This window comes from Astatotilapia calliptera, chromosome 16 (assembly GCF_900246225.1).
Source record: "Astatotilapia calliptera chromosome 16, fAstCal1.2, whole genome shotgun sequence".
NCBI classification, from domain to species: Eukaryota; Metazoa; Chordata; class Actinopteri; order Cichliformes; family Cichlidae; genus Astatotilapia; species Astatotilapia calliptera.
The window spans coordinates 1,182,633-1,325,000 of record NC_039317.1 but is presented as its reverse complement, the minus strand read 5'-3'; the positions used below and the strand labels follow the sequence as shown (position 1 = coordinate 1,325,000).

The 142,368-nt window shown below is 44.4% G+C and overlaps 2 protein-coding genes and 1 long non-coding RNA gene across 5 annotated transcripts; 2 read left to right on the top strand and 1 right to left on the bottom strand.

Moving 5' to 3' along the window:
- Positions 1 to 20,743: 20,743 nt before the first annotated feature.
- Positions 20,744 to 65,052, top strand: LOC113007349 (aryl hydrocarbon receptor-like). Of its 2 annotated transcripts, none has more exons than XM_026143795.1 (11): positions 20,744 to 21,231; positions 38,332 to 38,522; positions 50,137 to 50,237; positions 51,775 to 51,864; positions 53,396 to 53,507; positions 54,539 to 54,666; positions 54,745 to 54,947; positions 55,111 to 55,220; positions 57,582 to 57,723; positions 57,834 to 59,541; positions 62,794 to 65,052. In XM_026143795.1, exons 1-11 carry the CDS (start codon positions 21,173 to 21,175, stop codon positions 62,863 to 62,865), a joined length of 2,916 nt encoding a protein of 971 aa, XP_025999580.1. In that variant the 5' UTR covers positions 20,744 to 21,172; the 3' UTR covers positions 62,866 to 65,052. The 2 variants fall into 2 exon arrangements, with proteins under 2 accessions (XP_025999580.1, XP_025999581.1); XM_026143796.1 differs by having other exon boundaries at positions 20,745 to 21,231; positions 62,797 to 65,052.
- Positions 65,053 to 77,985: 12,933 nt separating this feature from the next.
- LOC113007704 (aryl hydrocarbon receptor-like) lies at positions 77,986 to 124,286 on the top strand. 2 transcript variants are annotated; one of them, XM_026144558.1, is made up of 11 exons: positions 77,986 to 78,432; positions 85,173 to 85,360; positions 93,165 to 93,256; positions 98,284 to 98,373; positions 103,933 to 104,044; positions 109,355 to 109,488; positions 109,958 to 110,160; positions 110,994 to 111,103; positions 116,093 to 116,234; positions 116,409 to 117,990; positions 122,983 to 124,286. In XM_026144558.1, exons 1-11 carry the CDS (start codon positions 78,392 to 78,394, stop codon positions 123,043 to 123,045), a joined length of 2,757 nt encoding a protein of 918 aa, XP_026000343.1. In that variant the 5' UTR covers positions 77,986 to 78,391; the 3' UTR covers positions 123,046 to 124,286. The 2 variants fall into 2 exon arrangements, with proteins under 2 accessions (XP_026000343.1, XP_026000342.1); XM_026144557.1 differs by having other exon boundaries at positions 122,896 to 124,286.
- LOC113007705 (uncharacterized) lies at positions 82,182 to 84,059 on the bottom strand. Its single transcript, XR_003269937.1, has 3 exons — positions 83,435 to 84,059; positions 83,302 to 83,360; positions 82,182 to 83,010 (listed from the first exon to the last, which is right to left on the bottom strand). It is a non-coding gene; the product is annotated as an uncharacterized LOC113007705 (long non-coding RNA).
- Positions 124,287 to 142,368: the final 18,082 nt, after the last annotated feature.

Below are 142,368 nucleotides of genomic sequence, written 5' to 3'. Positions count from 1 at the left end.
CTGAGAAGAGATCTCCACACTGCAGACGCTCCCTCTTTCATCAGTATGGTTATAAGCTTTGTGCCATCTAAAAACAAATGTTAACCAAATGTTGGATCATTTATGATCATTCATTATTATCATCATCATCATCGTAATACATTAGTTAACCCCGCTCTACAATTGTACTATCCTTCATCCTCTTCCACTCATCTAATGATACTTTTACCCACCAGCATAAAGCACACTGAAGTACTACACACATTCTAACAGTGCCTGGTGTTTCTTTTGGGGGTTTTCTTTCAGTTAAACAAATTATAGATGAGCTCAAAATGCAAAAGTCCCCATACTGCCACTTCAGTGTGACGGGCTGCAGCGCTGCTACCAATGTCCAAAGTGGACAAGTGCAGGAAATAAATGTCAGGTCGAAACTGTTGTTGTTTTTTGGTGCTTTACAAATAAAATTGAATTGCATTGCAAAGCTGAGGTGATTATCCTGCTTTAATCATGCTGCTGTGCAAAATACATGGAGTCATTATCAGCAATGCTGTGATCAGCAGCCTTAGTAAATATTAATGCCTCAAATGATTTCTCTCAGAGGATGCAGGCTGTGCAGAGTACTGCACATATCAGTTTTTAAACAATTCATTGGGAAAACTCAAACTGCTTTGTGACACGGATGCTTGAAACATGAGCGCTCAAAGCTGAAAATAGAAAAAGAGCCTGTAAGTACAAAGATTAAACATATTTGGACCTAATGGTTTGCTAAGCGTCATTGTTTGTTTTCACTTTGTTGTTGTTTTTATTTGTTTTTTAGTGTTTTATTGATTAAGTGCTTTATAAACTCAATAACATATAGTCTGTTTACAGACTTATTTATTTCAACATGGGGTTTTGATCAGCTGACGAGTCCCTCTTCCTCCTCACTGCTATGACCTGACGCAGGATAGAAGAGAGCAGCTGTTCCCTACTGTTTACCTCTCTTTCCTTAAGCTGTCTTTCTTGCCATTGGGATTAGCAAATCCAATCAATCCATATTGTTCTCGACAGTCTAACACCAACACTGAGCTGTAGTGGCCACCTTTTTGTCTGTCTTTGCACTGAAGTCTCTGTGAGTACTTCTGTCGGGACATCTCTGGCTGCCTCACTCGTTCTGTTTACAGGACCGACTGCAGGCGTGCTGTGACTCCATGTTTGCACCTGACACTGTCTGGCTGTCCTATGTCCTAAAAGATATGCAGCAGGTACTGAAACTGCTCACCTGAGTAAACAGTTTCAGTACCTGCTCAATATCTTCTTACCTGAAAGCCCAATCGAACAGTCTCTTTAGTCAGGGCAAATTCACTCATCTTTATGAGAGTCATCTGTCCACCGGCAGATTGTTTAATCGCTCCTCCACGTGTTTGATCTTCTTATGCCTGATCTCCAGGATTTGATTACAACAGTCCATCAGGAGGTGTGGTCTGTAGTCTGCTAGATTAATATGCACACTTCTGCTGAAATTATGTTGCAGGGGTGGTGGTGTGGTGTCAGTTTGCTCAGTGGAGGCAGTCTGTGGGGTTCACCTGCTTCAGCTGTTGTTGGTCTTTCAGCCCCCACAGAGGACAGCGAAATTATAACATACTTGAAGTTCAACTAAGTGTTAAGAACAGTGAGGAGGGTCCACTGCAGCCCCTGTACGTATTTTTCACAGGTCACAGTTTTTCCTAATTCAGTTACAAGAAAGCTTCCTAAGAGAGTTTGGGCTGAAGGGTGGAGGGTGGGCGTAGCAAACACCTGCTGTATAGGCTGTTTTTGTCTCTGTTTTCATGTGTGGTTGCACATGTTTCAATAAATCACATTACTGACTGCTTTCCAAAGTTTAATAATGACGCTGTAAAATATGTTTTTAAGACAAGAAAAGATGAACCTTTATTCCATAAATGATGCATGTGCTCATCTGTGCAGCTTAAGAAAAAACAAGCGTTCTAGCTCAGATTATTAGCGACCTTAGGCTAACCTCAGGTGGGACAACTATATATACTATAGGCACACAGATACTGCAGCATAGTACATTTCCTGAAAATTCTTTTTATGATGCTGCAGTGTCCTGACGGGAAATGGGGATTTCTACCAGCTGCCTTAAATAACCTGGAGTTCATTGTAACAGCTCTGTGGTTGAGGATATAATAGAGTTAGTCAGTCACATCTCACTGTGAAAAATTCCCTCCTGTCTTCACACGCAATTCTTCCCTTTCCAAAGGGCAGCAGTCCTGCTTCTTGTCAAGCCTCTGCCTGTTTGAAAAGCCCTGCAGTGCACTGTTGTCCAACAGGCATCTGATGCAGTTTTCTTTCAAACACGCAGCAAAAAACGAATCTTTCTGTGGTATGTAGCAGCCTCACAAACTAACAGCACAGCATCACAACAACCCAAGAGCTGCAGTACAGGAGGTTCCACATTTACCTCGGTTCCTTCACCAACTGACGGAGAACTAATAACAGAGATGCTGCTCCTCCCACGTGATCGTCTTTACATCCGTGTCATATAAAACCTACAGAGGTTCTGTTGCTCGCACACAAAGACCTTACTGACCAAGTTTAATGTCAGGGCCCACCCTTCTGTGCAGCTGATTCCACTCAGCAATTAGGCCCGGAGTACTTCAGGCCAGGCAGCGCAGCGTGCCAGAGAGCGTCTCCTTGCACTGAGCTGTGTTTAAATGCATTCTTGTGCTCAGTGGAGAGGAGGGTATAAGCACTCAGTGCAGCCCTGTCATCAGTTATTCTTCATGTATTGGGAGAGTCAAACCTGTCTCATCTGTTCAGACTGTTGCAGCGTCACCTGCTGTATAACAGCCTTTAAATGCTCCTGTTATTATCTATAGGAACAGGCCTGGGGAGTAACAAAGCACAAATACTTCATTACTGCACTTAAGCACAATTTTAAGGTGTCTGTACTGTACACAGTGTTGGTCAAGTTACTTGAAAAAAGGTAATCAGTAACTAATTACTGATTACTTCCCCAAATAAGTAATCCCGTTAGTTTACATATTACTAATTTTCAAAAGTAATTGATTACTTAGTTACTTAGTTACTTTTAAAAACACGATTTACAACCTGAGTAGGTGATAAAGTGATAGATCTTTCAGCCCAATTCTACTTTTTCTACATAATCCATCATACAAAATGTAATCAAATGGAAAAGTCTCTTTTTAAAACTTGTTTTATCAGTTTTAATCTTTTAACTTTATGCATCAAGCAAAAATTGAATTATATGCAACATTCTCTGACTGGAAGAAATTAGTTTAACATTTAAACCTATTTTCTGCACATTCCAGCACATAAAATAAAATATTTTTTGTGTTTACACTCAGTCTTTCAAATAGATGCAAGTAAAACACAGCAGAAAATAAATAAAGTCAAAGACTCAGCGGTCCTGTTGCTCTATTTTCACCTGTAAAGCAGGAGTGGGGTAGGCGGAGGTTTACCCTGGTGCAGGTGTGCCGCGGTCAGTGGAAGAATCCGTGAGTTTCTCTGTGAGTTTCCCATCACGTCGTAGCTACTCGGTGCTTGTTGGAAGTTTAGGGGTTTTTTCGCTGTAAAAAGAAGTTTTCTTCCCACGCACAGCGGACACTAATGTTTTTGTCACTTTTTATGGAATCAAACTCAAAGTAAGGTCAGTACTTCCACGCTTTAAACGCTGCACGCTCATACTCTCTCTGCACTCGATATGTGATCCATTGTTGATCTGCACACAGCTGCTGTCACTAACGTTGCACTCGCTTACGTCACTGTCGTGAGACATTCTCGCAAAAAATCACGGTTTTAGTAACGCAGTAACGCAGCGTTCCTACGGGAAAGTAACGGTAATCTAATTACCGTTTTTGCAATGGTAATCCCTTACTTTACTCGTTACTTGACAAAAGTAATCAGATTACAGTAACGCGTTACTGCCCATCTCTGACTGTACATGAGTATTTTCTCTGACTACTTTACTTTAACAAATAGCTGTACTTTGACTTTACGTTTAACACATTAGAGGGGCGTTATTGTTTCATCACTGCAGGCCTTTGAACATCAAATTGATTTGAGCCTGAACAGAAACACATGAAAGGCAGACATGTTTGTGTATTAAACACCAGGAGAGACACAAAAAGATATGAAAGAGGCAAAACTGTGTGCCTGCCAGGGTTCGAGTCTGACGGTGCTTTTTTCAGTTTGTTGTTTTTGCCCAACACTGGAACGACTGCAGGGGTCCACACGTTTCAGTTGCGGTATTTCAGCATCATGCTAGCCCCACTGAAGACCAGTGATGGGAATAATGGCGTTACAAACAACGCACCAGTTACTGTGAGTTGTGAGCCATTACTCCACCTGCTGAATCCACCTTAACCTCGTCCCTTCTCATTTTCCTGTTAGAGGCAAAGCCATTGTCTACAATGTAGCTCGTGTTTTTTCCTCCTTAAAGGGAAAGACCATCTCTGAGTCGAGGAGGGGGCCTAAGGGTGCATCTGTCACCATCTTACAGTGCTGTGATTGCAGCCATTCCCCAACACTCTGTGAATGGGACTCATGACCATTGATCAGTGGTCAAGACAATTTGCATATTACTGATCAAGGAAGTGATGTCTCAGCCCATTATTCCTTCAGTGGGCTGGTTTCAGTCATTATGCAAATCTAAGGTTTTCTAAGGTTGAAACCTGCAGTCAGCTGAGACTGAAGACGTCACCTGATGATGACGAAACGTTTCTCCCTCTGAAAACATCCAGATGAACAGAATCAACCTTTTGGGGACTCCTTAAAGGAAAATTAAAATTTAGACTGAAATTGTTTTTATTTCCATCTTCTAACATTTTGTTATTATTACATTAATAAAGCACAAGGTTTAGTTAGCTTTGCAAAAAGATAGCTGGCAGAAGCGTCCTCCAAAGAGCTACTCTTTACTTTTTTACTTTCAGTACATTTAAGAATCTGTACTTTTACTTGAGTATTTTTTACTAGTATCTAGTACTTCTACTTCAGTAGTTTCTGTAGTTTGGCCACCTCTGTGTAAAAAAAGTTTGAATTACTACATTTTGAAAAAATACCTAACAAAAGTGAATATATTCAGTATTGTTAGTTATTTTTCAAACTGTAGTAATATGATACTATGATATACTATTATACTATAAACTATAATACTTGGCATTATTTAAATTTAAATAATGCCAAGTATCATAGTAAATGTAGTGGTAATGTAGTGTAAGTGGTTTTAATGGAGTTATTTTGGTGGCAAAGCAGCAGCTTATTAAAGACCTGTGGATTCACCACAGCCTCCCAGCACTACCAGCACTGCATCACCTGCTTTGAAAGCAGCATAAAGAGCTGCAGTGACAGAAGCCTCAGAAGCCTGTCGCTGCTGCATGCTGTGCTGCTGCCAGTGTCTGCATTTCACTCCAACGTTTGCAGCGATGCATTGTCACCGGCTCGGTTTGATGGATGTAGGTAGCTAATCACAATCAAGCTCATGTTCATTTACAGCTGAATTCATTTCTGTTTCAAAAATCATGCCAATCAAATAGAGCTGGGCGATATATCGAGTTTTTAAAACATATCGATATATTTTTATACGAGATATAAGATGTGACAATATCCTTTATATCAATATAGTCTATGTTACGTTATAATTATAGTTGTGGAGCTGCAAGTTTGCCTCTCTTTCGTCCACTTTTGTCTCTACGCAACGTTACTCCGCCTCGCCTTCACTGAACACAACTCCCCCTCCTCCCCCATCGCTTCACGTGCAGGCAGCGACAAGATGAACACGGCAAATCTCCGTTAACGAGTTACTGCGCATTGCCCCATGCGTGGGGCTGGACGGCGTCAACGTGCTAACGAGCTAACAGCGCTAACCCTAAAATCCTTTCATTTTCTCAAAAGTTGATAGCGCGCCTTATGTATGAATTCTGGTTGTGCTTGATGGCCGCGAACCGATTTTATGTGGTACACGCCGCTCAGCAATCTGTCAAAAATGTTTGAGTACGACTTTGGTCAGCTACGGAGCTGCACCGCTTGATAGATTGTCGGCGCATTACGGCTACCGAAGAGCTTCGCGGAGTGATACGTACTGTGCTTCAACATAATATTACCGTATTGTGTGTGTATAAGGACCATAAATGGCACCAAGAGACGTGGTTATGAAGCGGATTTCAAACTCCAGGCTGTCAGTCACACAGTAAAACTTGGGAACAGAGCAGCTGTGAAATCTGTCTTTGTTACTATGCTCAGCGTCTTTTAGTTTACATTTTGACTGCACAATTGTGAGCTCTTTGTTTAGCACAAAAACAACCTTGTTTTCTTTTATTTATGGAGCATTATTATTTAATGAATGCTCATAATTTAATTTTGAGTAATTTTTCATGTACATCTGTGCTGTATGTTAATAAAAGTGCCTGTGTGACATCTGGGACACAGCTTTGACTAAGAACTCTCTTTTTGTTCTTACTTTATGGCTTAAAAAAAAAATATCGAGATATATATCTTATATCGCCATCCAGCTAAAAAATATCGAGATATGAATTTTGGGTCATATCGCCCAGCCCTACAATCAAAGACCGTGTGGAAATGATCTTGATGAACAAGATGATGTGTAAATTAAACTGAGATAATTTAAAAGCCTATGAAAAAAAACCTTCTTATTGGGGGAATCAGTAAAAGTAAAATTTCCAGTCGACCTACAGTAATCACTTTCCCTGCTGCACTTTACAACAGATCTCATTCACAGTAACTGAAGGCCCGAAGGCGACGTGGTAGAGCTTTCTTTCTAAAGCCTCCATCTCAGGCAGTGCTCTGCAGGAATACAAGATATTTGCACACGTCTTCTTTTAATGTCAAAGTTTATGTTTAAATCTTTCAGAAAGTCATGACCTTACTGACACAAAGACAGAACAACCCAAAACACTTGAAATCTGACTGCACTTTTTCATGAAAACAAAGCATTTACATTAACACGCTGTGTTTGTGCTGCAGGTGGAAACTGTATCTGACACCCTGTTAAAATGATTCTTCGTGTGTATTTGAACCAGTGACAGTTTTTTCAGGAGGGAATGTGAGGATGGCATCTGTTATGAGGAAGTAGCTGTTTACAAAGAAACGATCTGGGTAGTTTAGGGTGTGAGCAGTGTCAGCGAGAACTGTCTGTGAGCAGGGTGAGGTCAGGTGACGCGGTGAAAATCACCCTGTTAAACGTCTGAGAGATGCTTTTCACAGTACTAACATGAAAATACTACACTGCGTCCCAGACAGAGTTTAGGTAAAAAAATTTACTTCTAAAAGTTCAATTTTTCAGATCATTTATTTCACACATTAGGTACTGCTAATAAGAAATCATGCTGCCAATAGATCTACCTGTAACTTTTTCACCAATCAGATGTAGCCGTGCAGTCACATGACCAGATATAAAGTGTGTGGTGTGTCCTGTGTGAGCCGAAACAAACGGACATTTCAGCGAACAACAGCTCAGCTTCTCACCTGAGGAAACATGTGGCAGTCACTTGGCTCTAAATATCTCTTTGCTGTGGTAGGTGGACGTCAGTCTTACGTTACAGCAGCTGTGTCCCTGATCCAACGCATGAATCAAGTGGCTGAAGCACCACCTCAGCATGCAGTCAAGTTCCTGATCATTTTATCCAGGTGTGCAAGTTTAAAGGTTTCAGGACAGCGGCCCTCGAGGACTGGAGCCTGACTTCTCTGGGTTGTAGAATCACAGTCTCAGGCCTTGTTCACATTTACATGTATATTTCTGCTGCGTTTGCAACTTTATTATAAGAAAAGGTTTTTGTTTTCTTTTTTTACCTGAGTATGTGGGGATTGTTAGAAAAAAATATCCCTTTCTCTGCTGGAGACTACATCAGCAGGGGCAGCTACCAGAGGGGAAACCGGGGGCCTCCCTCTCCCAAAATACTAGTCCCTAAAATACTTGTAAAAACGAATTACTTCTTTGTTGAAAAGCCTCTTATAGACCTTGTTTTCTTAGAATATGATACAATAACTCGTTTTAAAGTGTTTTTTGTGGATGTTTTGTTGACTCCATTTACACACAGGGGATTTTCACATACTTTACTGTGCAGCTATGTGCCACCCTGCTTAGACCTCTTGTGCCTCCTTTGCCACCCCATGAAAATTATCCAGAGCCGCCACTGTTCATCAGTAATTAAGCTGTTTTAATATCTTTTCATCATCTTTGTCCTGACTCCTTCTTCAGTAAACTTTATAACTAAGAGAAAAGGCTAAACGCTGTCAGAGAAACTTCCAGTTACATCTTTTAAAAGACTCTTTTAGCTAGCGCTGCTTAGCTTTGTATATATTCATCTTTTTAATCTTGATTTTGAAATCACCACAAACTTCTTCAGCCACAAGCGGAACAAGACCAACGCTGGGCCAAACACTTCCGCAATACTCTGAACCAACCCGAGCCACTCCGCCTGTTCGAGGCCGAAGACCTGGCACCTTCCATGGACCTCCTTCCTGTCGATATCAGACAATTCAGTGCCGCCAAAGTCAAGACAGCGATCCAACTCCTCAAGCGTGGAAAGGCTGCAGGCCTGGATTAAATCCTCCCCGAAAGGCTGAAGCATGGCGGACCCCAGTTGGAAGCCACCCTTACAAGACTCCTAAACGCCTGCTGGTCAACATCACATGTACCTACATAGGACAATAAAGTTACCAATAACCAATAACCTGATGATTGGACAAAAGGCGTCATCATCAAACTTCCAAAGAAAGGTGATTTGGGTGACTGTAACAACTGGCGAGACATCACATTGCTGTCGGTACCCGGGAAAGTGTTTTGCCTCGTTCTTTTGTATTGGTTACGACGTGCAGTGGATGAACGATTGCGAGAAGAGCAGGCTGGCTTTCAGAGTGGCCGGTCATGCGTTGAGCAAATTTTCACCCTCCACATGATCATTGAACAAACATTGGAATACCGAAGAAAGATTTCTATTAATTTCACTGACTTCGAGAAGGCCTCTGACAGCGTCCACCGGCCGACTCTATTCAATTCAATTCAATTCATCCATCCATCCATTCGCTTCCGCTTGTCCTTTTCAGGGTCACGGGGGGCGCTGGAGCCTATCCCAGCTGTCATAGGGCGAGAGGCGGGGTACACCCTGGACAGGTTGCCAGTCTGTCGCAGGGCCAACACACAGGGACAGACAACCATTCACACCTAGTGGCAATTTGGATTATCCAATTAACCTATCCCCTCAAGCTGCATGTCTTTGGACGGTGGGAGGAAGCCGGAGTACCCGGAGGGAACCCACGCAAACACGGGGAGAACATGCAAACTCCACACAGAAAGACCCCGGCCTGATGGTGGAATTGAACTCAGGACCTTCTTGCTGTGCAGCAACAGTGCTCACCACCGTGCCAACATGCTGCCTGGATTCAGGGTCACCTGGTCCAGCCCTAACTATATGCTTTAGCAAAAAGGAAAGTTTTAAGCCTAATCTTGAAAGTAGAGATAGTGTCTGTCTCCTGAATCCAAACTGGAAGCTGGTTCCACAGAAGAGGGGCCTGAAAACTGAAGGCTCTGCCTCCCATTCTACTTTTAAATACTCTAGGAACAACAAGTAGGCCTGCAGAGCGAGAGCGAAGTGCTCTAATAGGGTGATATGGTACTACAAGGTCATTAAGATAAGATGGGGCCTGATTATTTAAGACCTTGTATGTGAGGAGCAGGATTTTGAATTCAATTCTGGATTTAACAGGAAGCCAATGAAGGGAAGCCAAAACAGGAGAAAAAAGCTATGGGCTGTCCTACGCCACTATGGAGTCCCTCAGCAGTATATAGATGCCTTTCGTAGTCTCTACCCCAACTCCTGTTGCTGCGTCCGGATGGATGACGGCTGCACAGATTTCTTCAAGATCAGTACTGGCGTCCGACAAGGATGCGTGCTATCCCCTTTTCTCTTCCTGTCGGTAATTGACTTCATCATGCGACGATCAGTTGACCAAGCTGGCATAGGTGTCCCCTGGCACAAAGCACGTAATCTCACTGACTTGGACTCGACTCGGACTAAACTCAGGAAGACCTCCAAAAATTGACCACGGCCCTGCAGAGGGAGGCGACGAAAGTCGGATTAAGAATCAGCGCTGAGAAGACCAAGTTGGCTATGCATGTGCCCGCGTTCCAGTCATGAGCAACCAACAACGTGCTGAAGAGGTGGAGAATTTCACATATCTTGGCAGCATCATCTCAATTGACGGGATCTCTGACTGAGATGTCGACGTCAGAGTAGGGAAGGCGGTCGGTGTCCTGCGACGTCTCCAACCTATTTGGAACTCAACCTCCCTGAATCAAAGGAGCTTGCAAAGAAAAGCGTCTGGACCTTTTTTAGTTACTTGAAGATTTTTCACCTCTCATCTGAGAAGCTTCTTCAGTTCTAAGGTCAAATGGTGGAGAGTCCCAGATATAAAGCTAGTGGGAGTTTCCCCCCACAGAGGGACAAAAGGACCCCCTGATGATCCTCTAACCGCCTGAGCCAAGGTGTGAAACTGGGTGTGGGTCCCAATCAGCCAGAGTTTCGGGTGAGTTCATTGTGAAACCTGGCCCCACCTTATCATGCGAATTCCTGAGGTCAGATGGCCCAGGATGTGAGTGGGCGTTAAGGCGTCTGGGAAGGGATCTCAAAACTGGATTATAGATGGCAGACAGTTGGTGTCGTAAACCCCGCCTCTGTTCAAAGATGGTCGCTCACAGTGGACATAGATGCTTCTTTCACTCCTCTTTCAAACCATCTGTCCTCTCTGTCCAAAATGTGAACATTGGCATCCTCGAAAGAGTGACCTTTGACCTTAAGATGCAGATGGACTGCTGAGTCTTGTCCTGTGGAGGTGGCTCTTCTGTGTTGTGCCATGCGCTTGTGAAGTGGCTGTTTGGTCTCTCCAATGTAGAGGTCTGAGCATTCCTCGCTGCACTGTACAGCATACACCACATTGTTAAGTTTGTGTTTTGGCGTTTTGTCTTTCGGGTGAACCAGTTTCTGTCTGAGCGTGTTGCTGGGTCTGAAATGCACTGGGATGTCATGCTTGGAGAAAACTCCTGAGTTTCTCTGATACACCGGCTACATAGGGGATGACAATGTTGTTGCGTCTGTCCTTCTTATCCTCCCTCACTGGTGTCTGGTCTTCTTTTCTGTGCCTCTTTGCTGACTTTAAGAACACCCATTTAGGATAGCTGCAGGTTTTGAGTGCTTCCTTTACATGTGTGTGTTCCTTCTTTTTCCCTTCAGGCTTAGAGTCTGAAGGAAAAACTCAGCCACTTATAACATTGCTAAACACCTTGCTACCATCCTTGCTCCTCTCTGATTGGGACCCACACCCAGTTTCACACCTTGGCTCAGGCGATTAGAGGATCATCAGGGGGTCCTTTTGTCCCTCTGTGGGGGGAAACTCCCACTAGGTTTAAATCTGGGACTCTCCACCATTTGACCTTAGAACTGAAGAAGCTTCTCGGATGAGAGGTGAAACGTCTTCAAGTAACTTAAAGAAGTCCAGACGCTTTTCTTTGCAAGCTCCTTTGACTACGATGACCTGGATGACTGAGAACCTTCACAGACAAACCTCCCTGAATGTTAGGGTCAAGATCAGACTATTGAACTCCATTGTCTTTCCTATACACTAGTGAAACCTGGCGCTCAACAAATGCAATTACTCGACACATGAAAGTGCTTCAACAACGTGGCCTGCGGTGAATCCTGAGAATTTCCTACCGAGACCGAACAACGAATGAAGAGGTCTTACAAAGAGCAGGCACCCGCCCTTTAGCCAATGTTGTTGCAGAAAGGCGCTTCCGCTTTGCGGGCCATATTTTACGTCTACCCCCTTATCGCCCGGCCAAGATTGCCATTACATGGCTCCCACGCACTGGCAAGCGAAACCAAGCTCAACCAAAGATCACATGGCATCGAACATTTATTGATGATCTGAGAACCGTTGACATTGCCTGGGACGAAGCTTAAGCAGTCGCCACTGACTGACATCGATGCCCGATGCGCCTCCTGGCGTAGGAGGAACTAAGTAAGTCACCACAAACTGTTTGTGCGGGATATGAATGGCACAATTTTTGTTTTTTAGTGGAAACACACAGACGGTATGACCTTTTTTTTTCTTTCAAAAAGGGGGAAAAATATATTTTTTAAAGTGTATACAAACTGCTTAGTCACATGTAGTTTCATAGTCTGATTTCTTTTTTCTGCCAACAGAGGGCCCAACCCCACAAAATTAAGATCTATACAGAACAAATAGACTAGGAAGACAAAAGTCTTCCTCTTCTACTGAGCCACCTGTGAAGAACTCATTGGCTCTACGCAGGTGAAACTTCTGCTCCTCCTACAACCACCTACGTTGGTGAGGCCAACCAACCATTTCCTATAGCTGAGATAGCCTCCTAAAGAATATCACGGAAACCTAGCAACCTCAGTGTAATGCCAAGGAAAACTTTGTGCTCAAAAATACAAGAAGCTGCCAAGAACAAGAAGAACATAACCATCAAAAAACTGAGCACTGTCAACTATGTTGCTACCACACAGACTGCTGGTCAGCCAGAAAACAGCACCTACAAGTCACTTGTCCCTGGATGACATCTCTTTTTTGCACTGACTTGTAGACCTCTTAAAAGTTTGACTTTCTTACCGCAGCATTAGAAGAAATCCATTCAAGGGACCAGGACATCAGATAGTGGTTCAAACTTCTTGACGGCCTTTGGATTATATATATATAAGCCACCAATGGACAGGAGGGTGGAGGGTTCTTGATGATGCAGTTAGAGGTGGAGTATCAAGATGTGTGTGCGTGTCATCTGCTCAACCTTATATCATCAGCCACTGCTGCAGAAGCTGCTAATGATACATACAAGAGGTTGTCTCAGTTAAGAGTCTGCAAAATGTCATGCTCTGTGAAATGAAACCAGCAGGTCAATCATCGCTAACGACAAAGTGGAACATGAGTAAGCAAGTTTCAGTTTTTCTGACCCCGTCAGTCTCGTTGTAGCTCCGTGGTCCTTGATGTGCAAAGAGTTGTGCGCATTCATAGAGAGAAAGCAATCTGCAATGTTTGCATGCCGTTAACGATCAAGAACTTGTTGACAGAACTTGTACTGTTTGTAAATATTAATGTGTGACTAATGGGTGAATCCACACTTCTTTAGTAACTCTGTGTCACACAGACAATGCACAGTAATCATATTGTTGTGAGAATGGCTATGGTTTATCTTTTTAAACCTTTTTAGGTTAAATGCTGCTGAAATGGGATTTTTGGTTGCGTACACTGCTGTGATGAAGCCTGTTGCCATGGCCCTTAATATCCTCCAAGGGGAATCATCTGTGCACATGGGCTTCTTGCTGCCAACACTTTACCAGTTGCTGGAGAAGCTGAGGAGGCTGAGTCATCTTGCAAAATGTGTAGAAGTGTGTTGATACCCTGCAGGACGGGATCCAGAAACGTTTCGGGGAAGTGATGAAAAACCCTGATTGCAGCTGCAGTACTTCAAGATTCAGGACATCCTGGACCACAGAGGAGAGCATCTTAAAAGCTGGGAAATATGCTTGTTATGCATTAAATTGTGAGCCCACTGGACACTGACTTATATTGACTTTAATGGTTACTGTGATTTAGGATTATAGTGTTAGTTAGAAAAAAACATCAGTGTTATAAAGTTGTCATGGCAAACATGAGACGCTTGGAAGTCTGTACAGCACAAGAATCACGCACAGACAGAAACCTCTCGACTTCTTCAGACATCACCCTGACAGAGATGAAACCAGCACAGAGTAATATTATATGAGCAATATTAATTTAAAGTAATGCTACTCGAGTACAATTTCTGGCTCCTCAACCCACCTGTGGTCCCAGATCATATTGTTACTTCATACTGTGCCAAGACAAAACTGTAAAAAATTATTTACATTTCAATCCTTGCACAATCCTGAACTTTTATTGTACTAAAATGTTTAATATTGTTTTTCTTCCAGTCTGTGTTCCTAGTTTCAACAAAATTAATGGAATTTTTAAAGCCACAACACAAAGATGTGTTTAGACCATAGTGCTTCTAGCGTTGCAGCGATTTTCCTGCTGTAACATCACAATAGCCCAGTCCACAGAATGAAGTCATTAAAGCAACACGTTTGGGTTGTCAGGGACTGCTGGAAACATCCACTTTTTTATCATTTAATTCCAAAAAATAAACTATTTTGTATTCATTTCACATAAAGTCAAATGATTCAAGCTTCTTTTTGTAATCATTGTGATTATTATGGCTCATAGTTCATTCAGAAATCCAGTAGAGAGGCAAAGAATCCAAAGTGTTTTAAGTTCAGTGTGAAGCTTCCAGTCTGTGATGATTTAGGTGCCGTGTCATGCTGGTGTTGGTGGTGGTTCGTCCACTGTGTTTTAGCAAGTCCAAAGTCAACACAGCTGTCGACCACATTTTAGAGCACTTCATGTTTCAGTCATCGAGCCTGACAGAGATGTTCATTTATTTTTCCAACAGGACTCGGCACCCCCCAAATGGTCTGCTGACCATGTTAACAACTGCTCATCTGACCTGAACCCAATCCAGAATTTGTGGGATATTGTCAAGAGGAAGATAAGAAACCCAAAAATACAGATGGGTTGAAGGCTACTTTCAAGGAACCTGGACTTCAGTAACAGCTCAGCAGTCCCACAAGCTAACTGCTACATGCCGCATGACTTTGATAGAGTAATTTGTCATGAAGGAGCCCCAACAAAAAAACTTTCAGAAGCTGGACGTTTCTTCCAAATCCTTTTTTGATTGGTCTTAGAAATATGTTCTAATAACATGCTGGATTTCACGTAATCATGGGATATATAATAATAACAATGACAACAAAAGTTCCAATCCTCTAAGTTGCCTCTAACAGCTTGAGTGTTGATTTCTGTGCCAAAGACTCAATTTTCTGTGAAAACCCAAAGGTCCTGACATTGATGCTCCCTCCTGTGTGCCATGCCTCACTCCTCACTTCTACTTTCTCACAACTGTGTAAGTAAAAGACACACTAGAACAGGGATGGGGAACTCCAGGCTTCAAGGGTCAGTGTCCTGCAGGTTTTGGATGTGTCCTTCATCCAACACAGCTGGTTTAAATGTCCTGAAGTTCTCCAGAGGCCTGGTGATGAACTAATCATTTGATTCAGGTGTGTTGACCCAGGGTGAGATCTGTCCCTCAAGGACACCTTCCCTCGAGGCCTGGAGTTCCACACCCCTGCCAAGAAGATTACAAATGAAGTCCACTACATCAACAATCGATCAGCTCACAGCACAGTCAATCAACACAAACACCAAACAAACAGAAAAGAAAACAGGTCTGTCTTCAGATAGTAGCTATGGTGAAGGGCTCACTGCCAACCTGAAGAAGTGTGTAGATGGACAGCGTTAGGTACCTGGATTGCCACTTGCACAGAGAGGTCTATATTTTCTTACAGGACAAAAATTTACCCTAATCCAGTCTCTAAGAGATGATGTGATGAATCCTGCTTCCGGGTCCAGACTACTCAGCGTTTAATAAGGCTCTTGTGTTTTTAACATGTTTTAATGCTCTGTATCTTGTTCTATTTAATCTGAACAAGCCCCTAAAGCAGTCAGTGATCACTGTCGGCCTCTCTCGGTTTTTATTAACCCTGTTCATTTTAAAGCTCAGTTTTTAAACCCTTCCGATGTAACTGCAGCCCAGCCCATGCAGCAGTATGTTATGACTAACCTCGTATTGTGGATGGATTAGGATGACCATGTTTTGATTTCCAAAAACGAGGACACTTAGCTCAGTCATGAAGAAACATATTTAACATATTTAAACCATGCCTTCTCTGTGAGGTTAATGAATTGTGAAATAAAATATGTCATATTGTGGCGGACCACCAGGTGTCTTCACTCACACCCAAGTTGAAGGGAAGTGCTGGGGTGGAGATTTTGGCGCTTACTGTATGTGAAGTTCTACAGAGTCAGTTAATAAAGCTGGAATGAGACACTGAGACCTCTCCTGTCGTTATTACATACCTCCACAATATAGGCTTTTACAAGTCAACAAGTGCAAAAAAAACCCCAAACTTAAAAATCTCTGGAATTAAATAATGGTACAGAAATAATGCCTCATCTGCATAAGAAAAGAGGGCTGGACTGGAACAAAAATCGGCCCGGGCATTTTGACTAGAGACCGGCCCACCAGGTATTACAGGAAAAGCGATAAAGCCTTTGAATGAAACGCTGTTGTGACAGTGATGTATAGTCTTGTTGGTATATGTATGATTTCTATACATTTTACGTCAGATAAAACTTTGGTCGTAAGATTCAGATAATTATTTATTAAAAGCATTTTAAATGAGAATAAGAAAGAAAAGTATTTCTTTGTGCCTCTCCCTGTTAATGCCCTACCTGGCCCCCTGGCAACACTTTGCTAGACCCGCCCCTGCGCAGTTACCAGCTGTCAGCAACTTAGAAAAGGATCCTGGTGTTATTTGTCTCTCAGAAACAGTTCATAACTTCAACTCATTCATGTCACCTAAAAGGTAAACCTGTTTCTCCATCACCTGCTCAGCTCTGATGATTCAGTAAGGACATCTCCTGGTTTCATCTTCATGTTTCCCTCTCACCACACATCTGTATAGAAGCTGTATAGAAACTCCTTCATGCTAGCTAGTACACAGTACGAGTTATTGTAACTGACTGTAAAAAGTCAGCACAACAAAAATAAACTCCACCTAAACTTGGTTTATATCGGACCCAGATAGACTGCAGGTCATAACTTCTTACCTGAAGTTCAGTTCACCTGACACTCGCCTCGGGTCTCTGCTCCTCCTGCCTCCCTTTTCCCTCATCAACCTGCTGGCCTCTGAGGAAGCTCCACCATAGCCACCACCAAACAACTGAGTTATTTTTACACATCGGCCATCGGGAAATTTCTTTTGCAGTTCAAAAAGATGTACATCTGAAAAGATGCACTTGCGCTTTGGGATCTTTTAAACATCATTAGGCGCATTGCTGCGCGCTGTCAGTCCCGTCTGTGAGCACAGAACAAGCGCTCACAAAGCAGCAGTTTGGGGATGACGTCACATACATGGGTCCTCTGTCGGAATATAGGAAAACCCGGACATTTTTATCAATCTCGAAAATCCCGGAACGTGAAAAGTGGACATGTCCAGGGAAAAGAGGACAGTTGGTCACCCTAGGATGGATTATCTCAGTTGTTCTCCTGACTGAAGTTTGGTCCGTTTACAGCATCCTGCCATGCGATTGCATTTGTCTCTAACCATCAGGAACCCTCACGTTAACTTTTATCGAGGGGAGGAAGTTAGCGTTCATCCTCCAGCTTCACTGTGTTTATGTTATGCTAACAGCATAACATAAACTGTGTAGCTAGCCACCACGTAGCACATCATTATATACCAGCTAGCCCAACTTCAGTAACCCTACAAACGTCACTGCTGTTTAATTTCCTGTTTTCATTTATGTTGGAAGTGACAGCAGAGCTGTACGTTTGAATTTGTTTCAGAAATCTCTCAGTAAGAACATGGCATATCATGTTTAGGTGGAAACTGGTGAGCTAACTTCCTGCTAACTGCTAACTCTGTTAAATTTAATAAATCCTGTTTTCATGGATGCCTGGATGTTAAACTTAGTAGTTACACCTGGTAAAGCAGCAACACTGATCATTTTATTAAAGATGAAAGAATTTAGACATTTTGTAACTCTCAGTGATGCTGCAGTGTTCGTTTGGGACCTTTGGGACCTGAAGTGGACGGAGTTTAGGACCCAGGCATGGCTAATGACATCAGACTTAAAGACCAGATTAGATGTTTTTGCAGACACTGTGTGGCACAGTCATCTCACATTTAACTTCAATATTTAATATGATATAATATGATGGTATAATTTCAATAGTACAGAATTCCAATGAAGTTGGGACGTTGTGTTAAACTAAATAAAAACAGAATACAATGGTTTGCAAATCCTTGTTAACCTATATTCAATTGAACACACCACAAAGACAAGATATGGAAATATGTCAAATGTCAAGATATGTCAAGATATAAGATAAGATAAGATAAGATAACCTTTATTAGTCCCACACGTGGGAAATTTGTTTTGTCACAGTAGGAAGTGGACAGTGCAAAAGTTATGACGCAAAAATTAGAATACAATAAGAATAAATACAGTACACAACTGTACAGAATAGAATAAAATAAAATACTATATACAGTAGAATAAAATAAAATAAAAATATACAATAAGATAAAAATAGAATACGAATACTATATACAACTGAGTAAAAATACAACGATGCCAGAAAGGATTATTGCACTTAGTGTTATTGTACACGTGTGGATGTGTGTGTTTGATCAGTTAAAGTCTTTATTATGGAGTCTGACAGCAGTGGGGAGGAAAGACCTGCGAAATCTCTCCGTCCCACACCGTGGGTGCCGCAGTCTCCCACTGAAGGAGCTGCTCAGTGCTGTCACAGTCTGCTGCATGGGGTGGGAGATGTTGTCCATCAGGGATGACAGCTTAGCCGCCGTTCTCCTGTCACTCACCACCTCCACTGGGTCCAGAGGGCATCCTAGAACAGAGCTGATAAACTTTATGATATGTCAAACTGATAAACTTTATTGTTGTTCTGCAAATCTTCACTCATTTTGAATTGAATGCCTGCAACACGTTCCAAAAAAGCTGGGACCGGAGCCTGCTGACCACTGTGTTTTATCACCTTTCCTGTTAACAACACTCAGTAAGTGTTTGGGAACTGAGGACACTACAATTGTGAAGCATCAATTTTTCCCATTCTTGCTTGATGTACAACTTCAGTTGCTCAACAGTCCTGGGTCTCCTTTGCCATATTTTGCACTTGATATTGTGCCACACATATTCAGTGGGAGACGAGTCTGAACTGCAGGCAGGCCACTCTTTTACTTCGAAGCCACGCTGTTGTAACACATGCAGACTGTGGCTTTGCATTGTCCTGCTGAAATAAGCAGGGACACCCCTGAAAAAGTTGTTGCTTGGATGGCAGCATATGTTGCTCCAACACCTGTATGTGCCTTTCAGCATTAATGGTGCCTTCACAGATGTGCAAGTTACCCACGCCTCTATTGTCATTTTAGCTGCAGTCATGTTAGTTTTTTGGAGCCAGAAGTGACCATATTTGGACGAGAGACTGGATGCTACCACATAACAGCCAGCATAGAAGAAATATGCTCTCTCTTTCTAGTCCTCGTCAGTACGCTTTCTGCCATGTTTTCGATAAATTGGAGTTTTCCTGATAATAACATATAGTCCAGCCTAGAAGTAATAAATGCATGAACTGGTTTTTCAGTGTCTCTCTGACACAGGATATTTCTAACTTGAGAGATATTGTGCAAATGAAAGAAAGCAATCCTACATAATTGTTCAATATCTGAAATTAACATGAACAAACTAATAAAATACTAGACTTCGACTCAACTAAACAGATGCACAAACATCTTGAATGGTACCTAGAAAACCATACATCTGGAAAGTATGGACAGAACTTCACTTGTTCCACATTTGCACAGTTCAGTAATGTTCAGATGTACAGAGACACCCTTGATAATAACCTGCTCCAGAGCACTTTGTACCTCAGACTGAAGCAAAGGTTCTTCCAACAGGACAATGACCCTAAGCACACAGCTAAGATAACAAAGGACAGCTTCAGGGCCGCTCTGTGAATCAGCCGAACACCTCTTGAGATGCGTAAAAAAAAGTCTGTGTGCTGACCAGATGAGAAGTTGTGCAAAAAAAAAAAACAATGGGACAAACTCCCTACAACAGGTGTGAAAAGCTTTTAGCATCACACTGAAAGAAGGTGAGGCTATAATTGCTGGCAAAGATACTCAAACAAAATATGCAAATGCTGTGAATACTTAAGTTCAGGTTATATTTTTAGAATAAATATGCAAGGATTTCAAGCACATTTTTAACTTTGTCATTATAGTGTATTGTGTGTAGAATGTGTAGAATTTTGAGGTGAAAAATGAATTGAATCCCCTTCGGAATAAGACTGTAACTTTAAAAACTGTAATTTAAACAATCGTAGTTTATCTGGACTGTCTCACTTCTGCAGCAAGCCTCATGTTGTGCCTAGAGGAAGTGCAGCTGTTGTTGCGTCATTTTTCAGGCCCTATGGTTGGATTTGAACTGTGCATAAAAAACTCTGTGATAACCTGGAACAAACAGAAATTTGCATTTGAAAAATGACACTGACAGAAGGTCCATTCACCGGTTGCAGTCACAGAAATAATGTAAAAGTAATTAAATAGACAATGTTTTCTCATGAACATAGGTAGAAAGTTCAATTTTAATAAAATCAAAGTGATATGTGCTGCCCGAGTTCTTAGAGTGAAAACCAGGAATGGTTACTCAGACTTGCACAATACAAAGAATCAAGGTCCAAACAGGCTGGCTCACATGAAATATACACACCTCTGTGTTCACAGAATAAAACGTCGGACAGTGTGTGTGTGTGTGTGTGTGTGTGTGTGTGTGTGTGTGTGTGTGTGTGTGTGTGTGAGTGTGTGTGTGTGTGTGAATGAGTGAGGGAGGGAGCGATAGGGGGACACAGTCCCCAGGACAGATTGCTGCCACCATGGCCATGACGTCACGACCTGCTTTGGTCAGACACCTCAAATAAATAACTTTTTTTTCAACTCAAAAGACGCAAATATGGTGGATGTTACAAAAGCAAACGTTCTCGACATCCACAATGAGTCCATTCCACCTTAAAAAGCTGTCTCGACAGACTGTACACACGTTTCCTGAAAACGCCCCGTGTAAGGGCGAGAACGAAAACTCGAGTGACTCTGAATAATAATAATAATGATAAGGCGGCGTTGTTTATCCAAAGGAGAGGGGTTGGACATCGGCACAAGACTTCTGTGCCAAACATTTTTCCATTTGCTCCCCTCTCAGTAAACCTACCAGCACTACCCCGCGTACCCTCACTGCGCTGCCGACCAAGGTCAGCAACAGTGACCGCCAACGGGAGCTGTCAAGGCGGCAGCAGCCCTCCGAGGACCCCGGCAGGTCTATAACCTGGGATTAGGATCAACAGGCTAAATAAAGGACTGTCGGATGGATGAAAGCCCCGGAGTGGAGGAGTGAACGAGCTGAAGTTATTCTAACGTAAAGGCTGTGAGAACTAGGTGACACCATGCTGAGAAACCCGGGGACCTATGCGAACAAGAAAAGGAAGAAGCCCGCCCTCAAACAGTAAGACTTTTTACTGTTTTACTGTTTACCTTATAATAATAGCAGTTACCGCTGTTGATAACAACATTATGAGCACACGTGTTAGCGTTAGGGTGACGGTAGGCTTCACTTTGGGCAAAAAGCCGTAAGCAGGAACTAACTTGTAGTTCACTTTAAATCTCTGTGCAGTATAGAAAGGTGACTGAAGTTCAACACTGCTTTGCTTTTATAAGTGCGACACTCTCGGTTACTTCGCTGTCAAGTTATGAAATCAACCTGTGGTGGAAATGACAGATTAAACCAGTTAAGGTGGACTGTGTTCTCCCGTTATCGCCAAGTCAGCTGTGTGTAATTATAAAGCCGTATACTTGTAAGGTTTGCTGAAATGTGGTGCTGTGTTTCTGAGACGGCGTGTGAGGGTTCCTCCTTTAGGACCACCTTAAGAATGCGCCTCCATGCTGGATCTGGCATGGATATCTTGCCCTCGCGCATTAATCACAATCAAGTTTGAGAGTCGGCTGCTGCTCTCACGCGATGCTCCGGGGAGGGCGGGGTGGAGGAAGGGGAGCGCGAGCCTCTGATGTTATTGTAATGTGATACGGCCTCGCGCCGTGTGCGTCTTTCTCGCTCTTTTCCACACTATTGTTTGGCGTTTCTAGCTTTTAATGCTCAGTTACACGAACACGCGGGTACTTAAATTACTTTGACATACTTCTGTTTTTGTTAACCAGATGTATGAAAAGTAAGCCACCGCCTCTGATCATTTCATTGCGAGTTTTCTTACTTTCAGTTACTTTTGTTTATTGTGACTTTCTGTGCGTTACAAATTACATACGCGAGAGAGTCTTTTAGTGTAAGCTTTTGATGGTTTAGCACTGATGAAAATCTGCGTCTGTGTATTAAAGTTTCTGCCTGCAGGTTATTGTGCTGTGATAGGCCCTGTGTGTGTGTGTTCCTGTCTATCTTTGTGAGCACCGAAATCTGCATTCTACTATACTTGAGAACCAACAGTCACTTGTGAGGACACACCCACGGTCCTCACAAGTTTGAAGCATTTTTGAGGCTCAAAATGTGGTTTTAGTGTCAGGGTTACAGTTAGGTTATGGTCAGGGGAAGGGGCTAGATAAAGCATTGTGTCAATGAAGGTCCTGACTAAGATAGCTGAACGGGCTTCTGTGTGTGTGTCTGTGTGTGTGTAGGGGGGGTTAACTCTGGGTACTATGGCCTTTTCTGTTTAGTTTTTTTCTTGTGAACCTTATTATACAGCAGATTGTTACACTAGCGTGACCTATATAGTCAAATTTCCTAAATACCAACTTCCAAGACTTCCATGCAAATTCAAAACGTGCACAATAGCAGCTGGCTGTGGACCCATCGATACATTAACCACCGACATGTTTTCAGACATTGGCCAACTCAGGTTTAGTCTAATAATGAGGTGGTAATACTAGAGTCATCAACTAGCCTTGTTTATGACTTTTACTCTAACTGTATTTGTGAGGGGACGTTGGTGACACTTGTGCTTTTAGAGTTAGAATCCTGTTAATTTCACTGTAACACGGTTGGGCTGAATTATCTTAATACATCAGAAGGATAAATATGTTGGAATACACAAACAGTAAAACTGGATTTATTTCTTCTTACATTGTATTTGGTCACTAACAAAAGCCGGTTACTTAAATAGTGATAAGTGTGTTGCTCTAAGTTACAGTAATAAAGATGCATGAAACATCATTTTACATAAATAGCAGACATTTGTAGAAAAAGACATTGAATTGAACAAATGCTACTGAAAGTGACATTTTTATGTGTTTGTATGTAACCTCCCCTACCTCCTGGTTATAACTGTGTTTTGGGAGTGTGCCCGTAACCAAGAGGAAAATTAGAGGGCTGCACAAATATTCATAGAACTGCAGTTATGTTCAGCAGCTGTAGTTGTATTCAAATAAGATGCTTTTCAAAAAACTGCAATGCTAACCCTTCCTAATGTAGGGAAAGTGTTTCAGCTCTGCTTTAAGTATTCAGACTATAGTAAAATCTTCTGTCTGCAGCTCTGGGACTCCTGTGCAAACGGAGTCAGCTCCATAAACTGTTAAACACAGATGCTGAGAGTGAACACTGTGGGTTTGATGTGTCTGATTATACCGATCTGGTTTATTGTGTATGGGCTGTTCCCGGTGTAAATCCCAAACTAAAGAGTCGGCCTGTGTGTAGACGTCTGTGTTTCTGAAAGTGTGGGCTGTGCAGTGAGGACTGAGGTTTCCTGGACGGCCAGCTGTGCTCAGCTGCACAAAGGACCCATTGAGCCTGACTGTAAAAAGCTGTGGTCAGTGCACAGGGACATTCCACGGCAGATCTGTCCATCCACAATCTGTTTTATCATCCATATTCTTACCATGTATGTTGCCAGTCTCCTTTGCCATTGTCTATTATGTTAAATATTCTGCATTTTCCAAGTTTATTCTGTGTGAAAGCAACATTGTTCACACGCTTCCTGATTTCTTTTGTTTTGTTTGTCACACTTAGATGTCATTTCATCTAATAAATATTAATATTATACATTTATTATAGAAAAAAAGGAATCATAACCTACCTGGCCACATGTGAAAGTAGTTGCTCCCTAAACCTGACACCTGGTTGTGTGAACTGTAGTCAGGCTTTAATGATAACTGCCAACGAGCCTTTCACAGCGGTGTGGAAGAGGAAGCCACACGGAGGATTTCCAAGCATGGATGGTCATGTTTGAGCATCTCAGTCAGAGGTGGGTCCAGACTTTGATTGGCCACTTTAAAACCTCCAAGCACATTTTCTGTGCATTCTATCAAACACATTCACACACCAACAGATGCATCACAGAGAAACTTGGGATTCAACATCTTGGCCAAGGATACGTTGGCATGCAGACTGGAGTAGCCAGGGACTGAGCCAGTAACCTTCCAGTTAGCAGATGACCTGCTCTACCTGTGGAGCTTCTTTTTGGTGTGTTTTAGGGCTGGGCGATATATCGAGTTTTTTAAAAATATCGATATATTTTCATACGAGATATAAGATGTGACAATATCGTTTATATCGATATAGTCTATGTTACGTTATAATTATACTTGTGGAGCCGCAGGTTTGCCTCTCTTTCGTCCACTTTTGTCTCTACGCAACGTTACTCGGCCTCGCCTCTCCTTCACTGAACACAACTCCGCCTCCCCCATAACTTCACCTGCAGGCAATAACAAGATGAAAGCGGAAAATCTCCATTAGCGAGTTACCGTGCGTGGGGCTGGACGGCGTCAACGTGTTAGCGAGCTAACCACGCTAATGACATGCAGCCAGGAGGAGCTGCACGGCCTAAAATCCTTTCATTTTCTCAAAACTCGACAGTGCGCCTTATGTATGAATTCTGGTTGTGCTTGATGGCCGCGAACCGATTTTATGTGGGACACAGCGCTCAGCAATCTGTCAAAAAATGTTTTAATATGACTTTGCTAAGCTACGGAGCTGCACCGCTTGATGGATTGTCGGAGGATTACGGCTACAGAGGAGGAGCCTCGCGGAGTGATACGTACTGTGTGTGTATAAGGAGCACAAACGGCACCTGTTCAGAGACGTGGTGCAGCTGTGAAATCTGTCTGTCTTTGTTATTGTGCTCAGTGTCGTATTATTCAATTATACGCGGGTCCACTGTACGATTCATAACCACACTTTATTTTCTTGTTCTTGCTCTGCCCCACATAACATAACATTCTATACAGAAACACACCGGTCTCGCCCTCTAGCTGCCATCAGCCTAACTACACTGACCGGCTGCATTAACATCTACTGTACAATGCAATTACACCACATCTCCCCTTTCTAGAATCAATGGGTAGACTACCATTGACTCACCAGACCTTAGAGGGTTATTCTGCCTCTGTGGCTGGAAGGTCTGGTCCTGCGCTTACCTGTAAGGAATACTATATAATGAAAATCTTAACTCTAATTAACCCGTTAAGTAACACAAATTCTTACATGCTAACTTGTCACACCCCCTGCATTTCCCAACTTCTGAACATGCATATTTGAAAATGACAACCTTTTAGCTTTTACACTTTTACCCATATTGTGCAAACAATACTACGAAAGAGGGGTATTCTTGTATAAAACAGTCCTTTCCATCTTATCCGTTATAAGTCCAATCTGGTTGGTCTCACAACCACTCTTCCGGATCTGGTTCTGGGTGTAGATGGAAGCTCTGGAGAAACTGTCTCTGGCATGTCCGTGGAGCACTGCTCCCCGGCTTCTGCAGATTCTGGCTCCCCATTATTGCTCTCAGTTTGGTCTGGAGAGTGTTTCATGGGAACAAGATGCCGACGATTCCGCCTAATTGTCCCACGAGGTCCCTCCACGAGATATGATCGTGGTGTGGAGTGGCTGCCAATAACTGTGCCGCTGGCTCTCTGGTCTGTTATCCACACTTCTTGGCCTGGAGTGAGCCTGTTGAGGCTGCGTGCGCGATGACGAAGGTTATATGACTGTGCCTCTTTAGTCCTCCTCTCCTTTTCCCTCCGGGTGACAGCCACACTATCAGGAAGTGCGGGGTCTAGCAGAGATGGCAGTATTGGCACTGTGGTGCGAAGCCGTCTCCCCATCAAGAGTTGGGCTGGACTATAGTCATTCTGCAGTGGGGTGGCTCTGTAAGCGAGCAGAGCCAAGTGTGGATCAACAGCTTTCCGCAATAGATTCTTGACACTCGTTCGGCTTCGCCATTGCTTTGGGGATATTTCGGGCTGCTTGTAATGTGACAGAAGCCATACACTTTTGCAAATGTCTCAAAAGCTGCCCCTGAAAACTGTGGCCCATTATCTGTTACCAGCTGCTCGGGGATCCCATGTCGTGCAAAAATCCCTTTGAGATGATGGATCGCGTCCTCTGACCTTGAAGGTGTGAGAGGGGCAATCTCAACAAATCTTGAGGCATAATCCACGACAAGAAGGTAGGTTTTCCCTCTCAGCATAAACAGATCGGCTCCTAGCTTTTGCCACGGCCGCCCCGGATACTGTGATGGCATCAGCGGTTCTGTGTGGTTTTCTCTCACTTGGCAACATGTCCGACAGTTAAGGACAAGCTCATTTATCTGCTGGCTTAGCCCTGGCCACCAAACCGACTGTCGTGCTCGCTGTCTGCACTTAACCACTCCCTGGTGACCTTCGTGCAGTCTGGTGAGCACATCAATTCTCATAGTTGCAGGTATAACCAACCTGTCCCCTTTGATTAGCAGACCATCATGTACGGTGAGGAACGCCCGTTCTGCCCAGTACAGTCTTAGCGCTGGTTCGCTGTTGAAATGTGTGGGCCATCCTTCCTCACACAGCTGCATCACGCGACGCTGTCCCTCTTCAGCTCTTCTCTCAGCTGCTCCAAGAAATTGTTGCTAGCTGGCAGATTGTCCATCAACATGTCCACGTAAATATTTGTGCTCTCCAACAACTCCTTGTCTTGAAGTGTTTCTTTTGCTTTCACTGGAGATCGTGAGAGCGTGTCAGCTGTCCACAGGTGTTTGCCTGGTACATGCGAAATCGAGTAGGAATATCGCATGAGGCGCATCCTAAAGCGTTGAATTCTGGGAGGGAGCGCATCCAGAGTTTGTGCCCCCAGCAGACTTAGCAGCGGCTTATGGTCTGTCTCCATTTGAAAGTGTTTGCCAATAAGAAAGTTGCGGAACCGCTCACAAGCCCAGGTCAGACCTAAAGCCTCCTTTTCAACCTGAGCGTATCTCTGTTCTGTTGCAGTGAGGGAGCGTGACGCGTAGGCAACGGGTCTCCACTCCTCATCCCGTCTTTGAAGCAACACACCCCCTAAGCCATACGATGATGCGTCTGCTGACACCTTGCAGTCACGGCTTGGGTCATACATGGCCAACACTGGCGGTGATGTGAGCGCATCCTTCAGGTTCTGAAATGCTCTAGCCTGGTCAATGTCCCATCTCCAGCAGTTTTTCTTAGACAGTAAGTCTCTTAGAGGTTTGTCCTTCTCTGCGAGCTGTGGGATAAACTTTCCAAGCTGGTTAACCATTCCCAGAAAGCTCCTTAACTCACTCACACTTTGTGGCTCCTTCATCTCCCTCACAGCCTGGGTCTTGCTTGGGTCAGGGCTGATACCGCTGGCTGAGAGAACATGCCCTAAAAACGTCACCTGCTGTTTCGCGATGTCGCACTTGTTAATGTTCAGGGTGATGCCAGCTTTTTGGATCCTGCCCAGCACAGCGTGTAGGCGAGAGTCATGCTCTTCCTGCGTTCTGCCCCAGACCAGCACGTCGTCCATGTGGCAAACCACCCCTTCCATACCATCTGTGACCTCTGTGACCATCCTGTTCTGGAAATGCTCCGGTGCTGAAGCAATCCCAAAGGGCAGTCTCTTGAAGTAATAACGCCCAAACGGTGTGATGAAAGTGGTGTATTTGGCTGAGTTTTCCGTCAGAGGTATCTGCCAAAACCCCATGTTAGCGTCCAGCTTGCTGAATATGCTGGCACCAGCCAATCTGCCCAATGTTTCCTCCACCGATGGCAGTATGTACTTCTCTCGACACACAGACTCATTGAGGTGTGTAAGGTCGACACATATGCGTACATCTTCTGTCTTCTTCGGTACCACCACCATGCCTGAGCACCAATCAGTTGGCTCCTCAATCCTGCTGATCACCCCTAGTTCTTCCATACGGGCCAGCTCCTGCTTAACTTTGTCCATCAGAGGCAACGGGATTCTCCGTGGCGTCTTCAAGGAAAAAGGTTGAGCTCCAGGTTTCAGTTTGATGTCGTACGGCTGACGTACTTCACCGAGACCACTGCACAGCTTTGGGTAGCACTTTTTAAGCGTCTCTATAGTTATGCTCTCCAGACGAGCCACAAGCTCCAGCTTGCTAATAGCAGGTCTCCCCAGCAAAGCAGTGTGCAGGTGTCTGATGACAAAGACATCCTCAAGTATTTCTTTGTCTCCCTTCCTCAGTGCAAGCTCACTGACACCAACGACATCCAAACGACTCCTCCCGGGACCCAGCAGAGCCTTGGTTGGTTTGTGGAGACTGGGGGGTGGTTGTGTCTGTAGAGCTCCTTAAACACCTTAAGGGGTAGGACTGTCACATCGGCTCCTGTATCAATTTTAAATGACACGTTTTTGTTGTTTATGCTTAAGTCGACAGTCCACGGCTCACCCTCACACTTAACACTGCCCAGGAACAAACCATGTTCATCCTCTTCAACCTCATGCACTGTTTTTGGTGCCCTGCATACACGCCTGTAATGTCCTTTCTTTCCACATGCATGGCATTTCACTTCATTCGCTGGACAATCCTGCTTTGAATGGGATGGAGCGCCACCACATTTCTGACAGGTTGGCCCTTTTCTGCCATCTTCTCGGAATCCACGTGTTTTAGCTTGACGACTATCAGTCTGGAGCAGTTTGGTTCTAACAGGCTTACGACTGATTTTATGCACTCTATCTACTGACTTAGCATCGCTAGCCTCACCTCTAGAGTCACCTCGCAAGGAGGATTGTTGTCGCTTTACCTCTTCACTTTGCCTCGCCATGTTGATAGCCCTCTGCAAAGTCAAATCTGGGTCAAGCTGCATGCGTTCTGACAGCCGTTTGTCCGTGAGACCGACAACGAGCCTATCCCGTATCAGCTCATCATGTAGCACTCCATAGTTGCAATGTTCTGCTAGCGCATACAGTGCTGTCACAAAAGCATCCACTGTCTCATTGTCTCCCTGTCGGCGCATATTGAATTTGGCGCGCTCATAGATCACATTTTTCTTCACAATGAAAAAAGCCTGGAAACCATCACGTACCCCCTCGTACGTTGTCCTTTGCTCCGCTGTTAAACTCAGACCGCGAAGCACATCGTCCGCCTCAACTCCCATGCAGTAAATCAACGTGTTGACTTGGTTTTCCTCCGAGCTGACGTTCAAATTACTGGCGAGACGGAATCTCTCGAACCTCCGTATCCATTTGGACCACTCCTGCGGTTTTGAAAAGTCGAAGGATTCCGGTGGCTGGATGCTGAATGTCGCGCTCGGCCCCGCCGGTGCTCTCTGTGCAGTCTCATCCGCCATATTCTCCCCTCGTTATCCCGCGAGCTCCGCCAGACACAGGTTCGTTCAGTCGAGGTTATATGGATCAGTACAGGACTTCTGACACCATGTCGTATTATTCAATTATACACGGGTCCACTGTACGATTCATAACCACACTTTATTTTCTTGTTCTTGCTCTGCCCCCACATAACATAACATTCTATACAGAAACACACCGGTCTCGCCCTCTAGCTGCCATCAGCCTAACTACACTGACCGGCTGCATTAACATCTACTGTACAATGCAATTACACCACACTCAGCGTCTATTAGTTTACATTTTGACTGCACAATTGCGAGCTTTTTGTTATGCACAAAAACAACATTGTTTTCTTTTATTTATGGACCATGATTATTTAATAAATGCTGATAATTTATTTTTGAGTAATTTCTTCATGTACATCTATGCTGTATGTAAATAAAAGTGCCCGTGTGACATCTGGGACACAGTGTGACTAAGAACTCTCTTTTTGTTCTTAACTTATAGCTTAAAAAAAAAAAATCGAGATATATATCTTATATCGCCATCCAGCTAAAAAATATCGAGATATGAATTTTGGGTCATATCGCCCAGCCCTAGTGTGTTTCATTGTCCTGCTGCATAAACTGAACGCACTTGAGGTTCAGGACACAAACTGATGATTGGACATTCTTCTGTGTGTGTGTGTGTGTGTGTGTCCTTTACTTTTTTCACCGCTGGTCATTTTTGTTAGTAAAGAAGTGAGGTGTGCTTGGGGAGGGCAGAGTGGTACGGAGATACATGAGGCTGGCTCATGCTGTAAAGTGGCTCAGGGCGCTCAGGGTAATCAAAACCTGTAAAACGTCTGAAAACAGAACTGAATTCATTGTTTATCACATCTATCAAACACAAAATGAGCCTTTACAGACTAAGAATATTAACACGAAGAAATGTACATTTATATCCACAGCTCCATCCTGGACTATCTTACAGGTGTCCCTTATCAGATTGGTCCAAAAAGGTGGAGCTCTTGACTAGATTACAAGTGCTGCTAGTACCAATCAAAGTTGAGCCATATTAGGCAAAGCTCTGTGATTGGCTCTGTGTGTTTGAACAGGAGACGCGCCAGAGGCATCCTGACAGAGCAGGTGAAACACGAGCACTGAGATGAGTCTGGTTCCATGGTAGTGTGTAGGGCTCCTTACCTGCTGCTCTCTCTGTGTGTGAATGTGTACTCAACACAGACTAAGTGGATTAAAGGTTCAGTGTGGTGGTTCCAGTGAGTGACGATGGATTAAAGGTGTGCGCTTTATAGCATCAGCATGCGTTCGCTGCAGTGAGCAGTTGTGTCCTTATTAATGGGGATAATATACTTGCAGTGCAAACATTTCTTTTGACTTGTAATCTAAAGGGATTGTGAAAAACACAGAGACATGCTGATAAGAGGTGTGGCAGGACGTTACCCTTTGTTCTGTGGCCTTTGTTTCGATTTTCACTTGTACACAAACAGTGCACGCTTTTAACCTTTTTTTATTATTTTCCCCGAAAGGAAAGGATGTAGCCACCAAACACACACAGAGAAGTGTTCCCTAATGACTCACGTCTGTTTCATGTTGAGGTGTCACAAGATAAAGTGCAAATAATATGTATGCTGTCAACACTACCATTCAGCAGAAATACCAATGTGTGTACAGAAAATATGCACAATAAATGTGGAGTGCATCAAATATAACCAGCAGGGTGCAGGTCAGAGAGCTGCAGAGTCATTTCTGCGTCCCGTGTGCCTTCAGAGCAGCTGCCTGCCTCCGTGCTTTACTCCCAGAGTGAAAGACGAGGGCTCAAAGTGGGAAAGCAGTCCCACCCTGGAGCCTTTTAAAGCTCCTGCACAGGTCTGGCCTGAGGAAACTTTTCATCCAAATCCCTACCAACATTCAGTGCGTTAATGTCACATTTCTATAAAAAGCTTTTAAAATGTTCTCCTAAAACTTTGCAATCAGGGAGCAAAACTATTTGAACTGACACATAATTAATCTTCAAAAACTCCTCCTGTTCCTCCCACCACCAAAAACACAGTGTTCCCACTGATTATGACTTAAACACAGGATTAATGCTGAAGATGAAATTATTACTGAAGAGGTTTCCTCTGATTCTATCGTTTCTCTTTATAGCGATGTCGGGCATAGTACTAGTTCATTCAGGCTACTTTAGCTCACACAGTCCTCAGATCTCAGCTGATGCCCTCCAACGTACCTAAATGGTTATTTCATGCAGGCCATGCTACTCAAGCTGTTTCTGTGCATCTGCAAGCCATTTTGCAACCCACCTCAGGGCTCTAGACTAACTTTTTGACATGGGCGCACCGGTACACCTAACTTTAAAAATTTAGGCGTACCGGCACAAAAGTTAGGCGCACTCAAATTTTTCAACCGCATCGCTTAACACCGCAGTTTTACATGTGCACTTTCTTTGGGGGGGGAAGTCCATACAGACAATATTAATTTCTAAATTATTAACTAACAAACTTGTGCTTAAAGTGCTTTGTCAATATTGTAGAAAATGTTAAACTTAATCATCATCTTGGCCTCCTCTGACGACCTGTTTGCTGCTGTCTGCTGCTGAAAGGCTGTGGGGAGAGGGGACACTTGGGCAGTGCATTTACTGCAGCATATAATGTGTTTTCAGGATACACTGTACTTTTTCAGCATTCAAATATTGATGTCACCATGTCAGAGCACTGGCTATGAATTTCAGACAGATCAGGCCTTAACTTAACAAAAAAGTTATCAATAGTTCTTTTCATCTTTTCTTATTACCCACAGCTACAGTACATCCACTTCTCTCAGGCCTAGGCTGCTCACTAGGGCTGAGTATCATCACTGATTTCTATAATCCATTCAATTCCGGTTCTCAAAGTCCTGATTTGATTCAATTTAGCCTCAGACAGTCAGAAATATTATAATTCTGATCATTTATCAGCACTGATACACATGAGACTTCATCAGAATTGTGAAAATCACAGCAGATGCCTTTGTGTGAAAGTAACTGAGAATAAAACACAGGAAAACATGAAGGAGATTTTCCTGGTCTGGCTTTTTATAGCAGATAACCTTAAAAATATTCTGCAATTTTGCATAATTTTAAGAAATTTAAATTTCTTCAGTATTGAACAGCAGAAATTAGGCTTTCTTGTCCGAGGTCATTTAAGTGAAAAAAGAAAAAGCGCTGTAAACAACGCTAGACTGGTGGGTAATAAGCGAATGAATAATGCAGAAAACAGATTTGAGACGGGAAACTGTTCCTGAAGTACAGAGAGAGAGAGAGCTGTGCAGGAAGTGTGATTTTTATCGTGGTGGAAGCAAAACAGCAAAAGTCAGAGGGAATTCATGACGACATTGATCAAATGTGAAGCGCAGTTTGCTGCTTCTTTTGCTGCAGGCTCGGTGAATTTTGGTTGGAGAGAGGCAAAACCTGCAGCTCAGAATCAGCGCAAAAAGACGTAAACACAGCGCGGACCCGAAGAATCGCTAAGCTCCGACAGCGTGTCTGTCTACGGGCCGTCGGGTGAGAAAGCCGAGAAAGACGAAGCTGATTCTGATGTGTTGGGTCCGCTCCGTGTTTAGGTCTTTGTGTGGAATCCGTTAATGAATTGATATCGCTTTATTCAAGCTACTCACCTCTCTCTTCCACCTGCACTTTCAACTGGACCACGGCCAATCAGAGAGGTCCCGCCCCTGACTATCTCTGATTGGTTTAGTCCACGATAGGGGCATAATGTGTGTCTGTTGTTGACCACACGGAGAGTTACAGAGATTTTTTTTTGTTACCGGAACAGTTGGTCGCACCTGTGCGACCAAATATTTATTTTTAGTCGCACCACTGAAAAATTTGGTCGCATTTGCGACCAAATTGGTCGCACTCTAGAGCCCTGCACCTCTACCACAGCTCATCCTTTCATGCTGTTTCTGACTTAATGTTACATCTTGTTGTCACTAATGTTTGAGCTTTTCTGTGCTGGGGATCTCCTCGTGTGATTCAGTGGATACAGACAGGTCACAACGCACAGCCGCAGATGGGAATAACCATGTTCTTTCAGCTCTCGTGGTCCTGACTCCAGTATTGTCACTGTCACTCATTTGTCATGTCTCTGTCTTTTTTCACATGTATGTAGAACACGTGGGATTTAGTGTAAGTATTCTTTTTCCTCTGTCGAGGACACTCTTCTGCTTCCAGTTTTGCCACCTGTGTTTGTCAGCATGTGTTTCATACTTTTGCACCACCGAGTCATCCTTCTGCATCTGGCAGACGCGCTGCCTGTTCAGAGCAGACAAATGAGCATCAGCGCTGCCTTACAGCTGAGACGGAGGACTCTGGGTTCATATCCCTGCTTTGCCCTGTTGAGATGAGGAATCCTAACAGATATGCTAAAACATCTTCTTTTTATACGGGCGATCGTGGCTTAAGAGTTGGGAGTTCGCCTTGTAATCGGAAGGTTGCCGGTTCGAGCCCCGGCTTGGACAGTCTCGGTCGTTGTGTCCTTGGGCAAGACACTTCACCCGTTGCCTACTGGTGGTGGTCAGAGGGCCCGGTGGCGCCAGTGTCCGGCAGCCTCGCCTCTGTCAGTGCGCCCCAGGGTGGCTGTGGCTACAATGTAGCTGCCATCACCAGTGTGTGAATGTGTGTGTGAATGGGTGGGTGACTGGATATGTAAAGTGCTTTGGGGTCCTTAGGGACTAGTAAAGCGCTATATAAATACAGGCCATTTACCATTTACCATTTATACAGCGAGTCCCCAGATGTCTTCAACCCTGTGATCCATGGCAAAGCAAAGTGGAAAAAATGCTTCTGAACGCTGCCTTTTGTGTGTGCTAGCATTTCTTGAGAGTGAAGTCAGGCTTGCACCATTTGTGGGAAGGTACAGCTCGGGTAAGTCGAGTTAGTGCTGCAGGAGGAAATTTAATAACCTGCCATTAACCAGAGTTTTGGTAAAGAGAGAAAGACAGCCACAAACTCTAAATATGCTACAGTAGTAGTTGAAGGGGATGTTACTGGTAAACCAAGTGGTTTAATGTGATTAGACTAACACAGTTTACTGATCGGTTCCACTTCATAAGAAAAGATTTGAAGAAAAGCCTCCGGCTGTAGAGACACAGCTGTTCCCTGACGAGTCTGTTCATATGAATTGAACTCTTTCATGTTGAGGTGTCACAGTATCCGGTCGTTAAGTGATGACGTGACGAATCCTGCTTCCGGGCCTAAAGTAGTTTAATATGGCTTTTGTGTTGTGTTGTATGCATTTTCTTCTATTTGATCTCAAAAAGCTCCTAAAACAGTCAGTGATCCCTGTTGACCTCCCTCGGCTTTTATTACCGCTAATCATTTATTTAAGCTCAGTTTTTAAAACCTTAGGATGTAACTACAGCCCAGCCCATGCAGCAGTATATGAATGACTAACCTCGTATTGTGGATGGATTATCTCAGTTGTTCTCCTGGCTGAAGTTTGGTCCTTTTACAGCATCCTGCCATGCGATTACATTTGTTCCTGACCACCGAGAACACTCACGTTAACTTTTATCGAGTGGGGAAAAAGTTAGCTTGTTTATATTATGCTAACATAGCTGTGTCGCTAGCGGTCACGTAGCACATCATTATATACCAGCTAGCCCAACTTCAGTAACCCTACAAACGTCACTGCTGTTTAGTTTTCTGTCTTCATTTATGCTGGAAGTGATAACAGAGCTGTACGTTTGAATTTGTTTCCAAAACCCCGCAGTCAGGACATGCTATATTGTATTTAGATAGAAGCTAGCGAGCTAACTCCCTGCTAACTTCTAACTCCGTTAAATGTCATAAATTCCGTTTTCATGGATGCCTGGGTGTTAAACTCAATTCTTACACCTGGTAGAGCAGAACGCTGATCATTTTATTAAAGATGAAAGACTTTAGACAGTTTTTCAACTCTCAGTAATGCCATAGTGATCGTTTGATATATGGACCTGCAGCGGAGTTTAGACCCAGACACGGCTAGTGACGTCAGACTGAACAACCGGATAATGACCGTAACTGCAAAATTAATTACAAATAATATGTCGATAATATACATATTATAAAAATGTAAAGCAACAGTAATTATCTGGTTGGCGCTCCATCCTGGTCCTTTTTGGTGGCGCCATCCACCATAAAGCACAGAAAAGAATAAGAAAAGGAGGACGCATGACTACCACAGTGCAAAGATACACTGGGAGAGCTGCTAGAGCAGGTCATCTGCTAATCGGAAGGTTGATGGTTAAATCCCTGGCTAATCCAGTCAAATATCCTTGGGTCAGATACTAACCCCAAGCTGCTCTCCAATGCCGAGTGTGACTGTTAGATAGAAATGGTGCTTGTATGAATGTATAAAGTGCTTTGAATGCTCCGGGAGGGTAGAAAGAATCAACACATTTACCATTTCCTGTAGGAGATGTAGAAACTGTTGAATCAGCAGAAGAGATAACCTCGGTTGGTAGACAGCACAACTCCAAGTGAATAACTGCCGGCATCAGGAAGTGGACGGGAAGCTGAAAAAAGTGACGAGTAATGAGAGTAATGAATACCACTGATTGAGACATGACCTGGTAGCAAACCGGGCAACCAGAGCCTGAAATGTGACTCGCCATGAGTCTGTTGCCATGAGTGTGGATGCAGCTTAAGGCAAACCCTAGTTTAACCTGTCGTAATATTATTGTGGAAGTTTTGTAAAATGGTAAATGGCCTGCATTTGTGTAGCACTTTACACTACATTCAGTCATCCACACAATCACACACATGATTTTTTTTACTCATTAATAATGAATCCTGCTCAGTTTAAGGTTTTCAGACAGACTCACATCAAGTCATGGTTCATGGCTAGAGTTGCTGGGGGTCAGTTGACACTACGCTGGTGTCAGTTATAAGAATTAATCCATGTCTGAAATATGTGATTTATCACAAGAAAGACCGTTTAGAACAATCTCTAAAATACATTGGTTAGTTAAATCCCAGGTTATTGTTCAGCACAGAAGTAGGAGGGAGAACATGGAAGAAGTCATCCTGATCATTTGTTTCCATATCAGTCAGTGTGTGCTTCAATGGTCACAACATAAATCAAGTGATTGTTTCTGTCAAGCTGACAGTTTCTGTTTTATTACTGGATATTCAGCTGTCATTTATTTTCTGACATAAACATGTATGTAGAGATTATACAGCTGTTTTTAAATAGTGAACATATATAACGATCTAAAATCTTAATTCTGGATGTTACAAGTTTAACCCTTTAGAGCCGGTCGGAGCGGGCACGCTCTGTTTTGCGTAACTATTTTTAAATCCCGGTAGCTCTGCAACCACGTAAGCTAGCGCAAAATTTTTTTTTGCATATGAAACCGGAGGAGTTGTACTTACATCTTATGCCATCAGCTTGTCCTCGGTCACGGTTTCCTTCCACATAAAGCTTTGCAAAAACTGCATAAAAAGCGCTTGCAGGAACAAAAACATAATATTCCAGAAACACGCTTTACCGATCCGATCAGCTGTCCATAACACTTCCTACGTTGGAATAGACGTCAGCGCGAACTTTTGCATTTCCGCCATTACCTGCCCGAAACCGGAAGTGACGTCATTTTCGCGTAAATGTAGTCTTTTTTGCGATCAGGGCCTCAGGGCCTATACTGCTCTTTTTAAAAGTTATCTTTGACTTTATGACTTTCTGTGTCGTTTCTGGGATGCTTAGGACTCATACTGCACTGCTGGAAATAGTTTATTTTGATGCATATGCTGCTTTTTTGCAAATTTGCACTATAATATTTATTTTTGTTTTTCCTGCAGTATATAAAAATTGGTGTATTTCAAAAATAAAACTATGAAGACACTCAAAATAAATTTCCTGTGGTGGGGAAACTATTTTGTGCAACTTTTTTGTATTTACAGTTTTGAGGGATAAGTCTCTTAAATTTCTCTAACTACAAATATATGTTAAAAAATCAAAAACGATTTTCAATTTTTTGTAGTTTATTGCACTTTTTTGCAATTTATGTAATTACTATGCACTTAATGAATACATATTATTAAAATCTGGGCTATAATGGTTGTATTGATGTATAGCAACTTGAAATGCTCCCAAAAATGGCTCCACAGCATGTAAAAATATAATATAAGCTCTGGCGGACTTGGTTCTATGGTAGGTCTTAAAGGGTTAAAGTGTTGTAGAAGAAGACAAAATATAAGAGTAGGGTCTTTGATCATTTCCACATAAATAAAGCAAAAGCTTTGTAGCATTCATGACTGACTATAACTCGTAGTTTCGTGACGTAGGCCATGTTGGGCTTACGCTGCTGGAACCTGAAACAGCATCTGTCACAAATTTGGTTTCATGTTTACTGTCTGAACTGCAGGATTGTCATTCCTGAGACTTCTCACGCTTTTGCTCCATCTGGTGATCCTGGCACGAGTGAGCTGCCGTGTAGACTTAAGCAGGTGGTTGTTTTCTGAACATTTGGCGGTATTTCTCCTCGTGCGGTGAGTTTGCAGGTGTTCACTGAAGGAATGATAACAGTGCTGATCGCTCACTTTCACTGACACTTGGTCTTCCTCCCAGTTCAGCATGTGTTTGTGATTTGTGAGTAATGACATGTATCTCCAGTGAGCCTCATGAGTTCCCCCTTTGCATTTGAGCATGGGTGGTCAAACAGATGTCCGCGGGTGTCGTGGTTAAAAACTGGTCTTCCTCCTGATCGAATGACTTGTGGAAACGTGTGTTGTGTAAACTGCTGTCTGTACTATTTATCCTGAGCTGAAGATTGTTTCCTTGGGAAAAAACAGCCAGTCTGCTTTGTTCTGGTGTTTAGAACAATAGATATGTTCCTCTGGTGTCATGTTAGCATCAGAGTTGGATTTCTCGCTCTGAGTTTGTCTCGTCACGGTTTAGTAACACATGCAGCTCTGATGCACGGCTGACTCAGTGCATCCATGTGCCGTGCTGCACCCCGGTTAGCCAGGCTCATTCATATTTTGCCATGAAATCACTAACCAGATTTTTTTCTTGTAATTCCTCAGAAAGAAGGTCAGTGAGGGCAATGCAGTGGTTAAATCCAACCCGTCAAAGCGCCACCGGGATCGGCTGAACGGGGAGCTTGACAGGCTGATGGACCTGCTGCCGTTTCCTGAGGAGGTGCGCTCTCGCCTGGACAAGCTGTCAGTCCTCCGTCTCAGCGTGGGATATCTGAGGGTTAAGAGCTTCTTCAAAGGTAAAGACCAGCCACAAGTGCATATCCAAAGATTTGTTGAAATGTCAGTGCTGTGTGGTGAAATGAAATGATGATAAGCCCACTTTGACCTCCACATTCGCTGCCACAAACACATGACAGCCTGCTCTTGGTACCACAGAGTAAACGATAATATGTCTGGTCTTACCGACTCTTGTGTTGAGTAATACTGTGGTTGAGAAATGTGTTTAACCACACAAAGCCAACAGCGCATACCTCGACCTTGCACTGAGCAGACGCTGGCTGGTTGACAAGCCGACCTGAACAGAGAAGAAGCTTAGCATCAGGAGAAATGCAAGAGGCATCAAAGATAAAGAGTGCAGTATGAAATGCAGCTGCAGTGGCTGCAGTGCACACTTTACATTGTCTTTAACACTCAGTTTCCCTTCTGTTCTTTGCATGATATGATTTAGTTGTTCTCTGCGGCTCTCAGAGACCAACAACAGCACGAGGAAGAGCAGCCCACAGACCGGTTCGACCACATACTTTGGACACTGCCTCCGTTTGGCAGCAGATGCTCTCTGCAGATAGGCTGTCTGCAGCTCCCTGCAGATGTAGGTGCACTGTGTCACTAGAACCCTGTCAGTCCAACAGGGGGACGTGTAGGACTCAGTAGGCATGAAACAGTGGACGCAGTGAAAGGTATATATGAGAGATAAATCAGTATAGAGGCTAGAGTTTTTAATTCAACCGTAATAATGACACAAAAGTCCAAAATACTGATAATGAATACAAGCAAACACTTGTATGAATGAGGTAATGTAGACTAAGGTGGGAGTGAAGGTAGACAAAGCTTGATAACTGGGCGCAGTGAAGCCAGCACTGGAAGTGACTGAACTACATCTGACAGCTGAGGCAGGAATGAGAAGCACGCAGGAATCCAGTTTTAGGAAACGGCACATCCTCACTGCCGCTAACCTGACCCCACCTTGCCTCCGAGCAACACCCACAACAGCCTCAAATATTTCTCAAATGCTTTTTAAGAGTTGCTGCACCTTAATTAAACGTGCAGGCTTTGAAAAGTTGATGAGTCAGAAGAAAGTCAATGACATGTGAGTCGTACACAGCTGCAGAGGATCCCTGTCTTTAAGTACGACAGACGTTTTAGCCGAGTTGTTTCCTGACAGACTGCTGAGTAAGTTGCTGTCTCTAACAATAGACATGAAGTGTCTTATCTCCAGGTGTCTGCGTCTCTTGGTTCAGGAGTCGTACAGAAGTAGAGGTAAAAATGCACAAAGTGAATTCCAAAGACGGATTTTATCAGTAACAGACATCTTTGAAACCAAGTGAAATTATGAATGCTGTGCAACTTTAAACAGACAGTGTGTGAAAAGTGTGCGTGCTTGTTGTCAGCCCAGCTGTTTGCAGTGTGAATGGATATTACATGTTATCACATGAGCGGTGGCATTCCTCTTCCACCTTTCTGTCTGTACAGGTGAGACAGGCTCCCGTGTCTGTAGGAGACTTTCCCAGTGCATTCACAGTTAGCTAAGCACTAAGACGATCAAGAGTTTGAGGACTTCAGATTTTACCGTACAACTTTCTTCTTCTTCTCTAAAACTAACATTGAAATAGATCAGTCTGAATCGAAGCCTCCTGTTGATGTTTGTTTAGGACCAGCACACTGGCTCGACCCTCTGAGGGTGGGCTTGTGTTTCGTTCCGGTCTCAGATCTTTTTCATGTAAGGCAAAATGTTTAAGTACTACAGCATGAGGTCACTGCTCCATGCTGCTGCTTTAAAATGCTGCTGTTCACATTGTAGCCAAAAAAGATGTTTGTCGGGGAAACATCAGATTAGACCGTCAGGCGCCGCAGCATTTATTCAAGTCAACAGTTATATCTCCAAACAAGGCGTTGAATCCACGGACTTTAATGTGTTTCAGCCACAAACACAGAATATCCTGCTTTTGCTGCAGCTACTCCTGTAATAGAAAAGTCCATATGAAGCTTACATTGAACTATTTTATTATCATGAGGCCAAAAGCACAGATTGCTGTGTTGTATGGTTTATTATTCAATCATTGAGCGGTAAATCTGAGTCGTTCTGAAAAGCATCCATTTGAGCAGCTAATGCGGTTCTTGCATGGTGCAGCTGGAAGTGACTGTGGCATGTTTATACTGAGACTACAAACAGTGCATTCACTGCATGTTCTAAGAGTGTTTGTGCGTTTCTTTATATTGCTGTGGCAAAATGCATTGAGGTGTCTGCAGACAGCCCTGATCACGTGAAGGAGCTTTGATGTTTGTGTGGCGGAGGCGTGGCCCCGGGCGCAGCTGCCGGGGAGGAGTGGAGCAGAAGGCTCAACAGGGCGGCGCTGCGAGGCCGGTAAGAACAGCTGATGGTGTTTATGTACTAATGATGGTCTCCCTCCGCTGTGTTTATAGTGAGACGGGGAGGAGCGGCGAGAGATCAGCTGGGCTCGTGAGCTGTCAGGCTGTGCGACTGAGTCAGCTGTGTAAACAAACAAATAAATGTGGAATTTGGCAGTACATACCTGCGTGTGTTTGTGCCTGGTGTATTCCACAAGTGGTGCCGAAACCCAGGAAAGTGCCGGTGGGGAAATGTCCGTCCCACAGACCGCGCCACCCGCCCAGCCCCTGCAATTCTTGGCGCAGATGCTGGCGGAGATGGCGGCGATGAGCCGAGATCAGGCGGCCGACCAGCGTGCCCACCTGGCCGCGCTGCGGGAGCAGACGGACCGACAGACACAAGTTCTGGAGCGGCTGGTCGGGGCCGCTGCCACGCCGAAGCCCTCGCCACTGTCGGTGACGGTGCCCCGGATGGGGGACGGGGACGACCCACAGATTTTTCTGGAGACCTTCCGTGCCACGGCGGAGGCGTGCCAATGGCCGCGGGAGGAGTGGGCTCCGCGGCTGCTCCCCCTGCTGTCTGGGGAAGCACAAACAGCGGCCCTGAGTCTGCCTCCGGCGTCCAGGAGCAGCTTCCCGGATGTGAGCCGGGCGGTGGTGGACAGGCTGGGGCTCACCGCCGAAGACCATCGCCGGCGGTTCCGGGCCTGTCGGCTGGCTACATCGGACCGACCATTCGCCTGGGCCCGACAGCTGCGCGACGCGGCGGTGCGCTGGCTGCAGCCGGGAACATCGGAGGGCGAGACAAAGCTGGTGGACAAGGTGGTGCTGGAGCAGTTCACGGAGGGATTGCCAGCGGAGACGGCGAGATGGGTCCGGTGCCACCGGCCCGCAAGCTTGGAGGTAGCGGTGACGCTGGCGGAGGACCACCTTGCCGCTGGAGCAGGGGAGTCCGGGGACGCCGGACGGAGGCCGAACAAACAGGCCCCAGTGCCGGCCCCGAGGCGCCGTGTGCCGGCACCAGGGCAGGCAGAGCGGCTGCCGGCGCTGAGCCCCACTAACCCTTTCGCGGCAATGGTGCCGTCCAGGGGAACCGAGCCGAGTGGAGCCGCCCCCGAGCCACGGAGGGCAGCACAAACGCCGGGGCCGGAGTGTTGGAAGTGTGGGCAGCCGGGACACCTGAGGAGGGATTGTCCGCTTATGGAAGTGGGGCAGGTGTTCCGCGTTGCTGGCGCCCCAGCACCCTCCCCCGGTCCAGGAGGGACATACAGTATTCCGGTAAGGACTCGAGGGGGTATACGCCAAGCGTTGGTGGACACGGGCTGCACACAGACCCTCGTGCACCAAGGCTTGGTTCGCCCCGGGGCATTATTGGAGGCCGAGTGGGTGGAGGTGAGGTGTGTTCATGGTGATGTGCACCGGTACCCCATAGTGCCGCTGCTGCTAAAATACAAGGGCCATACACATAGGGTAACGGCGGCGGTTAGCCCGCGCCTGTCGCACCCCCTGATTCTGGGTACCAATTGGCCGGGGTTTCATCAGCTACTGGGGCAGTACGCGGGGGTGCGATCACGACCGGAAGCGGGGTGTAGCATGTGCACGGCATTCAGCGGTGACGCGGGGTCGTCCGACACCGACTCCGGGGGGGAGGAGCCGGCGGGTCCCTCACGGGACGTCCCGCCGGCCCCGGAAGTGTCCCCCATGGGTGATTTCCCACTGGAGCAGTCTCGTGACGGCACCCTACGCTCAGCCTTTGACCAAGTGATGGCTATTGATGGTCACGTGGTGCGCCCTGAGGCCGCGCAGACCTACCCACGTTTCATCTTATTAAATGACCGATTATATCGAGTGAGTCGTGACACTCAGACTGAGGAAACACGCACCCAGTTGTTGGTGCCGCAGGGCCGCCGGGAAACGCTTTTCCAGGTGGCTCATTATGACCCCATGGCAGGGCATATGGGATACGAGAAAACTCTGGAGCGAATAACGGCCCGATTTTATTGGCCTGGCATCCGAGGGGATGTGCGCCGCTGGTGCGCGTCCTGCCCGGACTGCCAACTTGTTAATCAACCGGCCATACCGAGAGCGCCTCTGCGCCCTCTCCCCCTCATTGAGGTCCCATTTGAGCGCATCGGCATGGACCTCATCGGGCCGTTTCACCGGAGTGCACGCGGTTACCGCTTTGTGTTAGTCCTGGTGGATTATGCAACGCGGTACCCGGAAGCAGTTCCGCTGCGCACCATCTCGGCTAAGAGTGTGGCGCAGGCACTGTTTCAGGTCATCTCCCGAGTCGGAATCCCGAAAGAGATACTGACTGACCAGGGCACGTCGTTCATGTCTCGTACACTGCAGGAACTGTACGAATTACTGGGCATTAAATCTATTCGGACCAGCGTCTACCACCCTCAGACTGACGGGCTGGTGGAGCGGCTGAATAAGACTTTAAAGTCCATGATTCGTAAGTTCATTAACGAGGATGAACGCAATTGGGATCGCTGGCTAGACCCTCTGTTATTCGCAGTGCGGGAGGTGCCCCAGGCCTCCACGGGATTTTCTCCCTTTGAACTGCTGTTTGGCAGGAGGCCACGTGGGGTGTTCGACCTGATTAAAGAAAGCTGGGAGGACGGTCCGAGCCCCGCCAAAAATGAGATACAGTACGTGTTGGACCTGAGAGCAAAACTCCACACTTTGGGGAGGTTGTCACGGGAGAATTTGCTCCAGGCTCAGCAGCGTCAGCAACGCCTGTACGACAGAGGGGCTAGACTCAGGCAATTTTCACCGGGAGATAAAGTGCTTGTGTTACTCCCTTCTTCCAGCTCGAGGTTGCTCGCCAAGTGGCAAGGTCCCTTTGTGGTCACACGGCGTGTCGGGGACGTGGACTATGAGGTCGCTCGGTTGGACAGGGGAGGGGCCACGCAGATTTATCACCTCAATCTCCTTAAAGCGTGGAGAGAGGTTGAAACCGCATCTCTGGTGAGCCTGGTGAAGGAGAGAGATGAGTTGGGGCCTGAGGTGCCAAATTCTATCATTCCCGCCTCCCTCCCTTGTGATGACCATCTCACACAGGCCCAGAGAGTGGACGTTGTCGCGTTGCAACAGCGCTTTGCGGACGTGTTCTCCCCCCTGCCCGGCCGGACGTCCCTCATCGAGCACCATTTCGTGACGCAGCCCGGCGTGACGGTGCGTTCACGGCCCTACAGGCTCCCGGAGCATAAGCGAAAAATCGTGCAGAGGGAATTGGCTGAAATGCTGAAAATGGGAGTGATAGAAGAGTCGCACAGCGCCTGGTGTAGCCCCATCGTTCTGGTGGCGAAGAAGGATGGGTCTATACGGTTCTGTGTCGACTATCGCAGGGTGAACGAAGTGTCACGCTTTGATGCCTACTCCATGCCTCGGGTCGACGAGCTCCTGGACCGGTTAGGCACGGCCCGCTTTTTCACGACGCTGGACTTAACCAAGGGCTACTGGCAGATTCCCTTGTCTGCCGAGGCCAGGGAGAAAACGGCCTTCTCCACTCCGTACGGTTTGTACCAGTTCGTGACACTCCCGTTCGGCCTGTTCGGGGCCCCGGCCACTTTCCAGCGTCTCATGGACCGGGTACTGCGTCCGCACGCGGCGTATGCTGCCGCCTACCTGGATGGCGTGATCATCCACAGCGGCACCTGGGCGGAGCATGTGCTGCGGGTGGCCGCGGTCCTGGAGTCCCTGAGGGGGGCGGGGCTCACGGCCAATCCGAAGAAGTGCGCGGTTGGACGGAGGGAGGTGCAGTATCTGGGGTACCACCTGGGGGGCGGGCAGGTGCGTCCACAAGTGGAGAAGACGGCGGCTATCGCATCCTGCCCGCGCCCCAGGACGAAAAAGGAGGTGAGACGGTTCTTGGGGTTGGCGGGTTACTATCGTCGCTTCGTGCCGGGGTTTGCGCAGCTAACCAGCCCCCTGACCGATCTCACTCGAAAGGGTGCCCCGGAGCTGGTCCAGTGGACGGGGCCGTGCCAGGCGGCGTTTGTGCGAGTGAAAAACGCTCTCTGTGGGGAGCCGCTGCTTCACACTCCTAACTTTTCCCTCCCGTTTGTTCTGCAGACTGACGCCTCGGACAGAGGGCTGGGAGCCGTTTTGTCTCAGCAGGTGAGGGGAGCTGACCGCCCTGTCCTGTACATCAGCCGGAAGCTAGCGGAGCGCGAGCGCCGGTACAGCACCGTGGAGAAGGAGTGCCTGGCCATCCGGTGGGCGGTCGGCTCCCTGCGCTATTACCTCCTGGGACGCTCATTCACCCTCTGTTCGGACCACGCCCCGCTGCAGTGGCTCCACCGCATGAAGGATGCCAACGCCCGGATCACCCGGTGGTATCTGGCGTTGCAGCCCTTTAAGTTCAAGGTGATCCATAGGCCGGGGGCACAGATGGCGGTGGCCGATTTCCTCTCTCGCTCGCAAGGGGGGGAGTTGGCTCGGCCGGACGGCTCCCCGGCCTCGAACGGGCGGTGGGGGTGTGTGGCGGAGGCGTGGCCCCGGGCGCAGCTGCCGGGGAGGAGTGGAGCAGAAGGCTCAACAGGGCGGCGCTGCGAGGCCGGTAAGAACAGCTGATGGTGTTTATGTACTAATGATGGTCTCCCTCCGCTGTGTTTATAGTGAGACGGGGAGGAGCGGCGAGAGATCAGCTGGGCTCGTGAGCTGTCAGGCTGTGCGACTGAGTCAGCTGTGTAAACAAACAAGTAAATGTGGAATTTGGCAGTACATACCTGCGTGTGCGTGTGTTTGTGCCTGGTGTATTCCACAGTTTGATTTTGATTTCAGTTTGATGCAGATGTTGATCGGAGTCGATACCTGACTCAGATCAACATCTGAGAGGAATGCAGAGCTCTTCATCGCTGGCAGATGTTGTGCTGAGTATACAGCTCGTAGTTCAGAGTTAAGGTCTGTGTGAAGAAGTGTTGGGTTGCATCATGAAAGAAAACTCAAACGTGTTACTCTTTGAAACCAAGACTCCTGCATGAGTTTTGACCTTAGAGATTTTTCAGTCAGCAGCAGTTTTTTCTGGTCATCAAGGGGGACTGTCCTGGTCAAAATATGAGCGCGGAGCCCGAGCGTTCAAGTGGTGACATGCCGAGGATTTAAGATACGGATCCTGTAAAACCAAAGTAAAACACTGGCTCAAAGAAAAGGGCCTAGAGGAAAAAGAAACAGGCAGTTTTAGGGGCCGTTTCCATGACATGATCATGAAACATTATCAGGCTGCCTGGTGATTGCAGATCTCCCTGAACAAGCTGGGCCCCCGGCCTCATAGCGTGACTTCGTGAAGCAGGGCTCGATGTTTTGGAAGGCTTGTGGCTCGCTGCTGCTGACAAATATGCAGCAGCAGCGAGCAGCACAAATATGCAGCGAGCATATTTGTGCTGCTCGCTGCATATTTGTGCTGGTAGAAAACCGAGAAAAATGCAGTTTCCAAGTTGATTGAAAACATCCAGGCCTGTTAGCAATCGTAGTTGAGGTGGTGCACTTTAATGTGATGTCATCTGGTATTTGTGATGTCTTAACCATGTAAACACACACCTGTACACGTGACTGCAACAGCAGGAACGACGTGGGAAGACGAGAGAATCAGTTTTGAGGAGACCGGTCTGGTCTCAGTCCTGGTGGGCTCATTAGGAGGAAGTCTGTGGCCGTGCTTCGTTCAGCTCTGGCAGAGCAGTTTCCATCTTTTCCATTCTCTGAAGGTTTGTCCTCTTCTTCAGAGCGCAGCGCTACATCTCTCTTCATACCCACAAGAGTCTCTGCTGGTCAGCCTGAGCTCACCAAGGCTTTCTGTGAGGACATTTGCTTATTTATGTCCTCCCCCAGCATCGGCTGTTGTCCCACTCAGAGTTTGGATGGACACCAGAAACATAGAACATGTGTTATTACATTTATTTAAGCACTGTGATTCAAATCTGCCAAGAATGTAAACGTCAGTTAGCTTTCAGAGGTCATAATGATCATAACATGTGTCCATACTTGAAGCATTTATCTTCTAGCAGCATCCAACTGCTTCAATCTGATTTGCTGTTGCTGTGTTGCCTCAAACTGTTGATTCATTGCACTTAATGAGGTGGAAACACCTGGCACAGTCAACATAATGTCCTGTTGTGTTATGTTTTCTGAACTCTGGAGACAGTTTCTCCCACGAGTGGACGTCCTAGCAAAGTTACCCCAAGAAAGTGAACCCTTCTGCTCTTAAAACCCGTGCAAAGTGGCAGAAGGAGCGTCCAGACTGCAGCTGTGGGACCTTGTGATGGTGGTGAACCCTGTTTTGAGCGCTGTGGCCAAAGTGCATCGTGGAGCTGACGAACACCCCAGATTCTTACACCGGCTATCCTGAGCTGTTGTTGTTTCACTATATCGCTCTTGTTAAGTCTGGTGTTGGGTTTGATTTCATTTGTGTCATTTGAGTGTGGAGTACCTCGTTTATAGATGTTCAGGGTTGTTTTCTCTCTGTGTGGTTTGAGGTATTAAAGAAAGCGTTACGCACCCGTCAGCACAAACACCTGGCTGGGGTGAAGCATTTTTAATAAACCCAAACAGCTGATTGAAGATTCAAAGCTCTCCACTTCTTACATTTTTACTGTTTGTACTTTATCAGGTCTGAAAATGGTGACATTTGCATAACTTCATGGCGGCGTGATGGTATTTAGCACATCCCACAATTTACTCTAAACTGTGAGTGCGCTCAGCAAACCTGTTTCCACCCAAAGCTTCATTTTTGGGATCACACTGAAGTCTGATACTGAGCGATAGAGGCCAGGTGTTCCCCCTAAAATCAGGGAGGTAAATGGGTGCACTGATCGAAGGCGTGATGGGAGGATGAACCTTTGGACCAAGTGATCCAGCTAATTGGCTTCCTCGCAGCGAGCTCTGCCCTTTCCTGCACATCTGCGTGAGAACAGAGATCTCTGTACAGGATCTACTGGAACTAAATGTTTTCAAATCTAGATAATATTCCCATATGCATTGCTGGCATGCTTTATACTACTACTCTGAGTTTGGCAGACCTCCAACTGTGACTGCATTTCCCTTTTCTCCCCTTAGCCTCACTGTGCCTCCACTTCATGCTGTTACTCTCAAGTACACGTTACATGCTCAACAATCCAATTCAGTTGTTTATTTAGTCTTATTGGCTTATTTTAGTGCCCTTTCTTTGCTGTTCTTTCCAGAGCTGTCACTGTTCACTGATGTAGGTGTTCTGTGTCCTGAATATTCAGACTTCATAGTTATTTAATTACCACACGGAGCAAAGGCATGAAAGGCTAGCACATCCCTGAACGGCAGACATGGACCTTCCATCAGAGGTACAGTGGACCTTAGCCAGTCTGTTTAGTTAAACAGGAAGCTGCAGTTTGATGTTGAAACAGGCGCTGTCATGGTGTCACGTTACACTGTAGCCTGCGAAAACAAGAAGAGCCATAAAATGGTTTATCATTCGCTCTGTCTTGGTGCTGTCTTGGTTTTCGCAGTAAGGCGGAGTCACGGACATAACAGTCAGTGTTATTTGGGAAGCTGCAGGACGGATCCTTCTGGTTCGCTCGGGCCAGTTGCTGGTTTGTTGTTTCTAACTGGAGCTGACGCCACAGAGAGCACTCGTTTCATTTGGTTTTACAGCTCAGAATGCAAAGCTATACTGTGATCATTCAGCTTAGTACATTTCAAACGTGCACTCGCGTCACAGGTCACAGGGTTCAGTCTAAGCAAAAGCCCGATGGCCCAGGGCCAGTGCTAAAGTATAATGAGCAAGCTGAGGTTACCTGTCCAAAGAGCTCTCGGGGTTTCAGTGGAAGCACCGGCAGCGTGAAAGAACTCCTGTCACTGCCCTGCAGCTGCCTTTGTGCCTGGGCTCAGAGGAAGGCTGAGAAACCGTAGACTGCTCACGACTGCAGGGCACCTCTGACTGTTAGATATCTGCACAGTCTCAAGGTGGCTGTACACGTGCAGACTGTACATGCATGTTAATGTTAATCTGTGTTTCTCTTCTTTCACTGCCCCCTCAGAAGTGTTTCCTAAGACGTGGTCAAGCATCTATAGACATGCTTGTTGCACAACCTCACAGGGCTGCCAGGACGCTCCACAGTGCCATGAGCTATTGAGCTGTTAGCGATGGAAACACGAGAACCCAACGCAGAGTTCACACAGCTCGAATGAAAACAAACAGACGCCACAAAGAGGCCTACTTACTCACGCAAACACTGAATTAGGAGGAAAAAAGTGTTGGAGGAATGTGGTGGCTGGTCCACATTTGGACAACAGTGTGCTGTTTGTGTATATGTTTGGCTGAAGAAGCACAAATGAATTATGTCTGTTTATTTCTAATACAGTTAGCATGATTGTCTGTCTGATAGCTTCTACAGCCACACGTGAGACTCACATTTTCTGCTAGCAGCGGTTGTGTGTGTGGCTTTCATTACATGTCAGGTCTTGAGCTTTGTGTAAAAGTCAGGCTGTGCAGGTCAGAGTGTTTGTGTATGTGCTACGTGAGTCCACGTGAGGCGACGGGGTGGCGCTCAAGGGCCGCTTCTCTCATCAAAAGATCTGTGCAGCAGGACTGGACGACCAGAGTGAGAGAGGCCGTATCCTGCAGTGGCTGTCCAGATAAAGGGAAGCATTAGTGTAGCTGTTGCCTGCTAAAAGTCCCCCAGGCAGATGCATAAATGTGTCTGTGTGTGTGGATATGCAGCCTGCCAGATCAGCTTTCCAGTGATGGGAAAACTGAGTTTCTGGCAGAGAAACCAGCAACTGGACCTCTGCTAAAGCCAAAAATGTGGCTTTGCCTTTTCTGCTGCAAAAGCATGATGTGACACCCAGGACAGGCTCCACAGGTCACCATTAGCCTGTTAATGTAGTATAAGAGTCTAGTTTCATGATGCAGAGTGGAACCAACTTGAACTTTTAATTGCATACGTTATTAGCATGATATAGCTTAAAGCTTGCATCACAATCAGCTATTGGAAGCTTAGCTGCACATGTTTAAATTTCATTGAACAATAAGAGAACTTCTCTGAATCTGAACATGATACGACATGTTCAGATTCACTTTGGTTTATCTGTTTGCAATGCATGCGCCTCGCACACACTCCTAATGTCACAAAAACACAACGGACACATTGCCAAGTTTCTCTACCTGGAAATGGTCGTCCGAACTAGCTCTGCTGCTGCCGTGGTTTTTACAGCAGCTCAAATGAATGCATTAAGTCACTGGTCGTGCTGTTGATGGTCAGCTGATTCCTGTTTCCCTCGGTTCTTTGCCAATGTTTTGTGATGCAGCCACCATGAAGAACAGCAAAAGCAGCGTGATGTTTCCTGGGCTGAACGGGCACAACAACATGGACGCTACAGCCCTCTCTGAGGGCGACCTGCTGCTCCAGGTAAGACTCAGGAGCTTTCATTATGAACGTCCCTCTGCATGCCAGTTTTACTACGTAATGCCAACTTTAAACCTTGAGCAGTTTTTTGTTTTTTCATTTAATTTTGAAGCTAGAATCATTTTCATTTCAGTGCACACGTAGAATCAACAAAACTGCTTTGATAACTTTATCACAAATGACCCCGTGTGGTGTTACAGAGCAGCATGTGAGTCTGGTTCAGATAAACAGCTCTGTAGCCAGAGTCATGACGCTGACAGACGAGCACAGTAACAGTGTTGGTCCTGAGTGATCGGTGAGCCGCTGGCAGGTGCACAAACACACTCAGCCTCTGTTTGTTTGTGTCATAGTTGTGTTTTGTGTGGAGCTAATCCACATCTGTCCAGTCATGAGGACGTTATGACAGGTGAACGTGCCAAAACGTGTTACGCTTTGTGCTTCCTGATAGAAACCAGTGTTTATTAGCACTTTGTCTTTTACAGAAGACGTGGATAGAGATTTTCTCCAAAAGCATCCAGATGTTAGAGTATGATCCACAAGCATAAACTCCTGTGAACTTCTGAGAACTCACAAACGTAGACTTCAGTCCACACACAAACACAAATCAGTGTGACGACATGTAAAACACATGCATCACTGTGATGCTGCTAATCTTTGTATAGTGTGAATATTGATATAATCCAGGTAATGTGGAATAACAGCAGGCTAACATTCATGTCAGCTTATTGAAAAGGCCCAAACACGACTTCAGCAGATCTGGTAGAGCAAACTGTAGCGGTTGAAACGACACAACGTTGTGCTCTGTGATGCATTCAAAACAAAACCCACAACATGAGACTCTCCCAGTATGGGCTCAAATTGTACTTGTAAATCAGTTTTGTGTGTGTAAAAAGAATTTGTGTGTGGAGCCAAAGAATATGTGTGAAACTCTGCACTCAAGTTTCAAGTTACAACTACGAATTTTGACCCTGTTTTTCTTCCTTTCATCTGATTGGCCAATGTCATGTCAATCACAAATGTAACTATCCAATCAGAGAACAGATGTATGGGCTCAAAATGTGGTCATAAATATTTTGTACTTGTAAAAAAGATTTGTGTGTAAAAAAGATTTGTATGTGGACTTGTAACTTGTAACCCTGCAAGTTACAAGTTACAAGTACGAATTTTGACCCTATTTTTCAGTTCAAAAAAAGCGCCCCTCCGACAGCCAAACCCATCTGTTCTCTGATTGGATAGTTACATTTGTGATTGACATGACATTGGCCAATCAGATGAAAGGAAGAAAAATAGGGTCAAAATTCGTACTTGTAACTTGTAACTTGCAGGGTTACAAGTTACAAGTCCACACACAAATCTTTTTTACAAGTACAAAATATTTATGACCACATTGTGAGCCCATATTCCAGCCTCACACAAAGATACTGCTGCACAGCGTGACAGTGTGTGTACGATGTGCTGAGAGATTTAGCTGAAGAACACAGTGAATGTTCTGAACTTGTGCAGGATGTTTGTGTCATCAGCGACTGTGTTGTCTGTACAGGCTCTGAACGGGTTCGTCATGGTGGTCACGTCAGCTGGGTTAGTGTTCTACGCCTCCCCCACAATCAAGGACTACCTGGGCTTCCACCAGGTGAGTCACTGCACACACACACACACACACACACACACACACACACACACACACACACACACACACACACACACACACACACACACACACACACACACACACACACACAGTGCCATTAAAAAGTAGTTGTTTCACATCATCAGACACATTTGAATATTAAATAACCCGTAAATACAAAATACTGTTTTCAAAGATGATTTCATTCATGAAGAGATTAAAAGTTCTCAGGAAGGAGGTAAATGGATTTTGTATATTTGCAGGAAAGCTTCTTTACAAATTTCTTTGTGATGTTAAAAATAAAACCGTTTGACTGAGTGGTTTGAGAACAGACCGCTGTCAGTGTGTAGCTGTTTTGTGAGTGATCATTTTGTGAGGCCACATCGAAAAGGCTCGGATGGTTCTACAGGTTGTGCCTCCATCGCTTGTGTCCAGATCACACGCTGCACTGCCGTGCTACGCCGTCTTTTTCGCTGACATTTGTGTTTGCGCGTGCGCAGTGTGACAAACTGCGGTGACACCCTCACGACCAAGCGATTGATGATCGGGAGCTGGTCGTGAGGGGTTAATCGCGTCTCGTTACCCCACGTATACTACACAATGCACGACGCACAATGAAGGCCAAAATCGGGCCAATCACCAAAACGGTCGCACGACTCAAAAATCGGCTCAAAATGGGCCAAAAATCGCACAGTGTGAGCCCAGCATTAAGCCACACACTGCCATGGATAACTGAGACAAATCAGTATGTGGAGGCTGTGTTCATGTGCTGCTGCTGACGGGTTTGGATTATTTTATTTTATGACTTTGGTGTTTGGATAAGTTGGTCTGAGTGTGAACTTGCACTTTAAAATGCAGAAGTCACACAAACACCTCCTACTTTAAATGTTGTGTTTGATTAAAGATGCGAGGAGCAGTGGTAGTAACGTTGGATGAGTCTAGTTATCGAGGGTCCACCACCCAAAACAACAGAAGAGATTACAGGCACACTGAAGGATAGCAGCAACAGTTGATGATTTACAAGGTTTACAGGGAGCGGGATGGACAGCATCCTGGACAGCAGGCAAGTCCAGGTCAAGGCTGAGATGGTTCAGGTGTGCAGGGCAGGAATAGTGGCTGCACCAAGCAGGGAATGCTGAATATTGAGGACAGGGAGGCAGACGAGGCTGTGGCGACCCCTAAAGGAAGCAGCCAGAAGTTTCAGACGTCAGTGGATGAAGTTAGTATCCACCTCCATCCTGTGAGGTTTCACTGTTGGAGCAGTGCTGAAGGAGGCCGAGCCAAGAGAACAGCACATCGAGTTCAAAGAAATGCTTCATTCAATATTAGAGTTCATCAGTATACAATAAAATAATCATGTGAAAATAATATTTTTGAATCTCTTTGGAACATTTATAAATCCAAGCATGTGAATTACAGTCCTACTCTGTACAGATGGTGACATCCATTGTGTTTATGCCTTGTTCACATGTTTTATAAGCCAAATTTAAACTGTGCAGCTTGACTGACCGACGCTGTGCTCCTCTGCCAACAGTCAGACGTGGTGCATCAGAGTGTGTTTGATCTCATCCACACTGATGATCGCAGCACGTTCAGAGAGCAGCTGCACTTTGCTCTGAACCCACCCGCTGCAGCCGACAAGGATGGTGAGTGCTTTTCAAGCAAACGTGTACATGCATCAACATCTTTGCTCCAAACATCCTATCAGATAACCTTTTTACCTCTCCGTCGTAAAAGGCCAATCAGGTATCACTGCTGTCGTCTCCCACGGGTGGTGTGGATGGTGTGGAACCCAAGTTAGTGATGCAATAACTCAGGAACGAGGCAGCGTGCAAGTTTCAAACAGATACCACAGGTGTAGCTGCTAAACATCTGGGACGAGTTTGAATTCCTGTGACCTCAAGGTCAGAGGTCAAGATTTCTGAAAATCTTGTGAATGTGATAACTTCAGAATAAAGCGGTGCAGCATTTTCAAACAGATAATCAGAAACATCCAAGCTAATTCATGCATTTATTACTTCTTCTATTGTAATTCATTATTATCAGGAAGTAAAAACTCCCTGAAAAGCCTCCAGTTCATCCAAAATGCTGCAGCAGGAGTCCTGACAGAAAGAGAGCAGGTTTCTCCTGTACTGGCTTCCTGTTAAATCCAAACACGTGTGTGTGTGTATTTAGTGTTATATTCACTAAGTATGTTGTGCCTTGACAGATGTGCATGTTACACATGTGCACTGAGGCCGTATACCATTACAGATACACTTCAGTAGTGTTGATTCTGATTGGAAGGAATCGTCTCACAGTGTGACCCAGTATTATTTTTGTTTGGCTTTATACAACATTTGAGTGCCTGAAGTACAAATTATGGCCAATGACACACGTATGACCACGTATGACCACGTATGAGCACGTGGCCTCCAGCCGTCCCTGTCATTGATCCATCCATGCTGAAGTGGGGCTGGAGCTTGTCCCAGCTGTTATAGGACAGGCGGCAGGATGTACCCTGTCTATCACAAGGTTCCACAAGTACAATTTCAATGCATGCAACAATTCTGCACAAACCCTGATGCGCTGCCTGACCTGGCTCCTGTTTACAGAGTCACTCTGCTGTTATGGCGTAGATCAGAGCTTCACATCAGACTCTTCTGTCGTGCAGTAACAGCTTCACCTGCCTTCTCAGTCTTGCAGAGTTGTGGTAATACAGTCATGCACAATCCGGAGCACCTCCCGCCGGAGAACTCTTCCTTCCTGGAGCGCAGCTTCGTGTGTCGCTTCCGCTGTCTGCTGGACAATTCCTCGGGCTTTCTGGTTAGTTTAAAGGTTGAAGGTTAAAGGTCAGCTCAGAAAAAAAAGAAAAAATACATCTCATTTCCTTGTGTTAACCAGGCTCTCAAGTTCCAGGGGCGACTGAAGTACCTCCACGGCCAGAGTCTGCTGAGGGACAACGGGGCATGTCACAGACCTCAGCTGGCCCTGTTCGCCATCGCCATGCCCGTGCAGCCTCCGTCCATCGTGGAGATCAGAGCTAAAATGCTCCTGTTTCAAACCAAGCACAAGCTGGACTTCACCCCCACAGGGATCGATAGCAGGTACAGCAAATTATCTGGGCTGGTGTGTTTTTTATATTCTTCATATATTTGCTCTTAAAGTACTTAAAGTCTCAGAACACCATCCTCAGTCACGGTGGAGTCAGCTTTACCGCTAACTGAATTTTATTCCTCTGGCCATAACTCCACCATTTGTTGTTTCCAGGGGGAAGATCGTGCTGGGCTATTCCGAGATTGAGCTGTGCATGAAAGGCTCCGGATACCAGTTTATCCACGCAGCTGACATGATGCACTGTGCCGACAACCACATCCGCAGTATGTTAGCAATTCAAAGTCAGCCTTCAAATGACATGCTGCAACGCAGCTACTGCAGACTGAGATCGTGCATTAGACCGTGAAGCTGCTCGTGACTCGTCTTAGTCTGAAACTGTCTTTGACGTGTGTCTGACGTTGTTGGGCGTAAATATTTAGTGAATGAACTCTCATTTGCAAGAATATAGTCAAACTTTGTATCAGAGGGAAAGTGTGATTGTGACTTGAGCCGAACACAAACTTTATAACCTGGTGTGGTCGTTTAGTTGGAGCATCGTCAGCTGTGCTGGGACGGGAGATTACAACGAAGTGATTGTGACATCTGGAATAAATGCGGATGTTTATACGCGTTTGGGTGACAGAGCTCGGACTTCAGTTCAGAGGATGAGAGGAGGGAGGAGAGAGCAGTGGCGGGAGGACGAAAGACGATTAAAAATGACATCTACACATGTTAAACAGTTACATAGGTTAGGTTTGATTGTGGGATTCTCTAGGCACGGACATAAGACATCTACACACATGAATCAATGTTTATGAGTACAAAAACCTAAAAAAGACTCATTTTTAAATGTTACAGTGTTTTAAAAACATATTTACAGTGGGGCAAAAAAGTATTTAGTCAGCCACCGATTGTGCAAGTTCCCCCACCTAAAATGATGACAGAGGTCAGTAATTTGCACCAGAGGTACACTTCAACTGTGAGAGACAGAATGTGAAAAAAAAAATCCATGAATCCACATGGTAGGATTTGTAAAGAATTTATTGGTAAATCAGGGTGGAAAATAAGTATTTGGTCAATAACAAAAATACAACTCAATACTTTGTAACATAACCTTTGTTGGCAATAACAGAGGTCAAACGTTTACTATAGGTCTTTACCAGGTTTGCACACACAGTAGCTGGTATTTTGGCCCATTCCTCCATGCAGATCTTCTCGAGAGCAGTGATGTTTTGGGGCTGTCGCCGAGCAACACGGACTTTCAACTCCCGCCACAGATTTTCTATGGGGTTGAGGTCTGGAGACTGGCTAGGCCACTCCAGGACTTTCAAATGCTTCTTACGGAGCCACTCCTTTGTTGCCCGGGCGGTGTGTTTTGGATCATTGTCATGTTGGAAGACCCAGCCTCGTTTCATCTTCAAAGTTCTCACTGATGGAAGGAGGTTTTGGCTCAAAATCTCACGATACATGGCCCCATTCATTCTGTCCTTAACACGGATCAGTCGTCCTGTCCCCTTGGCAGAAAAACAGCCCCATAGCATGATGTTTCCACCCCCATGCTTCACAGTAGGTATGGTGTTCTTGGGATGCAACTCAGTATTCTTCTTCCTCCAAACACGACGAGTTGAGTTTATACCAAAAAGTTCTACTTTGGTTTCATCTGACCACATGACATTCTCCCAATCCTCTGCTGTATCATCCATGTGCTCTCTGGCAAACTTCAGACGGGCCTGGACATGCACTGGCTTCAGCAGCGGAACACGTCTGGCACTGCGGGATTTGATTCCCTGCCGTTGTAGTGTGTTACTGATGGTGACCTTTGTTACTTTGGTCCCAGCTCTCTGCAGGTCATTCACCAGGTCCCCCCGTGTGGTTCTGGGATCTTTGCTCACCGTTCTCATGATCATTTTGACCCCACGGGATGAGATCTTGCGTGGAGCCCCAGATCGAGGGAGATTATCAGTGGTCTTGTATGTCTTCCATTTTCTGATGATTGCTCCCACAGTTGATTTTTTCACACCAAGCTGCTTGCCTATTGTAGATTCACTCTTCCCAGTCTGGTGCAGGTCTACAATACTTTTCCTGGTGTCCTTCGAAAGCTCTTTGGTCTTGGCCATGGCGGAGTTTGGAGTCTGACTGTTTGAGGCTGTGGACAGGTGTCTTTTATACAGATGATGAGTTCAAACAGGTGCCATTCATACAGGTAACGAGTGGGGGACAGAAAAGCTTCTTACAGAAGACGTTACAGGTCTGTGAGAGCCAGAGATTTTCCTTGTTTGAGGTGACTAAATACTTTTTTTCCACCCTGATTTACCAATAAATTCTTTACAAATCCTACCATGTGGATTCATGGATTTTTTTTCACATTCTGTCTCTCACAGTTGAAGTGTACCTCTGGTGCAAATTACTGACCTCTGTCATCATTTTAAGTGGGGGAACTTGCACAATCGGTGGCTGACTAAATACTTTTTTGCCCCACTGTATATGAACTTTATATTTTTGTGACAGGACAACATTCTTTTAACATGAACGCAGGAGACCAGCTGCTGTTGTTTGGTTTCCCATTCTTGCCTAATATAGGATTTCATATAGCATGAATACGAGCACACCTCCTCTCTCACTGTGAACCCTCTCCTGTGTGTCAGTGCTTAAAACAGGAGAGTCTGGGCTGACTGTGTTCAGGCTCCTCAGCAAACCGGGCAGCTGGGTGTGGGTGAAGTCCAATGCCAAGATCATCTACAAAGGAGGGAGACCTGAATTTATCATTGCATATCAGAAAGCTATAAGGTGAGTGTCCCCTCGACTGGTTGTTTAAAGGATGAAATCAGAGAGTCACGTGACACTGTAAGAATAAGAGGTTGTCTGGTGATGGACTGTGTTGTGTCTGGTTGTTCCAGTAACGCTGAGGGTGAGGAGTATCTGCGCCAAAGGAGCCTGAAGCTTCCCTTCAGCTTCACCAAAGGAGAGGCCACCCTCTATAACACCGGCCCCACCATGGACATCCCGCAACATCAGTCCAATAAAGTGTTCAGCAACAATGACATGAAGAAGGACGTGGTGCCTGGCTCTTTGCTGGACTGCTTCTTGAGTCAGGATGAAAGTCTTTACACCCAGACTGTGGAGACCCCACTGCCTGTGGATCAAGTGTTCATGGACAGCAGGGCCCTGGTCAGCGTTGTCAGTGATGCGTGGCAGGGGAGCGAGGCAACGGTCACAACAAGTGAGCCTGTTGTGGTGAAAGAGGAGGCCAAGCAGTCCGTCATGGCCGTGATCGGCAGCTTTGAAAAAATGGTGCAGAGTGGGGATTTTTATTCAGCTTTGCAAACACTGGAGGTGGATAACGCCGAGCTCTTAGAGTGGGAAAATGCTCTGAAGAGATTAGGACAGGAGGGTTCGCAGAGTAAGGTCAGTTCTGATCTGGACAGCATCGTCGCCAGCGATGTATTTGACTACATCGACAGCATTTTGTTCAAGGAGAAAGCCGAGGATTGTCTGGACACCGTCCCTCCCAGCTGCCTCACCGCCATCAGCAATCATCAGCAGGAGCCCTTCACTCAGGCTGCCCTCGTCTCAGCCTCTGATCTCTGCGAGCCACAGTTATTACAGGCACCCAGCCCCGACTGCACTTACTCTCCGGTGAAAGGCCCCTACGTTCACCAACAGGATGCGGTCAGTGTACCAGTGGCATCAGGGCAAAGCGCCCAGATGCTGTCTCACCGGGGTCCCCGGCCTGACCCCAGCCTGCCTTCTCTTCAGCAGCTCCAGCTCCATGACATCTTCAGCCCATCTATTGAGCTGCCTGATCTCACTGTCCCTGACATCTCAGCTGGTAATTCTTTAGCTCCTTTTCAGTCCCATGACCAAGCGTCTGTCGCACATATGGGCTTCCGTCAGGACAGTTCTGGTCAAGTCCAGCAGTCCAACCATCTTCTGCCACACCAAAGCAGTTTGCAGGCACCTGTAATGGCAGGAAGTTGTCACATACAGAGCTCTGTTCCCCAACCAAACAGTTCACCACCCACTGTTATGGACAGTGTGCCACCACTGATTCCTTGCCAAGACTTTACTTCCTCCAATGCACCTAATATTCCCTTTCAGTTTTCCTCACCTCGCCTGCAGGAAAGTCTTCCATTTGACAAGCACAACCTTCCTCTTCAGCAGTGGCCACAGAGCCAGCAGCAAAAGCTGCTTCATGCTAGCATGATGCAAAATGGACACAAGACCATGCCAGCACTGCAGAGCCAAAATTCACAAAACCAAACCCGTGCTACTTTTTTCCCGAGGAATGGCACCAGACTGAATGGCACACAGCAGGGAGGGCTGGCAGGTTACCAGGCAGCTGCACCCAGCAGCTGCATGTTTTCTTCCAACCCAGACATCCTGTCCATCTCTGAGCCTTCAAGCCTCAAGGTGCCTGGCACATCTTTGGATCAGAGTCCTCCTCAAGGTTCCTGCTACTCCCAGTGGAACCACAGTGAGCCTGCGGTGGACGCATCAGCCATCAACCTGCAGAACCTCAGGGCTCTAATTGTTCCCCCCAATGTGCCTTCCTCAGAGCACTCACACAGCATTCAGCACTACCTAGAAAGCAACAAGCACATACAGGTAAGCACTCAGAACTGAACAGTCACCCCCAGCTTGTACTACAGCATTAGCAGGTGGCCCTGAGTCCCGTCATCGAAATGTCAAATGTATGAATGTAGGAGGCTTTTTTGGAGGAACTGCATAATTGGCAGTGAGAGGTTTGTGTTACCAACGGTAACTGTGGTCCCAACTGCCTTCACATAACATTTTAACAAGTGTGGATTAATGCTGATCCACCACGGTTTCCATGATCATCCTCATCCCATGACTTTGCTCAATGCAAGTCATTGCACAGGAAATGACTTTGCATTGAGCTCCAGACGGAGGGGACCTGATTTAGTAATCACAGTAACAGCTGTCACCTTCTCACCAAGCGTTTCGCTGATGGTCTTGTAGCCCAGTCCGGATGGTCTGTCTTGCCCATGGTAGTGGAGAGGTTGGGATGGAAGAAGCTGATTCTGTGGACAGGTGTCTATGCACATAACAAGTTAAGATTGGGAGTATCTGTAGGGTAAGATTGGTTGACTGATTGATTGTAGTCTGCGAGCCACTTGGGCACACAACCAGTGTGTGGGTGCCAAAGACTTATTTCAGTCAGTGACATGCAAATCAATGCAATCAATCAGTGTTTCTGGATTGTTGGTTTATATTTTGTCTCGCTCCAGTAAAATGAACTACATTCGGCCTTACTTCTGTCCTCTCTTCCCTCACTCGTGAACCCAGAGATACTTAAACTCCTCGCTCCAGGACCTGACCCCTCTCATCGAGGGCAACCCCAGACTGGAGTCCAGCCCCTTTTCAGGAGGCTGATTTCAGAGTGAAACCATGCGTTGAGGTAAACCCTGCTGTAACTAGCTAGGACCTCTCAAACTCACACACCAGCTCAGGCTCCTTCACCACCAAACTGGTTCCAAGTCCCAGTCGCCAGTCTCGATAGTGGGGATTGGTCACCTAGGGCTTCTGCCGCTGGTTGTCGCCCGACACACACTGTGCCTCCTGCAGGCTGTGGGTCTACAGGTGGGCATGTATCCTCTTCAGGCCAAGTCACATAGGCTAAAGACACTCACCTCATCCTCACCATTTTGCCTTGGGAGACCCTCCCAGGGGGAAAAGCAACCCGACAACATAAGGCCTGGGACACACAAACCCCACGTAAACATGCTGAGGTGGCGATCTGAGCCCTCTGATACTCCTGATTTTAAAATCCAGCTGCAAACCTTTCCTATAATTAAATTGTGAGCAGATGATCCGTCTGCATCTCCCTCGATGCGCTCGCTCTGAGAGGAGAAGAGTCATTGTTGGGACGTGACTCTTGTTGTGTTCTTACTTCCTGTTTTTAACTGGACCGACTTCCTGTTCATAATGTCAGACAGAAACAATATGTTTCGTCATTTTAATGATTCTATGTTCTGCATCTGAAGAAATTATCACCTGTATCTGTTTCCTAAGTGAGGCCTTGGGTATCTGCTCTATTTGCAATCTTTATATTTTTATTTTATCCAAAAAGTTTGTGTTTTTCTGCTAATACAGTGGGGCAAAAAAGTATTTAGTCAGCCACCGATTGTGCAAGTTCCCCCACTTAAAATGATGACAGAGGTCAGTAATTTGCACCAGAGGTACACATCAACTGTGAGAGACAGAATGTGAAAGAAAAATCCATGAATTCACATGGTAGGATTTGTAAAGAATTTATTGGTAAATCAGGGTGGAAAAAAAGTATTTAGTCACCTCAAACAAGGAAAATCTCTGGCTCTCACAGACCTGTAACGTCTTCTGTAAGAAGCTTTTCTGTCCCCCACTCGTTACCTGTATGAATGGCACCTGTTTGAACTCATCATCTGTATAAAAGACACCTGTCCACAGCCTCAAACAGTCAGACTCCAAACTCCGCCATGGCCAAGACCAAAGAGCTTTCGAAGGACACCAGGAAAAGTATTGTAGACCTGCACCAGACTGGGAAGAGTGAATCTACAATAGGCAAGCAGCTTGGTGTGAAAAAATCAACTGTGGGAGCAATCATCAGAAAATGGAAGACATACAAGACCACTGATAATCTCCCTCGATCTGGGGCTCCACGCAAGATCTCATCCCGTGGGGTCAAAATGATCATGAGAACGGTGAGCAAAGATCCCAGAACCACACGGGGGGACCTGGTGAATGACCTGCAGAGAGCTGGGACCAAAGTAACAAAGGTCACCATCAGTAACACACTACAACGGCAGGGAATCAAATCCCGCAGTGCCAGACGTGTTCCGCTGCTGAAGCCAGTGCATGTCCAGGCCCGTCTGAAGTTTGCCAGAGAGCACATGGATGATACAGCAGAGGATTGGGAGAATGTCATGTGGTCAGATGAAACCAAAGTAGAACTTTTTGGTATAAACTCAACTCGTCGTGTTTGGAGGAAGAAGAATACTGAGTTGCATCCCAAGAACACCATACCTACTGTGAAGCATGGGGGTGGAAACATCATGCTATGGGGCTGTTTTTCTGCCAAGGGGACAGGACGACTGATCCGTGTTAAGGACAGAATGAATGGGGCCATGTATCGTGAGATTTTGAGCCAAAACCTCCTTCCATCAGTGAGAACTTTGAAGATGAAACGAGGCTGGGTCTTCCAACATGACAATGATCCAAAACACACCGCCCGGGCAACAAAGGAGTGGCTCCGTAAGAAGCATTTGAAAGTCCTGGAGTGGCCTAGCCAGTCTCCAGACCTCAACCCCATAGAAAATCTGTGGCGGGAGTTGAAAGTCCGTGTTGCTCGGCGACAGCCCCAAAACATCACTGCTCTCGAGAAGATCTGCATGGAGGAATGGGCCAAAATACCAGCTACTGTGTGTGCAAACCTGGTAAAGACCTATAGTAAACGTTTGACCTCTGTTATTGCCAACAAAGGTTATGTTACAAAGTATTGAGTTGTATTTTTGTTATTGACCAAATACTTATTTTCCACCCTGATTTACCAATAAATTCTTTACAAATCCTACCATGTGGATTCATGGATTTTTTTTTCACATTCTGTCTCTCACAGTTGAAGTGTACCTCTGGTGCAAATTACTGACCTCTGTCATCATTTTAGGTGGGGGAACTTGCACAATCGGTGGCTGACTAAATACTTTTTTGCCCCACTGTATGTGCAGCGATAAAGAAATATAACAAGAGAATGTAGTTTTTGGTGTTAAAGGTCAGAGAGTCCCACCCAAAACGACCTGACTGACTCTGCTGTGAGTGTCTTTGTCGGTGTAATGGTTGAGCATCCTGTTGTCTGTCCAGCAGAACGACTCGAGCCCCGCTGAGCACAACAGAGCTTCCTTCACACTTTCTCTGATGCAGCCACACACCTGATGGGATGGAGACACGCCTCCGTGCCGCTGCTGCTGGTGCTACAGTTGCTGGAGAAGGACAAACCCCAGCATATCTTTGCCTGTATCAGTGCTTATCCACACATCCACACACGTACACTTGTTACTGTGTTTTATATCCCTCTGTATCAGATACGCTTTGTCCGGCCTCTGTCGTCTTTAAAAGCTGTTGCTTTAGTGAAGATACACTATGATAATAATGAAGTATGAAGCCACAAGTGCATTTACTATGGTGGAGCTCGGACCAGGTAGGACACAAACAGCCAAAGATGTTATTTAGAGCCATGATGTTTAAGTATGTTCATTCTGATAAAGTTGGGATGAATTTCAAATTTATTATACAACAGCATAAACGTCAGCGAGCAGTACCTTCCAATATGTAATCTGGATACTTTAGATAAAACCCTTAAAGGGCTTGAGTGCATAAACGTGATACTAGTTGTGTTTGTTTAACAAACGGTCTGCACATGTTATTATGTCATACATGTGTGTTGCTGTGTGCAGCGTAAATGATGGAGAGTTTGTTCCAGGACGCAGAGCTTTGTGAGTTTGGAGGCTGCTGCAGAAATTCAAACATTACTTCATGAAGTCATCGCCAAAACGTAAAAAACAAGCATTGCTGGACCAGAGTCGATGTGGGTGTGGTTGAATGGGAAATGACTAGGGGAACCGGGGGACATTAGAGTCGCTGTAACTGTACGGACGTTCAAGTCGAAGCATGTATCACTGCAAAGTGTTACAAACCTGTGGGAGCTGCACACCTGGACAACAGGTAGCGAACAACTTAAGTTTTAGAGACAGTTTTAGGTATTTCTTAGACTCACAGCTCATTAATAGAATGGACTTCTGACCTGGTTCAAAGGACGTGCTACCTGCAGTTCATTCATACATGCTTTATGAGACGCGTCCAGCTGGATATGCAGCAGCTTTGCTCCCCTTTCCATTATTGTGATGTAGCATGGACAATAAACACATTAAAACTGAGCCATATCCAGTATAACCCTTTAGATTCTCTGTGCCTTCTCACTGAACAGGCAGCTGAAATCATCTCTTATCTATTTTTATTTTTTGCCTTGTTGTAGAACGCAGATCAAATCAAATAAATCGTCCTGGTTGTTGTCCAAGTTCCTCGGTGGTAGGGAAGCCGTGCCTACAGGAGATACCGTATCGAACACGGTTGATCTTTAAGTGCATCCAACGTTCATTCAATGCAAACCAGCGAAACTAAAATGAAAATGTGCCAGTGTTTTCAGTGAAACGTGGAGATGTTTACTGTTTCGTCCACTTTGTTCCTTCTTTGATTTGATTGTGTTCCTCTGATGCATCTGTAATATATTCACACTACATGAAACATCTCCAGTCACCTGAGCAGCAACAGCATGAACAAGGCAGCTTCTTATTCCTGCTGCACAGCGGGAATCTGTCATGTTTATATTTGGAAGTGAGTTTTGTTGCAGTGTTTAAATATGAAAAGCATACAATGTTAATTGAAAGCGCACTAAAAGTCTGTAGTTTCTCTTTCCTGCGTCCTGTGTTGTGTCGAATGAGCCGTGATGAAAACATTCACTCCCAGCGTGAAGCACTGACTGTGGAGACCGAGGCCCTCGAGCCCACGAGAGGCCTGTGACGCTGGACTTTGATGCGGACTGAAGCCACTATGAAAAACCCGGAGCCACATGTTTGGCTCAGTCGTGCTGCAGTTTTGACCTTTTCTGCTCGTGCCTTCTTTGTAAAAACAATCAATGTAATCTACTTTCATTTTGTCATACTATATGCAAGTTTAACAAATAATTACCTTTTGTCTAATGTCCATAAATATGTGTGCAAGTACGAACATTGTGTTCAGCTTATTTACAACTGTTTGATCTCATTGGCCTTTAAGCCACGTGCCAGAGGTTGGAGGCTTGAACAGCAAGTGGGTTGAGTTTTTGTGTTTTCACACCCACAGCTGTGTGCCTGGGATCAGCTAGTTAGCATAGTGGGGTTCTGTGCAACCACATAGTCGTCTTAAGCCTGACGTCTTGGCTCATGGACAAATTTGGCCACGTTTAATGTAACACTATATGTAAAATAAACGAAGACGAAACTGGTTAGTTAATTGGGTGTTGAAGCACCAGTGTCTACCAGATACATTTGTTTCCAACCCATAAAATGATACTTAGTAGTAAAATGTTTACTGCTGTTATTTTCTTGCTTATTTAATTAATCGGAATAGAGTTTGAGACCACAGGCCCTGAGAGAGACGGGAAAGGAGAGCAGACTTTCTTTCTGTCCTCGAGCGTGTGGCCCAGAAATCAGGAGAGGAAACTGCATGAAAACAAAGCCAACATTTAAACTTGCAGATAAACGCCACAGGGAAAATCTTTTAATCATTTATTAAACAAACTTGTTAATGGATGTGATGGCTCTTGGCAGTAAAAGTACACTTGGTGTTAGAAATGAGGAGAATTTATGTTTGGGTAATGTCCCATTAATCTCCATCCACTCGATGGAGACGTTTGAGGGGTTTCTTGTCTGATCTTTCAAACAACTATGAACATATTGATAAGTCACCACATCCATAGTTGGATTAACGCTGTGATTCATGTCCATGACTCCAAAAAGCTGCTCTTTGCCTGTATGTTCACTGCTCTGATGTACTTGTGAATGGATGGATCCTTTCAAACAAAAACATTTTAAAGGAATCCCAGTGAAACGTTTCCAAAGACAGGACAGGACTGAGAAAAGTACTGTGACCTGTTCCCTGTTCACCAGCTAAGACTGTTCAGTTTTCAGAAACCCAAGCGTGGAGTGGCATGTTAAAGTTCATTAACAGTGCAGTTACATGAGGACTGAACGTGCATAGCTCCAGCCCAGTCTCCTGTTCGTCAGTGCCATCATCTTCAGAGTCTCTACTGTATTGTAAAGCTTCCCTTTCACTACTGCTTTTCCTCCGTCGCCCCTGTTGCTCATCTTCACCTGCTCCACCATGCATCGTCACCTCTTTTGCACACTGCCTGTTGCTTTGGATGGTTGACCTCAGGTCTTTGAACTCATCTACTTCCACCGTCTCTGCTCCTTGTGTGTACACCTTCCTACCAGTCTTTGATTTCTTCTTTCTCCAGTGCATACCTCCACCTCTCCAGAGTTTCTTCTACCTGCTCCCTACTCTTACTTCAGATCACAATGTCGTCTGCAAACATCAGAGTCCATGGACACTCCTGCCTGACCTCATCTAACAGACCATGTGTGTATCCATAGCAAACAAGAAGGCGCTGGGAGCAGATCCTTGATACGATCCCACCTCTGCCTTGAGCTCATCTGTCACTCCTGCTGCACACCTCACCACTGGCTCACTGTCCTATATATAGTTCCTGCACCAGCCTCATGTACCTTGCAGTCGTGCAGGACCACAGTTCCCCTCCTGTCACCATCACATCCTTTCTCCACAAAGAGACAGTGTAACTCCTTCAGACCTTCTCCACAGCTCTCTGTTGGTACGCTTGCTTTTCTCTCAGCATGAAGCCATACTGCTGCTCACTGTCACGTTGCTTCTTAAGCAAGTCTTTCCCGTTGTCGTCAACTTCATCCCCCTGTATTTACAACTGCTCTGTGCATCACCCTCGTTCTTGATACCTGTACCACTGCACTTCACCACAGCCATTTCAATCCTTTTTGCAAAATCCACCATAACCTGTCATTAAGCATTCCTCTCCTTAACACTGGTGTACAGGGATGTAGGATCCCCACACACCAGTATTGTCTCCCACCTTTCTCTCACTTTTGAGCTGTAGCAGAGCTGGTTGTAAATTTGCTGGTCTTCATTACTGAAAGTGGGGGAGAGTTCAGTAACATCAGAATACATATTAAATGCCAGCCCGTGTGATAGCTGCTTGATCCACTGTACAAAAAGAGTCTCCTGCTCTCTTGTGCTGGTCTCAGAGCATGAAGAACCCATTTACAGCTATGATGGGGTCTGTTCCGGGATCACCGAGTGTCCAAACAAATGCACTGTGTTTCTTGTCTCTGAACACCCCAAGTACCTAAAGCATGAAGGACAAGTGCTTACCAACGTCTACAGTGCTGCTACAGACGAGCCCCTGCTCAAAAGGAACGGTTACTTATGAACAGACCTGTTGAAATGATTGAACTGCAGGCTTTAATCACTTTCATTTCAAGGGTTTAAACAAAAATATATCTTCATCTGTTTAGGAACTTTATTTTGACACATTTCTTTTCAGAACATAATTTTAAATAAGAGTATTGTTTTTGACATTTGGATCTATCCTTTGCCTAAAGTCCATAACCGATGAACATCCCTTGAATTAAAGCTGAAAGTTTCCACTTCAGTCACATCCACAGAGGCTACACAACAAAATGTGTCATTGTCCAATAACTTACCAGATAATTGTTCGATATATCTGCTGTGAACATGCTGCACGGTGAATGATGGGAACTCAGCGTGACACCACGACCACGCTGTTTCACAAAAACTCAAATGCTTGACAATAGAAGGTCCTACCAAGGATTCCCCTCACCGAACAGCTTGTTGATCTGATGAAATCCCTGGGAGGAGTTCATTCAGGTACGAGGCCTGAAAATGGTGAAAAATGTTGCCAAAATTACAGTCTAAACTCCAAATGGCTGACTTCCTGTTAGGTTTAGGTTATGACTCCAAGAGACCTTAAGATAATACATTAGGCTACCAAATTTCAGTCACAGATGAAACAGTGCAGGAGCTGCTTGTTTGAAATGTTGTATTCTGTAAATGTTGTACTTTGTGCTGTGGAGCCAGTTTGCAATATTCCATGACCAACTGCACCACCTGCTCCCACTGGGTGGTGCTCTATTGCTGATAATGGGTACATCAATCTGTTCAGGGCGGGACTTTCATCGTGCCTGTGAAGTTTGGTAGATACTGGACTAGATTTGAGTTATAGCAGTTTTACTTCATTGCAAAACATCAACACTCACCATGCTGCTGGGGTCGCGCCGTTTGTGAAACGCTCACAGTTTTCAATCGAACCTAAGACCAAATCCTCAAAGCTTTCCTGGATAAATCTGAGGTTGCTGGGGTGAAGTGGCTTGAAACTGTACTCCAAAGTGTAAAACATGACATTTCCTGTTCCCACTAGGTGGCGCTGTAACCACTGTTAATTTTAACAACTGAAACGTGTTCGGGGCAGAGCCTTGTCACCTGTAAGAAGGTTGGTCCAGAATGAAGATTCTGGACCTTCAATGAATTTAATGCTTTTGTTTTTCTCTTGCAGCTCAGAACACAGAGGCTGAAAGGATGTATAAACCCACAACATTGTCAACAAGCTTGCTCAAAACATGTAACAGTTTTCCAATACAGATTTCACAAAAAAGGTCTTTCCAGAGCCACTGGGCCCGACAACCATACAAGAAAATGGCACATGAAGTCTGGGATCAAACTGGATTAAAGCAGGCTGAAACATTTTAAAAACAAACAAAAATAATCAATAACCAAAGGGTAAAGTCAGACCTCCTGGCAGCAATCTACGCTTGTCATAAACAACTCGGAATTTTTTGGGGAATGATGACTTTTGTAGTGAAAAGGCTGCTTTATTACGGACGATACTGTGCTGAGGGGCCTCAAGTGTAGACCCTCCTCCACAGTTATCAGTGTAATTGTCAACAAGAATCTTTACAGATTCAAAGTTGACCCTTTCACAGACATCATGTGTGTGTGATGCCTTTTGCTTTCAAAACAACTTTACCTTTTCTGGTCATGTAGCCATAACTCTTAGGTCCAGCTGCAACAAACTCTAATGAAATCATCCTGATCCAACTCGTTTGTTAGATCGCCTAAATATCGACCTAATTCTAGTTCAGATTGATTTTGCTTTGTGAGATAAACAACACTGTCAGTATCGTAGTAAATAGCCCTTTCCTGCAGCTGATCCAAGTAACTGTAGAGTTTCATACGCCCATATGAAGCAGTGAAGTCGCAATGAAGATGTTATCTGTGGAGTTTGGGAGTGGAGTGCAGAGGTCACATAACACCATTGAATAAGAGCCACATCATCACTGACAAAAGAGAAATAGCTCACTTTGTATTTTGGAGAGAACATGAGGTTAAAGAATTCCTCGGGGTCACTCACCAGTTTGCTCTGCGTGAGATTATTTCTCTGACCGAATTCTCCCCAAAAGGAGTTTAAACACAGTTTGGCCAGTTGTCTTTTAGCAGGGTTTAGTTTTATGTTTTCAGGGTCTAAAGTGATGCCTTGCTTAGCCTGGTAGGCTTTAATGTGAAGCTGTTTAGCCTCCTCAGTTACAGCATCTGATGGGTAGCCTGAAGCCTCTTGTTTTTTTACGCAGGAAATGATGTACATAGTCTGTGAATATTGTGTTACTCTGTTTCTCAAAGTGCCATACCTCGGTGATTCGACTTATTTGATAGCCCTTTTCTAATGCCAGGTTAAATTTAGGGGTGGTCCACACCCCTCTGAGAGCTCTCTCCTCGTTGCTATGGTTACACGCCCCCTGTTGGTTGTTCATTTCAGCACAAGTGAGACAGAGAGTAAAGAGACTCTTACCTGATTTTGTTTTATATGGTAAAACGGGAAAATAGAGCCCTCTGGGTGGGTAAACAACCGCTTTGATAAACCCAAAGCAGTTTTTAGGGTCCTGAAAATCTCGAAAGATTATTTGAGGATGACCTAAGGGGTAACGACAGGTGCTATTTACAATTGGATACAGCGAGGTGACATCCACATACCTGACTTTCTCACCAGGCCCAGCACTACAACGCAGCTGTGCTGGGCTTGTACGGCCTCCAAAGAGTGCATGGCGAGGGTTCAAAGGCTCTGGTGGATCGTAACGTCTGAGAAAGCTGATTACACTCTCATCACTACGTTTTAACTCTGTCCACTCGTGCTCCCAGATTATAACAAGACACACATTATGCTCAGCTCTCAATCTAGCGAGCCTGTCTTGAGTGGCGCTGTTTATGTGTGCAAGAGACGCACCTAACGGGATTAACATCGGCCTGATTCGAAAAACACTTAACACAGCCGTGGAAGTAGCAGCCCAAAAATCCCCCACACGTATGTTTTACCCTTAATCTGACCATACCCATCCACATAATAACAACAGAGCTGTTTTTCTCCTTGATTGAGTCCATGTCTGATAAAAACACCTTGTGTGTACCAGAGATATTCGAGCCATTGAATTGAGGATGAGGAAAATGATTTGACCTGATTACGGTAACTTACAGGGCATGGTAATGATAAGATTTCGCTGGCATGAAGTTTGTTAAATAAGTTTTCAGGCACGCGCTTGCAAGCGTGCTGCGGCTGAAAGGATCTACTCCTGTCTCTTCAATAAACCCGTTTCTGAACAATGTGCAACCCCGAGCTAGAATTTCAACATCGTTTTCACAGTATAACAGGACCTCTTTCATGAAATTAAAGGTGCCGAAGCTGACTGAATGATACCATTCGTAAAATTCCTGCCTGCCTTGTGTCGTCATGCGTTCCAGACTATAGGCTGAGGGGGGAGGGTAAGGACCTGCATAAGCTGGGGTTTTGTTTCTAGCTGCGTTTGTTGATCACTTCTCTGCATTTGCTCTTCTTGCATTTGTGGGGTTTACCCTTTTACAGCAATATAATAAAGAAGAGAGCACTTGAGACATTTTTTAAAGATCTGACAGTTGCTTGAGAGTCTTTCACGCCTCTCAATTGGCTTTTTATGGTTCTGGAAACAAAGGGGAGATCTGCAGGTGTGTTTACAGTCTGGGCATAACAGCGGAGACAGGATGTCGCTACTACATGTGGATTGCATACAGACAGAGCAGCGATCGGGGCAGAAATGAGATAACACGTGATTATACCCAGTGTAACAGTAATTACAGACAGTCTGTGCCCATAAATCCTTTTAAGTTTTTAATAGCGTAGTAATGATTGTCAAATAAAAGTAAGCACAGGGTTTTTTCTGTATTTGGTGTACTAGTTTGAAATTTACAAAAGCTACGATCATACTCGTTACGGTAAAATACTATAATTTTACAGTTGAGTAGCGTTTAGAATGTAATTATCTGATTAAAGCCCACAGGCGTTTGATCATTTAGACCAGCTTTTTGTTGAATTTCTCCACCAAAGGCTTCTGCCTGCAGGTCGTTAAAATCGGGGTGCAGAAGGTGGGCGAGACTTATGGAAAAACATAACTTATTCACGGGGTTATGGACTACGTATACAAAAAAACCCCCAAAAAAAACACACCTTTTCGTTGTTGAGTATCTGACTAAGATGCCTCAGACCCCCTTCCGGTAGCGGTAAAACGATCTGAGCTATGAGCTCAAGCGAGCCTTCACACATAACCGACCAATTTGATTGCACAGTTCTCAAGAATAAATCTTCAAATTCAGACAAATCATAGTCACGTAAAATGACTGAAACATTATTTTGTAACTGTTGCCCTATAAACTCTAATTGTATAAGATCACCTGGACTTGCATGCGAGAAAATCCTGTTTGTTATTTCACGGGCACTATCCATCCATCCATCCATCTTCTTCTGCATTATCCGATGCCGGGTCGCGGGGGCAGCAGCCTAAGCAAAGAGGCCCAGACCTCCCTCTCCCCAGCCACCTCCTCCAGCTTATCCGGGGGAACACCAAGGCGTTCCCAGGCCAGCCGAGAGATATAATCTCTCCAGCGTGTCCTGGGTCCGCCCCGGGGCCTCCTCCCGGTGGGACATGCCTGGAACACCTCACCCAGGAGGCGCCCAGGAGGCATCCTTGTCAGATGCCCGAACCACCTCAGCTGGCTCCTTTCGATGTGGAGCAGCAGCTGCTCTACTCTGAGCCCCTCCCGGATGGCCGAACTTCTCACCCGATCTCTAAGGGAGAGGCCAGCCACCCTTCGGAGGAAGCTCATTTCTGCCGCTTGTATCCGCGATCTCGTTCTTTCGGTCACTACCCACAGCTCGTGGCCATAGGTGAGGGTAGGGACGTAGATCGACCGGTAAATTGAGAGCTTCGCTTTTACACTCAGCTCCCTCTTCACCACGACGGACCGGTGCAGCGTCCGCATTACTGCAGCTGCAGCCCCAATCAGTCTGTCGATCTCCGGCTCCCTTCTCCCATCACTCGCGAACAAGACCCCGAGATACTTGAACTCCTCCACTTGGGGCAGGAACTCATCCCCGACCCGGAGTGGGCACTCCACCCTTTTCCGGCTGAGAACCATGGCCTCAGATTTGGAGGTGCTGATCCTCATTCCCGCTGCTTCACACTCGGCTGCGAACCGTTCCAGTGCGAGCTGGAGGCCCTCACCCGATGAAGCCAACAGAACCACATCATCTGCAAAAAGCAGAGATGGGATTCTGAGGCCACCAAAGCGAAAGCCCTCCGCCACTTGGCTGCGCCTAGAAATCCTGTCCATAAAAATTATGAACAGAACCGGAGACAAAGGGCAGCCCTGGCGGAGCCCATCACCCACCGGGAACGAGTCCGACTTATTGCCGGCAATGCGAACCAAGCTCTTGCAACGGTTGTATAGGGATCGAATGGCCCGTAGCAATGGGCCAGACACCCCATACTCCCGCAACACCTTCCACAGGACACCCCGAGGGACACGGTCGAATGCCTACAAAAGCACAAGTTTAACTAAGCACTTTTACTCTGGTTTAACACATTTTCACACACACAAGCACGGGCGCACGAGCGCACACAGACACACAGGTGCAGGCACACTGACCCACCACCAGATGGCGTTTTTTAAGCATGAAAAGTACAAACTTTTTTTAATGGCTTAAAAATAAAATAATGCTATTAGATATAAAACCTTTTTAAATTAATCAATTAGTTCTTTTTTGGGGGGGGGGGGGGAGCAATGAGCTATGAACTAGCATATTTTGGATGAATATCATATTTTTGTTACTTACGTCCTAGGGTCACAAATCATTTTATTGGGGCCACAAATCACTCTGTTTGACATAAGGGGCCTAATATCCCTCCTTTGGTCGGTAGTTGGATGGGACCGGTCCCTCCTTGGGGTCCTTGGGGATCAGGACCGTCCGACCTTCGGTTAGCCATTCCGGGTGTCTCTCGTCAACTAGCAGCTGGTTCATTTGTGCTGCCAGACGCTCGTGGAGTGCAGTCAGCTTCTTCAGCTAGTAGGTGCGAACCATGTCGGGGCCTGGTGCTGTCCAACGCTTCATACTAGAGACACAAACAAGATGGTACAGTGGACACATGTGTGACTGCTGTGATTAAAGCATCTTTCTTTCAGCTTAACGAGTGAACCGTCAGCTCGTTCAAACACACGTTAAAGTCCGTTTGGCTCGACACCACCGAACAGAGGCAGCAATATAACACAGCTCACATTAACAGTGCAGTGAATCCTGCTGGTGCCGTGATTTTCAGGACTGCAAACCGAGCAGCATCACTGACTTTCAGCTTGTTGTGTTTGTGGATATATGACTGACTTTAATTATCCATAAATCATTACATTCTCTGTGAGATTAAGCTCAGCTATTGAACAGCGTATATTTTAAAGTAAAGGCTTTAAAACCAAGTTAGTACAAACGTCACTAATGTCACATAACTTTGCTGACATGTGGCCAACAGTAATGTTTTAATGTTCTTCATTATTAAACATTCGCACATAAATAAGTGACATCATATTTAGTACTTACTTTTCACTAGTGATGGCCCGCTTGAAGCTGACGCTCCGGAGCGTGTGTCGAAAAAAACAACACACTGGTTCAGAAGCACTGTGTCGAGGCTTGCTTCGTTTGGCAAAAGTCACGTGACCAGTGACGTCCGAAGCTTCGTTACGCACGTAACTGCTTCGGTACCTGATTCAAACAGATATAAGGAAGTGAATCATCCTCGGGATTCGTGGAGTGTGTTGATGGTGACAGATAGCGACGAGGTGATCATTCCACTGACAGATATGGAGCCAGCGAGGAAGAGAGGACGTTCTGGCGTGTGGGAATATTTTGAGTTGATTTTGCTCAATTCATTTTATCTGCCGAAGTGAAAAACTTGAAATGTCCAAAATCATGTTTTCATAATGGAAATATCATTACAGCATATGACTTTAGGAACACTTCCATGTGAATGAAAGCTAATGAAGACTACAACAATGTATTTGACACTATACGTACATTACATTGCTACAGTTTAGAAAATCATTTTGTTTATTGTTTTTAGGTGATAGTCTGCAGGACCCAGGAATACCTGCATATCTACCAGCTTGCAGTGTAGTTCCTGCACTCCACAGCCTCTTCTGTTCCATGTGTAACCGAGGACAAGGGATGAGTAAACGGGGCAAAGAAATAATTGATCATTTATTTATTACATAAGTTAAACATACAAATTCCCAGTCGTTTCCAGACAGGACTTACAACACATCCTGCTGATATCCCAGCTGCACATGAGACTTACCACACAAACTGTGCGAAATAACACTACAACCCGTCACACCCCGCTTAGTGACACTGCAATCGTGGCACACACTGCAAACAATTCGGGTCTCAGCGTAGCTGGGCATCAGTGCTATGTATGGCCTGTGATCTGAGAGATAAAGGGAAGTGGCACAAACAATTAAAATAAAAAAACAAAAGAGAGGTTAGTCCGCCCTTACAAAACTTACTCTCAATCAATAACCGCCTCTACGGCTGGACGGACTAACCAAAACAAAATTACAAATCAATCAAAAGAACAAAAAAAGGACAGCAGAGACAGCACAGCTGAAAAACAAACAACATTATCAATTAAAATATTACCCAATAAAATAGCAATTTTATAAAACCATTCAAAATCATGAAACTAAAACAAACACTCAATATACCTACAATATTGATCAGTTTCCCTGCGCGCAGTCGATCTAGGGCTTGATCAATTCTTCTATTAAAATTCGTGGTCACACTAAAAAAGTCCAATGACACATTAAAAAATAGGCACATGCAATAGCAAAAGATCCAAACAAAAAATGGCAAAAGTCTCTTACCGACAGTAGACCCACTCGCACCTGAGTGAATTAATTGCCTCTGGTTTTTTCCACAGAAGAGCGCTGACTTCACCCCACACACCCACTACCTTTTCACAGCTCTTCAGCCAATCACCTGGCAGAGAGCAACAAACTGCCAGGTGACACTTGTTACACATGCAAGTGGATTTTCTCCAGGGCAGGAGAAACTATTTCTAAGAAAAGAAACAGACTCAGCCAGCGCACAGTAACACTAATCCTCTTGTTAACTGTAAATAACAAAAGGGCTACCTTACATTGATCATGTTTTTACTTTGCAAGTTCTTGATTAGGGGTGGGTTTTGATTATCGCTTTTCTGATTACAATCCATGCTAAATTGAATAAAGTGATATTGATTCATTAAAATCCCGTGTCGATTTGTAAATTAACGTTATTATGCCTGAAACGCCAGCATCTCAGGTTAAACCTCACAACATGTCGTCAAACACCATACAGCTAAAACAGTAACTGGGAGCAGGTTTACGGATTCTGCATACAAACGTGAACACAGAGCGCGGACCCGACGCGTCAGAATCAGATGTTGATGTGTCGGCGGGTCCGCGCTGTGTTTGCCTCTTTTTTCTTCGCTGGCTTCTGCAGCTGCAGGTTTCATAACTCTCTGTTTACATCTCTAATTAAGTCTCACATGTGTCAGCTTTCTTTTAATAGATACGAAATTATGGATATATACTGTTAAATGATCAGAATTGTAATATTTCTGACTGAGGCAAAACTTTCCAGATTCCAATCAAATTGAATCGGATCCTGTATCGAATCAAAATGATTCTACAAATCAGTGACGATGCAGCCGTACTCAGCCCCCTAAGCATTTTCCCTTTCCAGTTCACAATCAATCCCACCCCTAGGTCAAAAATATGTATAGGACAATTGGCCTAATCTAATATTTTGTATGAACCTGTCCAGCTGTCCAGTGATTAAATGACAAGTAGATGGAGGCAGGACTTCACAGCAGGGGCATACTCCATAATGTGCTGTGCATTCTCATATGTATATTATATATATTGCTCACTTATTGTATTTACCAACATCAAGGAGTTATGAGCAGAGAAAGGCCACACCATAGTGCATGTTTAAATAGGGAAAGTTTATTGATCAAAATGTATTACGCAAATACGCATTACATTTTTTCAGCCCCCTAATCGAGAAAACAAAACCAATTACATGTTCAAAGCAACGGAACGGCGGCCCAATATCAGAGAGAACTCCACTCTTGAGTGAGCAGCGATGATTGAGCAGTCCGTTTTATTTTGCAGATTCAAGCTGCTCTTCAAAATATTCGCCACCAGATGTCACCGGAGAGGACTGTGTTGAAAAGCTTCGAGTAATGAACCGTTTTCCAATACAAGCTTCAGTGCTTCGGAAAGCTTCATTTGGCCATCACTACTTTTCACAGTTTAGTCTTCAGCCGCTCCGCTTCTGCCGTCTGCGGAAAAATTATCCACACCGACTGCCGTGCTATGAATTGTGGGATATGTTGGGTCACGAAGTCTACACCGCCACAGCCTTAAAATTCAGGGAAATGAAGGACGCATTTGAGGGCCGCATTTCGAGCAGCCTTTGAATTGGGACAGCCTTCGGCGCGCAACTGTGACGTAATCGGCCTTAAAATGCAGCCTTTAAGGCTGCAGACCCTGAATTGGGATACAGCCCACGTTTTATATATTTCGGGAAATCGACGGCGCATTTGCAGTACGCATTTTGTTTGAAGTACACTTTGAATTGGCACAGCCGTCGTCGCGTGGCGGTGACGTAATCGCACTCAAAATGCGTACTTGAAGCGTGCGGTCTCCGTCTGAGGGCTCAGTTTGTGAGGAGATACAATTCCTACTGCGGCCCTGAGAGAGAGAAAAAACCTGTTCATCACAGAGTTATTAGTAACTGAGCACAGCTTTAAGGTAAAACAATATATCTTTGTGGTTGACGGTGGATTAGCTCAATGAAATACTTTTAATCAAATTTCAATTGAATTTATTTAAAATTACATTTTGCTTGGAAACAGATCATTTAATTATTATTAACAGTGTCTTAAAAACATTTGCAAAGTCAGAGCGATTTTAATTCTTCACATTGTAATTATGTAACTATATATTCTATAATAAAACACTTGAGAATGAGAGAATTTGATTGGACGTTAGTGGTAAATCTTTTTTTTTTCCCTCCTCGAACTTTATTTGAAATTATAAAGTGAACAGCCAGTCATTCCAGTTCAGTTTGTACAGTAAACATAGAGGGCAAATAAGAGCAACAATATAGAGTACAAAGAAATAAGAAGGATAAATAAATAAAGGAGAGGGAAAACATAACAACTTTGTACTTGAAAGTTGTATCCGTGACAGCTCATTCGTTAAACATTTCTGAATGAAGTTAATTTAAGAGAGTTTAAGTAATATTCAATTTCAATCAAAAACAAATTAAATGAAGGGGTTGAGTTTATTGGCACATATTTTTTTTCCTTTAGTTTCAGAATAAGTGGTAATGTTCTTCCCCTCAATTTTGATTTCGTATGTTGTTTTGCACATAATTTTCAAGCTCTCTCGTTAGTGGTAAATCTGGACAGCTTTGACAAAACGTCACATCCTGAGCTGCACCAGCAGGTTAACAAGCAAAATGATGAAATCATGGAAAACAGAATAATGAAAATGAGCCACAAAATAATTTTTTTCCAAATTACTCAACGTAACTTAAACAATGACACTATTAACGAGCATTAAGGTATATTAATTATTTCTTTCAGAAATGATGTAATTATTTGATTGTCTGCCAACACTCTGTTTTCCACGTTGTCTTTATTTGAATCCTTTTCCCCTCTCTGTAGTCTTTCCATCTCTTTGCGGTAATATTGTGTCTCTGCGCTCACGTTCGTCCCTCTGTCCCATCACAGACGTTATCAACGTCCGCATAAACTCCCTGACATATATGAGTCTGACCCATGTCCCACATTCAGCCTCCGCATAACCCTCCGCGTCTGCTTTGTGCGCTGATTGGACGCCAGGACTCGCTCGGGAACGCGCTTGCGTGAACTCACCGTGCTAGTGTTTCCAGGAGACTCTCCTATGTGCACGCGCACGTTTCCCACACGCATCCCCGCTGCCCAAACTGCATTTAAGGCGAATCCCATGAAGCGCGCATCCGTTAGAAATTTGCATGGGGCGCACCCGCCAGTGGAATGCGCGCACCCGCTGTCCATCTCGTAACTGCTGTCCAGCCTAATTGGAGGACACTGCTGAGTAAATGGGAATACCGGGAGCGCGTCTTTGAGCTGCAGTTGGAAAGTGGAGCAGAGTGCGCACTCCTTTTCCTCAGGAGCAAAACTGCGTTGCTTTCTCACTCATAACAAGTTGATGTTTAGGCGGAGCTGAATGTTCTCGTTTATGGCAGGTCGGATTCTTTATCACATATTTTAATTTGACGATCCTGCTTTTCCAGTTGATGCGGAGGATAAAAGCAGAGTTTCTGCACATGTAGCGCAGAAAGACGGATTCTCCAGAGGCTTCCGTAAGAGTAACAGCCATGTATGCAGGACGCAAGAGGAGAAAACCCGTTCAGCGAGTGTAAGTTTCTCTCGTTTCATCTTTGAAGGTTTCCCTCCGTCTATTCTAACATCCACGTGACATTTATTGTGTTTCGTAATTAAGATTTGTTTCTTTGTCGTCCTAAATTCATGGAAACAAATCGGTGTTTGCTGACGATGCTGAATCAGGTCGGTGGATGTTCAGTGCGGATTATCGCAGGCCTGCAGCTGTGGCCTCATTCTTTAACATGATTTCTGTCTGTTAATGATAACGCCACACTTGTGTGAATTATTGTACATGAATTATTTTATTGTCCCAACGTTTTCCAGGCCTCGAGGCTTACGGGACGACTGCTCGGCTATTTTCTGTCAAACGCCCTTCAAACAACCAGCTGGGCCGTTTTCCCCTTTCGTTTCCTTTTGCAGGGATATTGAAGATATCTTCGGTTTTTATGTTGTTGCTTCAGTAAAACTCGGCTTCATTTCATTTCAAATCTTTTTATAAAAAGGCCTTTGGTAAGAGGCCCTAATCTGTTTTTAATCGCATTAACGCGACTCAAACACTCACGAACCTTTCAGTACAAAAAAATAAAAATAATAAAAATATATTATAATAATAATAATAATAATAATCTTTTAAAATAGATTCCAAGCGGTCAGTGGCGTCACGGTCACACTCCAGCTTTAAACGCTCAGTCTCTAAACTGTGGGAAACGGCACCGAGATGATCTGCATCCTCCGCAGGCCTTTGTTCTGCTCGGATGTGATCCGACTCTGGGAAAGCTGCGGGAGAATTATTTAAAAATTAGTCATCATATCTAAAATCGTTACATCTGCGTTCAGTTCTCCGCTAATGCGCTGCTATAAAACCATTTCCCCCCTTCCGCATTTCTCAGCTTTTAGCGTGTTTATCGAATAAATGTTAATATCAGACAAACCGGACTTGTTGTCAGGGTTAAACAGGCTGAATGTTTATCTGACTGCAGAATCCAGTTAATACAAAATGCAATTGTTAGGTGATGATTTCATGAATTAAGGGAAAGTAGCGAACCAAACCAACCGGCCCTGTGTGGAAAATGTAATCGTTCCCTGAACCGAGTGTTTGTGATAAGTGGCAATGACCGTTTCACTTTGCTGTGGAGGAACTGTGGCCCAGTCCTCTTTGCAGAAGCAAATGATGAGAACACTGAGCACTTCTAGGTTACTGTGGTTTCGCTGGTCAGGCCTAAGAACTGAAATGACTTTGACTCCCATGAATGTGACAGAACTCAAGCTCAGAAACGGATCAGTGGTGCAGCATAATTCTTGAAAACGGCCTCAGTGTCAGTAAAGTTCCTAAACACAGCCTATAATTCTCCTCTTGCTGACACGTACTGTCACTGAGATGAGCATTCGGTTACATTTGTGTTGAAACAGGGACAGACTTCCTGACTCCCCGAGCTTGTTTAACTCGGAGAACATGACGCGTGATGATTCCACGCAAACACATTTCCCGACTGAGCAACGCTGAATGTTTATCTGACTCAAGTGACTCAGAAAATATCAAATCAGAGAATGAATTTGAGTGAAAATAACAACGTGGTGCAGCACTGAACGGAGACGGGGAGAGGAAAAAGACAAGCCTGCATATCAAGCTGCTATCGCTGATGTGCAGGATAAACCGATCTCCATCCATCCATGTGTTGTGATGTTAGGAGAGGTCGTTGTAGTCGTATTATACTCGCATCGTTGCCATGCTAGTGTGGAAAAAACCAAAAACATGTGAAACTTCAGCTTTGATTTGGAATTGAAGTAAAGAAACGTTCAGTGTTTTAAATGTAGGCCGACAGGGAGGCCCACCCAGCACTGAAGTTCAGAGCATGTGATTGGCTGCTCTTTTAAATGCAAACTATAAAAAAAATATGTAGTATATATACTGACAAGACCATCCACATTATCAGTTACTGGATTTAACATTAGAACAATAAAGTCACGTATTACCATGTTCCTTTATGACAGTACAGTATAGAAAGAAGGCATGTAGGATAAAGTACTCTTTACTTTGAGCTCTGTGATGTCTCACATTAGGATCTGTCAGCTTTCTTTCTTTGCATCTGGTTAATCATCCAGTTTGTACTGAAGTCTGAAAGCACCAGTTACAGCCGCAAATAAACACGTCTGTAACGCAAAGTTATTGAAGGGCTCGTTTTATTGCAATGGATGAGTTTACTGACTGACGCGCAGAAGAAAGAGTTCTTTATGGAGCCTAGATGGTGTGAATGATGAGACCAAAGACTGCAATGTCTTGTACCAAAAATATATTAAATAGGGGAAAGGGGAAATGGAAGAAAAATAATACAACACACAACAAATGCCCACAATTAAGTAATAAATCAAAGCTGTGATTTCTGTGCAAGAGTCCTTCTCATTTCATTTATTTCACACTTGGTACAACAGATCAAACAAACCAACACACTTTCTATCAATAAAGCACTACAACCATGTGTGAAAAGGAGCAGGAAGAAGAAAATATTCTTATTAAACCCCGCCCCCTATCTACAATCCAACTTCTATCCGGTTGTTCAGTGATGACGTGACGAATCCTACTTCCGGGTCTAAAGTAGTCTGCGTTTAATATGGCTTTTGTGTTGTGAACATGTTTAATGTTTTGTATTTTCTTCTATTTTATCTCAAAAAGCTCCTAAAACAGTCAGTGATCCCTGTTGACCTCCCTCGGCTTTTATTACCGTTAATCATTTATTTAAGCTCAGTCTTTAAAACCTTAGGATGCAACTACAGCCCAGCCCATGCAGCAGTATATGAATGACTAACCTCGTATTGTGGATGGATTATCTCAGTTGTTCTCCTGGCTGAAGTTTGGTCCTTTTACAGCATCCTGCCATGCGATTACATTTGTTCCTGACCACCGAGAACACTCACGTTAACTTTTATCGAGTGGAAAAAAAGTTAGCTTGTTTATATTATGCTAACATAGCTGTGTCGCTAGCGGTCACGTAGCACATCATTATATAGCAGCTAGCCCAACTTCAGTAACCCTACAAACGTCACTGCTGTTTAGTTTTCTGTCTTCATTTATGTTGGAAGTGATAGCAGAGCTGTACGTTTTAATTTGTTTCCAAAACCCCGCAGTCAGGACATGCTATATTGTATTTAGATAGAAGCTAGCGAGCTAACTCCCTGCTAACTTCTAACTCCGTTAAATGTCATAAATTCCGTTTTCATGGATGCCTGGATGTTAAACTCAATTGTTACACCTGGTAGAGCAGAACGCTGATCATTTTATTAAAGATGAAAGACTTTAGACAGTTTTTCAACTCTCAGTAATGCCATAGTGATCGTTTGATATATGGACCTGCAGCGGAGTTTAGGTCCAGACACGGCTAGTGACGTCAGACTGAACAACCGGATTACAAGTGGACACCAAAAATCAGGGAACAAAGTAATATTAACATTTCTCTCCGGTCCTAACACAAACCAAACTACAAATTTACAATGAGAATATACACCACTCCACATAGTAACAAGGAGAAAAATAAAATAAAAATAATTATAATGGATCCTTTTTCAATGAACTCCAATTTCATTCGCATTCTTCATATTGAGTTATCGTTTTAAGCATGTAACGATTTTTAAAACAATGTAAACTTATACAATTCTTTAAATTATAATGAAGAGAGTTCCACAGTCGTATACCCCTAACCGTTGCACTCATTAATCTTTGTGTTGTCCTAGCTAACTGATGCTTAAAATAAAATTTTCTACTATCTTCTCCCCCTGAACACATTAAAAATACTCTTTGTAACTTAAAGGGCAAAATATTATTTTTAAAGTTCACTTTTAAGGTATTCCTCCTTAGGGTCCATCTTCATACAATGGGGAAATATGTCCGTAATCCAAAGACGGCAAAGTGGGGGAAAAAAAACAAAAAAACAAAAAAACAAAAAAAACAAAAAATGGTCCTACCGGCTCGCCACTTCAATATGAAGAAGATCAATTCAAAGGGGGACAAAAAACCTGACCTGTATGTAACACTGATGAAGCGCTAATGAATTAATACAGGCTAGGGATTGAGTGAAATATTATGTTATCATTAATCAGAAGATTTAGGAATGCTACTGGAGCTGATGGGCAGTAATTAATAAATACACACAACACAAAAATGTTTTTGCAGGTACCATGTATTTAACCAAACCCCAAAGAAAAATAACAAAAGAAAAACTTAAATAATCACTCCTGCTGCAGCTATCCAATTAATCAAAACCCAGTGAGGGTGCACAAAGACAACTAAGCAGATTCTTCTGGCTTATACCAAGCAATACACATTTTCAAAAAACGGTTCCCCCATAAACACCACATGTTAATATCAAATCCACTGATCCACACTGAAGTCCATGAGTTTTATCTGAATGTCCATGAGAGATGTCCAAGCGCTATTGTCCAGAAATGAGGGGAATGGTGTGTATGATTGCAGAAATCAGTGCATTTGGAAAATGGGGACAGAGCGTTGTCTTTGATAGCTTCCTACCCAACCAGTGGAAGCTTCAATTGCAGAATGAGTCCTGCTCCTAGCCCTTCATTGGCTCACCATCCTCTTTCATACCCCAAAGGTTCACCTGGCCTGCATTAAATAAACAAGGCCAATAAGAAATCACAGCCAATTAAGCTAAATACATTAAGTTATTCTTGTTCCTGTGCACACAATTTATAAATAAATATATTGGTTAAATATAATATAACCAATAAGGATTTAACTGAAACATTTCAACTGCTACATACATACTATGTAGCTCCACAACATTCGTTATTCAACAACTATCGGTCAAATCAAAATCAAATTGTTTGGACCGCCAGCAGCCAATTAGCGTCAGCTGGTAGCAATACAAACAGTCAATTAAAAGTTCAAACTCACCAATTCCGTTCTGTTCAGTGCACAACAACATTATGGCTCTGGCTCACAGTAATCAGCATCTAAGTTGCATAAGTTAGTCTGTGTTAAAAAAAATGCATTAAAACGGGAAAAGCAAATGTTTGCCAATACACACCTGCAACAGCTCTGTCACCTGGCTTGCCTCCACGCATCTGACGGGAGGAAGCCGGGACAGGCTTACTATGACCTACATGCCATCCGATTGGCTGAGCAAAGTCATGTGGTTGGAGTTATTTATTTGTGATGCGTTCAATGGCAGGAAATTAGTGCAGGAAATTACTCTGGGTTACACGTAGGTCAGAAAAATGTCCATTAGCACATCAAGTTCGATTCAGTTTACCGGTAAACAAATATATTTTTCTGCAAGTCTATGTAACGATGCAAATCATGAATCATCATCATCCACCAATGTACAACAGTTAAATTATTAATCATCTTGGCTACGTAGCTTAATCTATACATTCCAGTAGCGTTCGCTACAAAAATACAAAAACAATAAAGAAACTGTCTGACAGCATAGCCGAATTCAAGGCAACACAACAATAATCATTCAATCACACTTTGTTTTAAAGTAAGCCAATTAAAATGCTTAAGTAAATAAAAGTGTTCAAAAACAGCGGTTTTTGAACCGGAGTTCTGCTCGCGATGGGAACGCCGCCGAACAAAGTCATTTTTTAATCGCGAAAACGATCGACTGGTTACTGACAACCAAAAGGTTGTTTTTGGTAGATATTAAGGACACTTACCGCTGAGGTGAAATGAGTTTATAGATGAATTGAGAGGAGAAACCGCTTTGTTTTCCAACGCCGTTCTAAACGCCACGAGCTTACAGCCACAGCAGGAGTCGAACCCGGAAGTATCCCTCCACAGCCGGTTTTCAGAGTTGCCGCGACGTGGAAGGAGCCAATCAGGAGAGGGACCTCAAATCAGCTGACGTGGGTCATGTGACAGGGAGTAGATGATATGGGTTACACGTCGCTTGGAAGAAACGATTCAAATCTGATTGAACTGAAAGCTTGTTGGTTTCAGTCACAGCCAGATAGATTAAGATGGGTGTTGTTAAAGGATTACTTCACACAACAAATCCCAGTGTTTGCTTACTGTGCAGGCTGGAAAACCATAGACCGTTCATAAAAGAACAACCTGAGCAGGCTAGGAGTGCATTAGGCCACCATCTTGGCTTTTTGAAATGTGACAGGGGACTGAGAAGCCAAGGTACACAATTCACTTATATAGTAATGATTGAAGGTAGACCTACCTTCAATCACACCCTACTTTATCTTTCCGCTGTACAATATTATTTGCACGCTGTCGTCAGTAAAGCTCCAACACCAAAAACACATCACTTGTCGTGCATCATTTTGAAGGTGACGGCTTCAAGGTCACGTCTGTCACTCGTTTGGAAGTAGAGAAAAGTGGGTCTCAGGCTGCCTGCTTCGCACCACAGGCACTTATTTCACCCATCGTCACTTGAAGTCACAGAATGTGATTCACTTTGCTTAGTTTAGAGTTTAACCAAGTGATTGAGACAATAAACTGTCTTACTGCACTGTAAACATATGCAGGGTTTTTATGTCTTTATTATCTGTATTAAGCACATTTTACATCTGCTGTCAGAAAGAGTTTCCCGAGGTCTTGTTGGAGTGGTCGCTCTCTGCTGATTATTGGAATGAAAGTCGATTTTTAAGGGACTTCTTTACTTGACCACACTTTTGAGACCCAGAGCAATGTCTGTCTTTGATACACAGCGAGTCTACACGTAAAAATAATACAGAAGACAGGCTGCATACACGAAGAACCAGATCTAATCTACCTACAGCAATACCAATGGTTCTTGTTTGCTTTCTAATCAGGGTGAAGCAACCACCAACTGCGGGATCCAAGTCCAATCCATCTAAACGACATAGAGACAGGCTAAACGGGGAGCTGGAGCGGCTGGCCAGTCTGCTGCCGTTTCCTGAAGAGGTCACTGCCAGTCTGGATAAACTGTCCATCCTCCGCCTAAGTGTCAGCTACCTACGAGCCAAGAGTTTCTTCTCTGGTAAAGTTACCTTCTGATCGCAGCAATGGCATTAAGCAGTAGACATTCATTTTGTAAGTCACAAACTCTTCTCCCAGAAAGTGAAAGGTTTTTGGTATTTCTCTATAAAACTTATGATTCCTAAACGGTTAGCGTAGCTCAGCGCAGTGATTGAAAGCAGGACAAATGCCAAAGCCAACACTTGCCTTATATTTGGACCTTTGGATATCGACTTCCAGTGTAAAAAGAGGTTCCCTGATGCTATTACCAGAAACTGTCTGGGCCCTAAAACCACTGAAGCTGGTGGCTGTGGGAGAGACTACTGCAAGAAACTGATGGGTAGAATTTCACATTCTCTCCTCTGTGGATTTCTTCCCATGAAAATGAGTCCAGCTGCTGCTGTGTAAAGCTATGCAACATTCATGGACTAGTTCTCATAAGGCATTAAGGTAAAACTGGCTCCACACCTGGTGGACGACAGGTGCTGTGTAAAAACAGCCGTGAAAAGACACATACACTAAATAACAACAATGTACAGCTCTGCACAGATGGGCCGTGAGATGTTCATCCATTCACAGATGGATATAGTATTAATCCTGTGCTGGAATAAAGACAGAACCATAGTATGCTCGTATTGTGGATGGATTATCTCAGTTGTTCTCCTGACTGGAGTTTGGTCCGTTTACAGCATCCTGCCATGCGATTACATTTGTCTCTAACCACCAGAATCCCTCACGTTAACTTTTATCGAGTGGAAAAAGGTTAGCGTTCATCCTCTAGCTTCACTGTGTTTATGCTATGCTAACGTAGCTGTGTCGCTAGCGCATCGTTATATAGCAGCTAGCCCAACTTCAGTAACCCTACAAACGTCACTGCTGTTTAGTTTTCTGTCTTCATTTATGTTGGAAGTGATAGCAGAGCTGTATGTTTGAGTATTTACAGAAATCTCTCTGTCAGAACATGCTATATCATGTTTAGGTGGAAGCTAGCGAGCTAACTTCCTGCTAACTTCATCTCTGTTAAATGTAATAAATCCTGTTTTCATGGATGTCTGGATGTTAAACTTCATTGTTACACCTGGTAAAGCAGCAATGCTGATGATTTTATTACAGATGAAAGAATTGACAGTTTGTGACTCTCAGTGATGTTGCCGTGCTCGTTTGACTTTGGGACCTGAAGCGGAGTTTGGACCTGAAAACGGCTAATGACTTCAGACTTAAAGACCAGATAGAAACAAACTGGAATTTGTTTTTATGTGTCGTTATTGTGAACAGAAAGCAGCAGCTGTTTTTAAATGTCCTCAGTTATTTTCAGCCATGATGATTGTGTCACAACAGTCAAGCTACTCTTTTGGTGTTGCCCAACAGCTCGCAGATCATCTCAGAGCACCACAAGAACAAGAACCCACTGCCTTCTTCTGATGACTTCATCACAGCGACAGGTTCTCATTATTTCATTAAGACCTGTGTCTGTGTGACTTCACATATATGGGGATTAAGAACTGTGTTTGGTATGTGTTGCATAAAAAACATTGTTATTTTAGGTGGCGATCTTTCGAGGCGAATGCTGCAATGCAGTGGCTCCCAAAACATGAATAATTGAGAGAAACCCTGGAGTTTAAAGAATTTATGAAATGGAGGCAGAGCAGTGTTTGTTTAAGGCAGCATCGTTCTGAAATGGCTGTTTGGTAGAGACACACAGGTTACAGCTGTGGTGATTAGAGCATGTTTAAAGTGTTTGCACAAATGCTTTGCTTAGTTTTGCCACGTGGCTGTACGCTAAGAAAAGAAAGCAAAGTGCTTTTCTTACGTATTTCCTTAATTATGTTCAGGAGCTACATTTAGCAACATACAGAAGCATTTGGTATCTCCTCAAGCTGTCACAGTGAATTATTGATCGTGGATTGCCGTAGCATTAGGTCAAAGTGTAGCCTATAGACAAAACCTCTTGTCTAACTGCATTAGCCTACTTCCTGGACAGTCTCTAAGTAATTAACAAGCTCAGGGCTCTTACATAAAGGAAGCAGCTCCAGTGCTCCAGGCTGCCTCTGCAGTCAGCTGTAATTTGCTGTATGTAAACAGCACAAATTCACTTGTCAGAAGCTTCCGAGGCTGGATGACCTGGACAGCATGGAGCTAGCAGCACTCTGGGAATGCTGCCACTTCTTCAGCACTCTGCCCCGCTTGGATGTTAAGAGGAACTCTTAAACACTAAGAGAGCTATGACTTCATTAAGTATTGTTTTTTTCAACATCAATAAGGTGTCTTTAAAAATCTCCTGAGAGCGGGCATTGAATGCATCACAGGAGCTGAACAAAGCTCTGACAGAGCCCATTTAATCTGGCTGACAGCATTATCCGAGCCAGCTGCCATCTTTGTTATTGTCAGCAGCTACAATGGGCTCATTCAGTCTGAGGAGAGGTGAGTTAACGCTGCAAACACGTGGATCCCCCCGCCCCCCGTATCCTCAGCTATAAAATACACATTCACAGCTGCTGTCTGGCATTTGGATCCAAGCACTGTTAGAGATGCTGAATCAGCAGATGACCTGCTCGACCACCTGAGCTGCAGGTTCAGCCGTTAGTCTGAGCTAACGTTTGAAAAAGTTCAGATCACATGTTTCTAGCAGTCCTGTCACAGATGACGTGCAGTGTAGACGCAGTGATAAGATGAGATAAGACTTTAGTGATCCCAAACGGGGAATTTTTTTGCGTCACCTCAGCTCAGGTACAGAAGGAAATCCAAAAATCCAAAAAGGACAACCAATGAAAAAAGTAAGATAACACACTATATACAACAGTAGCATACACAGTATGTGATTATGGATATGGTTGGAAATATGCAAGACACAAACTATATAGCTTAACATAACTATTGTACCACTACTATTCCTATGTATAGACATGTACACACACACACACATGTACACACTAAATATACATATGTATTCATATACAGACATATATACCTGCACATGTCCGTACACATGGAAGCATTATGCATGAAGTGGTGACCGTGGATGTTCACAGTGTCCAGTGAGTCATGACATCGTGATTGAGGAGTTATGGAGTCTAACTGCTGTTGGGATGAATGATCTGTGAAAGCGCTCCTTCCTGCAGCGAGGGTGTTTCAGTCTCTGACTAAAGGAGCTGCTCAGCCCACTCACAGACTCATGCAGTGGGTGATGTGGGTTGTTCATGATGGATGTCAGCTTTACTAACATCCAACAACAGCTTTACTAAAATGCATGATATGCCTTTTAGTATTACAGTCATAAACGTGACTGGAAGTTTGGGCAGTGGAGCAAATTCACTTTGCCACTTTTTATTTCGATTTTCTAGGTTTCTGTGATATAGAAAAGAACAAGCATAAACGTTTCACAAGTTTCAAAGACTGTCAAATAAATCCCATGTATGCCAGGAGTCACTGTTAGTCGATCCTTCTACTTTAAAACTCCTGCAGTTGACTGGATGTGAGCTTCTGGGACAAATCCTGATTGATGGGGATCCATTTCTGCCTTATCAGAGCTCCAAGCTAATCCCAGAATGTGGAAAATGATGTCAATTCTATAACTATTGTCCTTAAATGGCTAGAGCACACATTTAGCCATGCTCTACATATAGTACAGCACAGTAGGTGTGACCATAGCAGCTGTTTTATTCATTTATCCATTTGTTTTTTTGGATAAATTGTTAGATCAGCTGTGCTACCATAGTGAAGATATCCCCTTGGAGGCAACTGCTACTGTGTTTACAACAAACAAAGGGTTGATAAGATTGTAGATGACAGAACTGAGCCAATAAAGACGCCTCTGGGTTTCTTAGAAACGTCTGTGCCTACAGCCGGACGCTCTGTCCTTTTTCCTCTTCCTGTCCCCTTTAACTGACCCAGTGTCCTGGAAAGCTTCCCGCAGTTTTTTTAAAGACAGGAAGCCAACCTGATTTCACTCCAGTGTTGCTGAGTCGTCCCATCCATGTTTGGACCTGTAGGTAACCACAGACATGGTTATTGTTGTCATCATTAACATTAATAATCCTATTGTTGTATCCATAGCTGGGTATTTGTTGTTCAGATAAGCTGCGGCTCTTGGAACACGCTATTGTCATTTTAATTTTAGTGGATTATATTTGTAAATGAACAAATACGAATAATGTTCATAAAGAGAGCAAAACATTATTAAAGAGCTGTTTCTGGCAGGTGCAGTAAAGGGAAGCAGGAATGAAAATTGTCATGATGATAAGGCCACAGAAGTTCAGGGTCTTCCTGTGGATTCCTCTGATATTGTATTAAAAATGAACCATGAGGAGAAAAACACATAAACCTGGCACACAGCTGCAAATATCTGCAGTTTGTCCCACTTTTGTAGCCCAGAACTGCTGCTCTGGGATTTGTTATGTAAGCTGTGTGACCATTCCCAAAGTCTTGTGACAGGTCATGATGCCTGTTTCACTGTGCACTGCTTCCCCCTCCTTCCTGTAGGTCATCTCTCTGACCACAAATGAAAGGTAGAGCTGTGGGGTCAGCACCCTCTGCCAGCCTCATCCTCTGTCCTTCTCCTACTTGGCTTAACCCCATCCCCCAGCCCTGCTAATGCCAGGAAGGCGGCACAGCGTGCGTGTTTTCTCTAATATGTGTGCTGGTGTGTACAGCATGTGTTAGTAGATGTGGGAGTGGGGCAGCTGCATTGACTGTTCATTTTTGCATTGACTCTTTCTGTGCTGTGTTAATGCTGTCAATGCAAAGCAAAGGATCGTTTGGTTGTTTGCACAGAGAGGAAGGCTGTGAGGTTGTGGTTGTATTGTAATTACTGCATGCCCATTTATACAAGGAGAAGGTTCACTGACATTACACATTAATATCAGAGCAGAAAATTGTGCATTATTTAAAATGTCAAACTCATGTGAACTTTATTGTTATGATAACTTGTAACCTTATTTGTGTAGCACTTTATAAAGTGCATGTTATTGTAAATTATAGCCAAAAATGTGATAAAATATTAATATGTATGCGTACTAATCAAAATGAACGACAGCTTCAGGGATGTCGTTTCAAAGGTTTGGTGCTGCAAACTCAGAAACGTGGATTTGAAGTAAAGCAGTGGAGTAGTCAGTAGTCTCTAATGGGATAACTAGAGAAGCTGGAAGCTCAGAACATGAGCTATGTAAGAAGGATTTGGGCTCTGTAGGGCTTTATGTGTGATTCATGAAAATATTTAAATCAGTTAAAAATTTCACGAGAAGCAAGAATAGAGAAGATGTGAGTTTTTACTGGTTTTCGTTAGCAGCCAAACTCCTGAGCTGTGGCAGGTTAGTGGGGCTGTGTCATGTACTGTAAACAGTGAAGTCCAGTGGAAGCCTGTTTGATGTTTATGGATTAGCCTGTGTAAAAGTTGTGACAGGGCTTTTCAGCAGGCGTCATGTAGTGAAGGCAGGGAATTCATTCAATCAATTTCAACTCTGTAGATTTTTATTTATTATATATAAAAAAAATTCCCCCTCGCCCCTGCGGGCGGTTTATCCTTCAAGCTCGGGTCCTCTACCAGAGGCCTGGGAGCTTGAGGGTCCTGCGCAGTATCTTAGCTGTTCCCAGGACTGCGCTCTTCTGGACAGAGATCTCCGATGTTGTTCCCGGGATCTGCTGGAGCCACTCGCCTAGCTTGGGAGTCACCGCACCTAGTGCTCCGATTACCACGGAGACCACCGTCACCTTCACCCTCCACATCCTCTCGAGCTCTTCTCTGAGCCCTTGGTATTTCTCCAGCTTCTCGTGTTCCATCAGTTTATCAGCTAATGCTAGCATGCACACCAGCTGGGTGAGGGGTCAGCGTTGTTAAAAGGGGTCAGCTATACTGACCTCTTGAAATTCTTCATAAAGGGTCATCTACTGTTCATGTGTTCAGCTGCGAGCTTGTCTGCTGTCACTGAAACTGTTACAAATGTGTCCAACTTAAGAGTCATTTTTATATCCGTTTCTTACAGCAGTAAGTCATCAAGACGTTTCACATTAGTTTTCCTCAGATCTTCCACAACCAAGTTAGGGTGCGCACACAGTAGAATGTACAACCCCAGCACATCCACACTTACCATGACAGCGGCTGTATGTAGAGTTAGTCGTCAGTAGTTGCTCCTCCTGTATGTAATGTGCACTTCAGCTAATTTTAATAATTGGATTAGAAAATGATTGAACTCAAATGTGTTTTCTTTGTCTTGGGTAGACTCTGACATACTCGTTCCTTGTTTCTCAGTTGTGCGTCTAAGTCTCCTATTTCTATTTTTATTTTGGTTTGAGTCTTTTTTTTTATTAATTAAAAAAGAAAATGTTTAAGAAGAGTGAGACCAACCCTTTCAGCAGTCTGTACATAAGCTGAAGGCGCTGTCATATGTGCAGACATTTGAAGGAACGCTCATGAACCTTTAGTTTGCAGCTTCTCGTCTGCGTTTTGTACACCAACACATTACAATAAAAACTGCCTGCAGAGCCGGCAGAGAGAGCGCCAAGTATGAGGGAGTGCCTGATTTTCAGGGTCAGTGCTTGTTTGTCAGGTTTAATCTATCAGTTACTGGGCCAGATACATTTGGCCAGTGCTGACATGGGGCCCACTGATGGGATCAAGCACGCTGCTTCCACCACAGTAGTTTAGCAGCAGCAGTGTTCATACAGAGCTCCTTTCTATCATCCAAAACACTCCCAAATTAACAAATAATTTCTTCGTGAAATAAAGTACATCAAAGTTTAACGCTCCAAAGTCATTTCATGTGAACTTCAAGCAGCAAGTCCTGGTGATGTTCCCACAGCTTCCCACGTTCAAGTAGCCAAATTGAAGCGTCAGGTAAGATAACCAGGTGTGCTTTGAAGAAGGGCTTCTGTGAAAAGAGTCGAGTGTAGCTGCATCTGTAGGGTGAAAACTGTGGTCACAGTGGCAGGTTAATGGGAGTCAATGGGAGTAAAACGTTGTAGATAAATTGCTCATTTGAAAACAGGTGAGGTTAATAAAGTGGTGGACATGATCAAATGTGTGTGTTTCTAATAAATATGTTGTAAGTTCATAAGAAAAGAGAGAAAGGGGGCGTGGTGAAAAGCTGTAGTTGACCTGACAACCTTCAACTTCCCACTAAGCCAGTGGTTCCCAAATTGGGGGGCACGCCATTGCAGGGGGTGTGGTATAAATTTTTTTATAAAAATGCTTAGACGCTGCTGGCATAATGGACAAACGCAAAAAACACAGAGCAGGGGATGAAGCATCGGCAAATATTCTTCCACACCAACTTCTTTCTAAGCCAAAGACTAGAAAAGATGATGAAGTTTAGCATTCTCATTCCCAACGTGTAATACTGATGATTTGTCATGTGTGTCTCATATTAACACGAAAGGTACCCTTCAGTGTCCTGATGATATGCTTTGGTTTCTCAGTTGAATCCAATAGAATTCAGCTAGTGGCGGTAACACGCTCCAGCATGTACTCCAGCCCTCACCTTAACCGTGTTTCATGATCAGAACATAAAACACATTTACATGTATAGATTCATTCCAAATGGCTCTCGTGTCTCCGAGTGCCTGACGGACGATTTGTCACGGCGTCGGGATGTGACGTGTTGCCTTTGGCTTCACCTGCACAACGATGAGGAGGAATTTGTCGTCTTTCTTCTCTGTTTTAAAGTAAAAACAGTATATTTTAGTTCAAAAGCTCTGAACCTGAGGAAACTGCTTATTGCATAGAAACTGCATACAGTGCTTTGTTAGTGTGTTTCCTGCTTTTAATGTGGAGAAAATAACAGCAGTGCTGTGCAAGCATCACAAGACTGAAGCATGTGTGTTTCTCTCTGCAGTTGCCCTCAACAATCGAAATGGAGGGAAGGATGGTCACAATAAAACAGGAGGAACAAATACCAAGATGCCCGAGGGTGAGCTTCTGCTGCAGGTCAGTTATGAACCACCAAAAGCACCATGACTACAACAGAGCAGCCCTTTATCATCACTGACCGTGTGCAACAAAACTGTGACGCCTTTGTCTATATTATTATTTATTAATTAGTCAAACATGTTGTCTTTAGTATTAGTTTGCTGTTAGGATTCAGTTCCAGGGATTCCCAGCTGGGAGCATCATGCAGGCTCTGGGACTCAGCTCTCGATGAGACTGTCTTTGACATTTTACTCTGTTCACGTGACTCATTGTTTCATTTTTGTACATTTGAGAACTGCATTAAAACGGCTGTGTTGCTCGTCTCAGTGTTGTTCAAATATGTTTGACTCCATCTGTGCAGGAATAATACGATTTAGCTTCTTTATACTTAAAAATACCTGAAGTTTTAAAACCACACTTGTATAAATGTTTGTGTGGCAGACATGTGTAAAAAAATGACAGTGACCTCTTTATGACAAAATCACAAAGTGTGTGAGGGATGATTCACTGCCATCCTCACATCGGTTCACACTGGTGCAACTAAGCATCGCCTGAGCTGCTCAGCTGCAGCCAGCGAGCTGATGAGTAAAGGAGCAGTAATTTGCACTTTTGTGTCTTTGGGTCATGAGTGAAAACAGCGCTACTGTCATTCTCATAGCCACGAACAGCAGGAGGCTCAGTGTCTGTTGGAGCTACTTCAACGACGTTACTGCTCAAGTCTTCATCAAGTCAGTGTTTATATTTGGATTTCATCCATAAGCCAGTGCGTAGCATAAGAACTCGTTCCTCAGGAACGCCTTGGGACTTGACAAATCGTCGGGATGTTACGCCTCAGGAGTGAGAACGGGCTGTAAATGCCTGGAGTGTTCCCAGGACTCACATCCACCAGGTTACTGGTACTGGTTTGGTTAATCCACGGCCTCTTTATGGACCAGTTTGTGCAAATGTACTGTAAATATCACAGACTTCAGCTCTAATCAAATACAAATTAGGTGACCTGGAGAGTGTGACAGGATAATCTGATAGAAATGCTGTTATGGGATATTTTCTGGAATTTCAGGTAGAAATTATTGATCAAAAATCCAGTTTGACTTCTAACAGAAAGATAAGAGCTCTGTGCCGTCTGTGCTGCGTGTGTGAAGAAAGCTTGCTGGCTGCCGGAGCTTTTCGGGATCGGCTGCAGTCTTTGATTTTCCAGCCCACTTCCTTCCAATGTGCATCACACTGGCATTCCAGGAGAGCTGAGGAAACGGGCTCCTTTCTCCAACATTCAGACTTCTTTCACATGATAACTGTACGTTTCCCCAAACTGTTCGAAGTGAGAAATGAAAGGTCATTTGTAGATGAGTCAGGAGGCGGTGCTCCACAGAGAACTTGCTCCTCATGCTCCTGATCCTCAGAATAAGCGAGGAGATGAACAATGATGGTTTGTCTCCAAAGAATAGGCTTCTCATCTCCTCCACACATCACTCACTCACTTGGACACTAGAAGGGGGAATTATGTTAAAATGCTCTTCATAGACTACAGCTCTGCATTTAACACCATAATTCCCTCCACACTCACCACCAAGCTGGAGCATCTGGGACTCAGCTCATCTATGTGTCAGTGGATCTCCAACTTCCTAACTGGCAGACCACAGGCAGTAAGGATGGGCGGACATGTCTCAGCCTCCACCACTCTCAGCACTGGAGCCCCCCAGGGGTGTGTTCTGAGCCCCCTGCTGTACTCTTTGTACACATATGACTGCGTGGCCACTACCAGCTCCACCACCATCATCAAGTTTGCTGACGACACCGTCGTGGTGGGCCTGATCTCTGATAACAACGAGACGGCCTACCTGAAGGAGATTAGGAATCTGGAGAACTGGTGCCAGAGGAACAACCTCCTTCTAAACGTCAGTAAGACAAAGGAGCTGATAGTGGACTTCAGCACTAAGCAGGAGAGGAACTACCAGACCCCCGTCATCAACGAGTGCCCAGTGGAGAGAGTGGACAGCTTCAAATACCTCGGAGTTCACATCACGCAGGACCTGTCATGGTCCTGTCACATCAACACCGTGGTGAAAAAGGCCCGTCAGCGTCTCTACCACCTCAGACGCTTGAGAGACTTCCAACTGCCCTCCAAGGTGCTCAGGAACTTTTACTCGTGCACCATAGAGAGCATCCTGGCGGGAAACATCTCAACCTGGTTCGGGAACAGCACCATGCAGGACAGACGAGCTCTACAGAGGGTTGTGCGGTCAGCTGAGCGCACCATCCGCTCCGAGCTCCCTGACCTGCACTCAATCTACAGCAGGCGGTGCTGGACCAAGGCCAGGAAGATGGTGAAGGACCTCAGCCATCCCAACAACAGACTGTTCTCTCTGTTGAGGTCAGGAAAGCGATTCCGCTCCCTGAAGACCAACACAGAGAGACTGAGGAGGAGCTTCTTCCCGCAGGCGATACGGTCTCTCAATCACACCACCACACAGTACTGACCCACACATACAGTTCTTACACACACACTGGACTTTCTGGACATTGGTTTTGCACAACACTGGTCACTATATTCTTCATTTCCAGTTAATACTTGTACAGCTGCTGTTATTGTGTATATATTTATTTATATTTATATTTCTTCATACATTCTTATATAGTTCTATATTGTGTATTTTGTTGTACAGTTATTTTATTTTCAACTTTAATTTATATATTTTTTCTTATTCTTCCCAGTTAAATTTACCCTTCATTCTAATTTGTGTTGTACAGTTATTTCATTTTTAACCTTAATTTATATTTTATTCCTTCCTAGTTAAATTTACCCTTTTTAATTTTTCATATTTATTTCCTATCTTATTCATAGCCTTTTCCTTTTTTGTTCTCTTTAGGTCACGAGCAGTTGTCCAAGCATTTCACTACATATCGTACTGTGTATGACTGTGTACGTGACAAATAAAATTTGAATTTGAATTTGAATTTGATTTCATAAAAGGAGTTCTTGTATGAAGCCTCTTCCTTTGCTGTTCTTCACATCAGATGGTAGTGAATTATAGAGGAGCCAGTCAATTATTCAAACAGAGAATGCAGGAAATATGGCAGAATTTAGTAATTGTGCTACTTTTCCCTTTTAGGTAATGTTAATAATGAACACAGTGAAGGTTCACACAACAGCTACGACAACACAGGACACAGGCTGCCTGCTTTTAGTCTGGAAACCAAGACGTACACAGATGATGCCTGAAGTAAACCCTGACAGCTCGGAGGTTAATGATACCATGAGGTGCTAACTGGTTTGATTCTGGATGATTCAGGAAGAGTTCAGACATGTTTGTGTCGCCCAGTTTCAGTGGCTGTTCATGCTCCCTGAAGGAAGCAGGTCATGGGAGGGCATCAGCGCTGTGCTATCAGAGAGGAGTGTGTGCGTGTGTGTGTGCGTGTGTGTGTGCGTGTGTGCGAAACCAAAAAAATCCTGGTTTCCTGATGTGGTCTAAGAAGTCACCAACATAAAGTAAGAAATGTTGCGGTACGTTGGACCGAACCATCACAGTCCTGATGCGGAGAGGCGAATATGAACTGTAGAAAAAGTTCTTGTGTGAGTGGGAGACTGAGGCATGTTGTATAAAGTACTTTGACTGCTCGAGTAGAAAAGCACTATCTAGCATTTTACAGGCAGTCTTGTGTTGGCTATTCTTGTTGTTTCAAGAAATAACAACTAGAATAACGATACTGATCTTTTCATTTAAACTTTTAGCAGAAATCGAAGTGATATTCAAAAAGGAATTTAAAATGCAATTTTATGCAGGTTTCACAAACTCTTTGGTTCTGAAAGAAAGAAGTGCAATATCAGCAGAAAATAATATTTATATTCAACAACGTTAGAAAAAATGGACCCTTTTATTCTTAAAGCTGAACATAAACCGACTTCTTATAACGACGAACTCCTCCTGAAACGTTGGAGGTTTTAGCTCTTTATACAGCAAAGTCACAGGAGGATAAATATAATCATCAGGCGTTTGTTAAAACAACCCCGTCCCTCACCACGTGTGAACCCTCAAACTGAATGGTAAGATAACGACACTCATTTTCACTTTTTCACAAAACTCAAACATCACTACTTCCACGTCTAATTGTCTGTAATGGAGGCGGAGTGAACTGGATCCCACTCTGTGTCCGGCGGGTGCTCGCAGCGGGGGCGGGGCAGGTTTTCTCGGGAATCCCTACCTTGGTACAACACCTGGTTTGGCAGGACGTAGCGCGGCTCCAAATGCTTTCAGTGTGAACTCCAGACTGCTGACAGGTCTCGCACACAACAGCCGCTCTGTCACGTGACGCATACTGCTCCGACGTGCTGAGGTCACTACCTGGGTTACGCCATGTTGCAAGTTTTCTGAGGCTCTTTTGTGATATTTAATGGATCGGATTATATTTTTTTTCTCCCCAATATCCGATCCAGTAATTTAGGTCAGGATCGGACCGATGCTGTATATTGGATTCTGTCTATCCCTAGAAAAAAGTCATGACCTCAACCCAGAACACCTTTGGGATACCGCGAGCCAAAAACTGGAGCTCTCACTGTTGTAGCTGCAAACATCATATTAAAAACGATCAATTAACAAAAGCATATCTTAGGTTTGAATGTTTGTGAATGCAGACAAGCTAATACTGTACTTTTTTCAATACAGCGTACATTCACTGTAATCGTCAAGACTGTTGTCACGCTCAGTCATTGCTCCTCATGCAGGACAGTTTCTTTGGAGGTCTGCACAGCCAGAGAGCCAGCACCAGTCCTCACAGAGGGCCCCCCCAAACCACAACCTCAGATCCACGTTTATTCCACCTCCCACTGTCTGACTAAAATGTTGTTAGATGGGGAACATTTTAGTCAGAACGATGGAACGAAAAGGGAAAAATAGAACATATTGTTGTACCTGTTGTTCGTCAATGTATATCCTCTAGTTAAAGTCACATCATTATGATCATGTTGGCTGATGACAGTCAGATGCTGCAGCACACGGATGAAAGCACAGTAATGAACCGTGTCACTGTCTGTGCATCTGCTTTAACAGGCTCTCAATGGATTCATCCTGGTTATCACTGCCAGTGGGACCATCTTCTACTCCTCTCACACCATTCAGGACTATCTGGGCTTCCATCAGGTATCAGTCTGTTTTTCACTCTAATTACATCCATTGATTGTCATTCCTCACTACTGAGAACCAGAAGCCAGAGTAGCTTAGCATTTAGGGAGGTGACAGGTTCTAAATGGGTGTCATTGTGACATGGTGGCATTAAGTAGGTCCTGGGTTCTAACGATTTATTCAATATTTTATATTGTATTGAAATACAAAAGTAGTAATTTTACAGGTGTTAGAGGCTCTGCTTCATCAGCTGATAAATGCGTTGCTTGCGTGCAACAACTGGCGGCAGCAACACGGGGGTCTGCGTCGATCCATTAGTATAGTCCCTGCATGCTAGGGTCACAGGCAGCTGCAGAAAGACCTATTTATAGCTTGGCCTTTTGTAGAAACCAGCGGCCACAACAGCATCCTGCAGTGCACAGCACGTCTCTGCACCACTGCTCGCACAGTGTTACGTCCAGCTTTTAAGCACTATGTACAGGTGGAGCTTGCACCATTATTATATCTAATAGTAGAACTTCTGTGACAACAAAAATGTAATAAAAATGCATCTGTGGCATATAATCAGGGTTCTATATTATAGAAAACAAGGAACTCTGTTTAAAAGAAGTGCTGTGGGACTTCTGGTTGAGCTTTGATGGAGTGGGACGCGAGTCTGGGAGCTCCCGCCGATTTCGATTAAGTTGTTATTCATTCGCGCTTTTCGGCCATATTTCCAGTCCTGTTTTGGTTTGTGGATTGTTTTGTTGAGAAGTTTTACTCGGGCCTGCGTAAAATGGCAGCAAAAAATGTTAAAACCCGCAGTACTATTCAAACACAACTGAGGCCTAGTTTGCAAACCGCAACCACACCCTCGAGTGAGCCGTCGTCTCCTGCAAAGCCCCCCTCGTGCCAAGCTAATCCTGGTATTGAAGCTCTCAAGGTCGAGTTGCTGGCTGAGGAAAGATATCGCCGACATCTTTAAAAAGGAACTTCAGGACACTCTGGGTGATGCTTTGTCTACCATTAAGTTCGACCTGCAGGCTGTGAAGACGCAGCTGGCGATCGATAAAGCTGCCAATGACGCTACCATGTCTGAGCTAAAAGGTACGGTGAAGGAGATGGAGCACGCACTTACTGTCTGCTCTGATGATATAGCTGAGATGAGAAACACTATCAAGGGCCTCACAGCTCATGTAGCCAAGCTGGAAAATACGTGTGAAGACTTGGAGTCCAGGTCGCGGCGCAACAGTGTTAGGATAGTGGGAGTACCGCAGGGCCCTGACACATGCACCACTGCTGCCGTAGCCTCCCTGCTAAAAGAAGCATTTGATCTGGGAAAGGAGCCGCTTTTGGATCGTTCGCACAGGACTCTCCAGCCCGCACCTAAGCCCGCCGTCCACGAGCCATTGTATGCAGGTTTCATTACCACACTGACTGTGTTGACATTTTACGACGTGCTAGAGAACGCCGACAGATTAAAGTTGGAGACCATCTCAGTCTTCCCCGACTACACCGCCAGGGTGGCACGGGCTCGGTCAGGCAGCAACTCCGTGGCATTGAAGGTGTTCGGTATGGCCTGCTTCATCCAGCGCGACTACGCATCACATATAAGGGTGTCGAGAAGGACTTTGTTTCAGCAGAGGAGGCCAGTGATTATGTCAAAACTTTGATCTCTGGGTGAGCCTCGATAGCCCCTCAGTTTGATGCTATAATGCTGCTAAGGGTTCACGCTCTCCTTAGGTTTAACGCCACCTGTGCATTGTTTTCTTAGGCCGTTGTGCTAGTTATTGTACTGTTGGTGTGCTGGTTCCTTTTATTTTCTTTGTTAATTAATGAAACTGAATCATGTAATATATACTTGAACTTCGGACCAGTCCGGCACAATCTTCTCCAAGCTGTGTATTTGTGTTCAGGGTTGGGTTGGGGGGGGGGGGGGGGGGGTTGGGGGGAGGGGGGTGGCTGTCCCATTTCGGCTCTTCATGGCCACTGGCATTTTGGTTTGGTCTTTTTCTTCTTCCTTTTTATGAATGGTTAATGGCAATATAGACCCCAGCATTGCTGGGTCAGGCATGCCTCTTAGGTTCATTAGTTGGAATATCAGAGGTATGGGTAGCCCTGTTAAGAGATTTAAGGTTTTTACTCACTTGATACGTCTAAATTCTGACATAGCATTTTTACAGGAGACTCATCTTCGCATTAAGGATGATTATAGGTTATATTGCCCTTGGGTAGGTCAGGTCTTTCACCCAATTTTTAATTCGAAGGCTAGAGGAGTGGCCATTCTCATTAATCATCATCATCATCATCATCATCATTTATTTATTTATATAGCACTTTAAAAACACACCTGGTAGACCAAAGTGCTGTACAATACTAATATGCACATAGTAATAGACATAGCAATAAAGTTAAAAAACAATAAAAAAAAGAAAAATAAATATATATATATATATATATATATTGTGTGCCGGGTGGCGGCCAGGAGCGGAGGCCCTGGCGGACTGACCCCCGGCTGCCAAGACTGGCAATAGGGACATGGAATGTCACCTCTCTGGTGGAGAAGGAGCCTGAGTTAGTGCGTGAGGTTGAGAGGTACCGGCTAGATATAGTCGGGCTCACCTCTACACATGGCTTGGGCTCTTGAACCAGTCTCCTGGAGAGGGGCTGGACTCTGTCTCAGTCTGGAGTTGTCCCTGGTGAGAGGCAGCGGGCTGGGGTGGGTATTCTAATATCTCCTCGGCTTGCTGCCGGTACTTTGGGGTTTTTCCCGGTGGACGAGAGGGTTTGTTCCCTGCGCCTTAGGGTCGGGGAACGGGTCCTGACTGTTATCTGCGCTTATGCGCCGAGTGGCAGTTCAGAGTACCCAGCCTTCTTAGAGTCCCTGGGGGGGGTGCTGGAGGGTGCTCCACCTGGAGACTCTGTTGTCCTGCTGGGAGACTTCAATACTCACGTGGGTAACGACAGCGAGACCTGGAGGGGCGTGATTGGGAGGAACGGCCTCCCTGATCTGAACCCGAGCGGTGCTCTGTTATTGGACTTCTGTGCTAACCACAGTTTGGCCATAACGAACACCCTGTTCGAACATAAGAGTGTCCATAAGTGCACGTGGCACCAGGACGCTCTAGGCCGTAGGTCGATGATCGATTTTGTAATCGTATCAGCAGACCTGCGACCATATGTTCTGGACACTCGAGTAAAGAGAGGGGCTGAGCTGTCAACTGATCACCACCTGGTGGTGAGTTGGATCAGGTGGCGGGGGAGGACGCTGGACAGACCTGGTGCACCTAAACGCTAGGGGTGCAACGATATTCGTATCGATATTGAACCGTTCGATACAGTGCTTTCGGTTCGGTACGCATATGTATCGAACAATACAACATTTGTAATTTATTTTATCAATTTTCCTTCTGACGATGCTGTCTGTGTTGAGCGCTCAGTGAATCTGTGTTCGACTACTCCGCCTAGGCTGCACTGTCGAGCGCAGATCCACTGAGCGCTCAACACAGACAGCATAGTCAGGAGGAAGAGCACAGGGCAAGCTAGCGAGACAGAAGTTAACCTCTCAGCAACATGGACCTCCCCCACTCTCATTCAGATCTGGCGTTTGGAATTATTTTGGTTTTCATGTGACGTATGACCCTGAAGGTAAGCGAGTCATGGACTAAAGTAAAACAGTGTGTCGGATGTGCCATTCAATGCTCAATTACATTGGTGTGAACTAGTGTGTTAGCGCAGTTAGCTCGTTAACGTGTTGGCTGTCTAGCCCCATGCACGGAGCGATCGGCGGTAGCTCGTTAACGGAGATTTGCCGTGTTGTGGCGTTAAGGTCATTTCAACGAGATTAACCTGAAAGCACTAGTGGGAACACAACGAATATGACTGCACATTTACACCGCTATCATCCTAGTGCAAAGACAAAAACAACAAGCATGCTACTAACTTTAGCCGAGTCATTTAGACAGCTGTTAGCACAGGATTCTCCTTATGGAGACCTGATATGTTTAATATGCTGCTGAGAATATAGCCCAGAAGAAGCGGATAGTATAGCTTTTATTTTGGAAAGAGACATTTCTCTGTAATAAACTCTCTTTTCCAAAGATGAGTGATTCCTCAATCAGATACAGGGCTTGCAATATCGCTAGCCCGACGTCCCGGAGCTAGCGATCCGCTACATTTCTGAAAGAATGCAAAAGCATTGACATATATTTTTCCTTCCTACAATAGCCCGACGGGCAGGGAAGAGATAGATTTTGGTAGCCCGACTGAAAAAAACCGCTAGCTCCAGGACGTCGGGCTAGCGATATTGCGAGCCCTGTATCTGATTGAGGAATCACTCATCTTTGGAAAAGAGAGTTTATTACAGAGAAATGTCTCTTTCCAAAATAAAAGCTATACTATCCGCTTCTTCTGGGCTATATTCTCAGCAGCATAAGGAGAATCATGTGCTAACAGCTGTCTAAATGACTCGGCTAAAGTTAGTAGCATGCTTGTTGTTTTTGTCTTTGCACTAGGATGATGTCGGCGTAAATGTGCAGTCATATTCGTTGTGTTCCCACTAGTGCTTTCAGGTTAATCTCGTTGAAATGACCTTAACGCCACAACACGGCAAATCTCCGTTAACGAGCTAACGCCGATCGCCCCGTGCATGGGGCTAGACGGCCAACACGTTAACGAGCTAACTGCGCTAACACACTAGTTCCCACCCATGTAATTGAGCATTGCATGGCACATCCAACATACTGTTTTACTTTAGTCCATGACTCGCTTACCTTCAGGGTCATACGTCACATGAAAACCAAAATAATTCCAAACGCCAGATCTGAATGAGGGTGAGGGAGGTCCATGTGTCTTGCTAGCTTGCCCTGCGCTCTTCCTTCTGACTATGCTGTCTGTGTTGAGCGCTCAGTGGATCTGCGCTCGACAGTGCAGCCTAGGCGGAGTAGTCGAACGCAGATTCACTGAGCGCTCAACACAGACAGCATCGTCGGAAGGAAAGTTGATCAAATAAATTACAAATGTTGTATTGTTCGATACATATGCGTACCGAACCGAAAGCACTGTATCGAACGGTTCAATATCGATACGAATATCGTTGCACCCCTAATGTATATATAAGTATATTTACTTAGGAAAATGAAGAAAGGTCAATTGTATTTCGGTAACTGCAAGTACTGTTTTCTTATTTCAATAAAAATATTTGCAAAAAATAAAAATAAAAGAAGTGCTGTGTCGACCGCACACAGAGTGTAAGCAGGTTTGTTTTATTCTTTAACTTCTCTTAGACTAAAGTTGAAACCATTACATCACCTAATGTGTGCTTTTAGTTTACTGGTAGCATTAAGTGTGTTACTCAGTGAAGATGCTAGTCTCCATGTAACTACTATGACGAGGCACAACAGATGTTTACAACAGCAGCAGCATAGATTCACATTCAGATCACTTCACATAGTCAGACTCACACAACCTACAGTCTTTACACACTACCAACACCGTTGCACGTCAACAGATCAACAAACAATGAGGTTGAGGAAAATAAAGAATTAGAATCAGGTTACGTTTTTAAAAAGCTTATAAATGTCTCTTTTTCTCTCTCAGACTGATGTCATGCACCAGAGTGTGTATGAACTGGTCCACACGGAGGACCAGCAGGAGCTCAGAAGAAACCTGGACTGGGCTTTGAATCCTCCTGATCCAACATCCCCCAAAGGTGATCTCACCCCACACGTGCTGTCATTCCTGTATGACAGCTCAGCACACACACTCCTTTACTACAGAGCCCTTTACCCTCAAAGGCTTTTCCCAGTTTCTCAACCTCGTTTTTCTTTTTTACTCTGTCTTTGCTTGGTAAAGTTTTAACTTACCTTTGCAACTGTGAGAGTTATTTCAACGGCATTGTGTTTGTTACAATGTTGGACCCAAAACTTGCAGATTTCCCCAGATTCTGCAAATCTTTCAATATTATCTTTGCCATCATCTAACTGAATATTATTTGTGAACTTCTTAAAGACTCAAATATGAAAGTCTTTGTTTTTGACCTTCCACTGCTGTCCACATGAACACAACCATGAACATTTGGATGTCAGTATCAGATGGTTTAAGCTGTAAGAACAGCCTCGGGTCAGATCACATGACCCTGTGATCTTCACTGTGGCTTATGAGGTGAAGTGTGTTTGTGTTTTAAAAGGATGTGCGGTAAGAACACTAAAGTCCTCTGCTTTCCTAACGATATGGTCAACAACCTGAAGGAGAGAATTCTTCAAATTGCAGATGAATATCCAACTGTGACAAACATTGTTCTGCATACAGGGTCAAACGATGTGTCCAAACAACAGTCGGAGGTTCTGAAACGGGACTTTACTGGATTATTAAACACTGTAAACTCTCTGAATGCAGCTGTATTCATCAGTGGACCTGTACCGCCGGTCAGAGGAGGAGACGAGAGATTCAGCAGGTTGTTTACACTGAATAAATGGCTTATATCAGCATGTGCTGACCACTCAGTGCATTTTATCAACAACTTTAATATTTTTTGGGAACGCAGGCATCTGTTCAAAGCAAATGGATTTAATTTTAACAAGTCAGGGGTGAAACTGTTCACCTCCAACTTGTTTTATTTCATACGTCATCCATCCGTGCTTGGTGCCAAGGCTGAGATAAACGAGGAGTTATCTCATAAAGAGGAACAAACAGTACTCCAAGAACAGACAAAGCCCAGCAGAAACCTTGAGGAGGAGCTCCATTTGCCCCCACCCGGGAAGAGCCTCAGAAAGGAGAGACATCCATGGCATCTGAGGAAGAGCCTCAGAAAGGAGAGACATCCATGGCATCTGAGGAAGAGCCTCAGAAAGGAGAGACATCTAAGGCAAGAAGAGGGGTCCCTATTTGCCTCCAACTCTCTCAACAACACCAACGACCAGGACAAGGGACCACGACCTTCCCCAGTCCCCCAAACCCCTGACAGGCCATCACCCTCCTCCCCCTCCCTTTCTCCCTCCTCCCCACACTTGAAATTCACTGAGGAGATGATGGAGCGGGTCAATGCTGGGCTCAGATCTACCCCCCGTCCCAATCCCTTTTTGTCCCCCATAAACCCCCCACCAGAGCGGCCAAAGGTTCGCCATCGAGCCCCACCCTCAACAGAGCAATCGAAGTCACATTGCCCAGCCTCGCCCCCCTTAGTTCCTCTTCATGCCCTGTCTCCGCAGTCTGATGTGTGATGTGTGGAGGGTCCAGGCTGTGAGGATTATGGCAGTGATGACTTTTCCCAGGAGAAGCTGGGACCCTGTTTACTAGGAGGTTTTAAAATTTCTGTACTCTTAGGTGACAGGAGACATGTGGCCTGGTCAAAACACAGAGAGCTGCACTCTAAAAGATCTTTAAACATAGTAAACATACCTTGTGTGCCACAGACTGCTCCCAAACACGAGGGGACAAGTAATACCTCTAAAACACTTAAGTTGGCTTTATTAAACATTAGATCTCTAGCTGGGAAAACATTTTTAATTAATGATTTAATCATTGAGCACAGCCTTGATTTTATGTTTCTAACTGAAACTTGGTTGGACCAAAGTAACAGTGGAGCTGTTCTCATCGAGACGACCCCTCCTAACTACAGTTTTATCAGTGAGGCCAGGGTGAGCAGGAGAGGAGGAGGGGTTGCTGTCTTATTTAATGAATCATTTCAATGTAAGCAGCTATCTCCTGGAAGTTTTCAGTCTTTTGAATATGTGGCTTTACAGCTGAAGGCCCCATCCAAAGTTGTGTTTCTTAATGTTTACAGGCCTCCCAAATACTGCACAGACTTTTTTAATGACCTCAGTGAACTGCTGTCTGTGATCTGTGTTGATTTTGACTGTGTAAATATTGCTGGGGATTTTAACATTCATGTGGACAACCCTCAGGACAAAGGGACTAAAGACCTGAGTAACACTCTGGGCAACTTTGGGCTGACTCAGCATGTAACAGAGGCCACACATAATAGAGGACACACTCTTGACCTACTGATCTCCAAAGGCCTGAGCATTTCAAAGGTTACTGTGTCTGATGTGGGCTTATCTGATCATTACTGTGTTTTCTTTGAAAGTAAAATCTCAGCCCACACAAATATATCAACAACAGTGATCACAAAACGGTGTATAACTGAACACAGTAGTGCAATTTTTAACCAGGTCTTCCCATTAACACCTGACCTGCCCAGAGGGTCAGTCAATGAGCTCGTCAATAGCTTCAATGCTAACATGTTAAATGTAATGGACACTATTGCTCCCATTAAGGTGAAGGTTATCTCTGGAAGGAAAAAGTCTCCATGGAGAAACTCCACACTGGTGAAAAATGAAAAAAGAGAGTGTAGGAAAGCTGAGCGCAGATGGAGAAAAACAAACCTCCAGGTTCATTATGACATTTATAAAGAGAAACTTCACAATTATAATTTACAACTGAGGAGTGCAAGGAGGTCCTACTTCTCTGACATCATCACTAAAAACAGCCATAATGCTCGGGTCTTATTTTCTACAGTTGACAGGCTAACAAACCCTCCTGTGTCAGTGGCAGCTGAACTTCATTCAACCATGGCCTGCAATGACTTTGCCAAATTCTTCACTGAAAAAATCCAAAAAATTAGACAAGCAATTGGTACATCAACAGCAGATCCAGGATATGTACTGTGTCCACCAAAAAACTGTTTAAACACCATGAAACAGTTTCAACCTATTAACAGCAAAGACCTGGAGGACATCTTAGGTCAACTGAACTCCTCCTCCTGCTGTTTAGATGTCCTGCCAACAAGTTTTTTCAAAAAGGTCTCAAAGACTTTAGAGTCAGACCTGTTACAGATCGTCAACTTTTCTTTATTATCAGGTGTGTTTCCAGAATCACTAAAAACTGCTGTAATCAAACCTATACTGAAAAAGGACAATCTTGACAAGACACAAATGAACAACTACAGGCCGATCTCAAATCTCCCGTTTTTAAGTAAGATCATTGAAAAAGCAGTTTCTCAACAGCTCAGTTACTTCTTAAAACAGAATAATTGCTACGATGCCTTCCAGTCAGGTTTTAGACAGAACCACAGCACTGAAACCGCTCTGACCAAAGTGTTCAATGACATATGTCTGAATACAGACAGTGGAAAAATGTCAGTCTTAGTTTTACTGGATCTCAGTGCAGCATTTGATACAGTTGACCACAACATATTACTCAAACGACTGGAGAACTGGACAGGTCTTTCAGGAACTGTACTAAACTGGTTCAAAACATACGTAGAAAACAGGAAATACTTTGTATCAATAGGTAACTTCACATCTGAGCAGACAAGTATCACATGTGGAGTGCCCCAAGGTTCCATCTTGGGACCCCTTCTGTTTAACATCTACATGCTCCCACTGGCACAGATTATAAACAACAACAAAATAAACTATCACAGCTATGCAGATGACACACAAATATATATCACAATGTCACCAGGAGACCGAGGCCCTGTACAGGCTCTTGGTAAATGCATTGAGGAAATCAATGACTGGTTGTGCCACAATTTTCTCCAACTAAACAAAAACAAAACTGAGGTAATAGTCTTTGGCACCAAAGAAAAACGATTACAGGTCACCAGAGAACTTCAATCTATACATCTAAAAACCACAAACCAGGCGAGAAATTTGGGTGTAGTGATGGATGCAGACCTAAACTTAGAAAAACACATTAAGACAATAACAAAGTCAGCTTACTATCACCTCAAGAATATATCAAGGATAAAAGATCTGATGTCTCAACAGGACCTGGAAAAACTAGTCCATGCATTCATCTTTAGTAGGCTTGATTACTGTAACAGCATCTTTACAGGTCTACCTAAAAAATCAGTCAGACAACTACAGCTCATTCAGAACTCTGCTGCTCGAGTCCTCACTAAGACCAAAAAAGTGGACCACATCAGTCCAGCTCTGAGGTCCTTACACTGGCTGCCTGTCTGTCAGAGGATAGACTTTAAAGTTCTGATGCTGGCCTATAAAGCTCTGAATGGTTTAGGACCAAAATACATCAATGACCTCCTGACCCAGTATGAACCTTCCAGATCCCTCAGGTCATCTGGATCCGGTCTTTTATCAGTTCCCAGAGTCAGAACCAGACACGGAGAAGCTGCATTCAGCTTTTATGCTCCTTATATCTGGAACAAACTCCCAGAAAGCCTCAGATCAGCTGAAACACTCAGTTTATTTAAATCCAGGTTGAAGACTCACCTGTTCTCAGCTGCATTTGAATAAAGCACCAAATCCACACTTTAAGCTTAAATTTCAAAACTTACATTTAACTACTGATTTTATCTACTGTTCTGATTTTATCTGTTTTGATTTTATATACTGTTGTTTGTTTGTTTGTTAATTAGTTAGTTAGTTTATTTGCTTGTTTTAATCAATTTTAAATCATGCTTTTTATTTGTTCTTGTTTCTAATGTCTCTGTAAAGCACTTTGAATCACCTTGTTGTTGAATTGTGCTATACAAATAAACTTGCCTTGCCTTGCCTTGCCTAAAATGCTTATGTGTTACGTGTTAGCACTGTGTTTAAGACCTGTGGCCCTGACACAACCGACGGACTCCGAGAAACCGTTTGCACTCTCTTCTTTAAATCATTTGCAAATCTCAGGAACACATTTCTGAAAACATCAAATCTTTAAACCAGGACAGTTTGCTACATTATAACAACTCATGTTGAATTTGATGTGTCTCAAAAAGTTGAGGCAGGAAAAAGCAAAGCTGGAGGAACATTTAAATGAACCTGTTGAATGAACAGGTTGTATCTTATGGAGGTAGAGTTTCTCAGAAGATGAGCGGACGTTCTCCAGTATAAAGTTTGAGTATCTCATCATCCCGAGTACCTACTGTCATTTTAAAAATCTCTGTGCCCAAGGGACCCGGTTGAAAATCAATATCTAATGCCCATTCAGACCTTCAAGAATCACTGCATTACAAACACACCAACACATGGAAGTATGGCTCTGCCCACAGTTTTCTTTGTGGTTTTTATAGAGATGGAATTTGACAGTAGCTCATCTGTGGTCTGCTACAACCCGGAGCAACTGCCCCCGGAGAACTCGTCCTTCCTGGAGAGAAGCTTTGTGTGTCGCTTTCGCTGCCTCTTGGACAACTCTTCTGGTTTCCTGGTACGTGACATTTTCTATTTTTACCAGAGCTAACACATCAACACGCTGGACTTGACGTTCCCGTTCTCTGCACGTAGACATCTATCGTAGGAGTGTATCTGTGTATTCTTATAAACCTGGTGGGTTAAAGACATGAACAGGTATTTATGTAGTACTTTTCAGCTCTAACTGAACCCTCAAAGCCCTTTCTACTCACAGTCTGGATCACTAATATTCAAACTGATAGGCGAGCAGTTTCCTGAGCTTCATTTTCCCAGAAAAGAATCCAAACTTTTATCAGAGTCGTCTGCTACCTGTTTCCATGTCCCCATGCCCGCTAACGCCCACCTTCACTGAGGTTTTCCCTCAAAGATCCATCTTTACAGTTACCTGTAGTACTCACAGGTTATAAAAACAGTACATCTACTAATACAAATACAAAGTCACATCCATTACCAGAAGGATAACTGCTTATTTTTCTTACTTCCAGGCTTTGAATATCCAGGGAAGGCTCAAGTTCTTGCATGGGCAGAACCAGTGGCAAGAAAATGGAGGGAAAGCTGCGCCACTGCTTGCATTATTCGCTATTGCAACTCCTCTTCAGCCTCCATCCATTCTAGAGATCAGAACCAAGAACATGATCTTTAGAACCAAACACAAGCTGGACTTCACCCCCATGGCCTGTGACGCAAAGTAAAAATACATTTCAGTACTTTGTATTCGACTGAGACACCTCACGTCTGTTTGTTTGTTTGTTTGTTTGTTTGTTTGTTTGTTTGTTTGTTTGTTTGTTTGTTTGTTTGTTTGTTTGTTAGGGTTAGGAGGTACAGTTCGGTTTGAGATTTGTGTTAGCCACATGCTAAAGTGGAGCATTTTCATTGGATGTTAGATTTCAGGTGCCATCGCTCATTTTCTGTTGAATGATTTTCAAAGTGAGACAAAGAAATCTAGCTGACAAACCGCAGACTAGTTATGCTGAACCTCCTAAGACCTGAACTCTTCCACGGCAGCATTTTTCATTTCTCTTTGATATCTGGGCTGATTGGGACCTGATGAATGTAAAAATAAAGAATTACCAGATTTTTTTTAATCTAATTTTTGTTTCTAAGAAAAATGAGAGCCACGTATGAGGATATTTGTTTCAATAGAACAGTAGCAGTATAATGTCCTCGTGAGTGGCTATCAGGCCCTTGTAGACCACAATTGAGTATTTTGGTCCAAATAACCCAAAATGTGACGTCCACATATGTGGACGCGAGGTCGGAGGTTAAGTTAAGTTGTGTTGTACCTGTTTTGATCATATGTATCCTCCTTCATGAGATCCATGGGTGTGTCAGATGGGTGGGAGTTGTTTTATTTTTTAGAAAAATGGAGAAAACTAAAACAACATCACACTGGTAGAAGTTTCACAGGGTGACTATACTAAAATATAATACTATAGTTTTTTGTTTTTGCTTTCTTTACAGTGACATGTGGAATGAACTGTAAACAGCTGCCCGAGGTAACTCTGGTCGTTTTTTGTACAGGGGGAAGATAGTGCTGGGGTACACGGAGGCTGAGCTGCGGGTGAGGGGCTCTGGCTATCAGTTCATCCACGCCGCAGATATGTTGTACTGTGCAGAGAACCATGTCCGAAGTAAGTAACCAAAAACCAGCTGTCAACCAAAACAGTCTAGTTCATTCAAAGATGGGGCTGAACACTTGTGCCCTGTGCAGTGCCTGAAAATCCCTCATTTCCATTCTCTGCGAGGCGTTCTTCTGATTTGTTGCCTCGTGTAAACACAAGTTTTGATCAGCAGGTGGGTGGAGCTTCTGTGGTCATAACCAGAGCTGTGTGACTGCGAGGATAATATCAGGAATTACACATCAGGAATTAAATCCATGTAGACATTGAGGGTTCTCGGGAGGGGCCGTGCTAACACCTGCTGCTCTCTGGCAGCAGCACCATGCTCTCCCTTGTTTTAAATGCACTTTAGAGCAACATGCAGCAACACTACACATGAGCGGGAGGAGGGAGGTATGGGGTCTTCACACACCCCCGTTCTCTGCTAGCCATTGGGGCGGGGGGGCTTTCTCCCTTTCCTATCCCTCACTCATGTCTGTCCCGTCTGTAACATCTGAAAATAAAATATAATAAATAATAAAAACAAAGGTCGATCAAATGGACCAATACGGCAATGCCACAATGATCCATTTGGCAAAGTAAATCCATTGGGTCTCCTTGTTGGTCTTCAGACAACAATTCTGATGGCTAAAGAACCAAATGGGACAGAAAAAAAAAAAGGAATTACACAACAGTAGGAAAGAACAAGTTGTATGAAATTGTGTAAAACAGACTGAAGCCTGAGCTCTCAGCATGTGTCTGTGTGTTACCCTCATGATGTGAAAAGCTGTGGTGTGTTTGTTCTTTGCAGGCATGTTGTTATTACCATGCCTGCACTACTGCTGCGGCTGATTTAGCCCATTTAGCAGGTTACATGAGCTGTTATATGTCTGCTTTAATACTGAAGAGAATTACCAGCTTGACAAACCTGACCGTGACTTCACTCCTTCACCTGCCCAAATTCCATTTTACCACAACCCAGCAGCCTGCCGAGCTCTGTTTCCTGTATGTGGTAAAACAAATTACAAAAGCCTTTAAAACTACAAAAATTATTATTTATTTACTTTCAGACATTTCATAAATTAATTAAAAAGGTCTTAATGTGTGCTACTATTGCAATTACTGCTGTATACGATTACAAAACTGGATAAAGAATAGTTAAAAAAACCCATAACATTCAACATGTACAGATCCAAAGTCTTCCTCCTCCTAGCGTTATTCCCGCTCTGCAGGGTCCGCTTTTCTGCAGTTTTTGTCACTTATACCATACCACATACTATCACAGTCGCGCTCCTTGCATCTTCTCCGTGATCGATGCGATGCCCAGCCGCTTTCGGAAGTCGGTGTTCATGACATGGTCCCATAGTTTCAGGCCCAGGCACCATCGCAGTATCCGCATTTCCATTGTGTGAAGGGCCTGTTCGTGCTTTACGGTGGACGGCCAACACGCTGATCCATAAAGTAGATCTTTGACTTGAGGTGGTCAGGTATTCGTCGGTCGCACAGGACACCAGTGACTTGGCACCACTTCATCCAGGCCGCATTAATCCTGGCTCGTACGTCTGCCAGGATGTTGCCGTCATTGCTGATCATCGATCTGAGGTACCTGAAGTGAGATACTTTTGCCAGGTCTTCCCCATCGATGCTGATGGTGCTGTCGGTTTGGGGGTCGGCTTCTAAGTACTTAGTCTTCTTGGTGTTCAACCTCAGCCCGTACTCACTCTGGCGTGTCTTCCATTGCTGCGTTTGGCGTTGCAGCTCCATTCGGGATTCATCTGCGAGGAAGACATCAATGGCATAGAGGAGTGTCCAAGGGCGGGGTGCTTGGAGGTCAGCGGTCACGGTGTCCATGCAGAGGATGAAGAGAAGCGGGGACAGTGCGGAGCCTTGGTGCACGCCCACGGTGATGCTGAAAGGTGGCGATGTTCCCACTGGGCTTCTGACTGTGCTGGTCACGTTTCTGTACACGAGCTTGATCAAATCGACGTAGGCCTCAGGGACCCCGTGTGATCACAGAGAGTGCCAGATCAGGTCATGAGGGACTCTGTCAAAAGCCTTCTCCAGGTTGAGGAAGGCCATATGGATGGTCTTGGTCTTCTCCCGGTGCTTCTCCTGCTGCTCCTGCCGCATCCTTTGACGAAGCCACACTGGTTGGGCGTTACTGTGACAATTTCTCGCAGCCGGGCATCGATGATCCGCTTGAATACAGATCCAAAGTCTGACTTCCTAAAATGATTCTAGGATCAGGTCAGCAGCACACCACAGTGGGCTGAGCAGGCGATCCATATACTGCATGTTTTCCCCTCTACCCCTCCTCCGCTGTCTGCTCCACTGCACTGTCATAAAATAATAAATGCTAAAAATAAATAAATAACTTAATTTTTAACTAAATTCTAAAATATTATCAGATGTCACTAAATGAATAATGTACTAAACTGTGAAATATAGAAACCCTACCAGTAACTTGCAAAGCCAAGCTGCACACGTGTTGTGTAGCTTTGTTCTCTCTAGAGGGAAATCACAAAAGCCAGCAGCTAAAAAAGCTCTCAGCAGTTGTGACACACACAACAATTCAAATTAAACCTCTCATTTTTAAGTCTACCTGGAGTCTAGAGAAGCAGCTCAAGGACAACATGAATCGTTTTTGTTAGCAGCCTGGTCCCTGCCAGTTACTTTGGAAGCACTGAGTAATAAACGTGAAGTGGGAGTTGAACTAGACCAATTATGAAAATGTTCTGCACTAGAAGGACAACGACTTTTAATATAGTTTGCAATATTTATGAATTAAAGTAAAAGACTGAATGACTTATTATATTAAATTTAACGTGCTGGTGAAAAGCAATCCCAGAATTCATTACGGCAGCCCGATGCTGGCAGGGAATGATCTCCTTAGCAGAAAAGCTAATCTCACAGATCTCAGGCAAGGTTGGGGTGGAGCAAATTTTGAGAGATCCAATTAGTAACAGAAGCTAGACAGTCATTAATGTTGGTAGGAGTATTGAGTTTGGAGTCTTCCCAGAGAGGTGGCGTCTGATACCAACCTGACATATAGACACAGACATACAGGCACACACAGATACAAACATCCGTTCCCACCCTCATGCTCTCATATGCACTTACTCCACACTCAACCAACGTGGAGACTAGGGATGGGTATCGTTTAGGTTTTATCCGATACCAGTGCCAAATCGGTACTTTTGAAATGGTGCCGGTGCTCAAACGGTGCTCAAACCGGTGCTTAAAGAATGGAGAACACAAAATTGGTCCAAAAACCTCTCGTTCACCTGTTTTTTGTAAAAAGATGCAGCTATGGGGCATATATGGTATCACTCTTGGCTGGAAGCAGTGCTTAAACAATGGAAAAAACACAAACTTTGTCCAAAAACCTCTCATGTTTAACTGTTTTCCACTTTTTCTTTGGTCATTTTATCCTTTTTGGCCAGGGTGAAGGGAGTATCTGCCATCAAACAAGAGGACAGCCGCATGTAGCTATGATGGTGTTTGCTAGTTCACCTTATATGCATTAATGTAATGACGTGGTTAGCCTACTCAACGTAAATTACACACGAACAACATTAAGCTACTCACGCAGAGAAGAACGGCTGCTGCTGCATCATCATCATCATCATCATTTCTGCTACACTGGCAGGGCTAGGGGCCAGGACTCTCCTCTTCGGGTTCTTGGGGGATGTTGCTGACTCCGGATCCGATAACTGGCAACCCACGCACAGTAGATGTGCTCGGTGTGAGGTCTCGCAGCAAGCTATCAAATACGGCGCATTTCTGGGCTTTTAAAAAAAACGCTATGCGTCGCCAGGTGTTTCGTCAGATTCGAGGTGTTAGCTCCTTTGACAGTATCACAGTATCAGCTTAAAGCACTTGTTGCTGCTGAGTTTGCATATTTTGCTGTGAAGTACAGCCAGACTTTTAACCGCTTCGCCTTGGGCATTTTTAATCTGTAGCTCTGCTCTAAAAGAACGTACGTACCTGGGCCCGCCTACTATCCTCGGAAACGTAAAATGATTGGCTAGAAGTGTATCACAGCTCAGGAAAAAAAAAGCACCGAAATAAAGCACCGAAATGTGCGCTGCTTTTCGGTCTGGTTACTACCGTTTATGTCAGAACACCGGTACCCATCCCTAGTGGAGACAGACATAAAGAGACGCTGTACACACGATCACACTCCCCAAGCGTACTCTACGAACCGGGTCTAGGTACCCTTGCCCCTGGAGGGGGGAACTGCACCCAGACCCAGGTGGTGTTACCCTTTTCCCTGCGGTGGGGAGAGGCAGACCGCCCCGACTCCGCAGCAGCAGGGAGGCCCCACATTCCAGACCGCAGTCGGACGGCCAACTCCTCCTCCTAGCCCCCCCGCTCCAGCAGGCTGCAGAGAACGGGGGTGAGAGAAGACTCCAAACCTCCCTCCGCCCGCTCATTGTAGTGTTGATGCATGTGTGTTCTAAGGTGCGTTTAAGAGTCCAGGATTTTAGACTTGATTGAAACACAGCTCTCGACTCAGCAGGCTGTGAAAAACACTAAACCAAAGCAGGTGGCTCAACATTCACACCCAAAAAGGTTTTGCTACTGAACAACCTGAGTATATGTAGGAAGTCCTGTGCTGAGGACGTTTGGTCTGGTCAAAGAGTTCAGACAGCTTTTGTAAGTAATCCTGTGGGATTAGTAAACAGATTGAGCAAAGCTGCAGAGCTGCCTGAAGAGAGGATCGGGCAAAGCATCAGAGATGAGAGCAGCACCACCACGTGCACTTCAGTGGACAGATGGGCACGTGGTCAGAAGTGACGAAGCCTGACCATGATTAACGGTCTTTGACCATAACCCACTAGTAAAGGTGAAATGAGTCAGTCCACTGCCACCCTGTCCAGCCTGGCAGGACACAGATGCTGTGGATAATTTGTGACAACTTTCGATGGAAACTCATTTCAAAGTGTTATGCAGATTTAGACTGTCATAGTGGACAGAGGTTATCTCTGAGTAACAGTTGTTTGTGTTCAATGTTTAAAGTGATGAAGACTGGAGAGAGTGGTCTGACTGTGTTCAGACTCCTGACTAAGGAAAACCAGTGGAAGTGGGTCCAGGCCAATGCCCGGCTGGTGTATAAGAATGGGAAACCAGATTACATCATCGCCACCCAGAGGCCTCTTTTGTAAGTACCTGTCTGTGTACAAATCTCATTTGGTCATTTATCTCGAGTAATACACTGAATCAAACCATTAAGATATCCATCCTCCTTCCCTTCAATGCCATACGTTTGTATTTCTTAGTTGTTTAAAAGAACTGCACAGAGAAGTCCTGACAATGATGTCTTCTGTGTTTATAGGGATGAAGAAGGAGGAGAACATTTGCGTAAGCGCTCTATGCATCTACCCTTTACGTATGCTACAGGAGAAGCCCTGCTCTATCAGTCCAATCATCCCATCGCAGGCTTTAGAGATGGCAGCTGTGTAAAAAATTTTAGCAAGTCAAAGAAGAATCGGACTGATAAGCTGCTGACGGATGGCCTGGACCCGGGCTCCCTTCTTGGGGCACTCATGAGTCAGGATGAGTCAGTGTATGTTTGCCAGCCAGCTGTGGAGCCCAAGCTGTCATTTCACAGCAGCTTCTTTGCAGAGCACGTTAGTTTCTCTGAAAGTGAACCCTCCAACCTGCACAGAAGCTGGAATGAACCTGCTAATAGTGTCGTAGGTCCAGGCATCACAGAACCAGGTACCAGCTTTGACCCACTGCTGGCTACTTTGGACTCGCTCTCTTTGGAGGGCCAAGGGATGGATGCAGAAGAGAGGAGTTACTCAAACAGCGAGCTGTTTGGAGCTCTGGAAGGGCTGGGCCTGAGTGCTGAGGACCTGGAGTTGCTGCTGCTAGATGAGCGTATGATCAGAGTTGAGATGGACCCTGAACACGTGCCCACTTTGGATGATCTGCTGACAAATGATGAGATTCTCTCTTACATCTATGACTCGATAGAAGGAAGGACTGATTCCACTGTACATGGAGGACAGGTGCCTCCTAGCACTACCGCAGCAACCTCCACACCAGTGTCATTATCAGAAAATAATCTTGATACAAGTGTGCAAATGCAGTTTTGTTTCTCCAAGCCTCCAATAATGGAGCACACTCCCATTGTCCAGCTATCCCAGCAGATGCAACAGCATCTCAACATGCGAACCACTAAAGTACCACCTAACTGGGGCCAGCAGAGTGACCATTTCCCCCACAGGATAGTAAATGGAGAGCTGCTGGGGCAAAATCAGTCTATTGCCAATGGACAATGGACAGCCCAAGACATTCTAGTCCCAGCAGAGATCGAGTTGGAGCAACTGACCACACAGCAGACTACTTTCAATGACAAGGCCTCAGACTTGAATAGCAAGCTTCACCAACACTACCTTCAGCAGGAGCAGCAACCAAGGACCCAGAAGCAGCTCTCACTACAGTGCCATGCCAAACAGACGGCAGCAAACCTTGACGGACGATGTGGTCCGTCGAGCCCAGAGCATTCAGCAGAAAAAATGCCATGGCAGAACTACAGCTTCAGCGAAAGCCTGGGCAGCAGTTTCTGCATTGACAACAGCCAAAACGCTCTTACAAACACCTCACTGGAGTCTTGCAGGGAGCCCACTATGGACAGTGTGGATTACACAGTCAGTGGAGGTGGTTTGCTTGAGAGAAGTGCAGAGCAGCGGGGCGCTGAGAGCACAGTTGCATCTTTTCGTGGAATGAACCACAAAAGCCACCCAGAGCAGATCCCAGGCCCCTTGTTCGAGGTCATCTCCAGTCTGTCGCAGTGCCCTCCCTGCACTAGCCCCCTGGAGCAGATTCTAAGAGTGGGTAAGCCCTGCTGCCAGCTCGACCACTTTGGCTTGGTGACCTCTGAGATCCTTGACGACCCCAATCACAGCAAGGTGAGGTTGCTGAACATTGTCATACTTTGAAATCATTACTAGCTGCACAGCTTGGAGGTTCCTTCCTGAGCCGGGCATACAGACTGTGTACCCAGGTTTTAACTTTTTAGTAGCTTTTACATTTAAATCTGTTATTAATTGGTAGAACCTGGGACCATTTCGTGGCCTTTCCGTTTTTTAATTCCACGCCATTTCCACTGTGTTTAATGGAGTATAGCCAAATTTTCAAACATGTATTTTTTTCCCATTTTATTTTAAAATTTCAGTCTGAGTTTTTTAAATGAGCTTAAATGGCTGAATAAAAGGCATACATCCACTATCGAACCTCGTGGCCGATTTGTGCCCCATTGAAACCCATTATAAACGCTATTTTTCACTGTACAATTATTACCATTAACGTTGTGGCGATGGCTTAACTTTCACTTTCATTCTGGACTCAGGGCCTTAGAATTGTAATTTTTTTATTTGGCCACCGGGTGGCGCCCTTGTTCCACATGTGACGCCTGCTGGAACATACACACCTTCTCCAGCGGCCTGCTCGAGACAGATACCCGGAAAAGGCAGACTAATTTCCCGCGTGCCGCAGCAGCTTGGCCCGCTGCTCGTTCCGGACCATTTTCTGCCCTTAGGATCGTTTGAGGGTGCATTAATTTTTTTTAATCAACAGGAAATGACGTATTTGTTTTCACGTGGTAGCGGAAGTGTGTGCTGCAGACACGGGAACCGAACCATATGCTCCGGCGCTGCGCGAAACACACCCGTGGCAGAGGCACTCCTCCCCGGGGGAGCAGGAGCAGCAGCGCCGCCTGGGGACATTTTTGGCTTCTGGAAAAAAAATTAAAACCGGATCGAAATTAATGTTCGTGCCAATCTTTTGTCCATCTAAAGGCCTAATTATAATAACAATAAAATATTACTTCAAATGTTTTTTTTGGAAAATATTTTATGTTTTATGTTTTATGTTTTTGGGGCAAAAAAAGCAGTGCGCTCATGTGACGAAACCGGGATATAAAGGGTTAAAATCCGCGAAATGTAATTAAAACTTGACATGAATATTTCAAGGAGAAGTAGGTCTAAAAGATTGGCTAATTTAAAGTGGAATAAAATATTAATATATAAATTTTTTATAGCACTTTTTGGGCGTGGTCGATAGTGTGCATTTTATGAAATGCGCTCCTGGAAAAAAAATAAAAGGCGATCGAAATGACTGTTGGTGCCAATCTTTAGTCCATCTAAAGGCCTAATTATAATAACAAACAAATATTACTTCAAATGGTTTTTTTGGAAAATATTTAGTCTTTTTGTTTTTTGGGGCTAAAAAAACAGGGCGCTCATGTAATAAAACTGGGATTTAAAGGGTTAAAACAATGAAAATATAATTAAAACTTGACATGGATATTTTAAGCAGAAGTAGTTTTAAAAGATTGACTAATTTAAAGTAGAAAAAAATATTGATATATAACATTTTAGAGCACTTTTTTTGGCGGGACCATTTTTGGTCCCGAGGGTCACGAAAGGATGGATTTTAAAAAATGTGCTCCTGCACAAAAAATAATAATGGATCAAAATGAATGTTGGTGCCAATCTTTGGCCTATCCAAAGGCCTAATTATAATAACAATCAAATATTACTTCAAATGTATTTTATGGAAAATATTAATTTTTTAATTTTTTTTTTTCTGTTAAAAACAGGGCGCTCATGTACCTAAACTGGGATTTAAAGGGTTAAAACAATGAAAATATAATTAAAACTTGACATGGATATTTTAAGCAGAAGTAGTTTTAAAAGACTGACTAATTTAAAGTAGAAAAAAATATTGATATATAACATTTTTAGAGCACTTTTGGGGCGGGACCATTTTTGGTCCCGAGGTTCACGAAAGGATGGGATTTTGAGGTTCTACCAAAGGTTAAGGAAATCATCTTTTATCTGTCTGTATTCTATGTATTTAGACATGAAGGTGCATCAGTTACTCAGTAATTTGATTAAAAGAGGAGGAACGGTGGTTGATGGGTCTGTCTCGAGCGAGACAGTTCTACTACAACGGCAAAAGCAAGACGCAAGTCCTCACAGCTCTTTGTGTTGCTCGTGCACGAGGGAGAGAACTGTGACGAGCGTCGTTCCTGACAGGCGCTCTCAGCCAGCTCCCCCGCAGCACTGCTCTTTATTGAGGTTACGTGAATATGCATAAGTTCATTAACATATGACGTCTTACACAAGCATACATGTGAACAAAGAGTACCTTGTCTGTGTGTACGTGTAGCTGTGTGTGTGTGTGTGTGTGTGTGTGTGTGTGTGTGTGTGTGTGTGTGTGGGGGGGGGGTCAAAATGTGACCCTGTGAAGACTCCTCAGACCTGCTGTGCCAGGAGTCCAGCGGTCCACCTAAACAAAAGGCATTTATACGTAAAGAGATAAGAGTAGGTGTCCTCCTGTAGTATAAATCAGTAAGAGCAGGTACGACCTCTCTCACGACTTTAAGATGTGTGTTTATGCCAGAGTGCTCTGGGAGGCTCACAGTCTTTGCAGACTGCTAAGGATCAGACCTCCTATCATTATGCAATCGATTATAAAACTCTATATATGAGTAAATATTTCTAAGCATAAATGACAATCAACAATATAAACCTAACAGTGGTCAGCACTGTTGTCGCACAGCAAGAAGGTCCTGAGTACATTTCCACCATCAGGCCGGCATCCTTCTGTGTGGAGTTTGCATGTTCTCCCCGTGTTTGCATGGGTTTTCCACGGGTACCCCGACTTCCTCCCACTGTCCAAAGACAAGCAGTTTGTGGGGATAGGTTAATTGATCAATCTAAGTTGCCCATAGGTGTGAATGCAGGAGTGAACGTGAGCGTGAGTGGCTGTCTGTCTCTGTGTGTTGGCCCTGCGACAGACTGGCGACCTGTCCAGGGTGTACCCCGCCTCTCGCCCTATGACAGCTGGGATAGGCTCTAGCGCCCCCCGCGACTGTGAAAAGGATAAGTGGAAGCTGATGGATGGATGGAATTTCATATTATAGTAAAAAATGTCACTCAGAATTCAGGAAGTAGTTGAGACAGCCTCGGGATGGTAGGGAAGAATGAGAGAGAGGGGTGGCTGAAGCAAACGTCACTGCACACGTGGGTGAAAAACACTGAGGTGGTGTTGGGTAGCTATGGTGCAAACGTGAACAAGCAATGTGAAAGGATAGGTGCCAGTGTTTTTGTCTACAGCATACAAATGGCTGAGTGGAAAAAAGGGAACGAGTATTTTAAGCAACTGGTGAATGAAGAAAATGACAAGCAGACTTATTGTCATGCATAAGTGTGCAAGGAATGAAATGTCATTGCAGTTACTCAATGTAAGATGAAAAAATATTTAAAATAAATCAAATATGTTAAAATATGTATAGCAGCAAAATATATTATCACGTGCAATGGTAAAAGTGAGCTGTGGAAAGCTGTGGACACGTACACAAACATGGTATTTTCATGTTGAGCAGTCTGATGACCTGGTGAAAAAGCTGCAGAGCCTCTATCCACAGGCCAGCAAGGAGAACAGTCCATCGTGAGGGTGTGACGAGTCACACATGATAGTTTTGGCTTGAGACAAGTAGCCCTGACTGTCATAGTGTGTGTGATGAGGACTCAGAGGCAGGAGGAGGTTTATCTAAAGGCAAGCGCTTTACTGAGCGGATACGTACCAGCATAAAGCAAAATACAAAACGAAACCAAAAACAAATGCAAACTTTCAACTCACGAGGAGTGAGAAACAGGACGTGGACTAACACTCTAACAAAGGACAAGAGGACAATATACAGTCTACACAGGACGGCGATTAGGAGAAGCTAGGGAAAAGGTAGGTTTACAAGATGGTAGTAAGACCTGCTATGATCTATGTTTGGAAACAGCGGCATTGACAAGAAGACGAGGAAGAAAAGGGGAAAACTACCGAGGGTTTGTGTAAGTTCTCAGTCATGCAGGTCGTGGTAGTCTGGAATTTTAACAAACTAAGGAAACTGGACTTCTTTAGGTTTGTGAAGACATTTCAGGTCTCATCCAAGAAGCTTCTTCTTGGATGAGACCTTATAAAAACAGCTGGTGGAGAGTCCCAGTTATTTATCTGAGGTATTTACTGAGGTTGTGAAGGTGCTTCTGAGGGTTGTTGATCCACTGTTGATCAGGTGTGTCATCACATGAGCCAAGGTGTGGAAAAAGACAGGAAAAAAGGCAGAAGAACTTTGGATGGAGTAGTTCATCCCAAGCACAAAACTCAAACACAGCATAAGCAGCATAGTGTATGCTGTGCAGTGCTGTGAGCAGTGCTTGGACCTCTGCACAGGAGAAACCAAACAGCTGCTCCACAAAAACTTGGCACATTATAGAAGAGCCAGCTCAACAGGATAGATGTACACGTCTGTACAGATGCCATTAAAGAACAATGGTCCCTCTTTCAAGGATGCCAGGGTCCACAATATGGACTGAGGACACAGATGGTTTAGAGGGGAGTAGAGTAAATGGTAAATGTACTGACTCTTATGTAGAGGGACTCCATCTCCTGCAATGGAGTCATGCTCCGCTGTGGCTACCCCTGAAGGGGGAAGCCTGAAGCCCCTCCCTGAGCCTGGTTCTGTTGTTTTCCCTTCCCACTGTTGCCAAAGTGCTTGCTCAATAAAATTGAATTGAATTAAAGAAGAAGGTTGTAGGGACTTTACCCTATAACTGATATTTTTCTGATATTCAGAACATGCTCCATAATATTGGACCATCTTCCTCAATAAGGTTTTTGCCTTATTTATTTGTTTGTGTTTCTGCTTTTAAGATTATTTTAAGATTATGAATCATAATCTTTGTTTTATACAAACACCCACTATGAGCCAAATGGCAATCCTGTTTAATGTTAATGATATTTTATGTCCTTTGCAGATGGAAAATGGCTGCGTGCTAAACAGTACTTACCCAGGAGGTTGTGCCCTGCCTAACAGGAATGGATCTGTGCCTCCTACTATCCAGGTACCCAGCCCTGAGACGTTGCCTACACTTCCAGACCCACCAGCCACCGGCTTCTACCTCTGACCATCTGACCAGGGACAGTCATGTAGCAGGACACTGTGAATGGCCAGAAACATCCAGTGACTGGACCAGCCTTATACATCTACACACCACAACAAACAAAGCTGGAGAAACGTAGGCCGACATCTGTGTTGTCTGTTTTTGTCTTTTCATTTTGACTTTGTAATGTTGTGTCAGGGGAGGGGATCACCGAGTTATATTTTAAGTCATATTATCATATGAGTCCTTTGTTTACACTAATGCAGTTAAGAGCGCTTAGCTTGTTTTAAGTAAATATGAATCATTGGAGGCTGGGTTTTAGAAATCTGCATTCAGATACACTGTAAAACCAACGTGTTCTCGTCCCAGGACATCAGATTCTGCCGTGCTGTCTTAGTATTGGTACTTTAATGCACCAGCATGGCTTCATTAGACACTGAGAACCAAGAAATCTGTTTTCAAGAGGAATTTACAAGTTAGCCAGCCAGTCTGTGGTTTATGTCCTCTTCAGGAGTCTGTGGTTTGCACTTTCATTACACTCAGTGATTCTTTGCCTATTCGTTTCATACAGATTATTCAGACTGAATCTACAGTTATATGGACCAAGAATTTGGCCACATCTCCTAATCTTAGAATTCAGGTGTTTTCAGCCCCATTTCCAGGGGTGTATAAAATAAAGCACCTAGCCATGCAGTCTGTCTTTACAACCATTTATGAAAGAATGGGTCATTATAAGGAGACACTGATTTTTTGCATGGCACTGTAATAGGATGCTACTACTGCAGCAAGTCGGTTAGTGCAATTTCTTCCCTCCTTCCTACATATATTTTATAATCAATTTTAAGGAGTGTTATTATTATTATTAAGTGGAAGCTTTTAGCAGCCGGAGTAGGTCAGCCACTAATGTGCCGTTACAGTGCTAAGGCATACAGTGTGTAAAAGTCACTGATTTGCTTACTCAGTAACTCCGGCATTAATGTAAGCACAAAAACTGTGGCATGTGTTTCCATGGCTCCTGTAGGTTTACTGTGTAGGTGCTCCAGTACTAGGGTATCCATGTAGAGTCTGTTATGTAAAAAAGGTCTGATCCATCCATCTATCCATCCATTTTCTGCCCATCTCTGCCCAGACCACCCTCCTCCAGCACCTCAATTCAATTTTATTCATACATCCTCAAATCACAACAAGATTCAAGTCAGTGCACTTTATACTAATCCCCAACAATCATATGACCCCCTACAAGCAAGCGCTTTGGCAACAGTGGGAAGGAAAAACTCCCTTTTAACAGGAAGAAACCTCCGGCAGAATCAGGCTCAGGGAGGGGCGGGGCCATCTGCTGTGGTCGGTTAGGGTGAGACACCAAGGTGTTTCCAAGAAATGTAATTTCTCCAGAGCATCGTGGATCTTCCCAGGGCCTCCTTCCAATGGGGCATGCACTGAACATCTTGAGCATCCTGGTCAGATGCCTTAAGAGGGCAGTGGCTCTATTCCTGCTTTTTCCTGAATGGCAGAGTTCCTCACTCTATCTCCAAGGCTGAGCCTAGGCTCCCTTCAGAGAAAGCTCATTTCTATGTTGTATCTGTGACCTCATTCTTACGGACATGAGGTCACAGAGCTTGTGACTTAGGTGAACGTAAGGGCGTAGCTACAATTCAACAGCTTTGCTTTTACACTCAGCTTTCCCCTTACCATGACAGACCAGTACAGCATCTGCATCACTGTAGATGCTTCTCGAACCTGTCGATCCAATCTCTTGGTCCACTCCCCCCTAAATCATGAACAAGACCCCAAGATCTGTAACTGCTCTACCAAGGGTAGTAACTCGTTCCCATCCCAGAGAGCCCTTTTCAGTCTGAGGACCATGGTCTTGAATTTTGAAACACCATTTCTTATCCCAGTGTGAGTTGGAGAATCTCAAGATCCTGTGACCACCACACCAGACCTCTTGGCTGCTCCTAGAAATTTTGTCCATGGAAATTGTGGACGAAATCGTGACAAACGACAGCAGTCCCTTTGTTCAACAGTCACAAAGAACGAGTCTGACTTATAGCCAACAATGTGAACTGGGCTCTGGTAATGGTTGTACTGGTTAGGCCACAGCAATGGGCCTGATACCATATACTCCCAAAGCATCTCCAACAGAACACACGGTTGAATGCCTTCTTCAAGTTCCCAGAACTCATGTAGACTGTTTGGGAACTCCCATGCATCCTCAAACATCCTTGAGAAAATAAAGAGCTGATCCATGATCAGGATGAAAACCACCTCATGAATCTAAGGTTCCACTAACAGGCAGACGAAGTACCCAGGCTGAGGCTGAGAAGCATGAGCATCCTAAAGTTGGACCACACTTTGTGGACCCAGTCCTTGAAGAGGGGAACCACCACCACCCCAGTCTCCCAGTCCAGAGGCACTGTCTCTGACTGCAACACAATGTTGCAGAGGTGTGTCAGCTATGACAGCACCACAGCAGAGCCTGAGCCTTGACAAACTACCTCAGTGACCTTACTCCCAGTCCTCTTATACTACAAGAAGCCATGTCAGTGGGATTGAGGAGATTCTTTGATGTGTTAGTTCAACTGTCCTCTGTTGAGGTCAGCATCCCCACTATAGTCCCATCCCCATTATATACAGTGTGGACGGAAACTGCTTTCCCCTGACAGTTTGCCAGGCCAACCGAAAGGCTTCTTCCATGGCCTCTCTTCTCCCATACTGAGTTTTTGCCTTGGCTACTGTCAGAGCTGCACTCTGGTTAGCCTGCTGGTACAGCTGTTCCATGTACTCAAAACCAGTTTCAGTAACCAGGGATCAGACCCCCACATCCTTCCTCTTCTGTCTAACCTATGATTGTTGTGTTGTAGAATGCACAATCAGACAGGTTTTACATCATCTGTTTGAATGTAGGAAAAGCTAGAGGAGCTCTGGAAACCTTTATATCTCTGATAAATGCAGTTCTTTTCTGGTGATATGTTTATTGTTTCGTGTGATCTTTCCTAATATGACTGGTTTGCTTTGCTTTGTATCTGAATGCACCATACAAACACGTGATTACAGGTGTTGGTACAGTTAAGTTTTGCTCATGCTACAGGAATGTAATTGTTAAGTGTTTATTGATTTCTTTGTTGAATGATTTTCAACAATGAGATTAATCCATATACATTTGAAAAAAAGTATAGAACATGAGAATTATTTCTAGAACTATCCTGCACTTTATTTCTTAAACCCACCTGATGCACACTGGTAGTGAAGGACACTGGGGGGTGAAAACCCTGATTTATGGGGTTCTTCCCATTTCTGACACGGTCTTATTTTGCGATACACTTCAAATGATGAGTCCTCACAAGCACAAACATGTCATGTTAGTGTAATCATTTTTATTTTTCTCCACTTGAATTGTTTGTCTCTTGTTGATTATGTTGACATTGAATTGAACCTCTCAAAGATTCGTTTTTTTATATGTGGTCACTGTTACAAGTTTACCTGACTCATTTGGAAGAAACCCCTTGTGTATTTCTCTATATATCAATGTCCTATGGGAAGTTCCTGATTGTTTGGACGTCCATATGTAAGATATTGTCTCTACCTAGGCTGCACTTACCCCTTCCTCCCTGCTCTCACCTGCTCCATAACATCTACTATACTATACTATATACAAATGGAAAACTCACGATTTTAAGGGCAGAGCCTGATATCTTCATCTTGATATCATCTTGTTGTCAAACCAACCTAAAATGTGAAATATAGTCATTTAATGACACACGGGTGACAAATTAAAGGAAAAATTGACACCTGTAATGTGGGGATTATCGGGCATAAGGGAAGCCTCACATGTACAACCTGTTGCTCTTAAACCCTTTTTCAATCCTAAGTGAATCAGACACTGCTGTCATTGGATAGTCCAGACAGACGGCTTCACTGTGCATGAAATCAGACAGAATTTACACATGGATGAATATAAATGGATTAGTGTGTTTCAGAAATTTGCCATCCTGCTAATAGTAGTCTATATGTGAAGTGTACATGTGTGGTGTGGTTGTTACGGTTATATTCAAGTCAATTCATGAACAATTACATTGAAATGTGCATTTGCTATAATTAGCACCAAATTGTGAACAAATTTCAGTAAGAGATCTTCTGTAAACAGAGCCACGTCATAATCTGCTCACAGACTTTGTTGTTGCGTTAGACTGTTTGGACTGTGGAAGTTATATCAGTATTCAACCATGCTTTTGGGGTATTTACATATAACATAGTGAAGACACAAGGAGTCAGCTGGGGCCCCGGAGAAAACAGCAAACATAAAATAAGAGTGAATAAAGCTAAACTACTGGCAAAAAGATTATGGATACAAATGCTCTTTTATTCACCGGGTAGGCAAAAACTGTAACTCATCAGTAAAGCTGCTTTTGTGTATGTGTGTATGTGACAATCTCTACATGCAACAATAGAAATACGTGGTCTGTAGTAGAAATAGAAAATAAAAAAACATCAGAGAAATAGGATGGACTGCTTCCATCAAGCCATAGTCCACCAGATGAATACAAAGTAGCTCTGAGTGATTCAATTCAATTTTATTTATATAGCGCCAAATCACAACAAAAGTCGCCTCAAGATACAGATAAATACAGAGAAAAACCCAACAATCATATGACCCCCTATGAGCAAGCACTTTGGCGACAGTGGGAAGGAAAAACTCCCTTTTAACAGGAAGAAACCTCCGGCAGAACCAGGCTCAGGGAGGGGCGGGGCCATCTGCTGCGACCGGTTGGGGTGAGAGAAGGAAGACAGGATAAAGACATGCTGTGGAAGAGAGACAGAGGTTAATAACAGATATGATTCAATGCAGAGAGGTCTGTTAATACATAGTGAGTGAGAAAGGTGACTGAAAAGGAAAAACTCAATGCATCATGGGAATCCCCCGGCAGCCTACGTCTATTGCAGCATAACTAAGGGAGGATTCAAACTGAAGGCTCTCCCTCCCATTCTACTTTTAAATACTCTAGGAACAACAAGTAGGCCTGCAGTGTGAGAGCGAAGTGCTCTAATAGGGTGATATGGTACTACAAGGTCATTGAGATAAGATGGGGCCTGATTATTTAAGACCTTGTATTAGGGGTGCAACGATACACAAAATTCATGGTTCGGTTCGGTTCAATACTTTGGTGTCACGGTTCGATATTTTTTCGATACAAAAAAAAAATGTTCATGCCTTTTTAATTTGTCATTTATTAAATTTTCACGGCACATTCTGCACCACATCTCTGTGCGTTCATCATTTGTTTGAAGCCAGCTCACCTCCTGCAAACACTTTTCCGAGAATACGCGCTTCTTTTGTGGTTCGGACTCCTTCTGACATTTGTTTGGAGGTGGAGGAACATCACAGTAATTGCTTAAAGGAACTTCTTCGACATCTTTAAGAGTTCTAAACAAATGTCTGTCCTCCTCCTGAAAATCTTATGTACACAAACACGCGTTGCAACTTCTTATCTTGTGCGCGTCTTTTGTTTTGACAGCGAATGCGCACCTGTGGACCACTTATGTGCAGCCCTGGTTATTTAGCTCATCATATCGCAGCCACAGAAACTCTTTTGTCCATGAAACCATAAAGCTGCACTTTCTTTTTGCCTTATAGTCTGATTTGTCATAACTTCTCCGTTTTGTGGTAAGCTTTTCTTTGGCTGTCACTTCTTCACCCTGACCTGTCTTATTTGGCTCAGCAGAACTAAAATATATATCCTGCTGCTTTTACACACGCACTCACATAAGCTCAGTGATTCTCTGCGCGATCAACCTCTCACATGTTTAAGCTGCGGGAGATTTCACTTGTCATGTTTGCATAGTAAGCTAACGATTGATAAGACGATGTCAGAGGAATTGGTGCACAAATTATCATCACTCACAGATCAGTGCTGTCGCTCTCTATACACAGTTCGCGAGATTGCAAAGTGAAAGCAAAAAACAAGCGCAAATTCAAACGCGATTTCAATATGTCACATATTGACAGTGGCTCACCGATGCCAATGACATACTTACCCAGCTACATTTCCGAAAGAATGCAAAAGCATTGACATATATTTTTCCTTCCTACGATAGCCCGTCGGGCAGGGCAGAGATAGATTTTGGTAGCCCGACTGGAAAAATCGCTAGCCCCGGGACGTCGGGCTAGCGATTTTGTGAGCCCTGTATCTGATTGAGGAATCACTCATCTTTGGAAAAGAGAGTTTATTACAGAGAAATGTCTCTTTCCAAAATAAAAGCTATACTATCCGCTTCTTCTGGGCTATATTCTCAGCAGCATATTAAACATATCAGGTCCCCATAAGGAGAATCCTGTGCTAACGGCTGTCTAAATGACTCGAGTAAAGTTTGTAGCATGCGTGCTTGTTGTTTTTGTCTGCTTCCACTTGTCTTTGCACTAGGATGATGTCGGAGTAAATGTGCAGTCATATTCGTTGTGTTCCCACTAGTGCTGTCAGCGTTAATCTGAAATGACGTTAACGCCACAACACGGCAAATCTCTGTTAAAGAGCTACCGCGGATCGCCCCGTGCGTGGGGCTGGACGGCAACACGTTAACGAGCTAACTGCACTAACACACTAGCTCCCACCCATGTAATTGAGTATTGCGTGGCACATCCAACATACTGTTTTACTTTAGTCCATGACTCGCTTACCTTCAGGGTCATACGTCACATGAAAACTAACAACAACAACAACAACAATCTTTATTTATAGAGCACATTTAAAAGCCTTGGGCATACCAAAGTGCTTTACATAAAACAATAAAAGGTTCAAACATTGATAACGGATAAAAAAAAATAAAAAATAACGAGTTATGATCATAGATAAAAGCTACCAATAAGAACGACTACAGCACATGGGTAATAGCAAGATAAAAGCTGTACCACCATAGTAAAAGACACCAATAGAAAGATAGGAGGGAATTAATACAAGAGGTCAATAGGTCACAGCAACCAAACAAACAAACAAACAAACCAGCAATTAAAAGGTGGAGAAGGCAAGTTTAAAAAGATATGTTTTAAGCTGTGATTTAAAAGAATGAATAGAATCAGATGCCCGGATGCCAATCGGGAGATTGTTCCACAGCACAGGTGCAACAAGAGCAAACGATCGATCACCTCTAGTCTTAAGTCGAGATCTGGGCTGAGCCAGCAGTAACTGTGACGATGACCTTAAAGCCCTAGCAGGAGCATAAGGGAATAGTTCCAAACGCCAGATCTGAATGAGGGTGGGGGAGGTTCAATTTGCCATGTTGCAACGAGAGCTTAACTTCTGTCTGCTAGCTTGCCCTGCGCTCAGTGGATCTGCGTTCGACTACTCCGCCTAGGCTGCACTGTCGAGCGCAGATCCACTGAGCGCTCAACACAGACAGCATCGTCAGAAGGAAAGTTGATAAAATAAATTTAAAAATTTTGTGTTGTTCGATACATATGCGTACCGAACCGAAAGCACTCGATGCGAGTATCGTTGCACCCCTACCTTGTATGTGAGGAGCAGGATTTTGAATTCTGGATTTAATAGGAAGCCAATGAAGGGAAGCCACTTTTGAAGTGATCACTTTTATGTTTTATATCCTAATGAATGTGCTCTCGTCCTGCATGGCAGCGCCCTAATTCATTGAATGGCTCAATCATTATTTAAAGCCTACTGTGTTTTAATGAAGGTGGTATTCTTCCAGCAATTTTTAGAATTCATCCCTTCAAGTAGCACCAGATAGGCCAAAACGGCATATATAGATTTTCCTTTAATTTGTCACTTATTGATATTTTCCCCACAGTGTTTACCTTTGAAATGGTAGAAAATGATGAAACATGAGGTCTGTCATTTCAGGTCTACACAGTTAAAAAAAAGAAAGAAAACCAAATAAAGTTAAAGATAGATCTTTAGTGGGCAGACACACTTCTGAATGTTTCGTGTACAGCATAAAATTACTCAGAAATGAAGATGAGTCAGATTATTTCATCAAGAGAAGATGCTGAAAAGAGATTTCCATTGTTCAAATAATGTTATTATTGATAGAGCTGCTGTTATTTTGACATGTTTGCGATGTGAAACACGTGGACGTTACATGTGACTCATTTCTTTATCTTTCTTTTTCCCACAGCAAAAGTGTCTGCTCTATTTAATATGATTGATGTGACTTAGTGTGAAAAGATGTGTATTTAAAGTCAAACAAACAGGTATGTACATAGTTTTATGTCAAGTCACTTGTTTCACTATTTTTGAGACACCCAACAACCCCTTTGCTGGTTTTTGTGTTATTTTCTATTGTAAATAGTACTTTCATCACAATGCACTCTGTGACATCCTGAAAATGGTGCCATATTACTGAACTTTTATTCTGTCTTTACCTAACCACGGTAATGTTACCAAGACATGACGTGCTGTAGATTATTTGGCCTGTGCCCTTTGTTTCAGAAGCATTTTTTCCTTTAAAATAAGGTTTTCTGCAAACACACAAACATCTTACAGACATGGAACTATGACCACTCATACATTTCTGTCTTTCAGCCCTCTAGTTTTGTATTCACATGAACAGTAGGGATGTCTAACGTCTGTCAATGAATTCTTATTGTGGACCCCTGACATTTAAAGGTGCTATACGTAGCATTTGAACAATAAATAAACCTGTACCACATTTAATTTGTGAAGCCTGTGTAATTACAGAGAACAAAGTAGCCAGGATTTGACCAAGGTGCTCCACAAGTGGCAATGTCACGGTTCGGCATGGCAAACCGTGGGAGGCGTGGGGAAGGAGGACCCAGGCGCGGCACTCTATGTACAAACAGTGCGTTTATTTACAGTGTATGGTACAAAACAACAATAAATCCCCGTGCTTTCCCTGACTCCCGTGTCGTGTCTTTCCGTGAATAGTCCGTGTCTCAGTGCTCTCCGCTCTCGTGTCTCAGCACTCCTCGTGCTGGCTGCTGTCTGGCGCTCCACACTTCTCCTGGGGACACAATAGACACAGCCGTCAGGACACATATAACCGCGGGCATACACACACTAACTCAGTTCAACTGGATGACTAACGTGGAGTTTCATGGAATGATCCCGCGTCGGTGGGAGCTCCAAGACTCTCTTAAGTAGCTCCCCCGACGAGGCCTGATCAGCAGCAGGTGTGTGGCTTCGGGTGTGGTCAGTCCGCCAGCAGGGCCACACCCACCAGGCCTGAAGGCGCCCGCAGAAACACATACACACACACAAGCAGGGATAACGAGGGACAGCAATACAAAATATATATTATAATATTAGTCCATAACTGCTCAGGGATCCTGGGTCGCTCAGACCCAGGACCCTGACAGGCAACCTCTTTGTAAGAAAAATAAAGCCATGGCTCAAAGGCCCAAATCTGTAGTTCTCCAATTGCAATGAAATGAAATCTGGTCTTTAAGTCTGACGTCATTAGCCGTGTCCGGTCCCAAACTCCACTGCAGGTCCATAAGTCACTCGGTCATTGCAGCATCAATGAGAGTTACAAACTGTCTAAATTCTTTCTACCACGTTGCTGCTCTACCAGGTGGAACAATTAAGTTTAAAATCCAGGCATCCATGAAAACCGAATTTATGAAATTTAACGGAGTTAGATGTTAGCAGGAAGTTAGCTCGCTAGCTTCTATCTAAATATAACACAGTGCTCAGTGTGCTTTTCATGGGAAATCAATGTCCTGACTGAGAGATTTCCGAAACAAATTAAGATGTAGAGCTGAAAAACTGGAAACTAAACAGCAGTGACGTTTGTAGGGTTACTGAAGTTGGGCTAGCTGCTATATAATGATGTGCCAAGTGATCGCTAGCGACACAGCTATGTTAGCATAACATAAACAGTGAAGCTGGAGGATGAACGCTAACTTTTTTTCCACTTGATAAAAGTTAATGTGAGGGTTCCTGATGGTTAGAGACAAATGCAATCGCATGGCAGGATGCTGTAAACGAACCAAACTTCAGTCAGGAGAACAACTGAGATAATCCATCCACAACACGAGGTTAGTTATTACAGTTTTTCTCGATTGCTAAAAAACATTTCTTGAAACTATGCCTCATATTCTCACAACAGTAAACACAAATCCATAACATCTCACTCAATTTCCCAAACATCCTATTTCCAGGTCAAAATGAAGCTCTACACTCAAAACTATTCACTCTTGCTGAAAAACCAAACTTTGCCCTCAGACATCAAACACAAGCCCTCAAAAACACACACACTACAACAGAGTTTTGCACACTGGTACAATTAATTCAAAACAATAGTTCCAAAACAATTAGGTTGCTTATGGTTCTCCCCTTCAAAAACCTTTTCACATGATAAACACAAAAGACGCAACCAATGTATGTACAGTGGCACATTTTTATTCATGTACTATACAGTACAACACACACCAGAAACATTATCCCACCTCAGCATCTTGTCTTTGGTCTGGGTCAGGCCAGAGAATCTCATCCACATCACAGGCTATATTGGCCCCAGCCAGGCAGCGGGGGTAAAATCCTCTTGCATGCCTGATCCACCCCTGGCATGCATCTACTGATATGTCTAGGCAGGCCTCTTCCATGGCCTGAAGGAGGTGAACACGGACATAAGGTTCTCGGTCATACACTTTCCACCGCCATGCCGAAAATAACTCCTCTATCGGGTTTAGAAAGGGAGAGTATGCAGGCAGAAAGATATTAGAAAACCTTGGGTTATTGGTAAACCAGTCACGAACCAGAGCAGCGCGATGGAAGCTGACGTTATCCCACACAACAACGTAGTGAGGCTGCTCTGGCTGTGCTGGTTCCCTGTAGTCCAGCTGGAACATATGTTGTCTTAAACCATCAAGAAAAGCAAGGAGAAGCATAGTGTTATAGGGTCCTAGTACGGCATGGCGGTGGAGTACCCCTCGTTGGCTGATGGCTGCGCACATAGTGACATTCCCTCCACGCTGACCAGGGACATTTACAATAGCCCGATGGCCAATTATGTTCCTCCCCCTTTTCCTTCTTTTGGTCAGGTTAAAACCTGCCTCATCCACAAAGATTATTTCATGGGGAACAGGCCGTCCTTCAATCTCAAAGATTCTCTGCAAAACACATAACACAGTAGAGTCAATCGGTACCCTGAACCACAGTGCAAGAGTGCTGAAATGGCAGCATAAACTGCCATGCTGTGATGGTACACAATACTTTATACAGTATCAAAACTCATACCTGAACATATTCCACACGTTGGTTTTTCACTCTGTCAGAGTTTCGTTCGAAAGGGACTCGGTATGCCTGTTTCATCCGGAATTGATTCTTTCGGAGGATGCGGTCAATTGTGGAGAGGCTGATGGCATTTATGCCTCGAAAAAGATGATCATCCTCAATCACTCTCCTTTGAATCTCTTGCAGGCGGATTACATTATTTGCAATTACCATGTTTACAAGTTCCCTCTCTTGCCCCTCCGACAAAAGCCTTAACCTGCCTCCACCAGGTGGTCGTCTCTGTGTCCTACAAAAATAGAAGCACTCATTACTGTAACTGTCACACATTCATTTTACAGGCAAATAATGGAAACATACTGAAACTCAAGACACATAAGTTCAGTAACTTAAACGTTACTGTACAAAGCAGTCTTACTGCAAGTACACCTACCTGTTTTCCTCCCTGACGGTTCTGATGATGGAGGCAACAGTGAAGCGACTCAAATTCGGTTGTACTCGTTGCCCAGCCTCCCTCATAGTCATCCCATGGACAAGGACATGGTCAACTAAAGTGGCTCGAATTTCATCCGAGACTGACTGTCTTCTTGCCCTTGCTCTTCCCCTTCCTTGTCGCCGTCGTTCTCCACCTCCACCTCCTTCACCACGTCCTCCTCCTCCTCCACCTCTCCCTCCTCCACCACCACCTTCCTGTTGTCCTAGACCACCTCCTCCTCCTCCTCTTTCACCACGTCCTCTTCCTCCACCACGTCCTCCTCTTTCACCACGTCCTCCTCTTTCACCACGTCCTCCTCTTTCACCATGTCCTCTTCCTCCACCACGTCCTCCTCCTTCAACACGTCCTCTTTCTCCACCACGTCCTCTTCCTTTGCATCTCTTTGGATCCATTGTTTCAAACCTGAATGAGCTGACTTTGGCCCTTTTATCTATCCATCGAAGGTTCTGATTGGTGTGTGATAAATTTTGACTCCTAGTGTTTCCACCTGGTTAATTGTGTGCTAATTGAGCTCAAGCTATGCTGACTTAAGTTAACATTATTGAATGCTAGTGCTTTCTAAATGACTACATGGTGTAAGCACTGAAAAATGTAGGGATTTGTGTGTAGAGTTTTGCAGTAACAGTTCACCAAATTTGACTCATGTGTCACATGAGTTTGACACAAGCAGGGAATAGTGTTTATAGTTCAGGGAAATGGGTGAGCTTTTTGAAAAATAGCGTTACGGTTTTGAAATTTTAGTTTAAAAGCCTGGTTATAGTGTTTAAGCAATCGAGAAAAACTGTAATATACTGCTGCATGGGCTGGGCTGTAGTTACACCAGAAGGGTTTAAAAACGAAGCTTTGAAATGAACAGCGGTAATAAAAACTCAGAGGCCGACTGATCACTGACTGTTTTTAGGGGCTTGTGGAGATTCAGTAGAAAAAGATACAAAGTATTAAAACATGTTAAATACACAAAAGTCTTATTAAAGCAAAGCCGTTCCTTCCTTTAAAGGACCTTGAAAAGCTTATCCACTTATCACATCCAGATTGGACTACTGTAACTGCCTCTACTCGGGCCTCCAACACTCTTCTCTTTGCCGGCTTCAGCTAATTCAAAATGCAGCTGCGCATCTTTTAACAGGTACGAGAATCTATGAACACATAACTCCAACTTTAGCCAATCTACATTGGCTCCCTGTTAAATATCGCATAGATTTTAAAATTCTTTTGTTCACTTTTAAAATTCTGAATAATTTAGCGCCCAGCTATCTCTCTGAACTACTCCACTTATACAATCCCAACAGAGCACTTAGATCGTCCAATCACAGGCTCCTTGCACAACCCTGGTCTCGAATGAAGTCGAGCGGTGACCGGGCCTTTGCAACCGTGGCACCCAGACTCTGGAATAACCTCCCTGTTCATGTTCGTACTGCCGAGTCGATCCAGTCTTTTAAATCACGTCTTACAACTTATCTTTTTACTTTGGTTTTTGATTCTAACTAGTTGGCTGTTCTAGCTTGTTGTGTTGTTACCTATTGTTTGTCCTGTTTTATTGTTTGTTTTAATTGTCTCGTGTTTTTACTGACTGTGAAGCACTATGGTCAACACTGTTGTTTTAATATGTGCTATATAAATACATTTTGATTTGATTTTTTTGATTTATTAAACATTAAACGCAGAGTAGTTCGGGCCTGGAAGCAGGATTCGTCACATCATCACTTCAAGACCGGATTGAAATGAAAGAACACCAGGGTGGTGTGTGCTTACAGGACATAATGTTCAGTGTGAGACGGCAGCATCGTGCCGGTCCCTCTGCGGCCCTCCTCTCAGTGCTCAGTGTGCTTTTCAATTCAATTCAATTTCTGTTAGGTTAGCTGGATTACACAGATGGATTACGTGGCAGAAACACACACGGACGCAGAATAGTTGGTGATGCAAGTTTTATATATACACAAGCAAGGGGGAATATTTACAAGGGAAAGGGGCTATATACAGTGATAAATAAAAATGTGCCAGCAGGAAAACACCGAGGCGATGAGATGGAGCCGAAGCATACAGGTAGGTAGCAGACGCACCGGAGCTACCTGACAACAGGGAACAAAACAGGGTTTATGGCATACCGTTGATAGCCGAACGTTAAACACAAGTGGACGGAGAGAGTTGGAGAGCTTACTTGACCACCCAAACCACAGCCGCTGCGGTGATCGCCGCCTGATGGTACGTAGCACTCCGTCGCGGATCCAGAATAGCCAACACAAAATCCTAGGTAGGCGGGCAGGCGATGGAACAGGCTAAGACAAAGAAAAGTAGGCGAAACGTAGATCCTTTAAAACATACAGCTCCACAGCGTAAAATCAACAGATGCAGCCTGTGCTAACTCGTTACCACTTGTGACAGCGATAATACTCCGACACCAGACGTCCGTGACTCTGCTCCCTAAAAGCGCTCACTGATGACGTCCGATGTGTCGCAGGTGTGTTGGAATGCCATCAAGCCCCGCCTCGCCTACCTATAACCAAAAGGAAAACAAAACCCAAACAACAACAGTACACCTACCCACCACCTCCTAACAAATTTCAATTTTTATTTATATAGCGCCAAATCACAACAAAAGTCGCCTCAAGGCGCTTCATAGATACAGAGAAAAACCCAACAATCATATGACCCCTATGAGCAGCACTTTGGCGACAGTGGGAAGGAAAAACTCCCTTTTAACAGGAAGAAACCTCCGGCAGAACCAGGCTCAGGGAGGGGCGGGGCCATCTGCTGTGATTGGTTGGGGTGAGAGAAGGAAGACAGGATAAAGACATGCTGTGGAAGAGAGACAGAGGTTAATAACAGATATGATTCAATGCAGAGAGGTCTGTTAACACATAGTGAGTGAGAAAGGTGACTGGAAAGGAAAAACTCAGTGCATCATGGGAATCCCCCGGCAGCCTACGTCTATTGCAGCATAACTAAGGGAGGATTCAGGGTCACCTGGTCCAGCCCTAACTATATGCTTTAGCAAAAAGGAAAGTTTGAAGCCTAATCTTGAAAGTAGAGATAGTGTCTGTCTCCTGAATCCAAACTGGAAGCTGGTTCCACAGAAGAGGGGCCTGAAAACTGAAGGCTCTGCCTCCCATTCTACTTTTAAATACTCTAGGAACAACAAGTAGGCCTGCAGAGCGAGAGCGAAGTGCTCTAATAGGGTGATATGATTATTTAAGACCTTGTATGTGAGGAGCAGGATTTTCATGGCAAATCGAACACAAGACTAAATGGTACCATTATATGTATGTTTTCATTCTGAATGTGGAAATGTTGGTCTTTTTGATTTTTTTCTACTATAAATACATTTTATTTCTCTACAGGTAACACTGGCCATCCTCCTAATTTCGCATACTTAAAAGAAGTGCATTTAAAAAAATAATCAGAGCATAGGAACATTGTATGAACATCTTATTTAAAAAACCATCTTACTTACGCCTCAAACAAACAACGTCATTGAAAAGTTTATGAAATTATTATGAATGACAGCTAATCGAGTTTGGAGCTGGAACTTAACCGCTGTATTTGCAAACATATTTCTCTATTTTTAAAATGAAATTATATACTTTATTAATCTCCTGTAGGGAAATTCCTCTCTGCATGTAACCCATTCACTCAGTGAGGCAGTGGACAGCCGCCAGTCCAGCGCCCGGGGAGCAGTGCATATGCACAGTACCTTGCTCAGGGGTACATCAGAGTGGCCGTTTGAACCTCCACTCTTCCAATCATGGGGCGAATGCTCTACCTACTGAGCCATCTCCTCCCCCGATTTAGTTAAGTAATTGTTGGGCCTTAAAGACATTAGACCCCACTGTCAGTGCGCCCCAGGGCAGCTGTGGCTACAATGTAGCTTGCCATCACCAGTGTGTGAATGGGTGAATGACTGAATGTAGTGTGAAGCGCTTTGGGGTCCTTAGGGACTAGAAAAGCGCTATACAAATGCAGGCCATTTACCACTGACTCAGAGACCAATCACTGTGAACAAAGCAAGACCACACAGCGCTCTTTGTCGTTTACTTGCTGCAAGGGGAGTCCGGTCAGGGTCTTAGAGTTGTAAGCTCTTCACCTGATCTCAGCCAACTCCGAGTTCCAGCCTCCCCTCACAGTCCTTTTATTGACAACCATAGTTACACAAACATCTCATTAATCATGTGACAGCTAAGGCACTCAGTGATTAGCTGTGATTATGTTTGAGCTTTTCATAACAGCAGCTCCTTCAACTCCAAAGCTAACAGCATAGCATGTCGTCAGAGATGACTCATCGAGGCTTTGTAATATCAACACCTAGATGTAGATGATCAGGCTGCTAAGTTAAGCAGACACTCTTCTTTCCAAGTGTCTGTGAAGGTTCTCAGTCATCCAGGTCATCGTAGTCAAAGGAGCTTGCAAAGAAAAGCGTCTGGACTTCTTTAAGTTGCTTGAAGACGTTTCACCTCTCATCCGAGAAGCTTCTTCAGTTCTAAGGTCAAATGGTGGAGAGTCCCAGATATAAACCTAGTGGGAGTTTCCCCCCACAGAGGGACAAAAGGACCCCCTGATGATCCTCTAATCGCCTGAGCCAAGGTGTGAAACTGGGTGTGGGTCCCAATCAGCCAGAGTTTCGGGTGAGTTCATTGTGAAACCTGGCCCCACCTTATCATGCGAATTCCTGAGGTCAGATGGCCCAGGATGTGAGTGGGCGTTAAGGCGTCTGGGAAGGATCTCAAAACTGGATTATAGATGGCAGACAGTTGGTGTCGTAAACCCCGCCTCTGTTCAAAGATGGTCGCTCACAGTGGACATAGATGCTTCTTTCACTCCTCTTTCAAACCATCTGTCCTCTCTGTCCAAAATGTGAACATTGGCATCCTCGAAAGAGTGACCTTTGACCTTTAGATGCAGATGGATGCTGAGTCTTGTCCTGTGGAGGTGGCTCTTCTGTGTTGTGCCATGCACTTGTGAAGTGGCTGTTTGGTCTCTCCAATGTAGAGGTCTGAGCATTCCTCGCTGCACTGTACAGCATACACCACATTGTTAAGTTTGTGTTTTGGCGTTTTGTCTTTCGGGTGAACCAGTTTCTGTCTGAGCGTGTTGCTGGGTCTGAAATACACTGGGATGTCATGCTTGGAGAAAACTCTCCTGAGTTTCTCTGATACACCGGCTACATAGGGGATGACAATGTTGTTGCGTCTGTCCTTCTTATCCTCCCTCGCTGGTGTCTGGTCTTCTTTTCTGTGCCTCTTTGCTGACTTTAAGAACGCCCATTTAGGATAGCCGCACGTTTTGAGTGCTTCCTTTACATGTGTGTGTTCCTTCTTTTTTCCTTAAGGCTTAGAGGGAACATGTTCTGCCCGGTGGTGTAGGGTCCTGATTACTCCAAGTTTGTGTTCCAGAGGGTGATGGGAGTCAAAGAGGAGGTACTGGTCCGTGTGTGTGGGCTTCCGGTAAACTTCGATGTTGAGGTTGCCGTTCTCTTCAATGTGCACAGCGCAGTCCAGGAAAGGCAAACAGTTGTCCTTTGTGTCTTCCCTGGTGAACTTGATGTTTTTATCCACAGCGTTAATGTGCGCAGTGAAGGATTCCACTTCTTGTGTCTTGATTTTGACCCAGGTGTCGTCCACATATCTGTACCAGTGGCTGGGTACTCTTCCTTTGAAAGAGCCAAGAGCCTTCCTTTCCACTTCCTCCATGTAAAGGTTGGCTACAATAGGGCTTTGGAGCGTGATGTCACGGGGGTGGGCGTGGAAAGGATTTTGGCCCGATCCGCCATTTTGGGGGTCTAAGTAAGGAGCGAAAGCATAGCCATGGTTCGTACTTGCTGTGCGGTCGGCTGCAATGTTCGATCTTACGACCGGCACGGGAATAAGTTTGGATTGTCTTTTTATGCTTTCCCAACCTGGAAGCAACATGAAGGAGCTCATGTATCGGATTTTACCAAACGAAGGCGTCTAGCCTGGATAGCAGCCGTGAGACGAGCTGATATCAAGTTCTGTTACGTCTCCAGATATCAGTTGGTGTGCTCAAGACATTTTCATTCCTGTAAGTTCTAAATATGTTCACATCACACTTTATAGCTGAATAATATCATCGTTGGTGGTCTCAGAAGTTATAGAAATTGCGATCAAACATAGAATGGAGTGACTTGATTGGTTGATGTAAAGACAATAAATGAAATGAGACAGGAAGGACACAAATTGGCGTTAATAATTTACCCGATTATCAATGTGTTAACTTGCATGTACTTTACAATTATGGGCATATAATATGATAACGATATTTTAGCAGTTAAATGATAAATGTGTAACATTAATTATGGTGGGGGGTGGAAAATGGCTATTTCACTTGGTGCACTCCAGCTGACTTACTTTGACCACGTACTCAGAGTTTGGCGGCTTGAAAATAGCCAAATCTTGCACCCAGCCATTTGTAAATTGGATGTGCGCCTCCAGTGACTTGTAATTACGAAACTGGTTCGCTGTGTAAGCGCTTACTCCACAAACAAGATACGTGAAGATATCGGGGTAGGACAGTGGCGGTAAGTCGTCTGGGTCTTTACTCCACCGCCGTATTTCATATGGGTCCTGATTTGCGATGCACTCTATTTTTTTTCAAGTACCGCTGCTTCGCCTCTGGACGCAATCGGTCTCTATACCGTCCGTTTTCTTTTGAGCTGCTTTTAAGCATGTTTCTTGTCGTCGTCGTTCCAACACAGTGTGTTTGTTTTGATTCGTAGACCCCGAAAATGGAGCTGCGCTCCCACAATGCATTGCAGCGTGACGTCAACTCCAAAGCCCTATAGGTGACACGGGGGAGCCCATGGCACAGCCATGCTTTTGTCTGTAAAAGCCTTCGTTGTATTTGAAATATGTAGTGGTGAGGCAGAGGTCTAACAGTGTGCAGATCTGATCGGGTGTGAAGTTGGTCCTGTCCTCCAAGGAGCTGTCTTCTTGTAGTCGTTTTCTGACAGTCTCCACGGCCTCCGTGGTGGGTATGCAAGTGAAGAGAGAGACTACATCAAAGGACACCATGGTTTCATCTGGATCCAGGGTAAGTTTCTGGACCTTGTCGGTGAAGTCGGTGGAGTTCTTGATGTGGTGTGGGGTGTTCCCCACGAGAGGAGCAAGGATGGTAGCAAGGTGTTTAGCAATGTTATAAGTGGCTGACTTTATGCTGCTGACTATGGGTCTGAGTGGGACAGCTTCCTTGTGGATTTTAGGAAGTCCATAGATGCAGGGTATGGCGGTGATATGTAAGGCGGTCAATAATTTTGTCCTTTTCAAAGTCTTGAAGGCAAGCTATAACTTTCTTTTTGTAGCTCCTTGTGGGGTCTCGCTTTAAGGCTTCGTAGGTATTGTTGTCACTGAGGAGAGTAGTGATCTTTCCAAACCCCTTAGACTACGATGGCCTGGAGGACTGAGAACCTTTTGTGAAGGTCACTTGAAATCTAATAATTCATTTTTCATGGATTGAAGGAATCTGAGGCCATGGTCATCAGCCAGAAAAGGGTGGAGTGCCCACTCCGGGTCGGTGACGAGTTTCTGCCCCAAGTGGAGGAGTTCAAGTATCTCGGGTCTTGTTCATGAGTGACGGGAGAAGGGAGCGGGAGATCGACAGACGGATTGGTGCTGTGGCCGCAGTGATGCGGACGCTGTACCT

Excerpts from the sequence above, each read along its gene's own strand:
- LOC113007704 (XM_026144557.1), top strand. The coding sequence starts at position 78,392 with ATGTATGCAGGACGCAAGAGGAGAAAACCCGTTCAGCGAGT. Across the intron at positions 93,257-98,283 it reads AGGGTGAGCTTCTGCTGCAG|GCTCTCAATGGATTCATCCT; the intron begins GTCAGTTATGAA and ends CTGCTTTAACAG. Across the intron at positions 98,374-103,932 it reads ACTATCTGGGCTTCCATCAG|ACTGATGTCATGCACCAGAG; the intron begins GTATCAGTCTGT and ends TTTCTCTCTCAG.
- LOC113007349 (XM_026143795.1), top strand. The coding sequence starts at position 21,173 with ATGCTGAGAAACCCGGGGACCTATGCGAACAAGAAAAGGAAGAAGCCC. Across the intron at positions 50,238-51,774 it reads AGGGCGACCTGCTGCTCCAG|GCTCTGAACGGGTTCGTCAT; the intron begins GTAAGACTCAGG and ends TTGTCTGTACAG. Across the intron at positions 54,948-55,110 it reads CCCACAGGGATCGATAGCAG|GGGGAAGATCGTGCTGGGCT; the intron begins GTACAGCAAATT and ends TGTTGTTTCCAG.